At 41.5% G+C, this 127,825-nt stretch overlaps 1 protein-coding gene across 10 annotated transcripts; it reads left to right on the top strand.

Moving 5' to 3' along the window:
- The first annotated feature begins 9,681 nt into the window (after positions 1-9,681).
- On the top strand, positions 9,682-121,120 carry reps1 (RALBP1 associated Eps domain containing 1). 10 transcript variants are annotated; one of them, XM_072265793.1, is made up of 19 exons: positions 9,682-9,703; positions 47,176-47,381; positions 50,773-50,863; positions 62,642-62,766; positions 64,850-65,012; positions 66,175-66,238; positions 71,258-71,412; positions 74,047-74,168; positions 80,420-80,500; positions 92,181-92,289; positions 102,655-102,756; positions 102,987-103,056; positions 103,244-103,374; positions 103,767-103,831; positions 105,657-105,839; positions 107,314-107,397; positions 112,575-112,723; positions 116,414-116,519; positions 118,967-121,120. In XM_072265793.1, the coding sequence occupies exons 2-19, from the start codon at positions 47,238-47,240 to the stop codon at positions 119,033-119,035; spliced, it is 2,013 nt and encodes a 670-aa protein (XP_072121894.1). In that variant the 5' UTR covers positions 9,682-9,703; positions 47,176-47,237; the 3' UTR covers positions 119,036-121,120. The 10 variants fall into 10 exon arrangements, with proteins under 10 accessions (XP_072121894.1, XP_072121884.1, XP_072121886.1 ...); XM_072265783.1 differs by lacking the exon at positions 9,682-9,703 and adding an exon at positions 9,758-9,816; XM_072265785.1 differs by lacking the exon at positions 9,682-9,703 and adding an exon at positions 9,758-9,816 and having other exon boundaries at positions 92,181-92,268.
- The last annotated feature ends 6,705 nt before the right edge of the window (positions 121,121-127,825 follow it).

Consider the following 127,825-nt stretch of genomic DNA (forward strand, 5'->3'; position numbering starts at 1 on the left):
AAGTATATCAATGATTTGAACTACGGGATTAATGGATATGTGGCTAAATTTGCCGATGATAAAAAGATAGGTGAAGGAGCAGGTAGTATTGAGGAAGCAGAGCCTGAAGAGAGACTTGGAAAGTTTGGGGGAGTGGGCAAAGAAGTGGCAAATGAAGTACGATGTTGCAAACTGTATGGTCATGCACTGTGGTGAAAGAAATAAACGGGCAGATTATTATTTAGATGGGGACAGAATTCAAAATCCAGACATGCAAAGGGACTTGTGAGTCCTTGTGCAGGATACCCTAAAGGTTAATCTTCAGGTTGAGTCAGTGGTGAAGACAACGAATGCAATGTTGGCATACATTTCTAGAGGTAAAGAATATAAGAGCAGGGATGTGATGTTGAGACTCTATAAGGCACTTGTGAGACCACTCTTGGAGTATTGTGTGCAGTTTTGGGCTCCTTATTTTAGAAAGGATATACTGACATTAGAGAGGGTTCAGAGAATATTCATGAGAATAATTCCAGGAATGAAAGGGTTACCGTATGCGGAACGTCTGACAGCTCTTGGCTATATTCCCTGGAGTTCAGGAGAATGAGGGGGGATCTCATAGAAACATTCTGAATGTTAAAAGGCCTGAACGGATTAGATATGGCAAAGTTATTTCCCATGGTAGGGGAGTTTAGGACAAGAGGGCATGACTTCAGGATTGAGGGACATCCATTCAGAACAGAGATGAGGAGAAATTACTTTAGTCAGAGTGTGGTAAATCTGTGGAATTTGTTACCATGAGCTGTGTGGAGGACAAATCAATGGGTGTATTTAAGGCAGAGAGAGATAGGTTCTTGATTAGCCAGGGCATCAAAGGATATGAGGAGAAGGCAGGGGAGTGGAGATGACTGGAAGAATTGGATCAGCCCATGATTGAATGGTGGAGCAGACTCGATGGGCCGAATGGCTTACTTCTGCTTATGGTCTTAAACCAGATCTACAGAGGGAAGTGCAGAATGAACAGTTGAGTCAGTTGCCAAGTGAAGCAGCAAGGAGCTTTGAGGTTGGACAGGAAGTCCTAGCAGGTGATTACTGAGAAGACAGGTGGACACCTGGTAGGATAGCTACAAGAACTGGACCACTGATGTATACAATGGATCTTGGAGATCATACATGGAGACATCATGTAGACCAGATACTGGATGCTCAGCTGAAGAACACACCTGGGTCGCCTGCGTCCAACAAGACAGACACATTGCATCCACCGGACTAACCTCTCAGTGATGACCTTGTTATGCACAGCAACAGAGAAAGCTGTCTTTGACAAAACACCTGCCAAACCTGATGCCACTCCACAGATCCAGAGGTACTATCCTGAAAGAGAGAGCCATCCAAAAGACTGGATCTTTAGTATAATGAGATTAGTTATGGATTGTTATTTTAAAAAAACAAGCAAATGCTGTTATTGTGAAAGCATGTTTATTTAAACATGGTCTGTTGAAGGGAAATTGAATGGTTTGTCACCCAGTTTTATGTTACATTAATCTAAATGGGGAAGAAGTGTAATGTACTGATCTATTTCTTTTAGAGCAATGTCTCTCCTTTGCAGTAATTATTGACTAATAACTTATCCATGCCCTTTGATCTGTTGCTCTCTCTGCAAAGTGAATATACTGATTAACTTCACCTCCAAGTACATGCCTTTGTTTATTTGATATGTAGTTGTACAGACATAACACAGCCCACAAATGTTGCAATGCTTCCAGCACCAACATAGTATACGTACCTACAATTTACAAATCCTAATCTGTACATCTTTGGAATGTGAGAGGAAACCAGAGCACCTGGAAGAAACTCACATGGTCATGAAAAATGTACAGACTCCTTTCAGACAGCAGTGGGAATTGAACCCTGATCATAATAGCAGGTACTGTAAAATGTTATGCTAACCACTATGCTGCTATGCCACCTATGCTAAATCTATGCAAACTTCTAAAAAACAAGAGGTGTGGCAGTGCCTTCTTTGTGATGACAGTTTCATGTTAGTCCCAGGACAGATCTTCTGATACATTAACACAAAGGAATTTGAAGCTACTGACCCTCCTCACCTCCATTTCCTGATTGAGAACTGGCACATGGGAGGCAACACAGTATCACTATCACTCTGCCTGACTTACCTTTCCCTGCTGAGCTTCAGAGCATCCACTGGCCTAGCCGCTTTGTTGTGCTGTAATAAGTAATTCCTTCCCCCTCCTCCCCCCCCCCCCAATCAGTATCCAAAGGGATATACCCGGTACTGAAAGAAACGGCCACAGGGTATCCATGCACTTAATGCTTACTCCCCCTTACTTCACCTGGTGGTTACCCATCTACTATCTGAAGCCTGCACTCTGGGTGTGACCACCACAGTAAAAGACTCATCTAATAATGGGTTTGGAAAAGTTTTCAGCTTCTTGGATGGTGTTGAGTGCAACCAACTCCAGTTCCTTCAATTTGTCACTTAGGAGCTGCAGTTGGATGCACTTCCTGCAAACATAGTTGTCAATGAGATGGTCACGTACCCTGAGTTCTAAGGAGGAGCACACCATGGTTTTAACTACTATCCAGCCTACACGTGTTATACCTCTAACTTCTGAAGCTTAATTTCTAGCCTGTGCCTGTTCTCGCCAAAGCCTGACCACTCTAACACTGGCCCACTCCAATAATGGCCACTCCTCTTACAGCTCACTTTTTATTGGTCTATGCTCAGTAACTAATAACCCAAGCAATCTTTTGCTCTTGTAGACAAGTCGCTTTTTAAACCTGATGCATAAATTCCACAAGGAACTTTTTCCAACTCACCCTGCGACCTCCCAGTCCACAGACAAGTCCTGACAGGCCTCAGTTGCTTTTTAAACCTGGTGCATAAATTCCACAAGGAACTTTTTCCAACTCACTCTGTGACCTCCTGCTCCACGGACAAGTCCTGGCAGCCTCAGTCGTTTGTAAACCTGGTGCATAAATTCCAAAAGGAACTTTTTCCAACTCACTCTGTGACCTCCCACTCCAAAGACAAGTTCCGGCACTTATGTTATGTTACTTATATCTATTGATGGAACTGTATCAAGTTTTGTGCTCATTTCCAACTTTGGTGAAGCATATTATCCATATCACACATTAACAAGAGAAAATCTGTAGATGCTGGAAATTAAAGCAATACATACAAAATGCTGAAAGAACTCAGCAGGCCAGACAGTATCTATGCAAAAAAGTTCAGTCGACATTTTGGGTAGAGACACTTTGGCAGTACTGGAGAAAAAAGGATGAGGAGTAGATTTAGAAGGTGGGGGAGGGGAGAGAGCAACACAAGGTGATAGGCAAAACTGGGTGGAGTAGGGATGAAGTAAAGAGCTGGGAAGTTGATTGGTGAAGGAGATACAGCGCTGGAGAAGGGGGAAGTCATAGAGAGGACTGAAGGCCATGGAAGAAAGAAGAGGGAGGGAGGAGCACCAGAGGGAGGTGATGGGCAGGCAAAGAGATAAAGTGAGAGAGGAAAAAGGGGATGGGGAATGGTGAAGGAGAGGGATGGGGGGGCATTACCAGAAGTTCAAGAAATCGAGGTTCATGCTATCAGGTTGGAGGCTAGCCAGACGGAACATGAGGTGTTGTTCCTCCAACCTGAGTGTGGCCTCATTATAACAGTAGAGGAGGCCATGGATTGATATATTGGAATGGGAATGGGAAATAGAGTTAAAATGGGTAGCCGCTGGGAGAAAGGTGTGCTTGGTGGAGGGATCCTGTTGAAGATGGTCGAAGTTACAGAAAATTATGTAACTCCAACTTCCATCCTGCCCTCAAGTTTACCTAGTCAGATTCTGGTGAATCTGTGGAATTCTCTGCCACAGGAAACAGTTGAGGCCAGTTCATTGGCTATATTTAAGAAGGAGTTAGATATGGCCCTTGTTGTTACGGGGATCAGGGGGTATGGAGGGAAGGCTGGGGCGGGGTTCTGAGTTGGATGATCAGCCATGATCATAATAAATGGCGGTGCAGGCTCGAAGGGCCGAATGGCCTACTCCTGCACCTATTTTCTATGTTTCTATTTCCGACACCACCTCCCCTTTCTCTTCCTTGATCTCACTGTCTCTGTCTCTGGAGTGAGCTTATCTACTGGTGTTCAAGAACTCTCACAGCTACCCGGAGTATACCTCTTCCCACCCTGTTACATGTAAAAATTCCATCCCCTTCTCTCAATTTCTCCGTCTCTGCCTGATCAGCTCCAAGGATGAGGCTTTTCATTCCAGAACGAAGGAGATGTCCCCCTTTCAAAGAAAGGGGCTTCCCTTCCTCCACCATCAATGTTGCACTCAACCACATCTGTTTCATTTCACACAAGTCTGCTCTCACCCCATCCTCCCACCACCCTACCAGGGAAAGGGTTCCTCTTGTTCTCACCTACCACCCCACCAGCCTCTGTATCCAGCACATAATTCACCATAACTTCTGCCATCTCCAACAGGATCCCATCACCAAGCACATTTTTCCCTTCCTCCCACTTTCTGCTTTATGCAGGGATCACTCCCTACGTAACTCCCTGGTCCATTCGTCCCTCTCTACTGATCTCCCTCCTGGCTCTTATCCTTGCAAGTGGAACGATTACTACACCTGCCCTACACCTCCTTTCTCACTACCATTCAAGGCACCAAACAGTCCTTCCAGTGAGGCAACACTTCACCTGTGAGTCTGTTGGGGTCATATAACTATGTCTGGTGCTCCCGGTGTGGCCTCCTGAATATTGGTGAGACCCGATGTAGATTGGGAGACCACTTCGACAAGCACCTATGCTCCGCCTGCCAGAAGAAGTGGGGTCTCCCATTGGCCACCATTTTAATTCCACTTCCCATTCCCATATATCAATCCATGGCCTCTTCTACTGTCGCAATGAGGCCATACTCAGGTTGTGTAGCCTCCAACCTGATGGCATGATGGTAATGCTCCCCCTCCCCCATTAACTCCTTTCCTGTCCATCGCCTCCCTCTGGTGCTCCTCCCCCCTTTTCTTTCTTCCATAGTCTTCTGTCCTCTCCTATCAGACTCCCCTTCTCCAGCCCTGTATCTTTTACCAACGTCCCAGCTCTTCACTTCATCCCTCCCCCTCCCAATCTCACCTATCATCCTGTGTTTCTCTCTTCCCTCCCCCCACCTTTTAAATCTACTCATCCTCTTTTCTCCAGTCCTGCCAAAGGGTCACATCCCAAAACATCAACTGCACTTTTTTTCTGTAGTTGCTGCCTGGCCTGCTGAGTTCCTCCAGCTTTTTGTGTGTGTTGTATATCATACATTAAGTTGCTCCATTGATGTTTAAATCATATTCATAGTTTTTATGGTAAAGGTACATCTAGTTATTTCTGTGTACTGTAAAACTATTATCCACTTCCAATAGTGCCTCATGGGGATATACCACACTCTTAGGGAATCCAAATTGCCCCTTATAGAGATATGCCAAGCTGTTAGGGCATTCAAATGTCTCATAGGGATATGCCACACTCTCAGGGTACTCTCATGTGAGATACAAATCTAAGTTCTTGCACAAAAGTTTGCAGGTATTGAACATCATCTCCAAATTTGTAGATTGCCACACAGTCAGGAATGTATTGGGAGTAGAATAGGGGCTGAGTTCATAGCATTGTGGGGCATCAGTTTCAGGAACTTGCCTTCAGTTTATTAGAACTGGCCAGTACAAGATTAAATCTAGTTGTGTTTAGTGTCACAAGTGTGGTGAAGTACAGGTACAATTGTGGCAGTATTACGGGCACATAGATTCAGACAACAGAGAAGCCAAGTTATATAAGACAGTGCAAAAAGGGGCTGTGCAATATAAGACCATAGTGGAAAAAAAAAGACACAGTTAGAGTAGATAGTAGTGGAAGAGGTAGTTTGTGGTGTTCATTGCTGAGGTAGGGTTAGGGATGCTTGGGTTGGTTTAAAAACCTGATGGTTGCAGGAAAGCAGCTGTTCCTAAAACTGGTGGTGTTGTGCTCTATCTCCTGCCTGCCAGTAGCACTAAAGAGGGCATGATCACGATGGTTGGGATCCTTTATAGATACCACCTTCTTGAGGTAGCAACCTCTAACTGCTGTCAGCCACGACAGAATGCTGTGCCCATGAAGGACCAAGCTATACCCACTACTCTCTATAGCAGGGCTTCCCAATCTTTCCTACGCCATGGACTGCTACCGTTAACTGAGAGGTCCGTGGATCTCAGGTTGGAAACTTCTGCTCTACAGCCTTTCAAATTGGAATGGTTTTATTACTGTCATGTAATAGAACATAGAACATAGAATAGTACAGCACAGTACAGGCCCTTCGGCCCACAGTGTTGTGCCGACCCTCAAACCCTGCCTCCCATATAAGCCCCCACCTTAAATTCCTCCATATACCTGTCTAGTAGTCTCTTAAACTTCACTAGTGTATCTGCCTCCACCACTGACTCAGGCAGTGCATTCCACGCACAAACCACTCTCTGAGTAAAAAACCTTCCTCTAATATCCCCCCTTCCCACCCCTTACCTTAAAGCCATGTCCTCTTGTGTTGAGCAGTGATGCCCTGGGGAAGAGGCACTGGCTATCCAGTCTATCTATTCCTCTTATTATCTTGTACACCTCTATCATGTCTCCTCTCATCTTCCTTCTCTCCAAAGAGTAAAGCCCTAGCTCCCTTAATCTCTGATCATAATGCATGCTTTCTAAACCAGGCAGCATCCTGGTAAATCTCCTCTGTACCCTTTCCAATGCTTCCACGTCCTTCCTATAGTGAGGTGACCACAACTGGACACAGTACTCCAAGTGTGGCCTAACCAGAGTTTTATAGAGCTGCATCATTACATCGTGTACATCATTAATAGTGTACATACAGTTCAAATTATTAAAGTGCATTGAGGTACAGTCCACTGCAATGGAATTGGAGTATCCTTTGGCCATATTTCCTTAGATTCCATCTCTCCTTTGACAATGCCCCATCGACAATGTTCCCACAATTCCTCTCATTTCAGGTTTCACCTCTAACCTGTATTTCAGAGACGTGATGTTTCCCAGGATAGAGAAGTGTGGTGGATCGTGTACTGACTGGTTGCATCATGGCCTGGTATGGAAACACCAATGCCCTAGAATGGAAAGCCTGCAAAATGTAGTGGGTACAGCCCAGTCCACCACAGGTAAAGTGGGAGAGCGGTGAAAGATTAAAGTGTCAGACAAAAGGACACTGAGGATCAGCCTCAACAACTAAATGCAGGTGGTCTTCAAAGCAGTCACCCGATGCATGTTTGGTTTCTCCAAAGTGGAATTGTGAATAGTTAATTCAGTACATGAGATTGCAGGAAGTACACGATTTGTTGCTTCACCTGGAAATGTTGTTTGTGTCCGTTGAAAGTGAGAAGGGAAGAGGTACTGCATTACCGAAAAGTCTCTTACAACCACAGGCAATGCAAGGTGTTGAGATGGTGGTGATTGATGGGGATGGAAGAAACTCTTCAGTGTTATCATTTCAGAGGGTCTGTCCTGGGTCCAGCACACGGGTGCATTATGAAGAAAGCACAGCAGAGCCTCTACTTTCTTAGAAGCTTGCGAAGATTCCACATGACATCAAAAACTGATGAACCTATATTTGTGTGGTGAAGAACTTACTGACTGGTTATATCATGACCTGGTATGGAAACACTAATGCCCTTGAATAGAAAAGTCTGCAAAAAGTAGTGGATACAGCCCAGTCCATCATAAGTAAAGCTGCATCCATCATCACAGGGCCCCCACTATCCAGGCTATGCTCTCTTCTCACTGCTACCATCGGGAAGGAGGTACAGGAGCCACAGGACTCACAGCACCAGGTTCAGGAAGTTATTATGCCTCAATCATAATGCTCATGAACCAAAGCGGATAACTTTACTCGTCCCATCACTGAACTGTTCCCACAACCAATGGACTCACTTTCAATGACTCTTCATCTCATGTTCTCGATATTTATTGTATTATTTATTTTTTTTGTATATTGAGCTTTCTCCTTTGTACATTGGTTGTCATCCATCTTGTGTGTGGTCTCTCATTGATTCTATTGTGTTTCTCTGTACTTACTGTGAATGTCCACAAGAAAATGAATCTCAGGGTTGTAAACAGTGACATATTTGTACTGTGATAATAAATTTGCTTTGAACCTTGGATTTTATTTTACATTTCACAGCCTGCTTGATTAAGATGAACAACCTTGACCTCACACTGAGTTATTCCTTTTGTCTTCTCTGCAATTAAAAAAAAGTTCTTACTTTCAGGTCCAGCAGGCAGATGCTATGGCCAAGGAAGCACACCAGCACCTCCAACTTCCTCAGAAACGAGGAAATTCTGTCATGTCCTGGATTATTCTCACCAATGTACTATACATCCTGCACAAATACAACACCACGTGATATGACAACTGCTCAGCCAGAGACCACAAAAAACTGAAGAGTTGTGAATACAGACGACTCCATAATGCAAATCAGCCTCCCTTGCATTTTCTCAGCATATATTTTCCATTGCCTCAGGAAAGCAGCCAGTACAGTCAATGACTTGTCCACTTTGGTCATTCTCTATTCTCTCCCTGCCTATCAGGCAGAAGTTGCGAAAAACCTGAAAGCACGTACCACCAGGCTCAATGACAGCTGCTATGTCTATTGAGTGGCTCCTCAGAACGAGAAGATGGACTCCTCAATTCATAATATCTCTTGTTGTGGCCAGGTATTTATTGTCTGCGTCTATTGCACTTTGTAACTAACACTATGTTGCATTGTTATTGTTTCCCCTTGTACCACGTTAAAGCAGGGTGTAATGAATTGATATGCATGAACAGCATACAAGTCTTCACTGTACTTTAATACACTACATAGAACATGACATTACAGTACAGGCTCTTCAGCCCACAAATGTTATGCTGACCCTTTAAAATACTCTACAATCAATCTAATCCTTCACTATCACATAACCCTCTAATTTTTCTATTACCCATTACCTGTATATACATATACAACAATAAACCAATAAAACACACACAAAATGCTGGAGGAACTTGGCAGGTCAGGCAGCATCTATAAAGGGGGAAGATGCCAGGATAAATAAATAAACAAACCAATTTACACCCATCTCCAGGACACATTCTATTCTCCTGTTAACAGCCTTTTGAACATACCTGTTGAATAAATATGAACCCTTCACCTCCCAACCTACTCACCATGGCCTTTGCTGATTATTGTCTACCTACACTACATTTTCTCTATCACTGTAAACTCTGCAGTTTTCTGTTCATTTTTGTTTTACAAATAGATTATGGCTTAATCTGTCTGGATGGCACGCAAACAAGATCTTCCCACTGAATCTCAGTACTGTCAAGAATAAATCAATACCAACACCTTCTGATGAATTGGACCTGAAGCGTTTCTCCCCTCACAGATGCTGCCTGACCAGCAGCTTTATGTGTTGCTCCTGCCTGTTGCAAACCGCCGTTTGTATTCCAGCTGTCTGATAGTTGAGTATTTTCAAAAACACTGCACCCTTTCCTTTCAGGCTCACATCTCCACCCAAAGCCATGCCTTCCCGCCAAAGGAGCGGCCGCCACCTTCGCCCCACGTGGGTGTGTTTGAGTCACGTGGGTCTTTCCGTCCTATTGTAGCCGCCCCTTCATTGCCTGAAAGATCATTGGGCCTGGCCGAATAACGTCCTTAAAAAGTAATTTAACGCGACAAGGAATATGTTGGGTGTCATCTTACGGGACGGAGCTGCTGTCTGGTGTAGGGGAATGAAGAGGGTACCCCTCTGCCGGACAGGATCGTGCGTGATAGGTTGAACATCACCCTCAGCGGAGACGGTTGAAGAAGCGCGCGGGGGAGGGGAGGGGACGGGGGAGGGGAGGGGAGGGGATGGGGATGATTTGGGGTAGTCTCGCGAGATGACGGAAGTCTCGTTTCACGCTTGCCCCCTCCCCCGCCGAGCGCGGCTCGCGATCTGGTTGCGGGACCTAGGCGGCCATTGCAGTGGGAAGACTTTTGGAGGTAGGAAAACGGCTGGGAGGGGGCGGGGAATGCAAGCCGTGGTTGCAGGGGACAATCGTTGCAGCGGTGATGGGAAGCTACAGTGGCCTACGGCTGCGGAGAATCTTGCCGCGCGGCGGAGGGTGAGAGTTGGGCGGGCGGTGGGGAGGGGTGAGGGTTGGGCGGGGAATGTGAACAGGCCGAAATGGCCGGAGGAGCGGAATGAACTACATCTCCCGGCCTGCAACGGTCGTGCCGCGCAGGCCCAGTGACCATGGAGGCGAAAGCTAAAAGTTCGTGAAAGTTGGTGCGAGAGATACATTTACCTTCGATATAACTTACGTGAGCGGCCTCTTTACTTTTACTGTAGGTACCCTCTGGGTGTGAGGGGGGCACATTTTTTTCTAGATTCTTTCTTGGAGTGTGAGGGTCTACGTTTTTATTCTAGATTCTATCTCGAGTGAGAGGGTCTTGTTTATTTTCCTTCTGGATCCTCCCTGGAGTGTGAGGGGGGCATTTAATTTTACCCTGGACCCTTTCTGGGGTGAGAGGGGGACACATTACTCTGAACTGTGAGAGTGCTGTATATTCTCACTTTATGTATACCCGGCTGTGAAGGTCACGTTTACTTCCATTTTGGATCGTTTCTGGGTTGTGATGGGCACGTTTACTTCACCCTGAGTTGCAAGTGGATTTGGGATGCAAACGAATGGCGACAGAGCCTCTTGCTTTAATAGTAGCTCTTTAGATTTGTTTATTGATAATGAGCAAACCCGAATAAGCTCGTGTATGCTGGGTAGAACGTCACTGGCAAAACCAGCAGTAATTATTCTTGAGAACTAGTGATGAGTTGCCACAGCCTGTGTGATGAAAGATCTACCACATTGTTTTGTGGTGAGTTGCAGGATTTAGAGCCAGTGGTAATTAATTTATTGTTCTATATTTCTAAAATCCTTTTAGAACAGCAATGAGGAGGAAGTTCTTTAGCCTAAGTGGTGAATCTGTGAAATTTGTTCTCACAGGTGGCTGTGGAGACTGTTGTTGGGTATATTTAAGGCAGAGGTTGATAAATTCTTGATTAGTCAGGGCAATAAGGGATACGGGGAGAAGGCAGGAGATTGGAGCTGAGAGGAAAATTGGATCATCTGAGAGGAAAATTGGATCAGCCATGATGAAATGGTGGAGCGGACTTGACGGGCCAAATAGTCTAATTCTGCTCCTGTATCTAGTGGTGTTATGCTGTCAGATAGGTGATTATGTTGCTTGTTTTTAAGGTGCTAGAACTTGTGCATTGGAAGCTTCAAAACTGAAGTAACTAGTTAATGTGCAACAGTATTTATGAATTTGACTGAGAATTCTGTTCAGATTACAGGCATTTTCAGTGAACCTACTCAGCTTTCAATAAACATAGGATGTTCCATTGTTGAGTTGTTTTGGTATACTCCTTCGATCTGAAGAGAGGGAATGAGTTGTATTATCTAAGATGCTATTTTTATACATTGAAATAGAGTAATGGCAATTAAAACATTTAAGTTTTCTGTGTAACCCATAATCAGGGTAGTGGTTAGTTTTTGAAATTGGAATGTTTATTCACAGTGTCTTACCTGTCGAATAAAGATAGATTGAGTTGGGCTATTTTATGAGTAGACCTGACCACACTGATATTAGTGTATTGAATGAGACCCAATCAACCAAAAGTAATTATTTCCTGATATTTAGTTAAGCCACTGAAGATTTTCATTCTCTTCCCAATAAATCAATTCCTTGAAGCACTAGGTGGTTGCACATCATACAAAATGTGCTGAGCCACTGTCACTTTCCTGAAGAATTAAATTGTTCTGTCAATGTTCACTGGAAAAAAGCTTCATGCATTCTTTTTTGCTTTCCAACAAGCAAAATAGCAACCTTCATAACTACTGTTGGATTGTCTGTATCTTATTAGATGTTGTGGTGGAAGCTTAATAACAGATACAGTTGGCTCTGTTAATCCAAGTCACCTTATAGTTCAGTTTAATTTTATTTTCATTCTTTTCCTGACTTTGTTATTTGTAATTATTTCAAATGTTTGTCTGTTGTTGACACTTGTTCTTGCCTGTGTCAAAGGTCATACAGTACAGTATTGAAAAGGCACTGGTAAACAAAACCCATTCTGTTCTCCCACATTCACTTCAAATTCACCTGTCCAACCCCTACATTTCTTCCCCCACCCCCATCCCAGATTTCTGTTACTCATCTACACCATTTACCGACCAACATGCTTGTCTTTTGGGGCACAGAAGCTGGAATATGCAGAGGAGTACCTTGTGGTCACAGGGAGGTCATGCAAACTGCATGCAGACATCACCAGAGGTCAGCATTGAACCAGTTTGGTTTGAGATGTGAGGCAATTGCTCTGAGCTGTGAAAGTTTGCTGTTGTAAAGGTGTAACAACTAGTTTTGTACTCTGCAGTGTTTCTTTCCTGAGAAGCTCTTCTTCCTTTAATGATTAGAAGTTGTTTGTATGCAGTGATTAAATTCATTAAAAATATCAGATTGTGTGTCACCAGCAGAAGTGGAAAAAAAGGGAAGTTGCTGAGAATCTTTTCTTATTTTTGGACTAAATTCTTGGGAAAGGGATTGTTGTCACTCAGTGCACTTTGAGCACTCCTATTTCAGAAGCTCGAATTTAATTTTTGTCTCATGGATCAAATCGTCTTTGACATGTTTATAAGATTAAGGGATGACCTAAAGCATCAGAGAATTTCTGCAATGCTTCTCCTCAGACATTGTTGTAACTTCTGTACGGAATTGGTGAAATTTCTGGGGAAGTTGTGTAGGTAACAGATTTCCTCCCCCCACAGAAATTTCAAGTGACTGTTTTCAATCTTCAACTTCATTTGCTTCATGATGCCTGAAATTGCTCAAGAAGCCACTGTGTGTCTGGCTGTATTTTATTTTAGTTAGAAATGTAGCACAGTAGCAGGCCCTTCCAGCCCACACTGACCAATCACACCATGACACCAATTAACCTACTAACTTGTACATCTTTGGAATGTGCGAGGAAACCCTCATGATCACAGGGAGAACATACAAGCTCCTTACAGACAGCGGTAGAACCTGAATCGGGTCGTCTGCTGTGTAATAGCGTTTGCAACTGTTAAGCTACCGTATCACCCTTTAGTCTTTAGAGTTGTCAAACTGTTCTAAGAAAATAATACTTTTAGGTGAAATTATGCATTGAAGACCTCTGTCATTTAATCAGCCTTTGTCAACCCTCAGCATCACGGTTGACTTAAAGGATCTGAGATGGCTGAATTAGAAGCCTGAAGACCCACACTCAGTGTCTTAGAAACAGCTCCTTCCCCTCAGCTATTAGATTTCTAAATTGACAATGAACTTGTGAATCTCATTTTTGTTTTGTGGCAACAAAAAAATCACTACAAGTTGCAAAAACTCGTGCAAAGAGGAATAATGAGATTTTCAGTGTAGATGTCGATGTTGGCTGATTCTGAGGCTGCCAACGCAGGAACTGTAGACTCTAGATGGAATAAAAGGTATATGATTGAGCCGGTGGGTCATCTGTAAGATGGTGTGCTCCTGCTGTTTGTGCAAGGCTTCTGTGTGCTCTTGGTGCGTGGACAAGATTTTCAGTGTAAACGAAAATTTTTTCTCCCCTTTTGAGTGATGATAATAAGGTCAGGAATTCATTCATAGTAACCATTGGGGGTATTGGTGGTGGGGAGAGTGTGGAGTTAGAACAAAGATGAGGAGATATTTCTTTAGCCAAAGGGTGGTGAATCTGTGGAATTCATTGCCACCAATGGCTGTGGAGGCCAAGTCATTGGGTGTATTGAGAGCTGAAGTTGATAGGTTCTTGATTAGTAAAAGGTGTCAAAGGTTATGGGGAGAAGGCAGGAGAATGGGGTTGAGAGGAGAAATAAATCAGCTATGATGGAATGGCGGAGCAACTAAATGGGCTGTATAGCCTAATTGTGCTCCTATAACTTGCTGCACATTTTTCAAGGAGGTTTTGAGCATGTCCTTGAATCTTTGACCTGGTAATCCTTTCTGTAACGATTTTGAACAGTGTTTATTTCAGGAATTAGTGTCACATGTGGAAAAATAAGGGTTTGCTCTGTGAAACTGGCTGAGTGTAATGAAGGCTTCAGTGCTGTGGATGTTGTCCTGTAGAGAACATTGACATCAGTTTGCTTATCTTTCTGTTAAGTCTGGAAGACCTTGATGAGTTAGCGTTATCGAATGCATTGAGTTGCTTGCAATATGTAGTGCAGGTCTCGAGGGCATATGGGGAAGACACCATGATTGCCTGGTGCCAAGAGTTTTGTGACAGATTTGAAGTGCTCATTCAATTAGATCGGTTGAATCTACCCGAAACGAAAAGGCTGAATATTACTTGTAATACTCTTAGTGCACACAAAGGAGCCCTTAAAGTTTCAGTGGTTTCAAGGGCTGCAGTCAGACTTTTAAATATTTCACACATTTTTAAAAGAAATTACCTGAGAGGTATTCGCAGAATTTGTTTGGCTAAAATGCAGTGCTTGATTGTGCTACTTGCTGGGGGTGTCAGTACTGTGTTCCTACCAATTGTGAGACCAAAACCTCAATTTTCTTAGACTTGCTCTCTCCTGGTGAGATTCAGAGCTAAGATTTGCCATTGCACAACAACTTATCTACAATGGGAATTGAATTTTTTTTTCCAAGTCCACCAATTGAAATTTTGCATAATTTCTGCTGAAAGTCTGACTCTTAATTTGTTTGAAAACAATGTATGATATAACTGACCACTGTATTTGCCTTGGGGTTGACATGAATAATCACTTTGCATTTATATTTATGTTTACAGAGATTTAATGTAACTTCTGAGTCATCTATCCCTTAATGTAGACATTTTGTAATTGAAGTGAGAGAATACTGGAAATTTCTCGGATTAGGCTGTATCTGTGGGAGGAGATGTAGAGTTGAGCTAACATTGATCTGATATGCTGAGTCTTTTCAGTCTCTCCAGTTTCAGATTTCCAGCATCATCAGACTGTCTGTAATCCTCATTAATGAACCTGATTCTCCCAGGTTTCTCATGCAGTGATCCTGAGCTAAGCATGTGGTTTGCAAAATCTGCTGTTGGATTCCTGCCAGTGGGGCTCCAAGTAGATTGCAGGTTGTACTGTAGCAGATCAGATTGCATTCTCTTTTCTGCTGCACTTCATTAGCTGCAAATAAGTGTACATGTGTATTTTCCAGTGCTCTTTATTATTGTTTAAGGTGCTTGGTACCAAATCCATGAGGTAAACTCTTCCTACCATTTCCCATGACCAAATGACAACTCATTTATGTAATGTGCTTCCATATTTACTACCGTACTCGTTTTGACTCCACTTTTTAAACAAAAATCCCTCAATGTAGATATTCTGTAATTTACTGTTTTAATGCAATGTGCAAAACTTACTTCTGCACGAGGTGGAAGAGAATTCTGTATGGTTTTGTTGTTTCCCTTTGCCTGTACCATCAGAATTTTAGCAGCCATTCCTTCGGAATTGGGCTTTATCACTGACATATCATGAAATTTGTTTTGAGGCAGCAGTACAGTGTAATACATACAATGTACTACAAATTGTATTAAGAAACAGGTGTGTGTAAAACACCGTAAGACATAGCAGGATTAGGTCATTCGTCCCATTGAGTCTACTCTGCCATTCCATCATGGCTCATTAACATCCCCCTCTACTCCATTCTTCTGCCTTCTCCCCATTACCTTTGATGCCCTGGTTAATCAAGAACCTGTCAATCTCTGACCAATGACTTGGCCTGCACAGCCAACTGTGACATTGAATTCTAAAGATTCACCACCCATTGACTGGAGATTTTTTCCTAATCTCTGTTCTGATTGGATGTCACTCTATTCTGAAGCTGTTCCGCTTGCCGTAGACTCCCCCAAAATTCACTCTATCTAGGCCGTCCAATATTTGATCATGTTTCATTGAGATTCCCCCCCCCCCCCCAACCCCCAGTTCTTAAATCCAGGGAACACAGGCCTAGAACCATCGAACATCCCTAGGGAATACAGGCCCAGGGCCATCGAACGTCCCTGATATGTTAACCTTTGCCTTTTTTGGGATCGTTCTCAGGAACCTCCTGTGGACTCTCCAATACAAGCACATCCTCTTAGCTAAGAGGCTCCGAACTGCTCACAATTTTCCAAATGCAGTCTGATAGTCAAAACATGGAGGAATCTTTATGAATTCCTGCCACCCTGACACCCCCAGTGTTCCTGTGATTTCAGTGTCTGAGGCTAGGGTACATGCAGCCTTTAGGAGGGTGAACTTGCAAAAAGCATCTGGCCCAGATGAGGTGCCTGGCCAAGCACTAAAGACCTGTGCAGATGAACTGGCTGAAGTGTTCACTGAGATCTTTAACCTCAATGTGGTAAGTCACATTGGCATCCACAGTGATTGTGTTTTGAGGGGTTATGATGAAACATACAACTGCCTGAGAAGCAACTTGGATCCACTCCAATTTGCCTACTGGAGCAACAGGTCCACAGCAAATTGTTTAGCCATTCAGCTATTGTTGTTGTTCTGTCATTGCTGCTAGTGTCCCCTTTCAATCAGCTTCAACCAGCTCCTCTATCATCCCTTTTCTCCACTGTAATACTGATAAATCCAAGTTTAGCTTCCCTTTCTCAAACTGCAGGGTGAATTCTATCATATTCTGATCACCGCCTCCTTTACCTTAAGCTTCCGAATCAAATCTGGTTCATTGCAGAACACCCAATCCAGCATTATCTTTCCCCTAGTGGGCTCAGCAACAAGCTGCTCTTAAAAAGCCATCTTGTAGACAATCTACAAATTCTTCCTCTCAGGGTACAGAACCAGCCTGCTTTTCCCAATCTGTTTGCATATTGAAATCCCCCATGACTATCATAACATTGCCCTTTTTACATGCCTCTTCTATCTCCATTTGAATTTGTAGTCCACAACCTGGCTACTATTCAGAGGCCTGTATATAACTCCCATCAGGATCTTTTTACCCTTGCAGTTTACCTGTAAGGATTCTGCATCTTCCAATTCTGTGTCACCTCTTTCTAAGGATTTGATTTCATTTTGTTTTACCAACAAAGCCACCCCATCCCTTCTGCCTACTTGCCTGTCCTTTTGATAGAATGTGTATCTGTGTGTTAAATTCCCAACTATATTTTTTTCAACCGTGACTTGGGGATGACCACAACCTCATTGCTACCCATCTCTATGATGATCATCTACCTTATTCTATATACTGTGCATCCTTCAGTCCTGTATTCATCACCCTTTTTTTGATTTTTGCCTCCATGTTGCACTTCACCTCATCCCATTAACTGCAATTTTGGCCTATCATCTGCCTGTCCCTCCTTATTGTCTCACTAGACACTGCATCTACTTGCATACCAACAGCCCTATCCTCCACCAAGTCACTCTGGTGCCCGCCCTCCTGCCAAATTAGATTAAGCCATCCCCAGCAGCTCTAGCAAATCTGCCCGCAAGGATGTTGATCCCCCTCTGGTTCAGGTGTAATATGTCCCTTTTATAGAACTCATACGTTCCCCAGAAGAGGTCCGTATGATCCAGAAATCTGACCGCACCAATTTTTCAACCTTGCGTTCACCTGCCAAATCATCCTATTCTTTCCCCTCCACTGATGTGTGACAGAGGCCACAATCCAGAGATTACTCCCCTGGAGGTCCTGCTTTTCAGCCTTTTGCCTAATTCACAATATTCTCTCTTCAGGATCCCCTCCGTTTTCCTACCTATGTAATTGGTATCTATATGTACCACAACTTCTGGCTGCTCAGCCTTACCTTTGGGAATGCTGTGGAGCCGATCTGAGATATTCCTGGCACTAGGGAGACAACTTGCAGCACAATGCAATACATGATAAATATAGAGAAAAAAATGAATTATAACCTTTGTGTGTGTGTGTGTATGTATGTATGTATATATATATATATATATATATATATATATATATATATATATATATATATATATATATATATGTGTGTGTGTGTGGCTTGTACCCATGATGGAGCTGACTAATTTTCCAACTTTTTGTAGCTTTCAATCCTGTGCAATAGCACCCCCCCCCCACCTCCATACCAGACAGCGATGAAGGCCTGTCAGAGGGCTCTGCACAGTGCATCTGTAGAAATGTTCAAGTGTCTTTGGTGACAAACCAAATCTCTTCAAACTCATGAAATACAGCTGCTGTTGTGCCTTCTTTGTAGCTGCATTGATATATTGGGACCAGGTTAGACGTTCAGAGATAATGACACCTAGGAACTTGAAATTTCTCTCGCTGTCCTTCTGATCCCTTTGAAGATTGGTTTGTGTTCTCTCGTCTTGCCCTTACTGAAGTCCATAATCAGCTCTTTGGTCTTACTTGTGTTGTTGCTGCGTCACACTTGTGTCTCACTGCTGTGCACCCTTTTGTCTCCATCTGAGATTCTGCCAGTAATGGTTGTATCATCAGCAAATTTATAGATGGCATTTGAGCTATGCCTAGCTACACAGTCATGGGTATATAGAGAGAGTAGAGCAGTGGGCTAAGTACACATCACTGAGGTATGCCAGTGTTGATTGTCAGTGAGGAGGAGGTGTTATTACCAAACTACACAGATTGTGGTCTTCTGGTTAGAAAGTTAAGGAGCCAATTACACTGGGAGGTACAGAGGCCCAGGTTCTGTAACTTTTTTGATCGGGATTGTAGGACTGATGGTGTTAAATGCTGAGTTATAGACATTGAACAGTGTCCTGACACAGATATTTGTATTGTCCAGGTGATCTGTGGCCATGTGGCAAACCATTGAGATTGTATCAGCTGTAGACCTATTGTGGCAATAGGCCCACTGCAATTTGCTTATGTCCTTGCTGAGGTAGGAGTTGATTTTAGCTATGAGCGACCTCTCAAAGCATTTTATCACTGTAGATGTGCGTGCTACTGTAAGAAAGTCGTTAAGGTAGCTCACAGTACTCCGGCGCTGGTATAATTGTTGCCCTTTTTGAAGCAGATGAGAATTTCTTTGAATTACCCCGCTAGTTGATTGGCACAAGTTTTCATAGCCTTACCAGATTCTCCGTCAGGGCCTGCTGCCGAGTGAGTCACCAGCTGCAACATGGATCCTTACAGCTGTAGTTGTATTCTCCATTTCAAAGCCGGCATAGAAGGCAATGAACAGGAATTCTGCAGATGCTGGAAATTCAAGCAACACACATCAAAGTTGCTGGTGAACGATGCTCTCATCTGCTCTCAGGATGAGGCTTTTCATTCTAGGAGGAGGGAGATGTCTTCCTTTTTTAAAGAAAGGGGCTTCCCTTCCTCCACTATCAACTCTGCTCTTAAACGCAGCTCCCCCATTTCACGTACATCTGCTCTCACTCCATCCTCCCGCCACCCCACTAGGAATAGGGTTCCCCTGGTCCTCACCTACCACCCCACTAGCCTCTGGGTCCAACATATTATTCTCCGTAACTTCCGCCACCTCCAACGGGATCCCACCACTAAGCACATCTTTCCCTCACCCCCCCCCCCTCTGCATTCCGCAGGGATCGCTCCCTACACAACTCCCTTGTCCATTCTTCCCCGCATCCCTCCCCACTGATCTCCCTCCTGGCACTTATCCGTGTAAGCGGAACAAGTGCTACACATGCCCTTACACTTCCTTCCTTACCACCATTCAGGGCCTCAGACAGTCCTTCCAGGTGAGGCAACACTTCACCTGTGAGTCGACTGGGGTGATATACTGCGTCCGGTGCTCCCGATGTGGCCTGTCCATGGCCTCCTCTACTGTAAAGATGAAGCCACACTCAGGTTGGAGGAACAACACCTTATATTCCGTCTGGGTAGCCTCCAACCTGATGGCATGAACATCGACTTCTCTAACTTCCGCTAGGCCCCACCTCCCCCTCGTACCCCATCTGTTACTTATTTTTATGCACACATTCTTTCTCTCACTCTCCTTTTTCTCCCTCTGTCCCTCTGAATATACCTCTTGCCCATCCTCTGGGTCCCCCCCCCTTGTCTTTCTTCTCGGACCTCCTGTCCCATGATCCTCTCGTATCCCCTTTTGCCTATCACCTGTCCAGCTCTTGGCTCCATCCCTCCCCTTCCTGTCTTCTCCTATCATTTTGGATCTCCCCCTCCCCCTCCAACTTTCAAATCCCTTACTCACTCTTCTTTCAGTTAGTCCTGACGAAGGGTCTCGGCCTGAAACGTCGACTGCACCTCTTCCTAGAGATGCTGCCTGGCCTGCTGCGTTCACCAGCAACTTTGATGTGTGTTGATAGGAGGCAATGAGCTCGTCTGGTAGTGAAGCATTACTGCCATTCATGCTATTGGGCTTCGCTTTGTGGGAAGTAATGTCCTGCAAACCCTGCCAACCTTACTCGGAATTGTTTCTTCGCTCTTGAAATAGCTCTCCGCAAGTCATATCTGTTTTCTTGTACAAACCTGTGTCGCCCAACTTAAATGCCTCAGAAGTACCGCTCAGCAGATGACAAACCTCCCGGTTCATCCATGGCTTTTGGTTTGGGAATGTACAGTATGTTCTAGTGGGCACACACTCATCCACACAGGTTTTAATGAAGTTGGTAACAACTGCAGCGTGCTCATCCAGTCTCAAATATGAATCCCTGAATACAGTCCAGTCCACTCATTCAAAGCAGTCCTTGTAGGTACTCCTGTGCTTCCCTTCTCCATACCTTGATCCTCACTACTGGTGGTTCAATCCTCAGTCTCAACCAGGTGATCAGGCTTTGCAAGGTATGGGCATGGGATGGCACATACTCTTGCTGGTGGTGTAACAGTCATCAAGTGTGTTGTTTCCTCTGGTACTGCAAGTGATTTGCTGATGATTATGTAGAGACTTTTTCGAGCTGGCCTAGTTAAAATCTCTCAAAATGATGGGGAAGGCGTCAGGGTGTGCTGTTTCATGCTTGTTGATCACATCGCTCAGATTGTCTAGAGTCTGTTTGACATTGGCGTAAGGTGGAACGTACATCGCTACAAAAAAGATCGCTGAAATCTCCCGCAGCAGGTAAAATGGACAACACACTTCATTGCGAGGTTTTCCAGGTCCATTGAGTGGAATTCGTACATCACTGACACATTTGTGACCAAGAGGAATTGATCATGAGGCATACACCTCCACCTCAGCTTTTGAGTAACTCGACAGTCATATCCTGATGGAGTACAGTGAGCCCATCAACTTGAATCACTGCATCCAGTATGGAAGGGGTTAGCCAGGATTTCATGAAACAAAGGATGCAAGCAGTTCTGATGTCGCTCTGATAGCACCCTAGCTCTGAGATCTTTAATTTTATTTACCAGAAACTGTACGTTTGCCAGAAAGATGATCGGTCTTGGGTGTCGAAAACCTTGTGTTGTTTTTTTTAAATGCACTAATAGCCCAGAACGATAGCCATGTTTCTGCTGCCACCTTGCAGGGATCGTGCTTGGCCACAGTCAGCATTATTTCTGTTGGCTTTAAGCAGTAACAGATTGTTCAATCGGATTAAAACATCTTTATTAACTGTACAGACCTTTGATGCGATTGTGATTCTCAGCTGTAGCAGGCTGAAACGAGAATATTTAATTGTGTACATCAAACTGGCGCTTCGAGTTCGCTGTAGAAGATGTCCTGGAAGTTGAGTTTTGTGCAATTTGTTGACTTTTGCACGTTGTCTTTGCAGTTTTTCATTGATTCTATTGTGTTTCTTTGTATTTACTATGAATGTCCACAAGAAAATGAATCTCAGGACAGAATATGGTGGCATATATGTACTTTTATAATAAATTTATTGGAAATTGATTTGTTACTTTGATATTTTTTGAGATGCTGCAAAAATTAGGCAGTGGAATTCCTCTATTTATGAAGTAGATGGGAAGACCATGATCAGTTATGACTTTGCCAATTAGAAAAATGTATGTTTGTCAAATTCATAATTTTGAATAGATAAGCCATATCAATCAGTTTGTGGCTCTTATCAAAATCGTGCTGAATGTTAATTACATGTCAGGTCATTTCAGCATTTGTTTCAGTGGGTTCTTTGCCTGTTGACGAGTTAGACTTTTTGAGAAAATCTTTAAGATGTTTCAGGAAGTATTGATTGAATTGTCTTGTACTTTTCATAAGTGACATTTTAACAGCAATTCACATCTCTGCTGTTTCTGATTAATGTAGGTGTTTTTTGACTGTACTATAGCTGCATGAATATTGTATTAGTGGGCAGTGTGCATCTATCAGCACTTGTAAAGTTTAAATAACGAGATGTGAAGCAATGGATTCAGTATAAGAGATCTGAATTGCAGGTTTGAAATTTAAATTTGTTCATTTTGTGGAGATGAAATGGTACATGGGTACCAGGGCTACTAATATAAAATATCTCCAGATTTTGTGGCATTGACTTTCAGTTTCAGGTTGATTAAAATATATTGATGTTTAGTTAACTTTATTCATGGTTTTGTCAGAATTGGATTACTTTTTGTGGTTATAAAGCACTGACTTGCGGTTTTGTATCTTGTGATTAAAACATGTTTCTTTGAAATTCTGGGTCTTAAGTTGTAATACAAATTTATACATAAATTACTACATTACAATAAGAAATGTTTAAAAAATAGTGCAAATAGAGAGCACTACAAAAAGAGAATGGATTACTTTCATTCAAAGTACATTTATTATCACTGACATGTTGTGAAATTTATTCTTTTGTGGCAGCAGTGCAATACTTTCAACACCTCCATAGGCCTGATTTTATTCTTACAAATCAATGAATATGTTGTTAAAAAAAATCACTCCCCACTTGTACATAGTTTTCTCCTTTTGCTTGTTCTTTCTTTCCTCTCTGTATACCTCAGATAAATATTATGTGGAGATTTGTGACAAACATATACAGTGCCTGAAATGCATCTTATGGAAATGTTTGTTTGAACATCAATAAAAAATTACAAAAAAAAATTATGTTAAGGTACAATGAGGAGTGGGCAAGCCGGTGGTACAGTGCATGAGCACTGGACTTCGAGATGGATGGTTCTGAGTTTGAATCCCATCTGGGCAGCAGCAGTATCTGCATGGCAATCTACTTCAATCTGCTTGCGTATCTTTCTATGAAAACACTATCCATAGGGTCAACGTGAGTCGACGAATGACTCAGCAGCAATCCACAACAATAAGGAATGTAAAATATTGTGCAAAAAGAAAAAGCAAAATGGTGTTAATGGGTTCTTGAACCTTTAATGAATATTATGACAGAGGGGAAGAAGCTGTTCCTAAAATGTTGCGTCTGCCTCTTTCAGCCCATCTACCTCCTCCCTGATGGTAGTAATGAAAGGAGGGTATGTCCTGGATGGTGAGGGCACTTAATGATGGATGCTGCGCCTTGAGACGTGAAGTTTTTGTTACCAGAAAATCTGGTAACTCTACCTTCAAAACCTTGGTTCAAGCCATTCATATGAAGTAAAACTCCAAAAATGGCATCCAGTTATTCAGAACTAATGATCTGACTCACTTGTTGGCTTGGAATGTGAGGCCAGAGTTGGGGTACAGGTTGTGGATGGGTGTGCAGCTTGACATTGGCTTTGGGGGTGAGGAACAGCAAGGATTGGCAACATAGGTAGTTTTAGCACCTGCACTGGGTATAGAATGCTTGTGTATTTTCCACTCTCTCTTTAAAGTTACTGGATTAACAGGAAGATGATTTTTTTTAAAAATTGTAAATAAGTGGAGTGGTGTCGCAGCAACAACCTGGCACTCAACGTCAATAAAACGAAAGAGCTGATTGTGGACTTCAGGAAGGGTAAGATGAAGGAACACATACCAATCCTCATAGAGGGATCAGAAGTGGAGACAGTGAGCAGCTTCAAGTTCCTGGGTGTCAAGATCTCTGAGGATCTAACCTGGTCTCAACATATTGATGTAGTTATAAAGAAGGCAAGACAGCGGCTATACTTCTTTAGGAGTTTGAAGAGATTTGGCTTGTCAACAAATACACTCAGAAACTTCTATAGTTGTACTCTGGAGAGCATTCTGACAGGCTGCATCACTGTCTGGTACGGAGGGGCTACTGCACAGGACTGAAAGAAGCTGCAGAAAGTTGTAAATGTAGTCAGCACCATCTTGTGTACTATCCTACAAAGTACCCAGGACATCTTCAGGGAGTGGTGTCTCAGAAAGGCAGCGTCTATTATTAAGGACCTCCAGCACCCAGGGCATGCCCTTTTCTCACTGTTGCCATCAGGTAAGAGGTATAGAAGCCTGAAGGCACACACTCAGTGATTCAGGAACAGCTTCTTCCCCTCTGCCATCTGATTCCTAAATGGACTTTGAATCTTAGGGCACCACTTTTTAAAAAAAATATATCATATTTCTGTTTCTGCATGTTTTAAAATCTATTCAATAATATTTTTATTTATTTTCTCTGCTAGATTATGTATTACATTGAACTGCTGCTATGTTAACAAATTTCACGTCACATGCCGGTGATAACCTGATTCTGAAGTGAACTTGGGTAATAATAAGATAACATATAGTTGTATGGTACTATCTAAGGCCCAGATATCCCAGATTATTGGAATGTTAATGTTAAATTATGTTCAGGTTGGAAGTAGTTCCTGTGAGATAGCACTCCTTTTCAAGCAGAAAAGTCTACTTTATAGCCATTAGATTTTTTTTTTAACCAGCTACATTTCTATTCATGGCAATATTTAATCATCTACACCAGAGCTTTTATTTTTCCAAATAATCTTGGATGTGGCATTTTCTAGAAGCCTAACTATTGTACACTTAATAGATTCCCATTATCCACAGCATTACTACTGTGGTCTATTGGTTAGACTTGGCTTCCTTTTTGCAAAGCTATGTTGACTGATAACTTTGAAGTTTCCTGAGTGGCTTGTTATAATGTTCTTATGCAGGATTTCCCTAAGATTAACTTGCACATTGAGTCGATAGTAAAGAAGGGAAATATAACATGGCATTCATTTTGAGAGGGCTAGAATACAGGAACAAGGATGTAATGCTGAGGCTTTATAAGGCATTGGTCAGGCTGCATTTGGAGTATTGTGAGCAGTTTTGGGCCCTTAACCTGAGGAACTGTGCTGGTCCAGAGGAGGTTCATGAGAATGATACCTAGATAAAGGAATTAACGTATGAGGAGTGTTTGGCTCTGAGCCTGTAGTGGTTGGAGTTTAGAAGAATGAGGGAGGGCTCTCATTGAAACATATTGAATAGGCCTAGGTGGAGAGGATAGTTTCTCCAGTGGGGGAGTCAGCCTCAGAATAGAAGGACGTTCCTTTAGAAGAGGTGAATAGGAATTTCTTTAGCCAGAGGATGGTGAATCTGTTGTTCATGGCCTTCAGACTTCTGTGGGCATATTTAAAGTGGAGGTTGATTGGTAAGGGGGTCAAAGGTTATAGCAAGAAAGCAGGAGAATTCAAAGGTTAATAATAATAAATCAGCCATAATGGCATGACAGACTCGATGGGCTGAATGACCTAAATCTGCTCCTCTAGTCTCATGGTCTTATTTCAACCAGCTTCTGTTTTCCACTGTTATTTCCTTAGACTGTTTATAGGACCAACACTCAACTACCTCTTCAATATGGATGGAATATTTTGGAGGTTGCAAAGTGAATCAGTTGTTGTTGCTTCACAGCTGCAGGGGCCTGAGTTCAATCCTGGTTATGGGTGAAAGAGGAGTTTATTGTCATCTGCTCAAGTACATATTTGTACAAGTGCAATGAAAAACATAAAGCAGTATCACAGACACACAACATTCATGAGAAACAAATCTAAATTATATTTACAAGAAAAAATAATTAAGAGGCATATATCCATTTAGTTCAAAGTGGCCTTAGTGTTGCTAATCTTAGTAATTAGGGTTTTGCTGGTTGGTTCAAGAACCGAGTGGTTGAAGGAAAGTAGATGTTTTGAACCTGGTGATATGGGACCTCGGGCTTCTGTACCTCCTGCCCATTGTAGCTGCACATGGCCCAGATGGTGGGGATCTTTGGATGTTGCCTTGTTAAGATAGTGGGGAAGGATGTCTCTGATGTACTAAGTTCAATACACTGCTCTCTGCAGCTGTTTGTTCCTGCCTGTTCACATTAGTGCAGAGTTTGCATGTTCTCTTGTCTGTTTGAGTTTTCTCCAGTTGTTTCTATGATCTACCAATCCCAAAACTGCAAGTGGGATTTGCAACTGTAAATTATCCTTTTGCTGTATATTTAGAAGAAAGGAGTTAAAGGGGCATTATGTGCCGTGTGTGGGAGAATGTATTGGCTCTTTGTATTCTTGTCTACAATTTTTTGGTCATCTGTGACTTTTGTTTTGTGTAATATTCCCTCTAATCTTAGTGCTTTCTGATTTTTCATTAAATTTGATGCAATTTTAGTTAAGCATGATGGGTCATTCCCATCTATTTAATGTATTTTGATACAACTTGCATGTTGGCCTCTGCTTTCGCATCTCACCCGCCAAGTCGCTGGATAATTCATGTCCTCGTAGATGTCCAAATTTAAAATGTAGGCTTGGCCTATTTGTTTCTCCTTTAAAACTGAATGTTATATTCATTCATTTTGTGACTAACTGGAGCTGCCTTCATAATCAGGCAATTAATTATTTCAATCTCATTGCGCAATGCCAGACCTAGTATTGTCTGCTTTCTGCTTGGTTTTTGAACGCATTGTTTTAAGAAGCGAAGCCAAAAACTCTTGTGGGTTCTTCACCTGAGCTGCTATTTTCCATCAGGTTTTTCCATTCTAATATATACGTGAAAATCCTCAATGATTTCTGACAAGTTCTGACAATGTAGCTGTTGTTGAGGAACCAATATACAACTACAAGTAACTAATTATTATTTACCCTCTCTGCCATATGCCTTCATTGGTCAGGGCAGAGAACATAAAAGTTAGAGCATCATGTTGCCACTTAACAAAATATTGGTTAGGCTACATTTGGAGTATTGTATGCCATTCTGTTTCTATGCTATAGGAAGGATGCAGTTGTGAGGGGACAATAGAATGTGCGGTAGAAGGATTTTGAAAGGTGTGAGCGGAAGCAGCCAGGGCATTTTACATGCCACAGTTCCTGAGGAGATATTGGATTGTGTGTATTTAGGCACAGCAAGCACCAATAAGAGGTTGGGTTTAAGTAGAGCGGCCATTGTGCGAGTGAACCATTGTTAGAGTGGGGAGTTGAGGCTTTGGCTAGAGGTTTTGGCGAGAAGTGGCAAAGGCTGTAGGTAGATTTTTAAATTTTAATTTTCTTTGTTGCTCACTGTACATTTGGAGCAGTGAGGATGCCAGACAGGATAGTGGAATGCTCCTCTTGTGGGATGTGGGAGTGATAAAGTTTAAGGGAATAGGGGAATTCTCAAGATTCCTGTAAATAATGGATTCAGTACTATGTCTGTGACTGCAGTGTGTTTGAATAATGTCTCACAGCTGCTTTCTTTGGAGCAAGATAAGGGTTAAAGAAAACCACAGCGGGCAGGTCTCTGGCTCTGTGGTTCAGAAGGGAAGGGGAGAGAAGAGGTGAGCTGTAGTGATAGGAGATTCAGTGGGTTAGAGGGACTGAAAGGAGGCTCTGTGGATGAGATTCTTGGATGGTTTGTTGCCTCCCAGTTTCCAGGGTCAGGGACATCTCTGATAGTCCACAGCATTCTTAAGTGGGAAGGTCATGTTCCAAATTGGTACCAATGAAATGGATAGGAGGGGTGATAAGGTCCCTCAAAGTGAGTTCAGGGAGTTGGGTCCTAGGCTAAAGGACAGGACCTCTAGGGTTGTGATCTCAGGATTGTTATTGGTGCCACATACTATTGAGACTAGAAATAGGAAGATCATACAGTTTAACATGTGGCTAAAGAGTTGGTGTAAGAGGGAGGGTGTCTGATTTTTGGATCATTGAGCTCTCTTTCAAGATTTCAAGTCAGGTTTATTGTTATTTAACTACATCTATATAATGTATATAACTATTATGTATGTAGAAGTCAGACAGCGTTTCTCCGAACCAGGGTGTAAAGCGCAGTGGTACACATAACACACAATAACTAATGAAGGTAAGGAGAAAATTGTGAGATGATTCTCTCATAAATAACAACTAAAGTACATTAATATTAAATAGTGTAAGGTACGGAAAAGATTGACACTTCAAAAACAACGCGGCAGGGAGTTCAGAAGCCTGATGGCCTGGGGGAAGAAATTTACTCATCCTGACCGTTTTTGTTTTTATGCATCAGAGTCTCCTGCCTGATCGGAGGAAGTCAACGAGGATGATGGGTGGTAGGGAGCCCCTATGATCCTCCAGCTGTTCTCAGTCCTTTTGTAGGTTTTTCTGGTCTGATGCTCGACTACTCCCATTCCAAATGGAGATCCAACTTGTCAGGACATTCTCATTGGTATTCCTCAAACACAATTAAGGTGATGTGCACCTTGCTTGCCTCAGTCTTCTTAGGAAGCGGACTCTTCTTGGGAAGGTGGGACCTGTACAGACAGGACAGCTTGTAGCTGAACTGGAAGAGGACTCGTATCCTTGTGGGAAAGTCAGGAATTGAAAGATTGAGCATGGTGGGACTAATGTTCTGAGCTGCATATATTACAATGCATGGGAGTATTGTAGGAAAGACTTATGAGCTTGGGGCATGGTTCAGCACATGGAATTATGATATTGTAGCCATGAGTGAGACTTGGTTGCTAGAGGGGGAGGACTGGTTCCATGTTCTGTGGTTCTGTTTCAGATGTGACAGAGCTGGTGGGATTAAAGGGCGAGGGGAGGCATTGCTAGTCAGGGAAAATGTCACAAAAGTGCTCAATAGGATAGAATCATCTAGTGAGGCTATATGGTGGAACTAAAGAATAGTGGGGCTATATTTTAGACCACCAGCAGTCCGTGGGATATAGAACAAATTTGTAGAGACTGTTGCAAGAAACATAAGGTTGTGATATTAGGTGATTTTAACTTTACATGTATTAAAATTGTCAAGGACAAGAGGGGAAAACAAATAGCTGTTTAGTTTTCCTTCATTTGACGCTATCCTTGTTACCTCCATCGAGTGGAGGGGCAGGGGTCTTGGGTCCCACACCACTAGGTTTGGGAGCTGTTGTTGCCCTGCAGCCATTGGGCTCTACAGTTGTGGACTCACTTTCGAGGACATAAGAAAATAAGAAATAGCAGGTGTAGGCCATCTAGCCCATTGGGCCTGCTCTGCCATTTAATAAGATCATGGCTGATCTGGCCATGGACTAATCTCCACTTGCCTACCTGTTCCCCATAACCCTTAATTCCCTTACTATACAAAAATTTAACCAACCTTGTCTTAAATATATTTACTGAGATAGCCTCCACTGCTTCATTGGGCAAAGAATTCCACAGATTCACCACTCTCTGGGGAATAACAGTTCCTCCATCTCCATCCCAAATCTACTCTTGAGGCTATGTCCTCTACTTCTAGAATCACCTATCAGTGGAAACAAGTTTCTTGCCTCTATCTTGTCTATCCCTTTCATAATATTATATGCTTCTATAAGACATCCTCTCATTCTTCTGAATTCCAGCGAGTACAGTCCCAGGCAACAATCTCTCCTCGTAGTCTAACCCCCCCCCCTCATCTCTGAAATCAACCTGGTGAACCTCCTCTGCACCGCCTCCAAAGCCAGTATATCCTTCCTCAAGTAAAGAGACCAGAACTGTATGCTGTACTCTAGGTGTGGCCTCACCAGTACCCTGTACAGTTGCAACATCACCATCCTGCTCTTAAATTCAATCATGCTAGCATTCCCTTTGCCTTCTTGATAGCCTGCTGCATCTGCAAACCAACCTTTCATGATTCATGGGCAAGCACTCCCAAGTCCCTCTGCAAGCTTCATGCTGTAATTTTTTACCATTTAAATAATAATCTGTTCTTCCATTTTTCCTTCTATTTACCAACATTGTATTCCATCTGCCAGACTCTTGCCCACTCACTTAACCTATCTATACAGTTGGTCCTCCTTATCCGTGGGCGAGTGGTTCCGGGACCCCCCGCGGACACCAAAAAATGCAGATGCTCAAGTCCGTTATATAAAATGGCATAGTATTTGCGTATAACCTACGCACATCCTCCCGTATACTTTAAATCATCTAGATTACTTATAATACCTAATACAACGTAAATGCTATGTAAATAGGTTGTTATGCTGTATTGTTTAGGGAATAATGACAAGGAAAAAAATGTTCAAACAACGAGTGCTGAAGAGAGAACTTCTGGGTTTTCCCAATTCGCTGTTGGTTGAATCCGCGTATGCAGAACCTGCGGATAAGGAGGGCCGACTGTATTTCTGCAGACACCCCGTATTTTCTGCACAATTTGCTTTTCCACTCAATTTAGTATCATCAGCAAACTTAGATACACTACACTCAGTTCCCTCTTCCAGATTGTTAATGTATATTGTGCTCACCACTGATTGCCAACCAGAATAACACGCATGTATCTGAACTCTCAGCTTTCTATTAGCTAACCAAGCCTCTATTCATGCTAATACATCACCCCCATCTCTACACATCCTTAGGGATAAGTCTTTTATGTGGCATCTTGTCAAGTGTCTTCTACGCTTTGGTCTTTCATCCCCCTCCCACTCCGGACTATCAGAGTTTTTGCCTTTCAACATTGTTACAATATGACCCAATACTGGCTGAAGGGATGGCATCTCGTCTTCCATTTGGGCATGTCATAGCCTTCGGGGCCTAGAAATTGCATTAGAAGGTGGAAGGTTGCAATATAATACAGAGGCCTTTCAGCCTACTCCAAGATTAATCTAACCCTTCCCCCACTTAGCCCTCTGTATTTTTCTGTATCCACGTGCCAATCTAAGACTCTTAAATATTTGTGTGGTACCATTCTTCTTCTCTCCTCCCCTCGCCCCCCCCCCCCCAACTGTCTTTTCCTCCCATTCGCTTAAAATTATGCCCACTGTATTGGCCATTTCCATTTCCATCCTGGGTACATGTCTCTGACTGTCCACTCAATGTATGTCTTATCTTTTGACCCTATATTAAGTCTTCCTTTGTTCCAGAGTGTAAAGCCCTAGCTCACTCAACCTGTCCTCGTAAGACATGGTCTCATGCACAGCATAACTATAATTCTGTCTGTGATATTGGCTCTCTTTTTTCTTCTCTAGCCTAACTTGCTTGGCATGTCCTACTATATCTACATGCTCCCTCCCATTTAATCATTGACCATTTAACCTTGTTTACAGCTTATCTCTGTGGTTGCTTTCCTTTTCCCCTCTCAGTGAAATCTTGTTCCTGCAGCCTAATATGCTTTTCTCTGCATCCTAGTTATGACAAAGGGTCGTCCACCTGAAATGTTAGCTCTTTCTCTTCCCTCTGAAGCAGCCTGACCTGGGTATTTCCAGCATTTTCTACTTTTGTTTTAAATTTCTCACATTTGCAGGTGTTTTGATTTTTTTTCTTCCACTTTTCCTTGTCACTTTTTCTTCCAAAATGTTTGTTGTCCCTTCAATACTTGGTTCCTAATCTATCTCTACATTTTATATGATGATGCTTTTATAATGGTGTTTACATTGCAGATACATCCTGGTATACATTATTCACATTTTATTCCACATCTGTACTTCTAACTTTTATTTTTATAATTCTTTGTTCTTTGTAATTGTTGAAGGGTTTTTTTTTGTTGCATGTCGTTCCAATGCACTACAGTAATTCCAAATACACAATCGTGTGGGAGTAACTCAATGCATGCAGACATGGTTCAGTTGTTGTTCAGACCAAATATCAGAATGAGGAAGAAATGTGATCTAAGTGAGTTTGACTGTGGAATAATTGTTGGTGCCAGATGTTGTGGTTTGAATATTCCAGTAAGTGCTGATCTCCTGGGATTTTCATGCACACCATTCTCAAGAGTTTACTGAAAATGATTGAAAAATTAAAAAAAAAATCCAGTGAGTGGCAGTTATGTGGGTAGAAATGCTTTGTTAATGAGAAAAGTCACAGGAAAATGACCTGACTGGTTCAAGCTGGCAGGAAGGTGATAGTAACTCAAATAACCACTTGTTACAATCTCGGTGGCATCCGTTAGTCTCGTGAGACCATGGATCTATGCCTGGAAAGTCTTGCAAGGAGTGCCCTCTCCTTGGCGCAGGCCTGGGCAAGGTTGTATGGAAGACTGGCAGTTGCCCATGCAGCAAGTCTCTCCTCTCCACGACACTGATGTTGTCCAAGGGAAGGGCAAGGGCCAATACAGTTTGGCACTAGTGTCGTCGCAGGAGTTGCCAGAACGAGGTTGAAGGCAACATCGGACTGCCTTAGGGACTCCAGCTCCGGATTTGTCCTCAGGGTTTACTCCCGAAGCCTTTCCCTTGAGTGGTTATGGTCACAAGGCAGCAGTGGTTTGAAATCAGAGTTTTCCCTCTCTTAGATAGACTGCTTTCCCAGGCTGACTAGCTCCATCTACCTGAAGCACTGGTTTTAAGGCACCAGGACCCACCTTCGCCCCTTCTCCTGTCAGCAGAAACAGTTCCGCCAGGCTTAGAGGCTAAACCACACAAGGCCAGGAGTTGGACTTGGTTATCAGAGGCTATTTGAGGCGCATGCCGTGAGGAGCACTTTTAGGTAGTGGGAGCTTGTCCCCACTACCACTCCTCAGTTTGACAACCTTGGAACCAACTCATTACATTAGTGGTGTGCAAAAGAGCATATGTGAATGCATGATACGGTGAACCTGGAAGTGGATGATCCATAGCAGCAGAAGACCTCTAAGTACAGGAGGTATTTGATAAGGTGACCACTGATTGGTAATTCTTGATCATTCTCCAGCTACTATTCTGCAATCACTATTGGGATGATGTACCTATTTCTGCATTCCCTGATCATCACTCTTCATTGTAATGCCATGTTTTTTCATAAACAGTACTTCGTATATTTCTTTTATTTGTTGCAAGCTCTAACCTTATCTATTGATTTACACTTGGATTTGTACCCTCTATCCCACTCTGATAGTCTATTTAGCATTTTTCATATTAATAATTTTCTTTTACCTTGCCTTTAGTCTTTGTAATTTGCCATATCCTTGAACCTTACATTAAAATATTTCCCATAGACACAGGGAGAGTTGGTGGATCCACATTCAATTGTGACACTTAAATGGGAACTGGATAAGCAGATAACAAAATTCAAGGTATATTTAATATCAAAGAATACAACCCTGAGATTTGTCTGTTTACGGGCAACTGCAAAGCAGGAAACCTAAAAGAACCCAATTTAAAAAAGACCAGCACCCAGTGCACAGAGAAAGAGGGAGAAAGAGTAGGCCAATAACCTCTGTCTTAGTTCATACAGTGGGGCAAATCACCATGAAGCTGGCAGACACGAAGAGCATAGCAGCTGAAGCAGTTCAACGACCTCATACTGTGGAGAAAGAGAACATCATAGGAGACTGAGCTGAATCAGCCCGATCCTTGCCTCTGGCCCCAACACCCCACCTTTTCAGTCTATTTGTGCCGACGTTTAAATTGTTCAAACACCAGATCATGCTGTGCAATAGGACCTGGGTCCTGCTGCAGTGATGCGCTCTGGGCCTAGACCTCGCCACCTAGCCCGAGGCCATTGTCCACCTTTCCGGATCGGCTCGGTGCTTGGGTCGATCCAACCTTGGTCCCATTTTAGGTGGATGATCTATGAAACTAACTTCCGCATTGACTCCGCTCCGATTCCTTTGCTTTCTCTAACTCCGACATTGTCTCAAACATCCCTTGACCCTTGAGTCAGCTTCACCTTCACTTGCCGCCTCTTTGATTGCAGTGATAGTTTACCTCAGGAAAAAGTGTTATCTTGCCTTTTGAACTACCAGTAAGCTGTTGCCTGACTTAAGTAGCGATGGGGTGCTGTGTTTTTGAGAATCATAGTGATTGGTGTAATTCTGTTACAGCACCAACAATTCAGTTTCAATTCCTGCCACTGTCTGTAAGGAGTTTGTACATTCTTCCCATGACTCATAGGTTTCCTCTGGATGCTCTGGTTTCCTCCCACATTCCAAAGACGTATGGGTTAGTAGGTTAGTTGGTCACAGGGGTGTAATTGGGTGGTGTGGGCTTGTTGGCTAGAATTGCCTGTATCTCTAAATAAGTGCAACTAAAAGCAAAAAAAGTCAACTGCTGGAAATAGTGGGTCATGCAGTATCTATGGAGGCAGTTTCAGGGAAGCTGGCCAGAGGAAGTGGTTTGGTAGAGGCTGATGGGTGTGGAGGAGAGGGGGTGATCATTTCTCCACCCTCGTTTACCTGCTCTATCAAATATTTTTAAGTAATATTGACTGAAACAAGATGTTTAGAAATTTAAGCACTAAAGGAGATATTACTTTAATAGTCTTACTGAAGGGTCTTGACCCAAGATGTTTGTTATTTCTTTCCATAAGTGTTGCCCGACCTGCTGAGTTACTCCAGTATTTTATCTTACTGTTGCTTTAATATTTCTGTAACCTGACCTTTTGTACTGTAGCTGAAATAAACCCATGTATGTGAATTATATTCAATAGATGATCTCAGCAGACCAGCAAAATTTCACTAAAATTACTTGTGGAAATTTTTGATAGAAACAAGGCGATGGTTAAATTTTTAAGCTTTGAATCCCCTTGCACCTGAAGCATTTTTTACAATGGCTGCTCAATTGAACATCTTGTATAGTTGTGAAGTAATTGAAGAGATTTTCTTGTCGGTTCTAGCCCTGGTGTTTGTTCAATTGTTTGAAATTTCAGTGTTCTCTTAAAGTTATTATTTTAACAAACTAAGATGGATTAAATCAACAATAGATGTATTTATTAATTTTTCTGCTTTGATGCAGCCAGTTTTAAAAGACTAACCAAAAGAATTTCCTGAAGCGAAGAGTAGAAATTCACATTCTAACTTGTCCAATCATGACTTTCCACTTTTTCCCCATATTGCATAATCCATTAAACTTGAAAGATGTGGTTGGTTTGTAGTATGTATTTTTACTTTCCCAAGCATTAACATTTGTCCTGTATAAATCATAACTTAAATGTATTGCAAAATATTTAACGGTATAATTCACATCTGTTCAATGCTAAGGTGAGTGCACAGTTTATTGATCCTCAAAATCGACGAACTTTGGACAACAGACTCTGGTCGTATATGTATTTCCCTTTAAGAAAACGGAAGCAGGGAGTTATGCTGGGCTACAGGTACAACTGAAATGCAGAAGTTTTTGTCCTCTTCGCTCCTGCCCCCCCCCCCCCCCAAACTCCTCACTCAGCAGCTGGTGAATGTACAGTCCTCTGGAACATAAAACTCAAGACCTCCGAACAAAATTCCTACTCAACAGACCTCGCATATCTAATGGTCAAGTGTCGTCCATTTTACCTGCCAAGGGAGCTTTCTGTCATCATCCTAGTAGCGGTATGTATTCCATGTTAGGCTAATGTCAGGCAGGTACTGGAGAGCTGAACAACATAGTTAGCAGTCAAAAAACAGCACACCCTGATTCCTTCCCTAACATTGTGGAGATTTCAACCAGGTCAGCTGAAATCTGAGCAACTACTAACAACATCTCACCCATGGAACCAGAGGAGTCGACACACTTGACCGCTGTTATACCACCATCAAGAGCACTATTACAATATTAACAGTATTGCACTATACTGTTGCCACAAAACAACAAATTTCATGACATATGCCAGTGATATTAAACTTGATTCTGATTTGCTGGCTGCTCCACAAGTGTAGTTCACTCAGCAACAGCGTCATTTTTGTTCAGCCCCTTTCATACCAAAAATTTCCCAAGGTGAAAAACACTAAGACAGCTGAGGAGATGTGGGGTCGGTAACCATTAAACTGGTTTGGAAACACGAGGAAATCTGCAGATGCTGGAATTTCAAGCAACACACATAAAAGTTGCTGGTGAACCCAGCAGGAGGAAGGGTCTCGGCCCGAAACGTCGACTGTACCTCTTCCTATAGATGCTGCCTGGCCTGCTGCGTTCACCAGCAACTTAAACTGGTTTGGAGATGGGTTTTAGGGAGCGAGGAGGCTTAGAAAAGGCATACCATATCTTTGTGAAAAGCAAAGGAACGAGTACTGATCGCATTCATTCGGATGGTCAGCGAGGCTGTAATTTTGGGGGAGGTAGATGGCCTGTTTCTCAGGAGTTTAGACATGGGAAGGAGCAGGTCCATAGTTAGGTTCAGTAGTGATGTGACTGCCAGGGGCAAGGAGTTTATGGCTGGGTGTGTGCTTTCATTACCTTTCATTTTGTTCTTGCATATAGATTGTGTTGCATGCTTGGCAACACCGCCTTGTACCTGGCAACTATTTTTTTTAAAAAAACGGTAGAGGCCATTTAATCTGGGGCAGTTTGAGAACATAATACTGTATTCTATGATCCAGGGGTTCCTAACCTTATGCCACAGAACTCTACCATTAACCGAAGGGTCCGTGGACCCCACGTTGGGCATTCCTGCTCTAAACAATTATTAAGTATACATTATTTATCCAAAGATACAAGAACAATAATAACTAGGAGAAGGAATCGACCATCCAGCCCATCAAGTCTTCTCTGCCGTTCAATAAGAACGTACTGATTTAGCCATGGGCTCAGCTCCACCTACCTGCCTTTTCTGCATAACCCGCAATTCCCTGCTATGCAAAAATCTATCTAAAGCTGTCTTAAATGTATTTAATGAAGTAGCTTCCACTACTTTCGTGGGCAAAGTATTCCACAGATTTGCTGCTTTGTGGGGGGAGAAAGCAATTTCTCCACATCTCCGTTCTGAATCCCTGAATCTTGAGGCTATGTTCCCTAGTTCTACTCTCATTCACCAGAAGAATCAACTTTCCTGCCTCTTTCTTATCTCTTTCATAATTTTATGTTTTTCTCTCATTCTTCTGAATAGTCTGAGATGACTCAATCTCTCTTCATAGACAAAATCCCTCATCTCCAGAATCAACCCGGTGAACCTCCTCTGCACCAGTTTCAAACACAATACATCTTTCCTCAAGTAAGGAAATCAGAACTGCATGTAGTACTCCAGAACTTTCCTGCTCTTAAATTCAATCCCTGTAGCAATAAAGGCCAACATTCATTTGCCATGATATTTTGCAATTCAAGTCCATCTGCCTAATAGCCAGCTGTAATCTTGACAATTTAAGTCTGGGTTTCTCAACCGGGCTTCTGTGGAACCCTAAGGTTCTTTGAAAGGTCACTAGGGGTTCTGTGAGAGATGTGATTTTAAATAATAAACATCTTTGGAATTTTGCAGTGGTAGGCAGTGACTGAGCAGACCAGTTAACAATCTTGTTAGAGATCTCTCAGCCCTATATGGCAGTGCACAGTAGGACCATGTTTATTTGGTTGAGCCCATTCCCAGATTTTGATGTGAGATGGTGGAAGCCGTTGGTAATTGGCGAGCATAGTACTGCATGGAGGGGACGATGGTAGGTTGATGAGTACTGTATTGCACAGAGGAGAGGATGGTGGGCTGATGAGTGTGAAGTGTGTTTTCTGAGCATTGAATGGACTCGCCCAACCTGGTCTTTTAGGGGCTATTATTGCCTGTGTTTTACAAACATGTCTGACGGTCCACTGTGGTGATTTTTGAAGAGGAGTTGTGAGATGGACGAGGAGGGTTCTAGGCTTAGGCCTATGGACAATTCTGATAAGCATTACAATCTTAATCATTTCACTGCCTTAGAGCAACAACGGATACAAAAAAGGGCCTGAGAGTGAGGAAGGATATTGGGAAGTCTCAAGCCTTATTGAAAACCACCTGGAAGAACTGCAGAACAAAACTGAACAGTGTTTTCCTTCCCTTCAGCTTAAGTGTATGACAAGGTAAAGGACCCTTTCTCTGAATCTTCTGCTCAGCCTGAGAACTTCTCTTTAAGAGAAGAGGAAGAACTTTGTGAGCTGAGGTCAGGTCGTGCACTCAAAATGAGATTTACTGACCCGCCCCTGAACAAGTTCCGGATTTCTGTGAAAGGGTATCCTGCCATTCATAGGAAAGAAACGTACATTTTGCTGCAGTTTTCATAGTTTTGTCATAGTCATACTTTATTGATCCTGGGGGAAATTGGTTTTCGTTACAGTTGCACCGTAAATAGTAATAGAACCATAAATAGTTAAATAGTAATATGTAAATTATGCCAGTAAATTATGAAATGTCCAGGACCAGCCTATTGGCTCAGGGTGTCTGACCCTCCAAGGGAGGAGTTGTAAAGTTTGATGGCCACATTCAACTACTTATATGCGTGACCAGTCTTTTTTCTAGTTTAACAAGCATCAAGAGCAAGGATAGAAATCGTCTCATGTCAGTTGAAGGTGAAATCTGAGTGTGCTTATCTCAAGTTTGACCAGAATTGAGTATTTGTGCTGCGAAAAACAAGCTCAGGTTTCACATGCTTCCTATGTTTGAGTCTGATCATGTCACTTAGTAAGAAAATGTTCTTGTATAAAATTGTGTCTTATGCTATATTTTTATTTATTCTCTGACCTGCTTCAGACCATATCCCGGTAGTTGGAATGGTTTGTTAGAGAGCTAGATTCAAGTAGACCTTCAATATGTTCGAAGGAATGTCTTAAAAGTGAAGCAATGAATACATTTAGAAAGCTGTTTCTAAAATGGGAATATCTTATTTCCACTGGGTAGCCTCCAACCTGATGGCATGAACATTGATTTCTCCAATTTTAATTTTTCCCCCCTTCCCTCCCTTTCCCTTTTCCAATTCCCCATTCTGGTGTCCCTCTCTCCCCATCTCTTTCTGATTTGCCCATTACCCCATCTAGTTCCCCTCCTCTTTCCCTTTCCCTCTCTCCATGTCCTCGCAATAGATTCCTCCTTTAGCCCTTTTTCTTTTTCCACCTGTCGCCTTCCAGCTTGAGTTCCCCCACTTCTCCACCCACCTTGCCCGTCACCTTTTACTCCTTCCTATTGCTCCCATCTTTTTATTCTGGCTTCTTCCTCTTCCCTTTCCAGACCTGATGAGACCTGAAATATTGACTGTTTATTCATTTCCATAGATGCTGCCTAACCTGCTGAGTTCCTCCAACACTTTATGTATGTGTGTTACTCTGAATTTCCAGCATCTGCAGAATCTCATGTCTAGATCCACATATCTCTTGTGTCAAGCTTTGGCATGCTTGAATTGGAATGATAAACTTGGTGAAGCAGCTAAAAATAGTGTTCATAAAGTTAGGGCTCTCAAAAGGCTGAAGGAGATTGATATTTCAGAGGCTTGATTACTGTATGAAATCTAGGATGAGAATCTTCAGGTTGATTTTTAGGTCAAGTAAAACAGGTGGTGAGTGAATGGTATGAGTCAGAACATGGAGCACTGCTGGATATGGAAGTTAATAATAGATCTGGTCATAAATATTAGTGAGCTCCATCATGGATATGAACCTCCGTAGTATCTGAACAAGCAGTGCCTTAAGAAAACAGCGTCCATCATTAAGGATCCCCACCACCCAGGACATGCTTTCTTCACACTGTTGCCATCGGGATCGCAGTACAGAACCCTGAAGGCACACACTCAGTAATTCAGGAGTAGTTTCTTCCCCTCTGCCATCTGATTTCTAAATGGACGTTGAACCCATGAACGCTACCCCACTAGTTTTTATTTTTTTATTTTATTTATTTTAACTTAACTATTTTATAGACATATACATGTATGTATCTAATTTTTTTGTTCTCAATATTTATTTATCATTGTACTTCTGTAAAGTTAATGAAATTCATGACATATGCCAGTATTATTAAACCTACTCCTGACTGTGACACTGATTCTGAAATATTGCGTAACTTGTTTAATTCAAAGTAAAGGTCTGGATGAGTGTTTCACTGGGAAAAGCTTTTCAAATGGAAATCTGAGGCTTTCTGACTTCTCAGAGATGTTAATTTAAGCAGACCATAGCATTCAAAAATTGTTAGTTGGGTGAGTGAAGGAAAAGATTTTCTATTTGATGGCAGACAAGTGAAGACAGAGATAAATGGGCAGTTTATGGACTCCGTGAGAGCAAAATACAACAAATGAGAAATGGTGAATGAAAGCTGAAAATGTTTGCCATTTTTCACATCTGTAGTCAGAGCAAAGTCAGTGTTTCAACTCATGCCCTTTCTCAGAACTTGACATTGCAGATGAGTCAAGCAGGTCATGCAGCAAGAACTCTTAGCAACACTGGACTTCTAATAGATGTCAGAGTCACATACCACATTGAACAGCTAATCATGAATGCATAGTTATATAGCAAATGAATAACAGGTCATGTATGCTGATTGGTGCAAACCAGCACTGAGAATTAAAGCAGAGGTCAAGATAACAAAGGGGAAGATTAATTTCTGTATAAGATAAAAGCTTTACATAGCCAGTCAATCTGGTAGTTCAGCATCTCTATGCATTCCATAGTTTTCCAAAATCATTCTTGTGGATATTAGGTGTTGCTCTTGGTAACTTAGGCAAGGGTGTTATGATGATGAGGACCAGAGTACCTGATGTGAAAAGTTGTTTTCAACTTTGTTTTTTGCTCTCAGACTCCAGCTGGTATACATGTTTCAACTTAATATTGTTTTGTTCAGAATATATTTACACAAATTTCTGTTAAAAATTCTCTAAAGCAAATTTCACTTGCTACTCATTGATCACAGGCCGATCTGTTAGTACAGTCGGCCCTCCTTATCTGCGAGGGATTGGTTCCGGGACCCCTCGTGGATACCAAAAAACGCGGATGCTCAAGTCCCTTATTCAACCTGTCTAAATGCGGTGGGCGTTAGGATCCAGCAGAACCCCGGACCTTATTTAACCTGTCTCAGTGTGGTGGACATTGGGACCCGGCAGCGGAGCTCTGAATCCGCAGTGTTTCTGTTCACGAAAATAATCACGATCATGATTGAAAATAAAGTGGAAATAATAAAGCAATTGGAAAGAGGTGAAACGCCGTCGGTCATTGGAAAAGCGTTAGGCTACAGTCGGTCAACAATCGGAACAATTTAAAGGATAAAGTGAGAATGGCCTTGCCCCGATGAAAGCTACAATTATTACTAAGCAACGCAGTGGTTTAATTATTGGGTTTTGGGTTTTTGATCCTCCACATCAACCCGACACAGATGGAGAGCGCGCTCGGCAGTGGTCTGTCACTGGATTGAACGCGGGAACTTCCGTTCCCGAGTCCGGTGCTGAAACATGCATTTCTTAAGTGTTTTATATGCATAAAAAGGTAAAATATATACTAAGACAAATGTTTGACTAAGTGATGCTAAATAATACCGAATGTACCTGTTCCGACTTACTAAGTAAGAGAACTTCTGGTTTTTTTCTGATCCCGATCCACGATAACCTACACACATCCTCCCGTATACTTTAAATCATCTCTAGATTACTTATAATACCTAATACAATGTAAATGATATGAAATAGTTGTTATACTGCATTGTTTAGGGAATAATGTCAAGAAAAAAAAGTCTGTACAAGCTCAAACAACAAGTGCTGGAAGAGCACTTCCGGGTTTTCTCGATTTGCGGGTGGTTGAATTCGCACACGTGGAACTCGCGGATAAGGAGGGCCGACTGTACTGACTTGTTACTTAATACTGGGAGGTGACAGCACTGAGCAGAGCACCCGTTTTCTACCAGATATAGATGACTTGTGTGTTACAGGGGTGGGGATTGTGGCCTCAGGAAGCCACCTGTAATCACAATTTTATGTAACAGGAAGCTACATTATTTGCAGATGTAAAATAAAAATTGAAGCATGTTCTGGGTAGTGATTTATGAATTCCGATACCCAAACAGCCATGGCATCTGGATCATCTGGGTAGGGTTGCCAACGAACAAGAGTAGCAGCTAAATACGTTGGGTTTACCCTGAGAAAGACTACAATGACCATAAAGCCTTGCGCGGGCACCAGTGCGCATGCGTGTATGTGCACGTACCGATTTTCTTTTTTCTCCCTACAAATTGTTTTTGGTGATTCTGTTCTGGGGGGGAGGGGTGTTAATCACGAACGCAATATAGGTGATAAGTGGCTAATACACTCAATTTTGTTTCTAAAAGGGTTTATCTAACGAATTTAATATTAAACACACAGCACATATTTTCCTTGCATGAATATAGGGATAAGTCAATTATCAGGGGAGCTTGAAGCAAGTGTTGAACGAACTTCCAGTATAAGTGGTAGAGGCAGGTTCGATATTATCATTTAAAGAAAAATTGGGTAGGTATATGGACAGGAAAGGAATGGAGGGTTATGAGCTGAGTGCAGGTCGGTGGGACTAGGTGAGAGTAGCGTTCGGCACGGACTAGAAGGGCAGCGATAGCCTGTTTCCATGCTGTAATTGTTATATGGTTATATAAGTCACTTATAAGTCAATAGCATCATAACATTTTAAGTAACGTTTGGATATTAAACACACAGCACATATTTTCCCCGTATGAACATATAAAATCACTGCAACACACCAATATCGCTGAATCAGGGGGAGCCCTGGGCTTGTTTTCCTGCAACAAGATGGTCCTATCGAGGGGTGATAGGAGACGGCGATACTCAAAGGAGGTTCCTTATGTCTAGTCTATTCCGCAATTTTGTTTTTGTTGCATTCATTGCAGAGATATGTTGGAAATGGAAGCAACGTTTTCAGTGCTTTCGTGGCTATCTCAGGATATTTAGCCTTGACTTTGATCCAGAATGCCAGCAGAGATGTTATGTCAAATATGCTTTTCAGCCCGCCGTCATTTGCAAGCTCGAGGAGTTGACCTCCCTCCCGCGCTGACATGTGTGCGTTCAAGCTCAACAGTGGGCGTGACAGGGAATGAGGAAAGGTGCGGCTTACTCATATCGCCAAATCATATCGTTTCCTCGCGGCCCGGTAGCACATGATTTGCGGCCCGGTACCGGTCCGCGGCCCAGTGGTTGGGGACCGCTGGGTGAGTGGACAACAATGAGAGAGGCCAGGCCAGGGGAGTCTAAGCAGAATATTAAGAACTGATGGACAACAAACTAGGATATAAGGGAAGGTGCCCTCTCTGGGAGTGCTGCAAGTGGTTCTTGTTTGTGCTCTTGGCTAGCATATTACAAGAAAACTTGAGACAAGGTTTACTTACTAAAGAGGGAGTGCAGGGAAGAGTTCACTGTACCAATTTCAACTATGACAAGTTTGCTATGAGGATGGATTGAGTAGACTGAACTCTATTCTCTGGTTGGAGTAGGGGTCCCCAACCGTTTTTGCACTGTGGACCAGTTTAATATTGACAATATTCTTTTGGACCAGCTGATGGGGTGGGGTGTTCAAGTTCAACAATGCGTGACAGGGAATGAGGAAAGGTGCAGCTGACTCATATCGTTTCCTTGCGGCCTGGTGGTTGGGGACCACTGCTCTGGTGTTTAGACAATTGAGGGCAGATTGCACCAGAATGTACAGCTGAGGGGTGATTTGAGGGAGATGTATAAAGTTATGAGGGGTATAGATAGGGTGAATACAAAGAGGCTTTTTCTCACTGAGGTTAGGTGAGAGCAGAACTAGAGGCCAAAGGTTAAGGGTAAGAGCTGAAATGGTTAAGGGGAACCTAAGGGGGAATTTGACTCAGGGTGGTGAGAATGTGGACTGAGCTGCCAGCGGAAGTGGTGGATGCGGGCTCAATTTCATTTAAGAAAAGCTTGGACAAGTACATGGATGGGAGAAGTATAGAGAACTATGGGACCAGGCTGAATAACAATTCAGCTCAGACTGGATGAGCTGAAGTGCTAAATGACTCTTTAAAAAGCCTTGCCAGGCTGACTGGGTAGAGGATATTTCAACTGTCTGGGTGGTCTAAAACTGGAGCCACAGCTTCAAAGTAAGGGGTTAGATCTTTTAGGACTGAAATTAAACATGTTTGTTTTTGGAATTCTCTACCCTAGAGAGCTGTGGAGGTTTGAGTACAATTCAGGTAGATTACTAGGTTTCCAGACATTAGAGAAGGGGGATGGTGCTGGAAAATGGAGAAAGATCAACCAAAGTTGTTACAATGAAGTATGTTTGAAGGGTCTTATAGCCTCCTCACATTGTGTTCATTTGTTCTTAAAATAGTTGTTTTGAATGAGAACGGTGCATTTTTCACTAAGCGGTGCTATTCTATATATAATACCCCACTTAAATTCCTAAGAGTCACAGCACAAAAACAGACTCTTCACCCATCTAGTCCATTGCAAGCTATTAATGTGCGTAGTCCCATTGACCTGCACCTGGACCATCTTCCATGCACCTCCCTTCCATGTACCTGTCCAAATTTCTCTTAAATGCTGAAATTGAACCTGCAATCACTTCTTCCAAGGGCACACTCTCAAACTGCTGGAGAGATTTTCCCTAGTGTTCCCCCAAATATTTTGCCTTTTACCTTTGACCTCTGGTTGTAGTTTCACCCAACCTCAGTGGAAAAAGCCTGTTTGCATTTACCCTTTCTATACTCATAATTGTGTATACCTCATTTAAATCTCCCCTCATTCTCTTACACTCTTGGGAATGAAGTCTTAACCTTTCCCTATAATTTATGTCCCAGCAGCATCCTTGCAAATTTTCTCTACACTCTTTCAATCTTACTTACGTCATTCCTGTAGGTAGGTGACCAAAACTGTACACAATACTCCAATCACAAACAAGAGAAAATCTGTAGATGCTGAAAATCCAAGCAACAGACTCAAAATACTGGAGGAATTCAGCAGGCCAGGCAGCATCCATGGAAAAGAGTACAGTTGATGTTTTGGGCCGAGACTCTTCATCAGGACTGGAGACATAAAGATGAGCCAGAGTAAAAAGGTAAGGGGAGGGCAGGAAGAAACACGCGGTGATAGGTGAAATTGGGGGGTTGCGGTGAAGTAAAGAGCTGGGAAGACTGCATTGGTGCTGCTTCCTGCACCGACATGGAGCTTGTTGACGTCAATGAGATGGGAAGGTGATTGGCGAAAGAGATACAGAGTTGGAGAAGGTGAAATCTGATAGGAGAGGACTGAAGGCCATTGAAGAAAGAAATGGGGAAGGAGCACTAGAAGGGAGGTGATGGGAAGGTAAGGAGATAAGATGAGAGAGGGGAATGGGGAATGGTGAAGGAAAGAGTGAAGGCATTACTGGAAGTTTGAGAAATCGCTCTTCATGCCATCAGGTTGAAGACTACCCAGACAGAATATAAGGTGTTGCTCCAACCTGACTGTGGCCTCATCGTGACAGTAGAGGAAACCATGGACCGACACGTCAGAATGCGAAGTGGAAGTAAAATGGGTGGCCACTGGCGATCCCACTTTTTCTGGCAGACGGAGCTTAGGTGCTCGGTGAAACTATCTCCCAAACTACGTTGGGTCTCACCAGTATGCAGGATGCCATACCAAGAGCACCAGACACAGTATATGACCCCAGTAGGCTCGCTGGTGAAGTGTCGCATCACGTAGAAGCACTGTTTGGGGCTTTGAATGGTAGTGAGGGAAGAGGTGTAGGGGCAGGTGTAGCACTTGTTCCGTTTGCAAGGATAAGTGCCAGGAGGGAGATCAGTGGGGAGGGGCAAGTGGACAAGGGAGTCGCATATGGAGCAATCCCTGCAGAAAGTGGGGGAGAAAGGAAAGATATGCTTGGTGTCGTTGGAGATGGCAGAAGTCACGGAGAGTTATGTGCTCGAGGCAGGTGGGGTGGTAGGTGAGGACAAGAGGAACCCTATCCCCAGTGGGGTGGCAAGAGGATGGGATGAGGGCAGATGTGTGCGAAATGGAAGAGATGTGATTGAGGGCAGCATTGCTGGTGGAGGAAGGGAAGCCCCTTTCTTTGAAAAAGGAGGACATCTCCTTAGTTCTAGAATGAAAAGCCCCATCCTGAGAGCAGATGCAGTGGAGGAGGAGGAATTGAGAGAAGGGCGTGGCATTTTTACAGGAACAGCGTGGGAAGAGGTATAGTCCAGATAGCTGTGAGAGTCAGTGTGTTTCTAATAGACATCAATATTTAAGATGTCTCCGGAGACAGAGATTGAGAAAAGGGAGGGAGGAGTTGGAAATAGACCAGGTAAATTTGAGAGCACAGTAGAAATTAGAGGCAAAGATTAAAGTTAGCGAGCTCTGCATGGGTTCAGGAAGCAACCCCAAAGCAATTTTGTAGTCTTTACAATGCATCTTCCCAGCTCTTTACTTCACCCCTGCCCCTGCACCCCCCACCCCGTTTCACCTATCACTTTTTGTTTCTTCCACCCCTCCCCCACTTTCTATTCTGATTCCATCTTTTTTCTCCCCCGTTTTCATGACGCGTCAACTCGAAACATTGACTTTACTCTTTTCCATAGATGTTGCCTGACCTGCTGAGTTCCTCCAGCATTTTGTATGTTACATGATACTCCAAATTAGGCCTTTTACAACTTCAACATTATATCCCAACTCCTATACTCAATATTTTGATTTATGAAGACCAATGTGCCAAAAGCTTTCTTTACAACCACTTTCAAGGAACTGTGGATCTGTATTCCCAAGGCAGTCATTTCTACCATACTCCTCAGTACCCTGCTGTTCATTGTGTAAGCCTTATGTTTGTTGGTCCTCCAAAAGTACAACGCCTCACACTTGTCTGCATTAAATACATCTGCCATTTTTCTAGCTGGTCTGGATTTCCAGCTCTCTTTGAGATACTTGGGTTCTCTTTTTTTTAAGATAATGCATCCGTCTTGGAAATAGTTGCCTAGGAAAAAGTAGACTGGAGTGGGATGGGGTAAGGGTGGGCTTGAAGAAGTCATTTCCCCTGCTTCATTTCTCAAATCTTAAACTTTTTAAAGTAAAAGATGAATCTGTAAATATATTCAGGTGATTGATTTTGTTTTAAAACAAAAAATAAAGTGAATTTGGGGCTTAGACTCCAGAAGTTGCAGATGCCAAACAATTTGGAATCATGCAAGTTGTTCTTGTGCTGTCCTTGTCAGTGCACCACAATTCAAAGTGCAAAGTTGCTGCTATGGGACAGTGAATTTGTAACTAAGATCAGATTGGTCACCACTTTAAAAGAAAAATGACGTTTGGTTAAAACCCAACATTAAACTAGTTTATTATCTTTACAGCAATATAATCATAAATTACTTTGGCTTACAACAGTGCAAATGTCCTTTCTCACCCTAGCATTATCATCTGCTTAACCTTTCTTTTTTTTCCTCCAGCAGAGAAGGATCCATTACCCAAATCTGTTGTTTCTGAGAACAAGCAGGAGCTGAGGCGTGCATCTATGTATTCTGAATCTGATAACCAGGTCCAGGGCACGTACACCAGTGTCATTCCTCCCCCTCCCAGCCGAACACAAGTCAAAAAGGTTTCTACCAGCGTGCCTCATGATGTGGTAACACAGCGAGTGCCGGCAACAGAACAACAGGTATGGTGAAACAATCCATTGTCCTCAGTTTGTGCAAATTTCTCTTTTCCCCTCATCCCCATCTCCATTATGATAATGTACTCAAAAACAGGAAACTTAGTTATCTCTTTAACTATGAATTCAGTCTGTTGATTTGCTGTGGAGTTTGAACTCGTGATTTCTGGGTTCTTCCTGCGTCCTAAGTATGAGAGTATCAAAATGCATGAAGTATTGCTATTTGTAAAAGTAATTTACAAATATATACTTTAAATATTAAAAGACATTTTCCTTTAATTATTTAATGTTTTGGGAACAATCAAAATGACCATAAGACATAGGAGCAGAATTAGGCCATTTGATCATGGCTGATTTATATTTCCTCTCAACCCCATTCTGCTGCCTTCTCGCTGTAACCTTTGACATAATAATCATGAATCAATCAACCTCTGCTTTAAATATACCGAAGAACTTGGTCTTCACAGCTATAGGTGGCAGTAAATTTCACAGATTCACCCAGACATCCCACCTCTCCCGGAAGGTCCGGGAGTCTCCCGCAAGTTATATACAATGTCCTGGAAATTGATTTATTTTTTTATTTTTTTTTTTTTTGAGAGCGCGCGAGAGAGTGAGCACAAGAGCGAGAAAGCAAGCACGAGTGAGAGCGACCGCGAGAGAGAGAGAGAGAGAGAGAGAGAGAGAGAGAGTGAGAGCGAGAAAGCAAGCGCGAGAGAGTGAGTGAGCGAGAAAGCAAGCGCGAGAGAGTGAGAGCGAGAAAGCAAGTGCGAGAGAGCGAGAAAGCGAGTGAGAGCGACCACGAGAGAGAGAGAAAGCGAGAGAGAGAGAGAGAGTGCAAGCGAGAAAGTGAGCGCGAGTGAGAGTGACCACGAGCGAGACAGCGCACGCAAGAGAGAGTGAGAGAGTTCCAAAAAAAAGTCAGAGTGGCAGTGTTCCAAAAAAAGAAAATATAAAACGTACTTCACCCCAGACTACCCTAAAGTGTACCCCTGCCTAATAGGGGTCAAAATAATGACAGTGTTGCTGGCTGCACTGTTTGCAACAGTGACTTTTCTATTGCCCATGGTGGGTTAAAATGTAAAAGACATGTTGAGGTGAGTTTAACAGGTGTCATTTGTTCATCAGCATAGCTAACGTTATTTAAACTAGCTGCTAAGGTGCTACTCTATTGCAGACATCCCACCCCTCCCGGAAGTCTCCTGTAGATTGATGGTGCTACCTCCCTGAAATGAGTTTTTGCAGGGTGGAATGTCTGTTCACCACCGTCTGGCTGAAGAACATCCCCCTCATTTCTACCCTCCAAAGATATCCTCAATACTTACAACTGCTACTGGGAATTTCTGGCCGCTCATCACTCATGAGGAGAGAAGGAATAGTTGGGTTTGCACTGAGATCCTTGTCCATGCATTAAGAGCACACAATTTTACAGACTACTCATTTGCTCAGACAGACACCCCTGATTCCATCCGTGGAAGAGTCTACAGTTCCGACATTGGCAGAATCAGATACTTTTGCAAGAAACAAATTGTGAACCCTCTGCAATTACCAGGTTTTCTGCATTTATTACTCACAAAATGTGATCTTACCCTCATCTAAGTCACAATAACAGGCATGCACAATCTGCCTAAACTAATAACACACAAACATTACACCATTTTAAACAATCACACTCTAGGTTCAAAAATGTATGTAGACTTCTGGGGTAATGCCTTTGACAAAAGCTATTTGGAGTCAAGTGTTTCAATCAATGAGATGAGATTGGAGGTGTGGGTTGCAGAGGTACCCTGCCCCATTTTTAAAAAAAAAAGTCAGGTTACTGACTAAGCCTGCTCTTCTCAAGAAAGATCTGTTTATGTGCACCATGTCTCCATCAAAACAACTTTCAGACGACCGTAGAAGAAGAATTGTAGAGATGCATGAAGCTGGAAAAGGCTACAAAAGACCTGCAAAAATCTTTAGAACTTGCTAAAGTCTCTGTTCATGTGTCTACTATAAGAAAAACACTGAGCAAGAATGGTGTTCATGGAAGGAAGCCGCTGCTCTCCAAAATAGAACCATTGCTGCACGTCTCAAGTTTGCAAAAGACCACCTGACTGTTCCACAATGCTTCTGGGACAATGTTCTGTGGACAGCTGAGACAAAAGTTGGTAGAAATGCACATCGCTATGTTTGGAGGAAGAAGGGCACTGCACGCCAACACCAAAACCTCATCCCAACTGAAGCATGGTGGAAGGAACATCATGGTCTGAGGCTGCTTTGTTGCATGTGGCCAAGTGGTTAAGGGGTTCGTCTAGTGATCTCAAGGTTGCTAGTTCGAGCCTCAGCTGTGGCAGCTTGTTTGTGTCCTTGAACAAAGCACTTAATCACACATTGCTCTAGTGTCTGTGCGAGGAGTGGCACCCCACACAGACTTCCAGTCTGCGCCTTGTAAGACATGAAAATGCCCGATGCAGGCCTCTCATGTTCCCCCCGTTCCCCCTTGTTGCCTCAGTGCCTGAACAGCTTGCAGTCGTTGAGGGAATGATGAATTCAAAATTGTATCAAAACATTTTAGAGGATAATGTCAGGGTAGTGGTTTGTCACCTAAAGTTTAATAGAAGCTGGATACTGCAACTAGACAATGTTTCAAAACACAGAGTATATCAACAACGGGGTGGTTTAAAGAGAAAATTTGTGGTTTGGAATGGCCAAGTCAGAGTCCATACCTTAACCCAATTGAGATGCTGTGCCATGACTTGAAGAGGATTGTTAATGCAAGGTATTCCAGAAATATTGATAAACTGAAACAGTTCTGTATGGAGGAATGGTCTAAAATTCCTCCTTGCCATTGTGCATGTCTGATTGGTAGTTACAGGAAATGTTTAGGGGTTATTGTTGCTTAAGGAAGTTTAAGTAGATTATGTTTGTCTAGTATTGTGACTCAGATGAAGATCAGACCACATTTTATGAGTAATTAATGCAGAAAACCAGGTAATTGCAAAGTGTTCACAAACTTTTTCTTACAACTGTTTATTATGGGCAACACAATAGTATGGTGGTTAGGAAGAGCTATTAAAGCACCAGCGACCTGTCACTATTTATAAGGAGTTTGTATGCTCTTGTGACCATGTGGGTTTCCTCCCACACTCAAAGGACATGCAGGTTAGTATGGGTTTAATTGGGTAGCACCATCTCACTGTTACCGTGCTAAATCTGTAAATAAGAAAAATAAAATATCACTGACATAGCGTGAAAATTGTTCTGTGGCAGCAGCACAGCACGTTACAAAAACTGCAAAAGGCCTATTGTTTTTTGTCACATTAACTAAGTGGTGAGCTGAAGTGGCAGCATTGATTGATCCATTGAATTTTATTTCCTTGAAAATTGACTACTAAGACCTGAACTTTCTCTCCGGCAGGATTCGGTTTCCCCAGTTGTCTCTCCTCATCACTCACCACCATCTTCACCAGTTGCTTGGAGGAAACAAAGCAAGCAGCATCCTAGTGGAGGTAATGCAGGGAGTATATGGACTTCCTTTAGTAAATAGAATTATTTCCATTGTGAAGATGGGTTATTATTCTTCTCTCCGGTGTAGAGAAAAGATTAGTTTTATTTGTCACAAGTGCATTGAAATATCAAAACATACAGTGAAAAGTGTTGCTTTTATGATGATGACCAACCTAGTCTGAGGATGTGCTGGAGGCCAGCCCACAAGTGTTGCCACAATTCCAGCATTAACATAGAATGCTCACAATTCACAAACTCTAACCTGCACATCTTTGGAATGTGGGAGGAAACCCATGAAGTCACAAGGAGAACATACAAACTTCTTATAGACAGTGGCGGGAATGGAAGCCCAATCAGTGATCACTGGCCCTGTAAGGCCATTTGCTAACTACTGTACTACCGAGCCATCCCAGTTAGTCAGTTAGCACAGAGTACATCGTCCTGCAGTCTAAACTGAGAAGCCAACGCCATTTAGCACATTAAGATTTTTTTTTACTAACCATGTTTATCAGCTTCCACCTGATTGTACATCATTCATTTTTAGCTGGAATTAATACACTTCAAGGTGGATATCATTAGTGTTCTGGAAGATAATTTGCCAGTTGCAATGAATGTGGTAGAATTGGAATTGGATTATTATTGACACATGTACGGAAATAGTACACTCACAATGCGCTGGAGGAACTCAGCAGGTCAATCAGCATCAGTTGAAAAGATTAGTCGATGTTTCCGGCCGAAACCCTTCGTCAGGACTGAAGGAAGAACTTTGGGGAGGCTTTGAAGAATGCTGGTAGTTGAAAAAAACAGTAATTTGAAAGACAAAGGGGTGGGGGAGGGGAAGCAGGGAGGTGATTGGCAGGAGAACAATGCGCAGTAGCAGAAGGAGGCGGAACTATGAGGGAGATGATGTGAAATAGGGATAGAGGAAGGGAGGAGGAGGGAATTACCGGAAGTTGGAGAATTCTGTGTTCATACCAAGGGGCTGGTGACTACCTAGACGGTATATGAGGTGTTGCTCCTCCAACCTGAGTTTAGCCTCATCATGGCAGTAGAGGAGGCCATGTATGGACATATCTGAATGGGAATGGGAAGCAGAGTTGAAGTGGGTGGCTACCAGGAGATCCTGTCTGTTGTGGCGGACATGTCCATACATGGCCTCCTCTACTGCCATGATGAGGCTAAACTCAGGTTGGAGGAGCAACACCTCATATACCGTCTAGGTAGTCTCCAGCCCCTTGGCATGAACATAGAATTCTCCAACTTCCAGTAAATCTCTCCCCCTCCCTTCCTCTATCCCTATTTCACATCACCTCCCTCATAGTTCTGCCTCCTTCTACTACTGCGCATTGTCCTCCTGCCAATCATCTCCCTGCTTCCCTTCCCCCACTCCTTTGTCTTTCAAATTACTGTTTTTTTCAACTACCAGCATTCTTCAAAGCCTCCTCAAAGTTCTTCCTTCAGTCCTGACGAAGGGTTTCGGCTCGAAACGCCGACTAATCTTTTCAACTGATGCTGACTGACCTGCTGAGTTCCTCCAGCGCATTGTGAGTGTTCCTTTGACAACAGCATCTGCAGATTATTTTGTGTGTACTGACATAGTGTTTCCTCAAGCATACTTTTGGGCATTATCAGAGACCTAAACATAAAAACATTAACAATACATTAATTCATTTCAACGTTATTTTAAATTCTGTGGATTATATTTATTCCATTGATTTCAAAGGGTTGCTATAATTCCATTGCTCAGCAAGTTGAGCCAGGGAGGTCAGAGTTGCCCCAGAGACTCCCATGGTAGTTTACAACTGCAGCAGAGATGTCTCATAATACTTCAAGGATCATCACTTTGTCCTTGTGGGGAGACTTAGGAGTTCTCTGGATCCTGAGAGCGATGCTGTCTGAAGTTTAACTCCTGGTAGGGTCAACCATGGGGTGGGGGGGGGTGGGGGGAGAGAGTCAAATCATTAAAGAAGTTGGTAGGTGTTGAATCATTGTGGATAGAGCTAAGGAACCCTTAAAAATATCCTGATAAGCATTGTATACAGCCCCTGAAACAGTAGTAATTTGTAGGTCACATCCTTACTACAAGAGATAGAAAAGGTGTACCGTAAGGGTAATGTTACAACAGTCATGGGGGGCTTCAGTATGCAGGTAAATTGGGGAAAATTGGTCTACTGCTGGACTCCAGAAGGAGGAATGTCTAGAGTGCCTATGAGAGGGTTTTTTTTTAAAGCAGTTCATGGTTGAGCCCACTAGGGGATCAGCTATTCTGAATTGGGTGTTGTGCAGTGAGCCAGAATTGATTAGAGACCTTAAGGTAAAAGAACCTTCAGGGAAATGATCATAATATGATGGAATTCACCCTGAAATTTGAGAAGGAGAAGCTATAGCCAGATGTGTTGGTATTACAGTGGAGTAAAGAGAATTACAGAGGAATGAGAGGTGATTTGTCTGGAATTGATTGGAGAAGAACACTGGAAGGGATGACTCGATGGGCCAAATAGCCTAGTTCAGCTCCTCTATCTTAATGGTCTTATGGCCTTAAGATAAGGTTGAGGGGTGGCTCCAGATGGAGTGATCCAACCAAGACCTCAACGGTGGAGCTGGTGAGAGATGATGACACATCACAGCAGCAGTGAATGCGGAGGAAGGCTGCAGCAGTGTTGGGTACCCAGTCGATCTTCATTCCTTACTACTGGACCCTGTCCTCAATCTGTGAAGGATTATGTGGTAACTGCCCATGCATCAGCCTCACCGCAATAAACAAAGTCACGTACAGATGTTTTCCATTAAGGGAATAATCTTTTATGAGAACATTGTATTCACCTTGACTGATCACACTACTGCTACTACTTTGCCTGTGGAAAGCTCAATTTCAGTCTGACTTCGGGATTCTTGAGCTTCCAGGTGTTTAAAGGTTGATGCCGACAGATCTGCAAGCATTTTTAGTGAAAGATCTGGCTGCTTTGGATATATTCATTAAATATTTTTTCTTTAATTATAACGGAAATAACAGTTGGTTTCAAATGTATTAATTTGGACAGCTCATCCTTTATAATACACACAAAATGCTGGCCAGGCAGCATCTATGGAAAAGAGTGAAACAGTTAACGCTTTGGGCCAAAAACCTTTATCAGGACCCTTCTGCCTGGCCTGCTGAGTTCCTCCAATATTTTGTGTGTATGACTTTGATTTCCAGCATCTGCAGATTTTCTCTTGTCTGTGTATCATCCCTTTTTTCTGCTCAGAAAGAACGCATGGTATGATAGCGTAATGGTTAGCGCAAGTGTATTGTAGTGCCAGCCTGTATATTGGAGGTTTGTTTATTTTTTTCATCTCTGAAAAGAGTTTGCACACTTTTCCCATGACAATGTGAGTTTCCTCTGGGTGCTCCAGTGTCCTGCCACATTCCAAAGACGTATAATTAGGTTTACTGAGTTGTGGGCATGCTATTTTGGCGCCAGAAGTGTGGGGACATTTATCTTTAATTGTAATAAAAAAAAGTTTGAAGTTCAAAGTACAAATTTGTCACCATATACAGCCTTTTTTGTAATATAATTTTTATTGAATTTTCAAAAAGAATACATGAAAAAATAGAATCTACCCTCCCCCCTCCCCTTAACCCTCTCTCTCCCCCCCCCCCCATATATAGTCCTACCTAAAAAGAAAGAAAGAAAAAGGAAAGAAAGGAAGAAAAGAACCGCCTGGGTATTGGAAGGTTTCCACATGCTACATGGGATTCAAAATAAATTTGGTATAATTATTCGTTACTTTCCCCAAGTGACCAAAGTCTTTATCGGAGCACTTAAATATGCCATCCTATCTTTTGTAAATAAGGGTGCCAAATATTCAAAAATGTTACATATTTGTCTCTTAAATTATAAGTAATTTTTTCGAGTGGAATAGAACTAGCCATTTCATTATTCCAACGATCCATACTTAAATACGAATCAGATTTCCAAGTAACTGCTATAGTCTTCTTAGCTACTGCCAATGCAATTTTTATAAATTCTTTCTGACATTTATTCAATTTAAGTTTCGGTTTTATCCCTTCAATATCACCTAATAGAAATAATACAAGGTTATGTGGAAGTTGAGTTCCAGTAATTTGTTCCAATAAGATTCTTAAATTTATCCAAAAGGGTTGAATTTTAAAACAAGACCAAGTAGAATGTAAAAAAAGTACCATTTCTTGATTACACCGAAAACATTTATCAGATAGATTTGAATTTAATCTATTTAATTTTTTGCGGTGTAATATATAATTGGTGTAAAAAATTATATTGTACTAATCTAAGTCGAACATTTATTGTATTTGTCATACTGTCAAGACAAAGTCTTGACCAATTTGTTTCATCAATATTAATATTCAGATCTGTTTCCCATTTTTGCTTTGACTTATGGGTTCCTTGTTTAATTCTCTGTTCTTGAATCAAATTATACATACAAGAAATAAATTTTTTAATTTTCCCTTTTTGTATTAAAATTTCAATTTCATTAGGTTTTGGCAAAAACACTGTTTGACCCAGCTTACCTTTTAGGTAAGCTCTTAATTGAAAGTAACAAAAAGTATTATTAGATATTTTATATTTATCCTTTAATTCAAATGACATCAATATACCTCGTTTAAAACAATCTCCTATAAATTTAATCCCTTTTTGGTACCAATTATATAAAAGTTGATTGTCCATTGTAAAAGGAATAAGTCTGTTTTGGAACAAAGGTCTCCTTGCTAATAGAGATTTCTGTGTTTCATTATCAACATTTATCTTATTCCATAGATCAATCAAATGTGTTAATATAGGAGATACTTTCTTTTCCCGTATCAATTTAGATTCCCATTTATATATAAAATCTTCAGGTCTATTTTCTCCTATCTTGTCTAGTTCTATTTTAATCCATGCTGGTTTTCGATCATCGAAGAAAGATGCAATAAATCTAAGTTGATTTGCTTTATAATAGTTTTTAAAGTTTGGAAGTTGTAACCCTCCTAACCCAAATTTACATGTCAATTTTTCCAATGATATTCTTGACATTTTACCTTTCCAAAGAAATTTTCTCACACATTTACTTAACTCTTGAAAAAATTTCTGTGGCAATTGTATTGGTAATGTTTGAAACAAATACTGTAATCTAGGAAATATATTCATTTTTACAACATTGACTCTACCTACTAATGTTATTGGTAATATCCATTTGTCAAGATCTTCTTGAATTTTTTTCAATAGTGGTAAATAATTAAATTTATATAAATTCTTTACATCATTATCAAGTCTTATACCTAAATACTTTATACCATTTACCGGCCATCTAAATTGGGTTACTAATCGACATTGACTATAGTCTCCTTTAGTAAGAGGTAAAATTTCACTTTTATCCCAATTTATTTTGTAACCTGATACCTTCCCATATTCATCCAATCTAGAAGATAATTTATGTAACGAATGTTGTGGGTTTGTTAAATAGATCAAAACATCATCGGCAAAAAGATTAATTTTATATTCCTCCTGATTAACTCTAAAGCCCATAATATCTGGATCAATTCTAATTAGTTCTGCTAATGGCTCTGTCGCCAATACAAATAAAGCAGGTGATAGTGGACAACCTTGTCTAGTTGACCTTTTTAACTGGAATGGTGTTGAAATTTGAAAGTTTGTCACTACTTTAGCTTTAGGGTTAGAATTTAAAGTTTTAATCCAATTTATAAAAGATGTTTCTAACCCATATTTTTCTAGTACTTTAAATAAAAAATCCCATTCTAGTCTATCAAATGCTTTTTCTGCATCCAAAGCTACTACTATACTCTTCTCATCCCTTTTTTGTGCCAAATGAATTATACTGAGTAGCCGGGTTACATTATCTGCCAATTGTCTATTTTTAATAAATCCTGTTTGATCCATATGTATTAATTTTGGTAAATATTTAGATAATCTATTCGATAAAATTTTTGCTATTATTTTATAATCCGTATTCAATAAAGAAATAGGCCTGTATGATGCTGGTTTCATAGGATCTCTGTCTTTTTTTGGCAATACTATTACAATCGCTGTTGAAAAAGATTCTGGAAGTTTATGTATTTTTTCTGCTTGGCGTATTAGTTCCATAAAAAGAGGAAATAATAAATCTTTAAATTTTTTATAGAATTCAGGTGGAAAACCATCTTCTCATGGAGATTTATTACTTTGGAGTGATCCTAAAGCTGCTTCAACTTCTTTAACTTCTTTTAATGTAAAAGGCATATCTAATCCCTTCTGTTCTTCCAAATTCAATTTTGGAAGAGAAACTTGTGATAAAAACCTTTCTATCTCATTAACATCATTTTGGGATTCTGATTGATATAATTCAGAATAAAAATTTTTAAAGGTTTCATTTATTTCAAGAGGTTTATAAGATATTTTATTTGCCCTTGTTCTAATTGCATTTATTGTTTTGGAAGCTTGTTCTGTTTTCAACTGCCAAGCAAGAATTTTATGTGCTCTCTCACCTAACTCATAATACCTTTGTTTAGTTCTTATAATTGCTTTTTCCGTTCTACATGTCTGAAGCATATTATATTGTAACTTCTTATTGACAAGTTGTTTTCGTTTTTCTTCTGACATATATCTTTGAGATTCTTTTTCTATTTTTGTAATCTCTTTTTCCAATTGATCTAGTTCTGCCATATATTCTTTCTTAATTTTAGACGTATAACTTATTATCTGGCCCCTAAGATATGCTTTCATCGCATCCCATAATATAAATTTATCATCCACTGATTGAAAACTTGTATCCAAAAAAAATTGAATCTGTTTTTTCATAAAATCACAAAAATCTTGACGTTTTAATAATGTTGAATTAAATCTCCATCTATAAGCCACTTCTTCCTTATCAGCCATTATTATTGTCATTAATAAAGGAGAATGATCTGATAATATTCTTGCTTCATATTCCATATTTTTCACTGTGTTGAATATGCATTGATAATAGAAACAAATCTATCCTTGAAAAAGTTTTATGTCTATGGGAGTAGAACGAATAGTCTCTTTCTTTAGGATTGATTCTTCTCCATATATCAATCAGATTTAAATCCTTCATCAATGATAAAGTTAAATTTACTACCTTCGATTTTATAACAGCCTTGGTTGATCTATCTAAGACTGGGTCTAAGCAAAAATTAAAGTCTCCTCCAATTAATATTTTTTCATGCGCATCCGCCAAATTCAGAAAAGCTTCTTGTATGAATTTTGCATCATTTTCGTTTGGTGCATAAATATTCATAAAAGTCCATAGTTCAGAAAAAAGTTGACAATGTATAATCACATATCTCCCCGCAGAATCAGTTATTACATTTTGTATTCTAATTGGTAACGTTTTATTGATCAAAATTGCTACTCCCCTCGCTTTTGAATTAAATGAAGCCGCAACAACACCACCCACCCAATCTCTCTTTAGTTTCTGATGTTCTGTTTCCGTTAGGTGCGTTTCCTGTAAAAAAGCTAAATCTATCTTCATTTTTTTAATATGTGTTAGGATTCTTTTTCTTTTCACTGGTCCATTAAGCCCGTTAACATTAAAACTCAAAAAATTCAATAAATTAGTCATTATTCTTAAAGTTACTCCAATCTAAAACATTATTTATCTTCTCAACTCTCATAGTTCCTTGGGGAATCTCTTTAAACTTCACCATGTTGCTATGTGTCTCCCTCCCAACCTTCCAGGCAGAAAGAAAAAAGAAGATAGAAAAAAAACAAAAAAAGAAAAAACAAAATACCCCCCCCACTAATGTTGTGAATGAAGGGATACACAACACTACCCCCCTCCATTTTACATGTCGCCACGCTTGCACACATGACTAGCGTAGCAATCGATCAGTGCTTCTTCCAGCTCCGCCGCAACAAAAAAAAATTATATATATATAGACAAAATTAGTATTACTATTCCCAACTAATATTCCTCCAGTTTTAACCTTTCTTACCCCCCTCGTATAATTAATAATATATTTATACATTCATCCAGCTTCAAAAATCCAACAAGTCCATTCTTTAACCCAATCTTCATCTTCAATCTATCTTGCTCTCCTGGGTTTGTTCTTGTATCTGGTGAATATTCAGAGAATCTTGCACAAACTGCTCTGCTTCCTGGTAGTCATCAAAAAATCTTTTTTCTCTACCAGGCAAAAAAATCTTCAAGGTTGCAGGATAACGCAGTGTAAATTGATAACCATGATCCCATAGGGTTTTTTTCACTGGATTAAATTTCTTCCTTCTCTTCAAAAGTTCGTAATTTATATCAGGGTAGAAAAAAACTTTGTTCCCTTTAATTATCAATGGCCCTTTTCTATCTTTGGCAGCTCGAGCGGCTGCCTGTAGAATCCTTTCCTTGTCTTGAAATCTTAAGAATTTTATTAAAATCGATCGTGGATATTGGTCATCTTTTGGTTTTGGTCTTAAAGCTCTATGTGCCCGCTCAATTTCAATTGGTCGAACCTCCTCTTCCATTTGCAAAACATCCGGGATCCATCTTTGAAAAAATTCTATTGGTTTATCTCCCTCCGTACCTTCTTTAAGACCAACAATTTTAATATTATTACGTCTACTAAAATTTTCCAACATGTCCACTTTCTCCAAGGGTCGGTTTCTTTCCGAATTCCAGACAAGCAGATCATTTTCTGTTTTTTCCACTCTATCATTCATATGCCCCAATGCTCTTTCCATCTTCTGAAGCTTCTTATCCATTTTGTCCTGTCTTGCCATAACTTTATCATAGCACATCTTCGTATCTCTAAGCTCTTCTCTTACTTTTCTTAATTCAGCTGTTAATTGCAATATAGCCTCTCTCATGTCTCTATCATCTCCTTTACTTCCAATTGCTTCCAATTCTTCCTCCTCCTCTTCATCTGTGTTCTCTGCAGAATCCAATTCTGACTCTGAGTCATTTTCAATTGCAGTGGCTGTCGGTTCTTGTAGTTTGCGTTGTGTCGATTTGCGCATGCGCTCTTCTTTGCGCATGCGCATTTCCGGTGTCTTCTTCGAAGAAGCCGTTACCACCGCCATTGCTCCCTGTTCTGCCGAAGGAGATCCAACCTGAGTCCAAGGCTCCATCGTTGCAGTAGGCCCTTTTTTCTTCCCGTCTCGCGGCTGCTTCGCAACAGCAGACTTCTTTTGTTGCGGTTTAGGAGGCATATCGTAAAGTAGTCTTACAAAATTTATAAATAGTTTTCAGAAAATATTTACTAACTTTGTTTTGTTTAAACGGTACTTTACTGATTTGTTGCGGGAGAGCTGGATTTACACGTCTCAATCCCACGTCATCACGTGACGCCCCCCACCATATACAGCCTTGAGATTTATTTTCTTGTGGGCATACTCAATAGAATGGCCAGCTGGTGGCGTAGTGGCAGCAGGGCCAGACTTCGGAGTGAAGGCTCCCGAGTTCGAATCCAGCCAGCTCCCTTGCACACTTTCCACCTGTGCTGGGTTGAGCGTCGAGCTGGCAACTTGGCCTTGTAAAAAAAAAAAAAAATAAGAAAGCCTGCTAAAAAACAACGCCGTCACGACGGTGTCCCGATGACTCCACTCGAAATTGAGGGCTTTCTTCTTCTTCTTCTTCTTATACTCAATAGAATAATAACCATAAACAGAATCAATGAAAGAGCACTCAACTAGGGCGTTCAGCCCGAGTGCAGAAGACAACAAATTATGCAAATATAAAAGTGGGAAATAATAATAAATATTGAGAATATGAGATGAATAATCCTTGAGAATGAGTTCACAGGTTATGGGAACTTTTCAATGATTGGGCGAGTGAAATTGAGTGAAGTTCTCCCGTTTGATTCAGGAGCCTGATGGTTGAGGGGCAATAACTGTTCCTGAACCTGGTGGTGTGAATCCTGAGGCTCCTGTACCTTCTTCCTGATGGCAGCAACGAGAAGAAGTATGTCCTGGATGGTGGAGGTCCCTGATGATGGAGGCTGCTGTATTGTGACAGCATTTCATGTAGATGTGCTCAGTAGTTCAGAGGCTTTACTCATGATGGACTGGTCAGTATCCAGTACATTTTGTAGGATTTTCCATTCAAAGGCATTAGTGTTTCCATACCTGGCTGTGATGCAGCCAGTCAATATACTGTCCACTACACATCTATAGAAGTTTGTCAAAGCTTTAGATGTTATGCCGAAACTCCATAAGCTACCAAGGGAGTAGAGGCACTGCCGTGCTTTCTTCATAATTGTACTTGCGTCCTCTGAAATAATAACTCCTAGGAATTTAAAGTTGCTAACCCTATCCACCTCTGATCCTTTGAGGACTGGCTCATGAACCTCTGGTTTCCTTCTTGTGGTCTATCATCGGCCCCTTGATCTTGCTGACATTGAGTGAGACGTTGTTTTGACATCATTCAGCCAGATTTTCAATCTCCCTCCTATATGCTGATTCGTCACAACCTTTGATTAGGTCTACGACAGTGGTGTCATCAGCAAACTTGAATATGGTATTGGAGCTGTGCTTAGCCACTCAGTAATAAATGTAAAGTTCGTAGGGCAGGAGGCTAAGCATACATCCTTGTGGTGCACCTGTGCTGATGGAGGTCGTAGAGGGAAAGTTGTTGCCAATCTGAGCGGACTGGGGTCTGCAAGTGAGGAATTCCAGGATCCAATTGCACAAGGAAGTATTGAGGCCAAGGTCTTGGAGCTCATTGATTAGTTTTGAGGGGAATGACAATTTCTTGGCTGTTTTCTAATTTATTAATCTGGCAGGTTTATCCAACAGTATAATCACCTTTTTTCTTACAAAGAGCAGCAATAAATTATCTGTAATCGCTTTAATTAAACTGTCAAAGCAATATCTTGCCCTGCCTGTTTCTTTGCCTTCTAAAGATGTGTTGCTATAGGTTGCTTCCTGCACATGTCGTATCAGTCCTCCTGTTCTTGTTTTGAAATGGGCACTGAATATTGAATGTTGGCTCAGTTCTGAAGGTGTCAGGATTGAGTTTTCCATGAGCCTATTTATACATGTCTAGATCATGCAGGAGAAGTCAGTAGGGAGCAAGCATAGTGGCTGAGATCTCTCATTCATCACAATTGTAGTAGCAATCTTAGGTTAACTATCAGCATAACTTGAACATGCTGTCCTTGCTTGTAATGCTTTACATGTTGAGGGTATATTTTTGAACAAATGGGAACAAGACTTGATCTGAATGGTATAGGGATCTTTAATGAATTTGCAAGTTAACTTCCCTGGGCATCAGTTTTCAAACATAAGAGTCGTGGTAAAGTTAGGAGAAGCACAGTTAGAAAAGCAAGGCATTTCTCTTTGTTAAAATGGAGAATTCCTACCCCCCCCCCCCGCACCCCACAAAACAAGATAAAATACACAGTGGAGAATATATTCTTTTAAAAGCCTTTGATCCCAAAGTTAGATACTGATTTGGATTTTGGAAGGTTTGCTTGTGTTTCAGTTGCCCTACGGTACTGTTTGCCAGTGAAAACTTCAGTCCGATAGCCTTGAGTAAATTGAAGCAGTGCATAGTATTAATACTGTGTAACAGTGTATTTTTTGGCTTTTAAACCATTGAACCATTACTAAATCCTAAAATTATCTTGAATGATTCCAAACATGTATTCTATACAGCTAGTGTCTAGCTTTCTTCTGATCTCTTGCTCAATTTTAATGTATTTACAGAATTTTTATTACAAAATGCATTTAATGACAAGCTTGCAACATGTTTTATTTTTCTATATTGTATTTGAAGCTTAATCTTAAATGGTGCTTGTTTCTTAAGTATTCCTTATTTGCTTTACATTCCAGGGTCGGTGGCTGGTGATGGAATGTGGCCAGCCCACTCTCCCCCTCCCAACCAAGAGAACTGGGTGAGTTTCACTGATACACCCCCGAGCAGCACACTTCCAACAATGCATCCTGCTTCTGTTCAGGTAAGCATGGACAGTAGAGCATCCGGAAGTTGTTTGCTGTAATCATGGATTTTTAATTTAATTTTGCTTGGTATTCATAACATTACACAACATAGAAATGTACTTTAAGTATAGACAGTAACCACCCCCTACAATGCAACTGTTTGGAAATTCGACCTTTCGGAATTGCAAAACTTGGAGATAGGTGGAATGAAGTTCAGTCAGATTTTATTTGAGGGATAAGGGCAGTAATTAATCATTGCAATTTATTTACAACTTTCTTTTCCAAAACTGCACTTCCCTGGAAAAAGACTGCGACCATCTACCTTATCTTTGCCACTCAGTCTCCTTCACTCCAGGGAAAACAGTCCCAGCCAATCCAGTCCGTTCTCATAACAGAAGGCCGCCGGTCCAGACGATAATCTTGTGAATCTTTCTGACACCCCATCCAGCTTTTTCACTTTCTCCCTGGAGCAGGAGTAGGCAACCTTAAGCACAAATGATTTTCTAGCATGTGTTATTCACAATTTGAGGCAAAACATAACTAGATGTATTTAAATGGATAATTCCCATATTTCAAGTTTTTTATGGCGTCTGTCTGGCCCACCGTCTGCTCATTAATACGCAATCCGGCCCACAGAGGCAAAAAGGTTGCCGACCCCTGCCCTAGAGTGTGGTAACCAAAACTACTTATAATGTTCCAAGTGCAACTTCACGGTGGCATCACCTGAGCATAGAGGTTAGCATGATGCTGTCTCTTGCAGCTCAGGGTGCTGGAGTTCAGAGTTCAATTCTGATGTCACCTCTAAGGAATCTTTACATCCTCCCCATGGAGTGCATGGTTTTTCTCCAGGTGCTCCAGTTTCCACTCACAGTGCAAAGACCTACCCGATAGTAGGTTAATTACTCATTGTAAATTGTCCTTTGATTAGGCTAGGGTTAAATTGGGGGTTGTTGGGCAGCACAGATCAAAGGGCTAGAGGGGTCTGTCTATTCCATGCTGTAGCTCAATAAATAAATAACCAACAATTTGTATAACTATAATCTGAAGTCGCAATTACTGTACTTCAATTTTATTGCATAAGAAAAGTGGAGGGTAGATTGAAATATTGAGCTCTTGAAATGGTGTGTAGGGTCGGGGGAATACAAGAATTTAGTGATAGCAGTTGTGGAAACAGCCATGTCGTCTTTGTTACATGGACATGGATGGATAGGAATGTAACATGTTATCAGGTTAAAATAAAATATACAGAAGTATTTTGTTAGTCTGATTAATGGCCACTGTTATGGGTTTGACAGGCTTTTTAAAAAAAAAATGTACAGACTATTATATTAATGTGATTTGAACTTTGCTTTTATTTTTCTTAGTTTATCTACCTTGGGGCATAGATCGAGTGGATAGCTAAAGACTTTCACACGGTGGAAATGGCTAATACAAGGGAGCATAGTTTTAATGTGTTTGGAGGAATGTATAAGGGGGAATGTCAACCTTAAGTTCTTTACACAGAGGTGAGTGCGTGAAGTGCCCTGCCAGGGGCGGTGGTAGAGGCAGACACATTAGGAGTATTTAAGAGACCCTTAGATAGGCACAGGAATGATAGAAAAATAGAGGACTATGTAGGAGGATTGTGTTAAAGTGATTTTACAGTAGTTTAAAAGGTTGGCACAACTTTGTGAACTGAAGGGCCTGTATTTTGCTAGACTATTCTATGTTCTATCTGCACTACAGCAAAAATCAAAGTAGAGTTTATGGGTTAATACTGCAGAATTTGTTCTGCTATTATGCCATTATATTTCTTCCCAAAAAAGAGAAGTTGACTATACAGCCCGTTACTTAAATAAATTTGGATTACCCCTTGTAATACAAGCATTGCCACAGTAGTCTTTTGGGTAAAGGTCCTGGACTTCTATCTTTGTGATAGGAATGCAGCTGTATGTCAGAAATTTAGGCTGTGATCACAGTTTGAAGTGAAAAGCTGATTTTTGCCTTGCCAAGTGAGTTGAATAACATTCTCATCCTGGTTAAGCCAATCTGGTAGCTTAGCAAATTACTAGGATGGATTTGTAGCGGTATGAAGTAGTTCACCTTGGGTTTGTTCTGCAGGAACACACAACTGTAAGGACTGTAGCATCCGCTACAAATGCCATGGAAATCCGCAGGCAGTCCAGCGGCTATGATGATCCTTGGAAGATTACCGATGAGCAGAGACAGTATTACATCAACCAGTTTAAAAATATTCAACCAGACTTGAATGGCTTTATTCCAGGTATGATTTGAAAACCAAAATGCTGTCTCATGTTCTATGTGTGAAACCTTTTAGAGAACTAATGGATGGACGCTGCATAAAAGAAACTGATCATTAAATCAAGTTTTTTTTTCCCAAAAGTAGAAAGCTGTCCACTTTTTTGTTTGTCCTCCTCTTTCTCACAAGTAAAAGTAGTTTGTAACCCTCAACTCTTCTGTTTCCTCCAAAGAGAGTAGTTTACACTCTATATGACAGCAGAAATGTATTTAAAAAGCAATCATAAAGATGTATATAATTTTTACAACCTGCATTCTCTCAGAATATCTTAATCTTGTGTGGCAGGTTGCTTCTATTATGTTATGTCCAATCCACTGGTGTCACTGACAGTAAGTGCAGTTATTCTGGTCCAACATTTTTAACTCAACATTTTTAAAGCGATTAATACCTCCATGCTTTAAAGATATTTACTATTGTTTGGCTATAAAAGTTTGACTTGGAATTCCGTTCGTTAAAGTGGGAGCCATATTTCAAGTACATGCATGTGCACATTCAAGATTGAGCAGCGCTTTTGTGTGGAGTTAAAATCAGGACATTGGGTGGTCAAAGAAAAGCACTTAATGATAAAAGAAGAGGTGGAAATGGAGGAATATGTCATTTATCCATTATAATTTTCCCCATATCTATTTTACTACTTTTTCCACTTCACTGCAGTTTGTGTTGTATAGCTTAAGAGCATAAACATTATGCCACAGTACATACCCCTCAACCAGCATGTTGTGCTGATCTTTTAACCTACTCTAAGATCAATCTAACCCTTCTCTCCTACGTAGCCCTCCATTTTTCTGTCATCCATGTGCCTATGTAAGAATTTCTTGAACGTCCCTAATGTATCTACTCTACCACCATCCCTGGCAGGGTGTTCTATGCACCTACCACTCTCTGTTTTAAAAAAAAACACACACCCAAAAGTACCTCTGACAAACTCCTACCCTGCCATGCCTTCCTCTAATCACCTTAAATTTATAACCCTCTTGTTGGCCCTGGGGAAAATGTCTCTGGCTATCCACTGAACCTATACCTCTTATCATCTCGTACATTGCTATCAAGGTGGATATTTATTAACCTTAACGATAAAGGGTACTGGTGCTATCAAAAATACTCTTCCCAACTTGTTTTCTTACAGGATCTGCAGCTAAAGAATTCTTCACAAAGTCCAAATTACCGATTCTTGAGCTTTCCCACATTTGGTAAGTTATTACATTTTCAAGTATTTCCTTATTGAATGGCTTGGTGAGAGGTACATATTCATAATATATTGTCATTATACCAAATGCTTTCTGAAAGTACAGGATCATTGATAGTTATTTCCTACTGAAAACTAAGAACTTTCAAGGAAAAAAACTAAATTACTGGAAAATTCACTAGGCAGTCAGATGTATATACAGTGCCAATAAAAGGTAATCTCCCCCTGCTTGATCCACCCCCAGAAGTTTTTATGTTTTATTGTTTTACAACATTGAATCACAGTGGATTTAATTTGGCTTTTATTGACACTGATCAACAGAAAAAGACTTTCATGTCAGTGAAAACAGATCTCTACAAAGTGATCTAAATTAATTACAAATATAAATTTTTAAAAATGATTGCATAACTAATCACCCCTTTCAAGTCAGTATTTAGTAGATGCACCTTTGGCAGCAATTATGGACAGGTCTCTATCAGCTTTGCACATCTGGACACTGCAATATTACCCCATTCTTCTTTACAAAACTGTTCAAGTTCTGTCAGATTGCATGGGGATCACGAGTGAACAACCCTTTCAAGTCCAGCCACGAATTGTCAATTGGATTGAGGTCTGGACTCTGACTTGGCCATTCCAGGATATTAACTTTGTTTTTAAGCCTTTCCTTTGTAGCTTTGCTGTTATTCTTGGAGTTATTGTCTTGCTGGAAAACAAATCTTCTCCCAAGTCACAGTCCTCTTGCAGACTGCATCAGGTTTTCCTCCAGGATATCCCTGTATTTTGCTGCATTCATTTTACCCTCTACCTTCAGAAGCCTTCCAGGGCCTGCTGCAGTGAAACATCCCCACAGCATAATGCAGTCACCACCATGCTTCGCAGTAGGGATGGTGTGTTATTGATATGTGCAGTGTTTGGCTTGCACCAAACATAGCATTTAGTCTGATGGCCAAAAAGCTCAATTTTGATTCCATCAGACCATGGAACCTTCTTCCAGCTGACTTCAGTCTCCCTCATGCCTTATGGTAAACTCTAGCTGAAGTTTCATGTGAGTTTTTTTTTCAACAGTAGCTTTCTCTTTGCCACTCTCCTGTAAAGCTGCAACTGGTGAAGCACCTGGGCAACAGTTGTTGTAAGCACAGTTTCTCCCAACTCAGCCACTGAAGCTTGTAACTCCTTCAGAGTTGTCATAGGTCTCTTGGTGGCCTCCCTCACTAGTCCCCTTCTTGTACATCACTCAGTTTTTGAGGATGGCCTGCTCTAGGCAGATTTACAGCTGTGCCATATTCTTTCCATTTCTTGTTGATTGACTTAACTGTGCTGCAAGGGATATTCAGTGACTTGGAAATTTTCTTGTACCCATCTCTTGACTTGTGCTTTTCAATAACCTTTTTGCGGAATTGCTTGGGGTATTTTTTTTTGTCTTCATGGTGTAGTTTTGCCAGGCTACTGACTCACCAGCGTTGGACCTGCTTGAAACAGGTGTATTTTTACTACGATCAATTGAACACCTTGACTGCACACAGGTATCCAAAAACAGATTTCCATTTAACTAATTATGTGACTCCTAAAACCAGTTTGCTGCACCAGTGATTATTTGGTGTGTCGTATTAAAGGGGTAAATACTAAAGCAATCAATTATTTTGTGTTTTATGTTTGTGAATCATTTAGATCACTTTGTAGAGATTAATTTGACACGAAAGTTTTTTTCTGTTGATCAGCATTAAAAAAGCCAAATTAAATCCACTGTGATGCAAAATAATAAAACATTACAACTTCTTGGGGGGGGGGGGTGAATACTTTGAATACATTTTATAGGCACTGTTAGTGATTATATAAAATTACAAGCAAGGTTAGGAAAATTAAACTACAGGGAAAGTTAGAAGATCACCTTCACAGAGCAGCACATGGGATAGTTATTGTATTATCTTGATAGCAGTAATACAGTCTTGTTTAGTCTGTAACCTTGCTGTTCACAATTCTCATTGTGCAGTTGAATATTTACAACATTAATGACCTAAACCAAGCTGAGAGCTGATAAATATGGAGGCAGTGTGTTAAAAGTAAATGATAGCCGTTTACTTCCCCTCCATGCAAAGTCTTTAGCTTATTTTTAATAAGATTAGCTTGCTTTGTTACATGTACATCGGAACATGGGGAAATGCATCATTTGTGTCTACGATCAACAATATCCGAGGATATACTGGGGGCAGCCTGCAAGTGTCCTCATTCTTCCGGTGCCAGTGTAGCATGCCCACAGCTCTCTAACCCTAACCAGTATATCTATAGAATGTGGGAGGAAACTGGAGCATCCAGAGGAAATCCACACAGTCACAGGGAGAACGTACAAGATCCTTACCAACAGTGGCAGGAATTGAACCCATATCAGTGGTCACTGGCACTGTGAAGTGCTACACTAACCACTGCCCTTAATGTCTCAAAAGAAATTTTAGACGAGGGTTATCAAGTTTTTGACTGACTTCTGTTCATCTTCCCACTATACTTCTAAATTCCTAGTTTAACATTTTAAGCCATTCATAATTGACCTCTGACATGTCAACTTATTTCTACCGTGAAACTGATTTATAAATTGTTATTTAATTTTGCATCTTCCTGAGGCAATATTCGTCTGTGACAGCCTTATTTTTTCAAAAAAAGGCTTCTATCAAAGGTACTCTGTGTCTTTTCTGTTCCATTGATGAGCTGTGGTTTTCTATGACCTTGGCACAGGCCCCATTTACTTGCCATAATTATTTGGAAGAGAAATATTGCATTTAGCAAATATGCTGTAAGTAATCTACTAGGATGAGGAAGTGTGTTCAGCCTATTAATTAGTAGCTATTGAAAGAGACTGACTGACTGAGGATGGAATGATTACATTGAAGTGTATTTGAACAAATTGGGCATGTTTTTACTGAAAGGAAGGTTGAGATGACATGATTGTTGCTTTTAGTGATTCTTAATGGATTACCTAATAGAGACTGACAACCTAATTTTATTCTTCAGGACAAGAAGGTTTGGGTTTTGACGAAATTCTAAACTAAACTGTGGAAACAAACTGCTGTCAATATATGGAATAAAATTAATTTAAATCATGCAGATTTTAGTATTTTGAGATGAAGACACTTGGACTAAAGCATATTGTCCATGACAAGGTGGAAGTCACACCCTGGGGAAGCATAGGTAGTTCAATACTTATGCTGTGTTATTTCCTAGACTGTGGGAGATTGAGGGGAGATTTGATAGACGGTTATTGAAAGGATAAATGCAAATGGACTTTTTCCACTGAGGTTGGGTAAAACTAAAGGTAGCGATCATCTAATAAGGGTGAAAGGTGAAATGAATGGAAACTTCTTCACTTAGGTGGTGAGTGAGTGGAACAAGCTGCCAGCAGAAGTGGTAGATGTGAGGTCGATTTCAACACTTAAGAGAAATTTGGATAGGTTCATGGATGGAAGTGGTATGGAGGGCTGTGGGACCATGCAGAATTATAGTTTGGCATAGACTAGATCGGCCAAATAGCCTATTTCTGTGTTGTAGTGTTCTATGGCTATAGGCTTTTTGATTCTTAAACATCAAGATGGTATTATTGAGTGACTTTTTATAAATAGAACATAGAATAGTACGGCACAGTACAGGCCCTTCGGCCCACAATGTTGTGCTGACCCTCAAACCCTGCCTCCCATATATCACCCCACCCTAAATTCCTCCATATACCTGTCTAGTAGTCTCTTAAACTTCACCATTGTATCTGCCTCCACCACTGACTCAGGCAGTGCATTCCACGCACCAACCACTCTCTGAGTAAAAAACCTTCCTCTAATATCCCCCTTGAACTTCCCACCCCTTACCTTAAAGCCATGTCCTCTTGTATTGAGCAGTGGTGCCCTGGGGAAGAGGCGCTGACTATCCACTCTATCTATTCCTCTTATTATCTTGTATACCTCTATCTGTCTCCTCTCATCCTCCTTCTCTCCAAAGAGTAAAGCCCTAGCTCCCTTAATCTCTGATCATAATGCATACTCTCTAAACCAGGCAGCATCCTGGTAAATCTCCTCTGTACCCTTTCCAATGCTTCCACATCCTTCCTATAGTGAGGTGACCAGAACTGGACACAGTACTCCAAGTGTGGCCTAACCAGAGTTTTATAGAGCTGCATCATTACATCGCGACTCTTAAACTCTATCCCTCGACCTATGAAAGCTAACACCCCATAAGCTTTCTTAACTACCCTATTCACCTGTGAGGCAACTTTCAGGAATCTGTGGACATGTACCCCGAGATCCCTCTGCTCCTCCACACTACCAAGTATCCTGCCATTTACTTTGTACTCTGCCTTGGAGTTTGTCCTTCCAAAGTGTACCACCTCACACTTCTCCGGGTTGAACTCCATCTGCCACTTCTCAGCCCACTCCTGCATCCTATCAATGTCTCTCTGCAATCTTTGACAATCCTCTACACTATCTACAACACCACCAACCTTTGTGTCATCTGCAAACTTGCCAACCCACCCTTCTACCCCCACATCCAGGTCATTAATAAAAATCACTAAAAGTAGAGTTCCCAGAACAGATCCTTGTGGGACACCACTAGTCACAATCCTCCAATCTGAACGTACTCCCTTGACTGTCTGCCTTCTGCAGGCAAGCCAATTCTGAATCCACCTGGCCAAACTTCCCTGGATCCCATGCCTTCTAACTTTCTGAATAAGCCTACCGTGTAGAACCTTGTCAAATGCCTTGATTGATAAAAGGGAAACAAAATGTTGCAGCTCATGCTAATGAATTTGAGTTTGTGACTTAAAATATGTAAACTTGATCAGTTTCTGGAAGAAATTTCTGCAGTTCAAAAATTATGTCTAACGTTTTTACACATAACTGGTGTGAATGGTAAACGTTAGTGGCGCAGTGGAGGGTAATTTTGAGAAGTTGGCTGTTCCATGGGCATGAAATTCTTCATAATGAACACAGTTTTTAATACATACTTGAAAACCGTTGAATTTGTCAGTGTTTGTTTTGTGATTCAGGGAGCTATCAGACTTTGACAAAGACGGCGCATTGACATTGGATGAGTTTTGTGCAGCTTTCCATCTTGTAGTGGCCAGAAAAAACGGATATGATTTGCCAGAAAAATTACCTGAAAGTTTGATGCCAAAGTTGATTGACCTTGATGATTCAGGAGGTAAGCAGCATTTTAATAAGAAAATTAGATTCTGGGTACAGAAATTTTGGGTTTCAATAAGATTTTCTAACTGTTATAACCTAATTAATCAAAAAATATCTGCACAGCATGATATAGCATTTCAAGTGCAAGACGTTTAACCTGTTTTTGTCATTGGAGTCATGTAATGCTTTGCCTCTCTTTGGTTGGTTCAGGTGAAGTTGTTCACCAATTCCTCCTTAACTCAGAACTATTGTCAGTGTATGAAGTGGACTCGTAGTTGTTTGCCGCTGTTTAGTTCTAGGTGAAATGGCTCACATTTTCTTCTTGGCAAAGAACTATGATTTTTTTTTCTCCTAGCTTGGGTTTGGTCTTGTTAAGTGAATTTTTGCCTGGTTATTTCAAATATAGCTTTTGTTTTTGACACTTGGTCAAACCTTCTGTTAAAGTCTTGCTTTTGCCTGCATCTCCCTTTTGAAATTTTAAGTGCACTTGGGGCACCCAGGGTCAAGAAATTTGTTGAAAATGAGCTTCGTTGTTCATTAGTAGAAATCCTGCAAGGATTCATTTTAAGAAGAGACAAGATTTGCACATAGTAGAATCTGGAGGAAAAAATAAACTGCTGGAAGAATTCATGGAAACATAGAGCACTACAGCACAGAAACAGGCCCTTCGGCCCGTTTCATCTGCAGATCTAGCACCATCCCTGGGTGAAAAGGAATGAGTAATTACATCAAGAGTAATGAAGGTGTATTTTTCGCAAATTTGTTAAGATGAGTGTGGTTCATTTTCTATGTTCTAGAGTTGTCTCCTTACAGGAATAAGGAGCAAATAAGTTTTATTTCTTCCAATGTGCATAGCTTAACTGCCTGGACGGTAATGGTATATTTAATCATTTGCCCAGGCTAGGGGAGCCTAAAACTAGAGGACATAGATCTGAGGTGAGCAGGGAAAGATTTAAACAGGAGCTGAGGGGCAAGTTTTTCCACAGAAGTGTCATGAAAATGATCCCAGTAATAAAAGGGTTAACATATGACCATTCAATAGTTCTGGGCCTGCCCTTGCTGGACAGTTGGGGGACGGGGGGTCTCATTGAAATCGATCAAATGTTGAAAGGCCTAGTTGAGAATGGACATGGAAAGGATGTTTCCTTTAGTGGTGGAGTCTCAGACCAGAGGGCATAGACTCAGTATTTATTTATTTATATACAATAATGTCACTTTAGAACAGAGATGAGGAATTTTTTTTAGCCTGAGGGTGGAGAATCTAGAATTCATTGCTCTAGACAGCTGTGAGGGCCAAGTCATTAGGTATATTTCACAATCAGGTTTAATATCACTCAACATGTCGTGAAGTGTGTTGTTTTGTGGCAGCAGTACATTGCAATACGTAATAAAAACCTATAAATTACAATAAGTGTACATAAAGTAGTGCAAAAAAAGGGAGTGTTTGTGGGTTCATTGTGCATTCAGAAATCTGATGGTGAGGGGAATGGTTCTGCAGAAGATATGTTGGTAGTTGTTCAGAAACTTCTTCAAGCTGGCCTGGTTGAAACCTCTCACAATGATAGGGAATGCATCAGGGTGCACAGTTTTGTGCCTACTGATCACATTGCTCAGTTCTTACAGTGCCGGCGTGATATTGGCCTGGGGTGAAATGTACACTGCTACCAGGATGATGGAGGAGAACTCCCTCAACAGATAAAGTGGATGATATTTGACTGCTAGATATTCTAGGTTGGGTGAGCAGGATTGAGACAGAACACCAAGTTTATGCACCATGATGAATTAATCACAAAGCATACTTCATCTTCTCTGCCTTTAAAAGACTGAGATATCCTGTCTTTGCAGAGAATGGTTAAGACATTGTGCTGCAGTGCTGGGTTTGAAATAGCAGGAAATAGCCATGTTTCTGTGAAACAAAGTACACAGCAGTCCCTTATGTTCCCCATCATGGCAAAGGTTGAAAGGTTCTTGATTAAGGGTGTCAAAAGTAATGGGGAGAAGGCAGGAGAATGGGGCTGAGAGAGATACAAAGCTGCCATGATGGAATGGCAGATGGGCTAAATGGCTTAATTCTGCTCCTGTCTTAATGGTTTTAAAGGAGTTTAGACAAGGATATGGATAGGAAAGGTTTAGTTGGCATATGGGTAAAGCTCAGGCAAATGGGACTAACTCAGGTAGGCAACTTGGTTGGCATGGATTAGTTTGGCAAAACGGCCTGTTTCCTCGCTGTCTAGATTATGACTTTGCTGTTACGGCTCAGTTTACCCCAAAATCTGTTATAAATAGAGCCTAAAATGATATTAAAGTACCAGGGAATTTGACAATCTCTTTCAGAATGCCTGGAAGCAGAAGTTCATGGTTCATTTCACTCACAGAAATGCCACCACATACCTGCCAGGAATGGAGATCCTAACTTTTATGATGATCTTTGAATCCTGTATATTGTTCAGATATTTTTGCAATGTTAATGGAATGTCGTAGAGAACTCATAGATTCTAGAAACTTCTAGCTGTTGGGTTGATTCCAAGACTTCCAAGTGCAGCTTCCTAAACTTGTTGGTGCTTTTATGGAGAGTAGTGTTTACTAGTATCTGGTAGCTTGTTTAAGGATTTGTGCTGTAAATCTTGTAATAACTTGCCTTCTATTTTAGAAGTTGCTGACCAGGTTTCTGAAACTGGCTTCTCATCCTCGCCTCCGGAAGTCCCCCCTAGTAAATCACCGTCCATGCCCTCACTAAACCAGACGTGGCCAGAGCTGACCCAGGGCAGTGAGGTTAGCAATTGGTTTCTACTGTATAATATAAATAAAATAAAATGTGCCTTCTCTGTATTGCAGATTACGTGCTGTTTCTTGAAGTAAAGCACCTTGTTTAATCTCATACACACGAGATTCTGCAGATGCTAAAAGATCTTGAGTGACACACAGGAAATGCTAGAGGAACTCAGCAGGTCAGGCAGCATCTATTGAAGGGAATAAACATTTGGTGTTTTGGGCCGAGACCCTTCTGTTGACTATTCCCCTCTATAGCTGCTGCCTGGCTTGCTGAGTTCCTGCAGCATTTTGTGTGTGTTGTTTAATCAAATAATTGTTTGCTATCTAATCATTACCACTGGCAATGTGGTGTAAAATAGATTTTTTTTCTGCTCTAATTAAGTCTTTCACTCTTGTTTACTCTTCCTGTCAAGGCAATGCCTTTCTCTTTCAAGGTGGGCCTTATGATCATTCTTGTGCAAGCTTAGATAAGAGGACTGTTTGGCTGTTTCAGAATTTGGCCTAATTTTAGCATGAGCTAGTAGAACTGAAATGGGGGAAAATATGAGAATTATCTATTTTTTCAAAACCAGAGAGTAAAGAGGCTGATTGCAGTGCCCAGCAAAGCTCAACTCATATTTTCTTTATTTAAAAAAAAAGCTAAGATAAACTGCGATTGACTAACATGGTATATAAAAAAAAAGAGAATGGATCTGGAGGAAGACAAAATAATATTGCAGAAACTGGAATCTGAAAACTAAATGGAAGAACTCAAAATAGTCAGCCAGCATCATGTTTGAGCACAAGAGATCCTGCAAATGCTGGAAATCCAGAGTAACTCTCACAAGATGCTGAAGGAACTCGGCAGGTCAGGCAGCGTCTTTGGGGATGTTTTGGACTTGCTTAGTTCCTTCAGCGTTTTGTGTGTGTTGTTAGTTCATGTTTGAAGTAGTAGACCCCTATTCAGAACTAAGAGAGAAAGCAACTTGGTTTAAGCAGCAATGAAGGTGCGAGAGCAGTAGATGGGACCTTTAGTAAGGTGAAATGATATGGTAATCAGATGGGCAGTTGAACTCCTCTGGCTCACTGTGTGATGTATTGCTAATATTGTGAAATCTGCATGAAGCCTCACCTGGCAGAATCGATATATGGTTTAGGGGTGATATGGAGAGGAATGGCAAATACAAATGGCCAGTCCTGGTACAAACAGAAAACAGAAGCAAGTTAGCTAAAGTAGCAAAATTCGAGTTGAGAGCTGTGCGGGTTGCAGCAGGCGTAGGAGGGAGATGAAAAGGTCCTCAAGCTTGTGTTGGGCTTCACTGTAATAGTGCAGGAAGTTGCAGACGCAGCTCAGTGCAGTTGTGAATTAAAATGGCAGGGGTGGTCAGAGTGCAATGGTCAACTAAAATGGCATGCAACTGGAAACCAGTGGTGGGGGGGGTGGTCACAAAGGAATTGTGAATTAAAATGGCAGGAAGCTGGTGGGGGGGGGGATCACAGTGGAATTGAGAATTAAGATGGTAGGCAACCAGAAATGTGGGGGTGGATGGGGTTTATAGTAGAATTGAGAATGAAAATGGCAGACAACCAGACACCGGGTGGGGGGGGGTGGTCACTGTGGAATTGTGAACTAAAATGGCAGGCAGCAGTAAAGATGGGGTCACTCCAGTAGGCCCACACTCTAGCAGATGTTCTGTAAGTGATTACAAGTTCCTCTGGTTGAGAAGGTTGTGGATGAGCTGAGCAGGGAGACAGGAAGTGTGGTCCTTGTGAAATGCAGAAAGGAAATATGTGACTGGTTGTGCTGGTGAGGATTATGAACAATAATAAGGCGAATGCAAAGGCCGGTTGTGTGGAAGGATTCCCATGTTCTCCAAGACAGTGATGTTTATGGGCTTGGAAGATGTTGTCACATGCCTGCTTTGTCCTGAATGATGTGGTGTTTGAGAATTCTTGGAGCTGCATTCATCAATATTCCATCATACTCCTGAATATAATCTTCAGCTTACTTTCCAGAAGTCTTTTTAGCCAGTTTACTTTGTCCAATTTGACAATCAAAGCTCATAATTATTTTATTACAGTTGGTATAGTCTCTGCTTACTACTTGAATAATACTCTTACTGTTGCACAATGATAGTGTTCTACGAGCTTTTAACATTTTTTAAAAATTTGAGGTTAAATGTAATTTTGTTCTTACAAACTCAAAATTCCCCAGTAACTGTCATTGTGTTATCCCTAAGCCCTTTCCTTTCTGTTTTGTCTGTACTTGTGAAGAGCCAAAGACATTGGAGTCATTATTCTCACCTTTTGATTTTCCATTTGTTTTTTGCGCTATTTTACCTTTCTAACCATTGGCGAGAAGTTTTTGTTTGGTGGATTGTAGGTGGTTTTGGAAGTCTGGATGTTGGTACGACTGAAACAGTGAGGGGCAAGGAGGTGACAGTAGTGGCGGGGGGGAGGAATGGTGGCAGAAATTTCAGTTAGGCATCAGGGGCTTTGAGAGTGCTGTGGGAGAGCTAACAGGTAGATATTTTAGTTGAACAGTTCCATTTAATATCAGAGAATGTATACAATATACAACCTGAAATTTTCTTTTGCAGACATCCACGAAAACAGAAGAATGACCCAAAGAGTGAGTGACAGTAAAAAATGTTAGAAACCTAAAGCACTTCCCCCAACCCCCACCCACTCCAATCCCCTCCCATGCACAAGCAGCAGCAAAGCAACAACCCTCCACCACTCACTTCACCAAAAAAAAAAGGTATCAGCATCCATAGAAACCATAGAAACTACAGCACAGAAACAGGCCTTTTGGCCCTTCTTGGCTGTGCCGAACCATTTTCTGCCTAGTCCCACTGACCTGCACACGGACCATACCCCTTCATACACCTCCCATCCATGTATCTGTCCAATTTATTCTTAAATGTTACAAAAGAACCCGCATCCTCCAGTCACCAAATAAAACAGTAGCAAAGCCCCCAAGAAAGACCATGATCTACAGCACAACAAAAACTAATCATTTACCGGACAATTCGGCATACCACTGTCTGTCCATCACCCCACACCCCTCCCAGTTGGTGAACCCTGTGACCAGGTCCCATCTCCACTAAGAACCAAAGTTTGAGTGTAGCTCTGGATAAGGGCCTCCAATAAGGGACCCCCATCCACTTTGAAAAGCAAAAAGAAACACTAAAGGTAGAAATTAAGCTGTTTCCGCAGATGAGCTTGAAAAAAGTTGTTGTCCAATGCTATTGTGTTTCCACCCCAATAATTTTAGGGTCAGAAGTTACGAAATATTAAATTTACCTGCATCTACTCTGGTGAGAATCATTTGTAATGACGAAAACCACAAAGCTGACAGTTTTTAAATATATTGTGTTAAGGAAAGAATAAAGTATGCAAAATTAAGTTACAAACCTCATTTCCAGAAAAGTTGGGATATTTTCCAAAATGCAATAAAAACAAAAATCTGTGATGCGTTAATTCACGTGAACCTTTATCTAACTGACAAAAGTACAAAGAAAAGATTTTCAATAGTTTTACTAACCAACTTAATTGTATTTTGTAAACATACACAAATTTAGAACTTGATGGCTGCAACACACTCAACAAAAGTTGGGACAGAGGCATGTTTACCATTGTGTTACATCACCTTTCCTGTTAATAACACTTTTTAATCGTTTTGGAACTGAGGATACTAATTGTAGTAGATTTGCAATTGGAAATTTTGTCCAGTCTTGCTTGATATAAGACTTCAGCTGCTCAACAGTCTGTGGTCTCAGTTGTCTGATTCTCCTCTTCATGATGTGCCATACGTTTTCAATAGGAGATAGATCTGGACTGGCAGCAGGCCAGTCAAGCACACGTGCTCTGTGTCTACAAAGCCACGTTGTTGTAGCCCATGCAGAATGTGGTCTGGCATTGTCCTGCTGAAATAAGCATGGACATCCCGGGAAGAGATGTCGCCTTGATGGCAACATATGTCTCTCTAAAATCCTAATATACGCCTCAGAGTCAATGATACCTTCACATACATGCAACTCACCCATGCCATGGGCACTGATGCACCCCCATACCATCACAGATGCTGGCTTTTGCACCTTTCGCTGATAACAATCTGGATGGTCGTTTTCATCTTTGGCACGGAGAACTGGACGCCTGTTTTTTCTGAAAACTAGCTGAAATGTGGACCCATCTGACCACAGCACACGGTTCCACAGTCTTTCGGTCCATCTGAGATGAGCTTGGGCCCAGAGAACTCGCGGGCGTTTCTGTATAGAGTTGACGTATGGCTTCCTCCTTGCATAATACAGTTTCAAATTGCATTTCTGGATGCAGCGACGGACTGTGTTGAGTGACAATGGTTTTCCGAAGTACTCCCGAGCCCAGGTGGCTATACTTGTCACAGTAGCATGACGGTTTCTTAGGCAGTGCCGCCTGAGGGCTCGAAGATCACGCGCATTCAGCAGTGGTTTCCGACCTTGCCCTTTACGCACTGAGATGTATCTGAATTCTCTGAATCTTTTCACAATATTATGTACTGTAGATGTTGAAAGGCCTAAATTCTCTGCAATCTTGCGTTGAGAAATGTTCCTTTTGAACTGACTAACAATTCTCTCATGAATTTTGGCACAAAGGGGTGAGCCACGACCCATCCTTGCTTGCAAAGACTGAGCCTTTGATGGACACTACTTTTATACCCAGTCATGATACCTCACCTGCTACCAATTAGCCTGCTTAATGTGGAGTCTTCCAAACCGGTGTTACTTGAATATTCTGTGCACTTCTCAATCTTATTTTAACTCTCCCAACTTTTGTAGAGTGTGTTGCAGCCATCAAATTCTAAATTTGTGTATGTTTACAAAATACAATTAAGTTGGTCAGTAAAACTATTGAAAATCTTTTCTTTGTACTTTTGTCAGTTAAATAAAGGTTCACGTGAATTAACATATCACAGATTTTTGTTTTTATTGCATTTTGGATAATATCCCAACTTTTCTGGAAATGGGGTTTGTAAATATAAAACCATATTTTTCTGTTTTAGAAAGGCAGTGCAATCCTTCAGCTTAATAATTCTTTATAAACAGCAATAAAGAGAAAAGATGGCTGTCAAGACAATGTGAGTTGTGTTTTTGTAGTTGGATACGAACCAGTGATGTTCAAGGCACTTGCTGAGAATTTAGGTTGTATTCAATGAAAATGGCGATTGGTTTGATATTTCCTAACTGTGGATAATTTGATAATTTCCCATTGTTCCCTGATGCCTAATTTTTACTTTTGCACATGTTAAAGGCTCCAAATTGCCTTTCAAGTCTCATGTCTTCAATTCTTATTCAAACTTCAGTTTCACTGCCCAGATTCCTGGTACACTCTAAATCTCTCTGTTTATAGTGTAAAACTTATCCAAGACTGCTAAGACTTAATCATGTAGAAATATACTCAGTAACCACTTTTCTAGTTACCTCCTGCACCTAATAAAGTGGCCCCTGAGTCTAAGTTTGTGGTCTTCTGCTTCAAGGTTCAAGGTAGCTCATCCACTTCAAGGTTCAATGTGTTGTGCATTCAGAGTTGGTCTTCTGCACAGCATTGTAGTAATTCATGGTTATTTGAGTTACTGTCACCTTCCTGTCGGTTTGAACCAGTCTGACCTTTCTCATTAACAAGCTGCTTTGCCGCTCACTGGATGTTTTTTGCACTATTCTCTGTAAACTCTAGAGACCACTGTGCATCAAAATCCCAGGGGATCAGCAGTTTCTGAGATACTTAAACCACCCCCAACTGGTTTCAACAATCATTCCACGGTCAAAGTCACTTAGATCACATTTCTTTCCAATGTTGATGTTTGGTCTGAGCAACAATTGACCTTCTTGACCATGTGTGCATACTTTTATCCATTTAATTACTGCCACATGATTGGCTGATTAGATATTTGTATTAACAAGCATGTGTACGGGTGTACCTAATAAAGTGGCCACTGAGTGTATATATATCTGTCCCTGGACTTGATCAGATTTTCTTCTCCATTGCATAACTTCATACAACATTCTTTGTTAGCAAATTGCAGAATTGATTTGATTTTAAGAGTTTAGAAATAAGCTGGCTAGAATGAATGCCGCCTTAAACAGTTAAATCCATATATGCATCTCTTATGTAAATTATAATGCTTGACTTTAAGCTTCTCCTTTTATGACTCCTCTGGAAGGTACTCCTTTATAAAAGCTTTAGAGATGTAATGTTTTTCATTCTGATTGCTCTCTACTCTGTCTGTCCAGCAGTGGGAGACTTTTAGTGAACGCTCCTCAAGCTCGCAAACTCTGACCCAGTTTGATTCTAACATTGCACCAGCTGATCCTGTAAGTCAATCACATGGTGGGCTTTCTGATGTTATGCCTTTTGTTAACCCTGAATATTGTTTTTAATATATAGATCACTGGTTTTGCATGTGCTGGAACTGGAAGTTGTGTGCTTTACGCATACTAATCAACTCTGTTCAAAGGAACTGGTGACATCAATGCATTTTGACAATTTTGTGATTTGAATAATCTGCATGCGCTTAATATTTTTCTGACTCTAATCCAAAAACTGGCAAACTGGCTTCCTTTTGCTGTAACTGGCTTTTCAATTGCCACAGTCTTTTTTTTAGAAACAACACCTTGCATGGCGATCTACTTGTTCACTGATTAAATGTGGATCTCCTACTTACTCTTCTTTTCCTGCCTTATTTTCTTCATTGTATTTTTCCCTCTGTGTACTTTCTTACTGTTGTCCCTCTTGCCCTACCCACCCCGAGATGCACTGGCATTTCGTGTCTCACTCACTGGCTATAAGACATAGGAGCAGAATTAGGTCATTTGGACATTGAGTCTGCTCCGTCATTCCATCATGGCTAATTTATTATCCCTCTCAGCTCCATTTTCCTCCTTTCTCCCTGTTACCTTTGATGCCCTGACTAACCAAGAACCTATTAACCTCTGTTTTAAATATATGGACTTGGCTTCCACAACCGTCTGTGGCAGTAGTCATTGGTGAGAGTATTCGGAGTGAATGCGCGCTCGTATTCTGAGGCTTTATAAGGCATTGGAGAGAGTCCAGAGGAGGTTTATGTGAATGAATCCAGGAATGAAAGAGTTAACATATGAAGAACATTTGATGACTGTATTTGCTGGAGTTTAGAAGAATATGGGAGGGTATCATTAAAATCTATCTATTATGGGAAGGCCGATATAGAAAGGATGTTTGCGATCGTGCAGGAGTCTAGGACCAGAGGGCACAGCCTCAGAACACAAGGATGTCAATTTAAAACAGAGATGAAGAGGAATTTCTTTAGCAAGAGAACAGTGAATATATGGAATTTGTTAACACAGATAGCATTTATAGCGAGGGGATTTGAGTACAGGAGCAGGGAGGTACTACTGCAGTTGTACAAGGCCTTGGTGAGACCACATCTGGAGTATTGTGTGCAGTTTTGGTCCCCTAATCTGAGGAAAGACATCCTTGCCATAGAGGGAGTACAGAGAAGGTTCACCAGATTGATTCCTGGGATGGCAGGACTTTCATATGAAGAAAGAATGGATGAACTGGGTTTGTACTCGTTGGAATTTAGAAGATTGAGGGGGGATCTGATTGAAACGTATAAGATCCTAAAGGGATTAGACAGGCTAGATGCAGGAAGATTGTTCCTGATGTTGGGGAAGTCCAGAACGAGGGGTCATAGTTTGAGGATAGAGGGGAAGCCTTTTAGGACTGAGATTAGGAAAAACTTCTTCACACAGAGAGTGGTGAATCTGTGGAATTCTCTGCCACAGGAAACAGTTGAGGCCAGTTCATTGGCTATATTTAAGAGGGAGTTAGATATGGCCCTTGTGGCTACGGGGGTCAGGGGGTATGGAGGGAAGGCTGGGGCGGTGTTCTGAGTTGGATGATCAGCCATGATCATAATAAATGGCGGTGCAGGCTCGAAGGGCCGAATGGCCTACTCCTGCACTTATTTTCTATGTTTCTATGGCTGTGGAGACTGTCATTGGATATATTTAAAGCAGAGGTTGATAGGTTGTTGATTAGGCAGGATGTTAAAGGTTACAGGGAGAAGGCTGGAGAATGTGGTTGAGGTGGATAATAAATCAGCCATGCTGGAATGATGGAGCAGATTCGATGAGCTAAATAGCCTAATTCTGCTCTTGTCTTATGATCTTGTGAAGGGGCTCCTTGATTATAGGCAGCAAACTAGTTTATTTGTATCCACACAGCCAATATTAAGATGATGGCTTTTAAGATCAGGTGCTCTTCTCCTTTCCACTATCTGCAAGGAGTTTGTACATTCTCTCTGTGTCTGCGTGGGTTTCTTCTGAGTGCTCTGGTTTCCTCCCACATCCCAGGCGCAAGGGTTAATTAGTCACATGGGTGTAATTGGATGGTGCCACCTCATTGGGCCTGATCCTGTTACTGTGCAGTATCTCTGAATAAAATAAACCCCATACATGGATTAGATTGATATATGAAATAAATAGTACAGTTCAAGTAAAGGTTAATAATAAAAGATAGAGGGAAATGTTAGTTTTATTGTCACATAAACATAGAAAGAACAAAACATACTGTAAAATGCATCGTTTGCAACAACCAACACAGACGGAGAATGTGCTGAGAGCAGCCTGCAAGTGTTACCATGCTTCCAATGCCAGCGTACAATAATCCATATACTCACAGCAACTTGGAACATCCCCATTCTCATGGCTATTTCCCCTTTTAGTCTGTCCTTCAATATGCCCTTAATTCTATCATCAGTCACCTATTCTGGGGTAACTAATGGTGGTCAACCAACCTAACAAACAACCACATCCTTGGGATATGGGAGAAAATGAGATCACTTGGCAGGAGCGCACAGTCACAAGGAGAGCATGCAAACTCCTCCTCACTGACAGTTAACACTGGTGCACCTCAAGGATATGTGTTAAGCCCACTGCTCTACTCTCTTTACACCCACAGTTCAAATGTCATCTATAAATTTGCTGATGATACAACTATTGTGGACTGAATTTCAGATGCTGATGAGGCATACAGGAGTGAGGTAGATCAGTTAGTTGAGTGGTGTTGCAACAGCATTGCATTCAGTGTCAATAAGACCAGGGAGTTGATTGTGGACTTCAGGAAGGGGAACTCAAGGGAACACATACCTGAAGTATCAGAAGTGGAAATGGTGAGCACTTTCAAGTTCCTGGGTGTCATGATATTTGAAAATCTATTCTGGACCCAACATATTGATGCAGTTGTAAAGAAGGCACAATAGCAGGTATATTTCATTAGAAGTTTCAGGAGAATTGGTATGTCAGCAAAGACGCTTGCGAATTTCTACTTGTGTACCGTGGAGAACATTTGAACTGGTACATCACCATCTGGTATGGAGGGAGCCACTGCACAGGATCAGTAAAAGCTGCAGAAGGTTGTAAACTCAGCCAGCTCCATCACGGGCACTAGCCTCCCCAGTATTGAGGACACCTTCAAAAGGCGCTGTCTCAAAAAGTTTGCATCCATCATTTAGGACCCCAATACCTAGGATATGCCCTCTTATTGATACCATCAAGGAGAAGGTACAGGAGCCTGAAGACATACACTCAACGTTTCAGGAACAGCTTCTTTCCTTCCGCCATCAGATTTCTGAATGGACAAAGAACCTATAAACTATTTTCACGATTTTTCCCCTCTCTTTTTGCACTATTTAGTCATAAAAAAGCTAGGCCCTCTGGTTTAGCACGGACTAGATGGGCCATTTAAACTGCCGTAGTCCCATCAACCTGTACCTGGACCGTGGCCCTCCATACCCTTCCCATCCATGTATTCATCCAAACTTCTCTTAAAAGTTAAAATCGAATTTACATCTACAACTTGCACTGACAGCTCGTTCCACATTCTAACCACCCTCTTGAGTAAAGAAGTTTTCCCGCTCATGATCCTCTTAAATATTTCACCTTTCTCCCTTAACCCATGACCCAACCTCAGTGGAAAAAGCCTATTTTACCCTATCTATACCCCTCAAAATTTTGTATATCTCTATCAAATCGCCTCCTCAATCTTCTATGTTCTAGGGAATAAAGTTCTAACCTATTTAATCTTCCCTTATAACTAGAGTCCTCCCGGCAACATCCTTTTAAAATTTCCCTATAATCTTGCAATCTTATTTACCCTTTCCAGAAGGTAGGTAACCAAAACTGCATGCATTACTCCAAATTTGGCATCACCAATGTCTTATACAACTTCAACATAACATTCCAACTCCTATATGCAATACCTCGATCTATGAAGGCCAATGTGCCAAAGCCTTCTTTATGTCTTTATCTAACTGTGCTGCCACCTTCAATGAATTATGGACCTGTATTCCCGGATCCCTTTGTTCTACAACAGATGCGATATCAATGGCTCTCCACACAGCCTTGGATCACCTGGACAATGCAAATACCTATGTCAGGATGTTGTTTATCGACTGTAGCTCAGCATTTAACACCATCATTCCTACAGTCCTGATCAAAAAGCTACAGAACCCAAGTCTCTGTACTTCCCTCTACAACTGTATCCTCAATTTCCTAACCGGAAGACCACAATCATTGCGGATAGGTAATAACATCTCCACCTCTCTGACGACCATAGGGATGTATGCTTAGTTCACTGCTCTACTCTCTCTCCACCCATGACTGTGTGGCTAGGTACAGCTCAAATGCCACCTATAAATTTGCTGATGATACAACCATTGTTGGCAGAATTTCAGATGACGAGAGGGCGTACAGGAGCAAGATATACCAGTTAGTTGAATGGTGTCGCAGCAACAACCTTGCAGTCAGCGTCAGCAAGACCAGTGAACCGATTTTGAACTTCATTAAGGGTAAGACGAGGGAACACAAACTAATACTTTTAGAGGGATCAGAAGTGGAGAGAGTGAGCAATTCCAAGTTCCCAGGTGTCAGTATCTCTGAGGACCTAACCTGGGTGCAACATATTGATGCAGATATAAAGAAGACAAGACAGTGACTATATTCATTTGGAGTTTGAGTAGACTTGGTTAGTCAACGAAAACACTACAAATGTTCCATGGAGAGCATTCTGACTGGCTGCTTCACTGTCTGGTATGGAGTTGGGGGGGGGGGGGGCGCACGTGGCGCTACTGCACAAGATCGAAATAAGTTGCAGAAATTTGTCAGATTAGTTACTGGGGTACTAGCCTCTGTAGTATCCAAGACACCTTCAAGGAGCAATGCCTTAGGAAAGTGGTGTCCATCATTAACAACTCCCACCAGGGCATGGCACCTTTCATTGTTACTGCTGGGAAGGAGGTACAGAAGCCTGAAGGCACACACTCAGTGATTTAGGTATAGCTTCTTCCCCTCTGCCATCTGATTTCTAAATGGGCATTGAGCCCATGAACACTACCTCACTACTTTTTTGTGGGTTTTTTTGCACTTTTTTAACTTAACTATTTAATAGACATATACACACATTTACTGTAGTTTAGCCTTTTTTTTTTAATCACGTATTTCATTCTGCCTATCCCTTAGAATATCTTCCACTACTGATAGCAGGCTCACCCGCCTATAATATCTTAAGAGCCTTTCTTGAAGCATGGAACAACATTAACCCTGGGGATTTTTCCACCTTAATTTGCCTCAAGACAGCAAACACCTCTGTATAGAGTCCATGACCTCGCTGCTGCTTTTCCTCACTTCTATAGAATGTCCATCTCCTGAGTAAATAGATGCAAAAAACCCACTTAAGATCTCCCCCATTTCTTTTGGCTTCACACTTCTGTGACAATGAATTCCATAGATTCACCACACACTGCCTAAAGAAATTCCACCTTGTCTCTGTTCCAAAGGACCCTCTCCAGTGCCAGCACATCCTCTCATAGACAAGGGGCCCAAAATTGCTCCCAACACTGAGTGTAGTGTGATGAATGCCCTATAAAAGCCTCAGCATTATATCCTTGGAGTATTCCAACTGATACACAAGATAAAGGGGGAGATAACAGGATAGATGTGAATTTTCTAACAGAGACCGTGCTAAATGAGTGGGTGTTGCCACAGGAGTTATTAGCAGTCTGTAACCTGGGGGGTTGTGGAAGATAACTTGGATAATTATGTCAAAGATGAGAGAATTGAAGGTTCTGTGGGAGCAGCATAGAAGCGTTGTTGGAGCCTGAATAGGTCATCTCTGGTCATTTCGAATGGCAAGGCAAGCTTGCCCTATTCCGGTTCTTTTGCATATCTTCTTCAATTTCGAGCCAGAGCTGCAAAATTAATTTATTATTTTTAAGCCCATGAGATATAGGAACAGAATTATGTCATTTGGCCCATTGAGTCTGCTCCGCCATTTCATCATGATTGATCCATTTCCCTCTCAGCACCAATCTTCTGTCTTCTCCCCATATCCCTTCATGCCCTGACTAATCAAGAATCTATAAAAACTTCAAAGTAAAGTTTATTATCAGAGTACATACATCTCACCACGTACAATCCTGAGATTCTTTTTCTGTGGGCATACTTAGCAAATCTATAGAGTAGCAACTATAAATATCAGGAACTGTTAACTGTAAACAAGACTGTGCAAATGCAGATATAAATAAATAACGAGCGTGAAACTACAAGATAAAATAGTTCTTAAATGAGTGTAGCAATCTTTTTTGTTCAAGAGTCTGATTGTTGAAGGGTAGTAACTGTTCTTGAACCTGGTGGTACAAGTTCTGATGCATTTATACCTTCTACCTGATGGCAGCAGTGAGAAAAGATCATGGCCTGGGTGATGAGGATCATTGATGGATGCTGCTTTTCTACAGCAGCGTTTCATGTAGATGTGCTCAAAGATTGGGAGGGTTTTATCTGTAATGTACTGGGCTGAATCCATTACCTTTTGTAGGAATTTCTGCTCAAAAGCATTGGTGGTCCATACCAGGCCATAATGCAGCCAGTCAGCACACTTTCCACCACACATCTATAGAGTTTGCCAAGGTTTTTGATGACATTCCAAGCCTTTGCAGACTCCTGAGAAAGTAGAGTCGCTGTCGTCATTTCTTCGCAATAATATTTATATGATGGGTCCAGGGTAGGTCCTCTGAGATAATGACACCCAGGAATTTAGTTACTGACCCTTTCCAGTCTGATCCTCTGATTACTGGCTCATGGACCTCTAGTTTCCCTCTCTTGAGGCCTACAATCAGTTCCTTGGTCTTATTGACATTGAGTGAGAGGTTATTGTTATTACACCACTCAGACAAGTTTTCAGTCTCCCTCCTGTGTGCTGATTCATCACCACCTTTGATACAGCCCACAACAGAACCTCTGCCTTAAATATACCAAATGACTTGGCCCCCACAGCCATCTGTGGTAATGAATTCCAGATTCATCACCCTCTGCCTAAAGAAATTCCTGCTTATCTTTGTTCTAAATGGACACCCTCTATTCTGAGGCTCTTCCCTCTGGACCCAGACTCCTCCACAAAAGGAAGCATCCTCTCCACATCCACTCTATTAAGGCCTTTCAACATTTGTTTGGTTTCAATGAGATCTCCTTTACTCTTCTGAATTCTAGTGAGTGTGGGCCCAGAGCCATCAGTCAGTCCTTGTATGGTAACCCTTTCATCCCGGGAATCATTCTCCTGAACCTTTCAACAAATACTTTCTTAGAAAAGGGGCCCAAAACTGCTCCCAGTACTCCAAGTGACTCAGCATTACATTCTTGCTTGTTATTCCAGTCCTCCTAAAATGAATGTTAACATTGAATTTCCCTTCCTTACCATCGACTCAACCTGCAAATTAACCTTTAGGGAAGCCTGCACAAGTACTCCCAAGTCCCTTTGCACCTTGGATTTTTGTATTTTCTCTCCATTTAGAAAATAGTCAATTCTTTCATTTCTTCTAAAATGTATGACCATATACTTCCTGACACTGTATTCCATCTACCACTTCTTTACGCATTCTCCTAAACTGTCCAAGTCCTTCTGTGGGCATTCTGCTTCCTCAACACTCCCTGCCCCTCCACCTATCTTCGTATCATCTGCAAACTTGGTCACTAAGCCATCAATTCTGTGATCCAAATCATTGACATATAATGTAAAAAGACATGTTCCAAACACAGACCCCTGTGTAACACAACTGGTCACTGGTAGCTAACTAGAAAAGGCTCCCATTATTCCCACTCTTTGCCTCCTGCCAATCAACCAATGCTTTAGCCATGCTAGTGTATTTCCTGTAATACCATGGACTTTTAACTTGTTGAGCAGCCTCATGAGCAACACCTTGTCAAAGGCCTTCTGAAAATCCAAGTGCACAACATCAACCGATTTGTTTTTTTTCTCTTCTCCTTTTTTTCCCCCTTCATTTGTCTATCCTGCATGTTATTTCTTCAAAGAATTCCAACAGATTTGTCATGCAAGATTTTCCCTTAAGGAAGCCATGTTGACTTGTACTTATTTTAACAGTTCGCTCCAAGAACCCCACAACCACATCCTTAACAATTGACTCCAACATCTCTCCAACCACTGAGGTCAGATTAACTGGACCATAATTTCCTTTCTTCTGCCTCTTTCTCTTTTGAAGAGTAGAGTGACGTTTGCAATTTTCCAGCTCCCTGAACCATGACAGAACTTAGTGATTCTTGATCATTACTAATACCCCCACAATCTCTTCAGCCACTTCTTTTAGAACTTTGGGATACGTTAAGAGAGATGGTGATGGAAACAGAGGCTGCAGTAAACCTTTAGAAATGGAATAAGTGGCAAAAGGAAAAAGGAATAAATGTAGATGCCTGATATTTGATGTCCAGAGATTTGGAGTTAATACGTTAAGATGGTTTTCCGGAAGTCAAATGGTCTACCTGGCTATATAAATTTTTGGATTCATCACAAAAAATTAAATAGCAATTCTGATGAAACAAAAAAACTTAGTGCTCTGAATGCAGGAAATGTGGAATTTAAAACCAGAAAATGTTGGAAACCCTGAGCAGGGCAGTCAATGTCTGTGGAGAACCTTCAAAAGAAAGGAAGGTCAACTTGTCTCCTGGACTAGATGGACTACACCCCAGTGTTCTGAAAGAGGTGGCTGAAGAAATTGCAGAGGCATTAGTAATGATGAAGAATTGCTAAGTTCTGTCTGTTCTTATGAGGGTCTCTAACCTAAAACTGTCTTGAAATGCTGTTTGATTTGCTGAGTATTTCTAGCACCTTCTGTTTTTATTTTGCAAATGTTGTATTCCATGAGAGAGAAGCAATACATGATTGAATAAATAAGTGAAAAATGGTTGTCTGCAAAATAAAGGGAATTTTAGTTATCCCAGTGAAAGTAGATTGAAGGGAACTTCACAAGATTATGAGGAACTCTAACAGCCAGCTGAGCTAATAGAATCACAAAATCAATAGTGTTTAAAAGGCAGATGGAAACAGAAAAGGAAATTGGCTCTATTTCTTAAATAAATTGCTGTGTCTGGCAGTGCACTGGAGAGAATTTGATTTCCACCCAAGTGGATTCCTCAGTGGTATGAAAGGGCTTTAAAGCTTGCGTTCCTATATGAAGGATTTATTGGTGAACGTGGCCCAATTTCTGCTCTCTTCCACTGCTTTAACAATTTCTCCAATCTCCCACATAGTAACGTTTTTCCAATGCAGTTGGGGTGACCCTTTGGTGTATGGTTTCTGACAACATCCCAGAGAACAATCTCATTGATTCCATCCCTCCTTATTTCTTGTATCCTTATAACTTCCATCAACTCTCCTTTAATTCTTTTGGCACTTACTTACACCAATGATTAACTTGCGGTAGCCACTTAACATACTTGTACATCTTTGGGACAAATCTCTATAATCAAAGACTATAAAGTGCTATTCCCATTTCTCAGTTCCTTTGGCTCCGCTGCATCTGTTCCCAGAATGTGGTTTTAATTTCCAGGATATCAGAGATGTCCTCGTCCTTCAAAGAACAAAGTTTCTCTTGCTCTGCTATTGGTGCTTCCCTCACCCACATCTCCTCCGTTTCCTGAACATCTCCCTCCCGGCACTTATTCCTGCAAGTGGCCTAAGTGCTATGCCTGCCCATTCACCACCTCCCTCATCTGCATTCAGGGCCCCAAGCAGTTGGTTAAGGTAGAGCACTGCGGGGGATAGTGTGGGATAGGTGGCAAAGGAGGAGTGCCAGGGGTGAGGGGTTGACCCAGCCCTGAGCCACCAGGCAAGGGCACTTGATTCCAAACAGTTGGTTTATTGATCACTAAAGAATGTCTCTCTGGTGCCTCCCACTTCCTACCCTCTCCCTTTCCCCTTTCCCAACCATGATCTCCCCCCCCCCCCCCCCCGACTCAGTCCACAATAGAAACCCATATCAGAATCAGGTTTATCATTACATATGTCATGAAATTTGCTTTTTTGCAGCAACAGTACAGTACAAAAGTCTTGGGCACCCTAGCTACATATATGGTTAAGACTTTTGCACAGTACTGTATGAGCTATGGTCTTATTTCCATGACTTGATGTCTGCTGTTGGTCTAACAGTCCAGTTTAAATGCATTGCAAGAACATTTCACTTATTCGTTCATTCTGCTGTGAGCATAGCCAAGATTTATTGCTATTCCTATGTGGTGTTAAGCCATTCTGAACCACTGAAGTTAATTACATATTGCTGCTAAACTTGGAAGGTATTGAGTTTATACTTGATGACATTGAAGAAAATGGCAATACTTTCTAAGTGTGAATGGTATGCGACTTGGAGCGGACCATCATAGAGAGCATTGTCACATCAGCTGGTTTGGTGCAGCATCTTCTCAGTGTACAAAAGCTGCAGCAAATTGTCAGACTGGCAGAAATGGTCCTTGTCTGCAGTCTACCATCACTGCATAACTTGTATGTGCCTTTCACAAGCTCCCTTCTGGAAAGTGTTATCAAGCTATTAAAAGAAACTTCATGCCATCTTAAAAGTTTCTTCCCTCAGACAGTTAATCTGATCAATCATTCTATTTAGCCAATCTCCACACCCCCCCCCCCATCTATTACAACACTGATTGCACCACACTTTCATTAACGAGGAGTTTTCGCCACTCTGGATTTTTTTTTGTTTTTCGCACTGTTCTCTGTAAACTCTAGAGACTGTGTATGAAAATCCCAGGATGTCAGCAGTTTCTAAGATGCTCAAACAACCCCATCTGGGACCAACAATCATTCCATGGTCAAAGTCACTGAGCTGACATTTCTACCCCATTCTGATGTTTGGTCTGAAGGTCTGAACCTCTTGACCGTATCTGCATGCTTTTATGCATTGAGTTGTTGCCACATGATTGGCTGGTTAGATATTTGCATTAATGAGCAAGTTTATCTAATAAAATGGCCACTGAGTGTACATAGTGAATAAAATTGGTCCTTGTTACTGTGATGATATTCCCATGCACCTGCTGTCCCTGACCTTGGTGATAGTCATTAGTTTTAGGTGCTGTCCTGTGAGGTTTTCAGCGTGAGGTCAACTCTTGTATTATGGTGTCATTAATTAAAATCATCATTCACTTAGTGCACACGTGTCACTGGAACTTTGTGAACACATTTTCCTTTACTGCAGTTCATTCGGAAATAAGTTCCTGAGAGATCCATAAAATCTTTGTTATTGTTGTCCATCCTACCTGACTGGTTAAAGAGCATCTAAGTCCTGCAGGTTTATCCACCCAAAGAAATCTTCAACTCCAGGGAAGCTGAAGGAAATAGCTGGGTATAAGAACATGGGTGGAATATCTTGGCTGTACTCATAGGCAAAATTTTACAAATTATGTTGAAGTTATTTATTTGAATGTGATGCAATTTTCTAGTTAACGTGAATGTACATTTCAGTGTATTTTTATTATTGCCCTATTGTCACATCACCTTTTGCCATTAAAGTCATTTGTTATTTTGCAAGTTATTATTTTCATATGTTTCTGAAGAAAAAATACTCAGTGCGATTGAGTTATTTTCTGTTAAATGTTTTATGTTATTACCAGTGGTAATCTCTTTTTTTTCTTTTTTCTCTCCTATTTTCCAAACGCTCAGGACACAGCTATTGTTCACCCTGTTCCAATCCGCATGACTCCAAGTAAAATTCATATGCAAGAGATGGAGCTGAAAAGAATTGGAAGTGGTAATGAAAATGGCTGCTCCGGTATCTGTCTGTCTAATTTGGCATTTATTTAATTTTTTTATTGCTACAATCCTTTCCAGAGAAAGTGCTTTGTTTTCATGAATTGGCCTATTCGATTAGTTTAGGAACTGATTTGTTACTCTGCTTAGGGCCATGACGTAAAATTACCTGTTCAGCCTTGGCCCTAATGAGAAGCATTGAAGTTCTTCAGAATCTCTCTGAAGCTACAGCCTTTTTTCTCATTAAGGGGTTTGACAATTGAATTTGGTTATCTTCGGGGGTGGGGGGGGGAGAAATTGATGCCCATAGTTACTATAATTTATATTGAACTGCTTCTCGTATGCCTAACTGTAATTGACAAAATTTGATGTCTGATCAGGTTTAAAATGAGCATAGGTTGTCCCCAAGTTATAAACACTTGACGTGTGGATTTTCCTTACACAAGATTCAAAATGTCCGATGTACATAGAATAATTCATTCATATGAACAGCAGACTGAGTTCTTTTCTTTTCCACTTTCAGTAATTGTTCTTTATTAGTCTTGAATAATTTTTGATGCCATTCATTATAATGGGGGTGGGGCAGTTGGTTTACAGTGTGTAGTAAGATTGTGAAAAGACAGGAAGATGGGCATATTGCAGGCAGTGGAATGAGTTGAAGTGTAACATGGGGCAAAATCAAAAAGGGCAATAAATACAGGGCTGAAGGTGTTATATTTGAATGCACACAGTATACAAAATAAGGCAGAAACACTTGTACCGCAGTTAGAGATTGATAGGCATGACATTGTGGGCATCATTGAGTCATAGCTGAAAAATCATAGTTGGGAGCTTAACATCCAAGGATACACAAGCTATTGAAAAGACAGGCAGATAGACAAAGGGTGTAGAGTAGCCCTGGTGGTTTAAAAAAAAAAAATCAAATCTGTAGAAGTGTCATAAGATCAGATGATGTAGAATCTTTGTTTGTGGAGTTAAGAAACTGCAAGGGTAAGAAGACGTTGATGGGAGTATACAGGTTTCTGTACAATAGCCAAGACGTGGGATATAAATTTCAACAGGAAATAGAAAAGGAATGTAGTAAGGGCAATGTTATAATAGTCATGGAGGATTTCAATATGCAGGTAGATTGAGAAAATCAGGTTGTTCCTGTATTCCAAGAGAGGGAATTTGTATTATGCCTTTGAGATGGCTTTTTAGAGCAGTGTGGTTGAGTCCACTAGATGATCAACTATTATGAACTGTGGGCAGTGTAATGAGCCAGATTTGATTAGGGAACCCTTGGGACGCAGTGATCATAATGTTAGAATTCACTCTGCAGTTTGAGAAGGAGAAAATAAAGTCAGATGTATTAGTATTACAGTGGAGTAAAGGAAATTACAGAGGCATGAGAGAGGAGTCTGGCCAGAGTTGTTTGGAAGGGGACACTAGCAGGGATAACGCAAAATAACAATGGATGGTGTTTTGGGGGGAATTTGGGAGGCACAGGAAAGCACAAAAGAGAAGGCATGTAATATAACAAAAATGAGTGGGAAGTTAGAGGATTGGGAAGCTTTTAAAAACCAACAGAGGCAACTTGGGGAGAAAAAAGAACCATAAGGAGAGAAAAGATAAAATATGAAGGCAAGCTGGCCAATAATATCAGAGGATACCAAAAGTATTTTCAGATATATAAAGAGAGATGGGAGTGGTTAATGGACCACTGGAAAATTACGCCGGAGGGATAGTATTGGGGGACAAAGAAATGGCAGACGAACAATCAGCATTTTGCATCATTCTTCATCTTGGAAGACACTAGCAGTATGCCAGATATTCTAAGAGTGTCAGTGGGCAGACACAAGTGTAGTTGCTATCACTAACAAGAAGGTGGTCAAGAAGCTGAAAGGTCTGATGATAGATAAGCCACCTGGACCAGTTGGACTATACTCCAAGGTTCTGAAAGAGGTAGCTAAAGAGATTGTGGAGGCATTTGTAATGATCTCTCAGCAACCCACCTATGTAAGCTGAGCCTCTCACAGGACAATTTACAATGACCAATCAACCTGCTAACTAGTATGTCTTTGGACTATAAAACCATAAGATATAGGAGCAGAAGTAGGCTGTTCGGCCCATTGAGTCTGCTTTGCCATTCAATCATGGGCTGATCCACTTCATCCAGTCATCCCCATTTCCCTGCCTTCTCCCCGTACCCTTTCATGCCCTGGCTAATCAAGAACCTACCTATCTCTGCCTTAAATACACCCAATGACTTTAGCCTCTGACTAAAGTAATTTCTCCACATCTCAGTCCTAAAAGGACATTGTTCAATCCTGAAGTCGTCCCCTCTTGTCCTGGAATCCCCAACCATGGGAAATAACTTTGCTATATCTAATCTGTTCAGGCCTTTTAACATTTGGAATGTTTCTATGAGATCCCCCCTCATTCTCCTGAACTCCAGGGAATACAGCCCAAGAGCTGCCAGGCATTCCTCATATGGTAACCCATTCATTCCTGGAATGATTCTTGTGAATCTTCTGTGAACCCTCTCCAATGTCAGTATATTCTTTCTAAAATAAAGAACCCAAAACTGCACAGAATACTCCAAGTGTGGTCTCACGAGTGCCTTATAGAGCCTCAACATCACATCCCTGCTCTTATATTCTATATCTAGAAATGAATGCCAACATTGCATTCACCTTCTTCACCACCGATTCAACCTGGAGGTTAACCTTTAGGGTATCTTGCCCAAGGACTCCCAAGTCCCTTTGCATCTCTGCATTTTGAATTCTCTCCCCATCTAAATAATTGTCTGCCCGTTTATTTCTTCCACTAAAGTGCATGACCATATACTTTCCAACATTGTATTCATTTGCCACTTCTTTGCTCATTCCCCTAAACTATCTAAGTCTCTCTACAGGCTCTCTGTTTCCTCAACACTACCTGCTCCTCCACCTATCTTTGTATCATCAGCAAATTTGGCCACAAATCCATTAATCCCATAGTCCAAATCATTGACATACTTCGTAAAAAGCAGCGGTCCCAACACTGACCCCTGTGGAACTCCACTGGTAACTGGCAGCCAGCCAAAATAGGATACCTTTATTCCCACTCTGTTTTCTGCCGATCACCAATGCTCCACCCATGCTAGTAACTTCCCTGTAATTCCATGAGCTCCTATTTTGCTAAGCAGCCTCATGTGCAGCACCTTGTCAGATGCCTCCTGAAAATCAAGTACACCACATCTACTGCATCTCCTTTGTAATTTCCTCAAAAAAATTATAGTAGGTTAGTCAGGCAGGACTTTTCTTTCAGGAAACTATGCTGGCTTTGGCCTATCTTGTCATGTGCCTCCAGGTATACCATAATCTCATCCCTAACAGTCAATTCCAACAACTTCCCAACCACTGACATCAGGCCAACAGGTCTCTAGTTTCCTTTCTGCTGCCTCCCACCCTTCTGAAATAGCAGAGTAACATTTGCAATTTTCTGGTCATCCAGTACAATGCCAGAATCTATCGATTCTTGAAAGATCATTGTTAATGCCTTTGCAATCTCTCCAGCTACTTCCTTCAGACCGAGAGTGCATTCCACCAGATCCAGGAGATTTATCCACTCTCAGACCATTAAGCTTTCTGAACACCTTCTCAGTCATAATTTTCACTGCACATACTTCACTCTCTGACACTCTTGAGTGTCCGATATACTGCAGATGTCTTCCAATGCGAAGACTATGCAAAATACGCATTCAGTTCCTCCATCTCTGTGTCTCTCATTACAATATCTCCAGCATCATTTTCTATTGGTCCTATATTTACTCTCAACTCTCTTTTACCCTTTATATACTTTTTTTTAAAAAAGCTTTTAGTATCTTCTTTGATATTAGTTTCCAGTTTCCTTTCATAATTCATCTTTTTCTTCCTAATGATCTTCTCAGTTTCCTTCTGCAAATTTTTAACAGCTTCCCAATCCTCTATCATCCCACTAGCTTTGGATTCCTGGTATGCCTTCTCTTTTGGCTCTTACTTCATTTGTCAGCCACGGTAGTATCCTTTCATTCGAAAATTTTGGAATATATCTGTCTTGCATTTCCCTCATTTTTTGTAGAAACTCCAGCCATTGCTGCTCGGCTGTCCTTCCTGGTAGTGTCACTTTCCAGTCAACCTTGGCCAGTTCACCTCTCATGCCATTGTAATTTCCTTTATTCCACTGAAATACCAACACATTGGAATTTAGTTTCTCCTTCTCAAATTTCAAAGTGGATTTAATCATCTATTTACTACTAAAGCTCTCATGCCCTGTCTGTCTGTTTGTGACCTCCAATTAGCGCAGACGGTGCATTTCAGCGGCACTTTTTTTGACTAAATCGATTTAAAATGCGCTAACTTACAGAATGCAGGCAAAGTTCAGGGTTATATATTCGTATAGAATTGCTCATTCGCCTAAAAATCAACAGGCTCACCTTCACCTGAGAGACGATCCACCATCATGGAAATCAGGACGTGACAACCTGACGTTGCGCACAGCCACTCTCAGCAGCGACACTACCGGAGCAAAAGGGCAGGACAGCTCTATTTCAAGGAGTCACATTCTGCTAATCACCATCAGCATGTGCAGGATTGAGACAGATCTAACTGCCACCTATCAATAAGAGATAATTAAATCTTATTCTAATGACTTACTTCGAGACACCCATAAAACCCTTTGCTGCAGTCAAAGGACAGCGGTGACTATATCACGTCCATTTAGGAGAGCGCCAACCACATCATCAAGAATAATCAGCATCTTTTGGTGTTACTGCTTTGTATCTTCTATCCAACATTGGGGTAAAAAAAAATGGTCAGTCTAATCATGCCGCACTGAAAGAGAAGGGGGACATTATGGTCAAGAGATGACACCAAACATTGTCGGGAAGCGGGAAGCGGTAAGCAGAGGGAGAGAACAAGAATCGGATGAGGCCAGGGCTGCATGACTCCAGGATCAAAGAGTCAGGACAAAAAAAGATGAGAGAAGAAGAGACAGAGGAGGAGGGGCATGCATGTTTCCAGGATCAGAGACAAACAACAAACAGCAGAAGAGATGAAGAGACGGGAGATGAAAGTGCTGCACATTTCCAGAATGACAACGAGAGGCACAAGGGTGGCAGATAAACCAGAAATTATGCCATCAAAAGTGTCCTTTGTTAAACGAGGAGGAGCTATATTTGCTTTGCTACGCGTCGTTCTTCTTTAATAAACTGAGGTTTTCTACTTCAGTTTCCAAAGCAAAGCGATACCAATAGCATTCAAGAAAATTTAGTGTTCATTCTGGCACATCAGACTGCACTACCCTTCTCTCGAAGGGTGCCCCAACGGGTCACCCCATTGTCTAGTATTCCCTAAGGGTTCCTTAACCGTAAGCTTTCTTATCACCTCCTGATCATTGCACAACACCCAATCCAGCACAGCCGATCCCCTAGTGGGTTCAACAACAAGGTGTTCTAAAAAGCCATCACTTAGACATTCTACAAATTCTCTCTCTTGAGGTCCAGTACAGGCCTGGTTTTCCCAATCCAATTTTAATGTTAAAATCCCCAATGATTGAGGAGTAATAGCTGTTCCTGAACCTGGTGGCGTGGGTCGTGAGGCTTCTGGACCTTCCTCCCAATAGCAGCAGCGAGAAGAGAGCATGACCTGAGTGGTGGGAATTCTTGATGGATACTGCTTTCCTGTGACAGCACTCCATGTAGATGTTCTAAGTGGTGGGAAGGGCTGGGCTGTCTCCACTACTTTTTGCAGGATTTTTCGTTCAGAGGCATTGGTATTTCCATACTTGGTATTCCTTGTGCAGGATTTCCTAAAGGTCAACTTGCAGGTTGTGTCAGTGGTAAGGAAGGCAAATGAAATGTTAGCATTCCTTTCAAGAGGACTAGAATATGAACAAGGATGTGATACCGGAGTTTATGGGGCATTGGTCAGTTTTGGGAGCAATTTTTTTTTTGTTTTTAGGTCCTTTACCTGAGAAAAGATGTACTGGCATTGGAGAGGGTCCAGAAGGAGGTTCATGAGAATAATTCTGGGAATGGAAGGGTTAACATGAATGTTTGATGGCTCTGGGTCTATACTAGCTGGAGTTTAGAATGGGGTGGGGGGGGGAATCACATTGAAACCCATCAAATATTGAAAGGCCTTGATAGAGAGGATGTTTCCTATAGTGGACCAGAGGGCAGAGCTTCAGAATTAAGGGTGTCCATTTAGAACAGAGATGGGGAGGAATTTCTTTAGCCAGGGGCAGGTGAATCGGGACTTCATTACTACAGATGGCTGTGGGGGCCAAGTCATTAGGTGTATTTAAAGCAGAGGTTGATAGATTGTCATTTAGTTGGGGGAGGGTCAAAGGTTATGAGGAGAATGGAGTTGAGAGTGATAATGAATTAGCCATGATGGAATGGTGGAGCATGCTCAATGGGCTGAGTGGCCTAATTCTCTTTTGTCTTATGGTCTTATAACGCTGTGGAGGTTTGGTTGTTATGTTGAATGTTTTTTTTTGCTTTGTGTTTTATAATATGTGAATAAAACTGATTTTTGAAAAAAAGGAACTTCTTCATTACCCAGAGTTTGCCTGTATCCATAAATCAGATTATCTTGTAGTTTCTTGGCTTTTATTAGTGGAAGCATTTATCTTGGCTGCATGTGTTGCAGCATAGACTGCCTCTATCTTGTGCTTTGCCAAGTCATGTGATCTAAGCTGTCAAGAATAGAGCAGAGTTGGTATTGGTCAGCAGTGCGGCCCCTTGTACTTCTGTGCTGCTCTGGTTTCGAATTTGCGGCAGTCTTAGACAGCGTGAAGTTCAACTTGGTTCAGCGTACTGGTTATCCCTTTGGCTGCTAACTGATTCTGATTGATTTGCAGAAAGGTTGATGATTAATTGTGTTATATGGGTGTGCTTGCTTTTTAAAATGTTTATCTTTCTACCATTGAACAAATGTATACCTCTTGTGCACTCTAGGTTATAATTCTTCATTGTAGAAACCAATTTTCCAAATTAACCACTCACTACTGTATATGCAGTATAGAACATGGAACAGGACAGCAGAGGAACAGGCCTTTCAAACCAGTATTCTGCAAAATTACGAATGAAATAGCCATCTAAGCTAATCTGTAGTGCCTGCACAATGTTCATATACCTCCATTTTGCTCACATTCATGTGCCTACCTGAATGTCTCTTAAAAGCCTCTAATGTATCTGCCTCTTTCACCAACCCAGGCAATGCATTCTAGGCATGTACCATTCTGTTTTTTAAAAAAAAACTTTCCCCTTGCATCGCTTTAGAAATTACCCCCTCTCACATTAAATGTATGCCCTCTGGTATTATACATTTCAACCCTGTAAGAAGATACTATCTTCTACTCTATCTATGTCTCTCATAGTCTCAAATCTCTATCAGATTTCCCCTCAGCCACTCCAGAGAAAACAACCCATTTGTCCTCTCCTTATAGCACGTGCATTCTTAATCCAGGCAGCATCCTAGTAAATCTCATCTGCACCCACTCCAAAGCCTTGATATCCTTTCTATAATGGGGCAACCAGAACTGTATGCAGTACTCCAGATGTGGCCTAACTAGAGTTTTATAAAGCTGCAACATAACTTCCTAACTTTACAACTTAATGTCTCGACTAATAAAGACAAGCAGACCATGTGCCTTCTTAACCACCCTAAGAACCTGTGCAGCCACTTTCAGGCAGCTGTGAACTCAGACTCCCAAGATCATCAGCACTATTAAGGGTTATGGGTTTCTTTTTACTACCTTCAGTTTGTGGTAGCTGTTGATATTGTGTTGCTTTCGTCACTCCTTGTCCTTCAGGCTGAGCTGCAGGTCTGGGAGGTCAAGTAGCTTGCCCTAGTAAGAGGTGTCAAGGCAGCGAAAGGTTAATACGTAGTTAATAGCTTTATTTTTGAAGATTATCTACAATAAGTATATATTTGCGGCTGTTAGTTTGTTGCAGATTATTGCAAAGCATGACCGTGTAATATTTAATTAAAGATTTGAGACTTCCTGTCATTCTTCAGTATGAGTGTAAAGGAGAACAAAATGATTATTACTTTGGATATGATATGGGGTGGGGGGGGGGAAGAATAGCCTAAAAACACAGTAAAAGTAAATATAAAAGCAGTCCTGTAAAACACAATGTACAGTAACTCTCAAAATTCTGGAGGAACCTGGCAAATCAGGTAGCATCTATGGAAAGAAAGCAATAGTCAACGCTTGGGGCTGAGGCTATTCTTCAGAACTGGAAAGTAAGGAGGAAGAAGCTGGAATAAGAAGATAGAGGGAAAAGGAGGAGTACAAGCTGGCAGCTGATAGATGGATGGTTTGAGGATGGGGATGAAGTAAGAAGTGGGGAGGGGATGGATGGAAAAGGTAACAGGTTGAAGAAGGAAAAATCTGATTAGAGAGGAGAATGGACCATGGGAGAAGGGGGAGAGGTTACCAGTGAGAGGTGATAGGCAGTTGAGGAGAAAAGAGGAGGTAAGAAAAGGCGAGAGTGGGGAATTGAAGGGCGAGGGGGAAAACTTGCTGGAAGTTGGAGAAATTTGTGTTCATGCTATCAGGTTGGAGGCTATCCAGAGAGATATGAGGTGTTGCTCCTTCAACTTGAGTGTGGCCTCATTGTGGTGGTAGAGGTGGCATGGGCCAACATATCCAAATGGGGTAGGAATTAAATGATTGGCCACTGGGAATACTACTTTCTGCAGATGCAGCGACAGTGCTCAACAAAAAAGCCCCCCAGTCTTCGTCTCACCAACGTAGAGGAGGCTGCATCGGGAGCACCCGATACAATAGATGACCCTGGCAGATTCACAGATGAAGTGTTGCCTCACCTGGAAGGACTGTTTGGGGTCCTAATTGGAGGTGAGGGAGAAGGTAAATGGGCAGGTGTAGCGCTTGGGGTGCCTTTCAGGGATAAGTGTTGAGGGGAAGATTAGTGAGGAGAGACGAACGGACAAGGGATGAACATTGATTTTTCTAACTTCTGGTAACTCCCACCCCCTCTCCTTCAGTTCCCCACTCTGGCTATTCTCTTGTCTCTTTCTCCTCTCACCTCCCCGTGTACCCCTGCTCCTTCCCTTTCTCACGTAGTCCACTCTTCTCCTAATACTTTTGCCTTTTCCACCTATCATGTCCCAGCTTCTTACTTCATCTGCCTCTCCCTATCCTTTTATTCTGACTTCTTTCCCCTTCCTTTCCAGTCCTAATGAAGGACCTCAGCCTGAAATGTTGACTGTTTTTCCCCTCCTTAGATACTGCCTGACCTGCTGAGATCCTCCAGCATTTTTTTATATATCTAGATTTCCAGGATCAGCAGAATCTCTTGTTTATGTATATCAGCTGTTTATGGTATACAGTTTGTTTTTGAGAGCTTTTGTGCTGTCATAGAGTGAGAAATGTACCACTTCCACTTCTGACATTATCTCCATCAAGCTCTGACGTAAGATGACAATTGCTTAGCAAAATGTATTTAGTCCCCCCCCCCCCCCCCCGCCCTTTGATGTTAAGCTCCCAACTGTGGCCACCTTTCAGCCACGGCTCAGTGATGCCCACAATGTCATACAGACCAATCTGTAATTCCACCAGAAGTTTGTCCACCTTATTCTGAATGCTATATTTATTTAAATATGGCGCCTTCAGTGCTGCATCCTTCACCCTTTTGAATTTTGCTTCTGTGATACAATTTAACTCTCTGCTCTGTCTGCATTTGTACCTAAACATTGGCCTGTCCTGTCTTGCATTCATCTTACATCCATCATCTACTTGTAAACCTGCAGGCTCATCTTCAGCTCTATAATACTGGTTCAAATCCCCCTGCCATATTGGTTTACACCACTCCCAACAGTTCTAGTAAACTTGCCCACAAGAATATTGGTCCCTTTCGGATTCAAGTGCATCCCTTCTCTTTGTACAGGTCCCACCTGCCCCAGAGGAGGTCCCAGTTTTTCGGAAATCTGAATCCCTGCCCCCTGCTCCAATTCTTCAGTGTAGAAGATTGAGAGGAGATTTGATAGGGTTATACAAAATTGTGAGAGGTATGGATAGGGTAAATGCAGGCTTTTTCCATTGGATGGGACTACAGTTAAAGGTTGTGGGTTAAGGGTAAAAGGTGCAGAGTTTAAGGGGAACGTGAGGGGAAACTTATTCACTCGCATTTGTGAAAGTGTGGAACAAGCTGCCAACACTCCTGATACATGCGAGCTTGATTTCAATGTACCTGGATGGTAGGATTATGGAGGGCTATGCTCCCAGGGCAGATCAATGGGAGTGGGCAGTTAAAATAGCTTGGCATGGACTAGATGGGCCAAAGGGCTATTTTCTGTGCTGTACTTTTCTAACTCTCTATGAAATCTAACTGAGGTGTCTCATTATATTGCAGAACTTGCACACCCAACTAGTCCTTTGCTTACAAACTCACCAGAGCTTTCAGAGGAGACGAAGCTGGCTACCACTGTGAAATTTGTTGCAGGAAATACTGTAGGTAAGGGAACTGCTTGGTAGCACATGTGTCCACCTGTTTAATCTCTTCTGCTAACCCTTTGTTAGTTGTTCTAAGATGGGGTTTCAGTTTATTTCTTTTTACTCTTGTCATGTTTTACCTAGTACCAACAAATCCTGGTTTATGGATATTTCCATGCTGATTTTGTTATTTTGCTTCCCAAGATTCTAGTATATTGATGATTCAACATGTGATTCCTTTTCTCTCAACAGATGGGTACAGCAGTTCAGATTCATTTGTTTCTGAATCTGAACAGATTGGAAACAGCATAACCCGGCAACGGTGAGTGGATGCTTCTCTAGGGAGCTTGTAGATGCAAAGCTTCATAAAATTGAATTACTGCATTGGGAAGAGTGCATTATGATTGATAGTTTTTAGAGAGAGTGTAATGGAATTAATTCGGTGGAAAATGTGGCTCATCACGAGGATGAAAGCATACATTACTATCTTGGAGTTGTTCTTTTTACAGTTCTCATTCGGGCACTTCTCCAGACAACACGCTCAAAGCTGCACCTCCTCCACCTCCGCCAAGACCACAGCCTTCTCATTCAAGGTCGTCTTCACTAGACATGAGCAGAAGCTTCTCTGCGAGTAACACAGGTGAGGAATCTTACTGGGCAGGTTTTTCTTCATTGCAGTGCACAAAACAAAAACTGTGGTGACTGCAGGGATCGATGCTACAATAAGATGGTGCAGAAATTATGAAATTAAGCTTTGGGTTTCAATTGTGTCAATGAGAAATGGCTGCTGGTGTAAAGATTGTGTAATTTGCAAAGCAGATGTCATGTATGAGAATGTTTATTATGTGACATGTACCAAGATATAGTGATAATCTTGCAAAAATTATCATAGATCAAATTATTACATGGTGCATTGAACAGGAAAGAGCTAAGACAATAACAATGCAGAATAAAGTGTAAGGTAAACCATAAAATACAAGATGAGTGATTGTATTGTCTGTTTTTTTTTTCATTTTTTTCCTAATACTGAAGGACAAACACAGGCTGGAGTTGTTGCCTGTCCTCCTGCAGTGCCTCCAAGACCACAGCCTACACAGGTAAATGGATCAGCTTTTCAAAACCCGGCTTTGAAGGTGCCATATGAAGTGAGCAGTACATGCTGAAAGTATTTTATTACATAAGACATAGGACCAGAATTAGGCCATTTGGCCCATTGAGACTGCTTCATCAGTCCATCATGCCTGATCCATCATCCCTCTCAACCCCATTTTCCTGCCTTCTCCACATAACCTTTGATGCCCTGATTAATCAAGAACCTATCAACCTCCGACTTAAATATACCCAATGACTTTGCCTCCACAGCCGTCTGTGGTAATGAATTCCACAGATTCCCCACACTCTGGCTTAAGAAATTCCTTGTTTCTTTTCTAAATGAACATCCATCTATTTTGAGGCTGTGCCCTCTGGTCACAAATTCACCCAGTTTAGGATTCACATCCACCCTGTCTAGGCCTTTCAATTTTCAATAGGTTTCAATGGGATCCCTCTCCCCCCTCATTCTTCTGAACTTCAGTGAGTACAGGCCCAGAGCCATTTCTTTTTTAAAATCTCATAACGTTAACCTTTCATTCCTGGAATCATTCTCGTGAGCCTCTTCTGGACTCTCTCCAATACCAGAACGTCTTTTCTAGATAAAGAGGCCAAAACTGCTCAGAATGCTCTAATGTGAAAAGAACCTGTCCTAAACCAACCCCTATAACACACCACTCGACACTGGCTGACCAGCAGGAGGAAAAGACTGAGAGTAAAGGGGGCCTTTTCTGGTTGACTACCTATGTTCTATCCATGCTAGTACCATTCTCGTAATACCATGGGCTCTTATTTTGTGAAGCAGCCTCACATGTGGCATCTTGTCAAAGGCCTTCTGAAAATCCAAGTAAACAACATCCATTGACTCTCCTTTGTCTATCCTGCTTGTTATTTCCTCAAAGAATTCCAACAGATTTGTCAGGCAAGATTTCCCCTTCAGAAAACCATTGTAACTTTGGCCTGTTTTGTCATGTGCCCCAAGTACCCCTTAATCTCATCCTTTGATAATAGACTCCATCTTCCCAACTAGAAGTGGTTGGCCACTGGGAAATCCTGGTTGACAAAGCGATCCCTCAATCTACATTGGTTGTCTATGGAGGCTGCATTGGGAGCACCTGATACAGCAGATGTGCAGGTTGCCTCACCAGGAAGAAATGTTTGGGGCTCTGAATGAAGGTGAGGGAGGTGACTGGGCAGGTGTAGGTTTCTGCATACAGAGATAAGTGCTAATGCAATTGACAATGTAGCACAGAAAGAGTTGGAAAGCATTACTAGGGAACATTTGGGACATTAACTGTTCCACATAGGCAATGAAAAGGCAGGCGTAGCTGGGGTCCATGCAAATATCCATGGCTACACATTGAGTTTGGAGAAAGTGGGAGGAGCTGAAAGAAATGATTTGCATCATGTAATACTTTAATTTTAGTCTTTTAGAAAGTATATTATTAAACCGCACATTGGCCACAGCATTGGAGGTTTTTCTAATGTGATATAATAAGGGTTTGAACCTCTCCTCCAAACTTCGGTTCCTTGAAAGTGAACGTAACAGAAGTTGAGGCATCCAGTTTAACATATTTGTTCCCAGTATTTTGCATTTAATCCAAACTAGAGAAGAAATTTCTACCCCATCAATTTGGAGGTCTTCAATTTTTTTTTTATATAAGTCATTTTGGTGTCAACAATTGTTGTGCTGTCAAAACAAATGTACTTAACCATCTCAGATTTTTTAAAATTTACTTTCAATCTACAGTTGAGTGCTCAATTTTTTCTTTGATCAGAAATTTACAATGTGTAAGTGAAATGCTTCTGACCATGGTGTTATGTTCCACCTAGGTCACTGTGCCTCCATTACATCGGCCAGTAGACGTTGATGGTCATGTGGCTCACAGCAGCACCTCACCACAGCAGATGCCAGAGCAGCCAAACTTTGCTGATTTTCGTCAATTTGAAGCATTTGTATCCAAGGGGACGGAGCAGCAAATAGACGATGCAGACAGGCATTCTGAAACTATGCAGGTGAGCATGACCACAATATGGTGGTTGGGGAGCTAATGTGTCACACGTCTACATAACAGATTTAAGGCAGCCAGTAGAAGTTCCTGAGTTCAATGGTTCAATTTAATATCAGAGAATGTATACAGTATTCCTGAAATTCTTACTCTTCGCAGGCATCCACAAAACAGAAAAAACCCAAAGAATGGATGACAAAAATGTCAGAACCCCAAAGCCCCTCCTCCCCCCCCCCACTTGCTCCAGCAAATGCACCAACCCCTTCGCCCTACCATGCATGCAATAAAGCCCCCAATGAGACCTTGATCTGGAGTCCATCAGAAACTACAGTCTCCTAGCACTTCAGTATCTGACAGGCTCACTCTCACTAGCGAGGGAGAGAGAGGTCGCTCCTGCAATAAACGAGAGTGGGAGACCAGCAGCTCGGTTTTGATGTTACAATCTGCCATGTTGCTTCTCCAAGTCCTCCGACTCAGACCAGCAGTCTCTCACACTCCAAGAGGGGGGGATAGCTCGAGTGCAGAAGCCTTCCCTGACAGCAGCTCACGCCACCTGCTGTCCGATGTTCCGATCTTCCACAACACTTCATTCGGTGGCATCAGTGAGGAACCGGCTCGTCCACACACCAAAGCCACACGTCTGGGTTTATTGAAACACCAAGCCACACAGTGAATCTGACATCGAGAACTCACCACCCGTGGAGAACCTGTTTTGAGAACTCATGGAGAATCAGTTTGAGCTGCAATTGTAGATCATGGACTTCGACAGGAGCTCAGCCACCTTGAAAAGAAAAGAGAGAAATGAGAAAATAAGAATAAGTTGTTTTGCGGATGAACTGGAAAAAGTCACCTGGGTCTGTAAAAACTTCTGCCGCTGACTTTTCTAGCTCCACCCACCTGCAATATTCAGAGTATCAACTTCTCTGAAGATCTGCCCAACATATTGATGCATTTACAAAGAGTCAGCAGCTATATTTCATTCAGAGATAAGTCACTAAAGACTAGCAAATTTCTACAGATGTACCATGGAGAGCATTTTTTCTTTATGACTATCTGGTATGTAGGCACCAGTGCACAGGACTGGACAAAAGTGCAGAGGGTTGTAAACTCAACCAGCTCCATCATGGACACTAACCATCACATCATCAAGGACATCTTTAAAAGGTGATTCCTCAAGATGTTGGCTTCCATCAAAAAGGGTCCTTGCCATCCAGGATATGTCCTCTCCTTGTTACTATCATCAGGGAGGAGGTACAGGAGTCCTATAACTCAATGTTATAGGAACAGATTCTTCTTCTTCCCTGCCATCCGATCTCTGAATGGTCCATGAGCACCACCTCATTGGTCTGCTCTCTTTGTACTACTTATTATATAATCCTTATTGTAACTTAAATTTTATGAATTGAACTGTACTGCTGCCTCAAAATAACAAATTTTACAGCATTTCAGTAATAAACCTGTTTCTGATTTAATATATATAGCCTGAGAAGCCTTCAGATTCAACAGGCACGCTGAGAACGGCAAAGCTAGCTGGTTCTAGTGATGAAAAGCCAACTGGAAACATGGTATGTAGCATATTTGATTGAACATTATGAACTTTAATAGGCTTTGTTCTTTATTCTTCCAAGCTTCTTCACATAAATGACATTTTTTTTATGGCTGCTAATCATATTGCTTGGGGGAGGAGAGGGGTAGCAAGGTCCTTTCTTGAAGTACTGCTTCACAGAAGAGTATTTTACACATGCGAGGAGGTGAATGGTGACCTGACTGTTAATAGAGAGTGACTCCTTTTCAGTTATTTCCAATAATTTTCATTCTATACACAGAGAAGCAAAATGTTTAAATGTCCAATATTTAACCACAAACCTCTAACTAGTTTGAGGGGTGATTGATAAGTTCGTGGCCTATGGTAGGAGTCAGTTTTAGAAAACCTAGCACATTTATTTTTCAACATAGTCCCCTCCTACATTTATACATTTAGATTTAGATTCAACTTTATTGTCATTGTGCTGAGTACAGATACAAAGCCAATGAAATGCAGTTAGCATTTAACCAGAAATGCAAAGAATAGTGTTATTTACAACAAAATAACTGTGAATAAGAAGTAAGTGCTACAGCACACACATATAAAAGTACTGAGACAGTACAATATGGGTGCAATACTGCTTAGTGCTGTGATGTGAGGTTCAGCAGGGTCACAGCCTCAGGGAAGAAACTCTTCCTGTGCCTGCTGGTACGGGAGCGGAGGCTCCTGTAGCACCTACCGGATGGGAGGAGAGTAAAAAGTCCGTGGTTAGGGTGAGATGCATCCTTGATAATGCTTTTCGCCCTGCCCAGGCAGCGTTTATGGCAGATGTTCTCAGTGGTGGGCAATTGGGTGCCAATAATCCGCTGGGCAGTTTTCACCACACGTTGGAAGTGCTTTGCGGTCTGATACGGGACAAATGCCATACCACATTAAGATGCAGTTGGTGAGTATGCTCTCAATGGTACAGCGGTAAAAGTTCGTCAGTATCCTGGGACAGAGGTGAGCTTTCTTGATGCTCCGCAGGGAATAAAGGCACTGTTGCTTAGTCCAGCGGTTGTGGAGCATACGGATCTTGGACCTCCAGAAAGTGTCCACAGCAAGGGTAATTGATAAGTTTGTGGCCTAAGGTAGGAGGAGATTAGTTATACGGCACGTGCAGTTCAGCTCTTTAAGTGATTATGCAGAAAATTTGAAGTTAATAACTCATCAGGGGTGATTGATAAGTGCGTGGCCTAAGGTAGAAGGAAATGAGTTATTAACTTCAAACTTTCTGCATAATCACTCAAAGAGTTGACCTGCATGTGCGTGTAGCGAGAGCTGTATAACTCATCTCCTTCTACCTGAGGCCATGAACTTATCAATCACCCCACGTATTTGTTTTTCAAGAAGTATCAGACTAAATAGGCAGGATCTGATTAGGGATGATCAACGAGGCTTTGTGGTAAGTCATGTACAGAATTTTTCGAGGAGGTTATCAGGAAATTTGAAGGCAAGGCAGTGGGTGTTGTCTACACAGACTTTAGCAAGGTCTTTGATGAGGTTCCGCATAGGAGGGTCATCAAGAAGGTTCATTTGCTTGCCATTCCAGACGTGATAAAGTAGAATAGCCATTGGGTTTGAGGGAGAAGTCAGATAGTGGTACTAGACAGTTGCCTCTAGAGGCCTGTGAGTAGTGAGGTGCTACAGGGATTGGTGGTGGGTCCATTGTTTATCATCCAGATCATTGATATAGATGACAGTGTGGTAAATTGGATCAGCAAATTTGCAGATGACACCAAGATTGAGGTGTAGTGAGCAGCATTGAAGGCTATCAAAGCTTGCAGCTGGAAAATGGACAGAGAAGTGCCAGATGGAATTTAATGCAGACAAGTGTGAGGTGTTGCACTTTGGGAGGACAAACTAGGGTAGCACTTACACAATGAACGGTAGGGCACTAAGGAGAGTGGTAGAACAGAGGGATCTGGAATACAGATCTATAATTTTTTGAAAGTTTTGTAACAGTTAGATGGGGTCGTAAAGAAGCTTTTGGCACACTGGCCTTCATAAATCAAAGTATTGAGTACAGGAATTAGGATGTTATGTTGAAGTTGTATAAGATGTTGTTGAGGCCTAATTTGGAGTATTTTGTGCAATTCTGGTCACCTGCCTAGAGGAAAGATGAAAATAAGATTGAGAAAGAATGTAGAGAAAATTTACAAGGACGTTGCCAGACTTGAGGACCTGAGTTATAGAGAAAGATTGCATAGGTTAGGGCTTTATTTCCTGGAGCTTAGTGAGGGGAGATTCGATAGAGGTATATATAAAATTGAGGCGTAAAGGCAAGCAGGCTTTTTCCACTGAGAATGGGTGAGACAAGAACTAGAGGCCATAGTTCAAGGGTGAAAAGTGAAATATTTAAAGGGAACCTGAGGGGGGAAATTGACTCAGAGGGTGGAATGAGCTACCACTGGAAGTGGTGGATGTAGATTCATTTGTAATTTTTAAGAAGTTTGGTTAGGTACATGATGGGAAGGGTCCGGGTGGGGGGCGGGGGCGGAATACGGTGTAGGTGCAGGTCGATGGGATTAGGCAGATTAATAGTTTGGCATGGACTAGATGGCAGAAGGTCTTTGCACTGTATTGCTGCCACAAATCAACTTTTGCATCATATAAGAAGTTGATAATACTAATCTTTGTTAGATCAGACAAATATAGGAGAATAAGCACAATAATGTGGTGTGATGGAGACAGTTGGTAATGAACATATCTGCAGGAAGCAGTTTGCAATGCACCTGGACTTTACAATTCCACCCAACTGTTATCAGACTCTTGGAACAGACTGCTTCTATTATAAAATGGACTCTCAGTCTACCTCTTGTTACGATCTTGTACGTTATTTACCAGCACTGTACTGTTTCAGTTGCTTTTCAACTTTATTCTGCATTGTTGTTTTACCTTATTCTAGCTTAATGTACTGTGTAATGATCTGATCAGTATGAATAGTATGTAGAAGTTTTTCACTGTGTCTTGGTACATCTGACAATAATAAATCAAAGTAGTATAAGTTAGGATGAAAGAAGCAGAGTTTTGTTGTTGGAAATCGGTAATTTCACTACATTTTTAAGTAGTAAAGCTTTTCTTGGGTTGTATAAAAGTCTGGAAAACAGCCTCGGGAAAAGCTCCTTTGAGGAGAGATGCCGATTAGCTCTGAGTGGAGCAAATGTACTGAAGTACAGTGACAAATGTTGTTTTGCATGCCATCCAGACAGATCATTCCAAATCTATGTGCATCGAAGTGGTACAGAGGGAAAAGCAATAACAGAGTGCAGTGAGTAATAGAATACAGTGCTACAGTAACAGAGAAAGTGTAGTGCAGATAGACAAAGTACAAGAGCAGAATGAGGTAAATAGAGTGTCTTGGAAAAGTATGCACTGAAACAGACCCTTTGGCCCATCTAGTTAATTCCTAAACCATTTAAACTGCCTACTTCCATCGACCTGCACTGGGACCATAGCGCTCCATACCCCTACCATCCATGTACCTATCCAAACTTTGCTTAAACGTTAAAATTGAGCTTGTAAACACCACTTATGCTGGCAGCTAGTTCCACACTCTCAAGACCCTCTTGTGTTTCCCTTAAACTTTTCACTTTTCACCCTTCGCTTGAATTTACTCTTATCTATACCCCTCATAATTTTGTATACCTCTATCAAATTTCCTCAACCTTCTACATTCTAAGGAATAGTGTCCTAACCTATTTAATTTTTCCTTATAACTTAGATCCTGCAGATCTGGCAACATTTTTGTGAATTTTCTTTGCACTTTTTCAACCTCGATTACATTTTTCCTGTAGGCAGGTGATCAAAACTGCACACACAATACTACAAATTAGGTCTCACCAGCGTCTTATACAACTTCAACATAACATCCCATCTCCTATGCTCAATAGAGATCAAGAGTGCAGTGCCATTCTACGAGACTCTCATTCAAGGGTCTTGTGTCAGCTGGATAGAATCTGCCCTTCAGCTGATGGTGCTTCTCAGGCTTTTCAACCTTCTACCAAATAGAAAGGAGAGAAGAGAGAATGTCCGGGTTAGGTGGGTTTCTGATCATGTAGGCTACTTTACTGAGACAACAAGATAGGTAGACAGTCCATGGAGAAGAGACTGGTTTCTATGATGTGCTAACCTGTGTCCACAACTCTCTGCAGTTTCTTGTCACAGTCAGACCATTTGCCATATTAAGCTGTGATGCATCTGGATAGGATGCTTTCTGAGGTTAATTAATAGAACTGATGAGGTTCAAAAGTTTTTGTTAAATTGCCACCCACACGCATAACTACAGCGAGATAGTACAAAAAGAATAATAGAATGCAGAGTATATTGTTAAAAAGAAAGTGCAGGTAGACTAGAAGGTGCATGAGCAATGACGAGGTAGATTGAGAGATCACAAGTTCATCATTATTGTACAACACAAGAAATAGGAGCAGAATCGGGTCATTTGGCCAACGAGTCTGCTCCACCATTTCATCATGGCTAATCCATTTCCCTGTCAGCCCCAATCTCCTGCCTTCTCCCCTTATCCCTTCATACCCTGACTAATCAAGATATCAACCTCTGCCTTAAATATAACTAATGACTTGGCCTGCACAGCCTCCTGTGGCAAAAAATTCTACAGATTCGATACTATGGCTCAAGAAATTCCTCTTCATCTCCATTCTAAAACTGTGTCTTCTGGTGTTAGGCTCTTTCTTCTTCTCCCCCCCTCCCCCCATAGGAAACATCCTCTCCACATCCACTCTATCAATGCCTTTCACCATTCGATGGTCACCCCTCATTCTTCTGAATTCTAGTGAATACAGGCCCAGAGCCATTAAATACTCTTCATATGACAAGCCGTTCAATCCTGGAATCATTTTTGTGAACCTTCTTTGAACCTTCTCCAATGTCGGCACATCCTTTCTTAGATAAGGGCCCAAAGCTGCTCACAGTGCTCAAAATTAAGGCCTCCACAATGCATTATAAAACCTCAGCATTACATCTTGACTTTTACATTCTAGTCCTCTCAAAATGTATCTTTTGTCTGGTTGAAGTTGGGGTGGGGGGGGGAGAAGGAAGAATGACTAACAGGGGTCATTATGTTTGCTTACCATGCAATATTGACCTGAAATTGCACATTAACAGGAAAAGTTAATTATGAAATATTAAATTAATCCTACCTTTTCCCAATTCCAGGTTAAAACTGCAACGTGTCTTGTTCCTCCTCCTAAGCCTGTTCGTCGGAGACTGCAGTCTGAAGAAGAACTCCGTGGTGATGCAGATGAGCTTACACAAAAAACCAGCATCATCAACACTGTTTTAGTCTCCCACTCGTCCGTTTCAAGGTGAATGGGATTCCCTTTAATTCCTCTTTCCAATTAGATAGCAATTTCTCTGTGACTGATGCACTGGAAAGTCTCACCATGTTAGATCCTGGTGTGTAAGAACTGATGAATCAGCTCAGGACTTCATTGTCTGACTCTGTTGAGGTTATTTTCTGTCCTTTCCCCTTCGCATACCCCCACGGTTCTCTTCTTAACGCAGAATGTAGTTTAGCCTTCTCGATGGGCAGTGATCCCATTCAGGTACTTGTCTATCAAATGTGCAAACATGACGAAATGGCTCGAGCAGACAGTTTGGTTAGCAAGGAGCAGATGGGCTGCAAGGCCTGCTTATGTGCTGTATAACTCAATGACTTATGTTTCTCACTTTGACTTGGTATTCTCCCACAGTAGTTTATATGAGATGGGGACTTGCTCGAGCAGACAGTTTGGTTAGCAAGGAGAAGTTGGGGTGAATGGCCTGTTTATGTGCTGTATAACTCAATGACTGATGTTCCTCACCTTGAGTTGGCGTTCTCCCAAAGTATTTTGTATGAGATGGAGATCTCCTACTTGCTGAGCTTGTGGCTGCCAAAGCTCAGATGTCCTGTGCAGCCTTTGCTAGTGTCACATTTCAAGAGGAATGGGGAGCTGGAGCTTTTGGAAAATATTTGCCTATTCTCCCTCCCTTCCCACTCTCACTGACCCCACTTCAAACTTTGGCTAAACCCAAGAGGTTCTGCAGATGCTGGATATCTTGAGCAATGCACACAAAATGTCAGAGGAACTTGTTGGAGTCAGGCAGCATCAATGAAGGCAGATAAACAGTCTACACTTGGGCTGAGACTCCTCATCAGGACTGGAAAGGAAGGGGGACATGTCAGAATAAGAATGTGGGCTGGTGGGGGAGGGTGAAGAGGAAGGAGTACCAGCTAGAAGGTGATAGGTGAAGCCAGGTGAGGGAGAAGGTGGGAAGGGATAGGTGGAAGAGGTAAGATTGAAGAAGGAATCTGATAGGAGTGGACCATTGACCATTGGAGAAAGGGAAGCAGGAGGGGGCACCAGAGAGAGGTGATGAGCAGGTATTGAGAACAGGTAAGAGGGGAGCCAGTGAATAGAAAAAGAGAAGGGAGGGGGAGAAATTACTGGATTTGGGAGAAATTGATGTTCATGCCATCAGATTGAAAACTACCCAGGTTGGAGGAGGTGTTTCTCCTCCAACCTGAGTTTGGCCTCATTGTGGCAGTACAGGAGGCCATGGACTGGCATGTCAGAATGGAAATAGGAAGTTGAATTGTAATGCGTAATCTCTGGGAGATACTGTCTTTACTGCCACAACACCTCATATTCCTCCAGCATTTTATGACATATTGGCTACATATTACCCAGCCTGATTTTTAAAGTGTGCTCAGCCAATAACCCAGTTGCATTTCAGTGTATTTGAGTAAAAAACGGGGTTGGTTAATGCGGAAGTTGAAAGTGCCAAAGTGCTGACCTAATAACTTGAATCACAAGGTCAGAATAGAAAAATTTCTGCCATTAAAGGGTGTTTCTGGCATGTCCAGAATTTATCATGTATTGTCCTCACTGTCTGGCTTGCTGGGTCTTTGCAAGAGCAAACACATTGCTGAGATCTGGCTATGTGTAAGGATGGTAGGTCAGCAAGGATGACACTGCGTTGTGTTTTCTTGATAATCTGGTATTTATATGGTCAACACACATTCTAACCGGTCGTATCACTGCCTGGTACTGAGGGGCCACTGCACAGGACCAGAAAAAGCTGCAGAAAGTTGTCAACTCAGCCAGCTACATTATGGGCACTGGACTCCCCAGCATCAAGGGCATCTTCAAAAGGAGATGCCCCAGAAAGGCGGCATCCATCATTAAGGACCCCTATCACCTAGGACATGCTGTCTTCTCATTGCTACCATCAAGAGGAGGTACAGGAACCTGAAGATGCATGCTGAATGTTTCCGGGACAGCTTCTTCCTTTGTGCCATCAGACTTCTGAATGAACAATGAACCCATGTACGCTATCACACTATTTTTGTTTTTCTCTTTTTGCACTTTTATTTATTTTATATATTGTAATTTATAGTTTTTATTGAAATGTACTGCAACGTACTTCTGCAAAACAACAAATTTCATGATATATGCCATTGATATTAAACCTGATTCTGATTCAACTTCTTATTTTCTATTTAATATTTAACTATTTAAATTCCCCTGCAATTGAATTTGCTTTTGGTGCCAAACAGGATCTTTCTTGCTTTGGGTCCAATCCATGTTTATTTTGTTATACTTAATCCATTGGACAATTAAAATAGACGAGTAGGATTAAGCCATTTGGCCCATTGAGTCTGTTCATTATTTTACATAGAACCTAGAACAGTACAGCACAGGAGAGGCCCTTCAGCCCATGACATTGTGCCAAACCAGTTAAAAAGAATCCACGTTAATACTCATTTTTGAGACTCAACACTTCCTCCTCCTTGACCTCTAAATGCCCTAACATATTAATGCACTGATCTCCTGATCCTCCATGTCCTTTTCCTTGGTAAATACTGGAGTAAGATACTTATTATGGACCTCACTCACATTCTCCACATCCAAGCAAATGTTTCCCCTTTTTTATCCTAGTTATCCTCTTGCTCTTGATATATGTATAGAATGCCTTTCAATCCCGTTCTCCTGCACCTTCTTCCTGTAACCCTTAACCCTCTTACTAGTCAAGAACCTATCGATTCCTGCCTTAATTATACCCAATGACCAGGCTTCCACAGCTGTCCTGTGGCAATGGTTTCTTCAGATTCATCCCTCCTCACCCCTTTGGCTGAAGAAATTCCTCTGGGGGTGGGTGGCCTGGTAGTGTAGTGGTTATCGGAACACTTTACAGTATCAGTGACCAAGGTTCAATCTCCCCCGCTGCTTATAAGGAGTCCAAGTGAGCAGGTGGGTTTCCGAGTGCTCCAGTTTCCTTCCAGGATCTAAAGATGTACCAATTGGTAGGTTAATTCGTCATTGTAAATTGTGTCGTCATTAGGCTAGGATTAAATCCGGGGTTAGCGGGACAGCGCAGCTCATAAGGTCTTCTCTGTGCTGTATTTCAATAAATAAATATCAGTTTTGAAGTGGCGCCCTTGGATCCTAGAGTCTCCTGATAATGGAAACATCTACTCTACCCAGGTCTTTTGTATTTGATAGGTTTCAATGAGATTACATGCATCACCACATCATTCTGAATGCCACCAAGTACAGCCTCAGTGCTATCAAATGTACCTCACATATGAAGCCTTCATTTCTGGGATCATTCTTGCAAACGTCCTCTGCACCCTTCCCAGGCCCAGCACATCCTTCCCTCGATATGAGACCAAAATAAAGGCCATCATTATTTAGATACAGTCAAACTGCAGACTCACTGGACTGGAAGGGCCTGTTGCTATGCCGTTTTTTTTTAAATAAAAACTATGCTGTTGATATTTTCCCCCACACAGACTGGCAGGCACCTAGAATATTTTAGATCCAGGCAATGAATGGGGTGTTTCTAGAGCCAGGCCACACTGGAGCTGCGTGTAGCTGGGTGAAAGTGAGCAACTTGTATCACACGTTGCAAGTCTGTGAGCTACTTGCTGCCCTTGTTCACTATATGGGTATCCAAAGTAAACTGCTATAGAAACAATGGAGTTGGCACACTAACGTCTTATTTCATTTTAGGTCAGTTGGCAAAGATAAAAAGTCGGTTCAGGCTTCGATCAGAAGAAATAAGGAGACTAACACAGTGCTAGGCAGGCTCAACAGTGAATTACAGCAACAACTGAAGGTAAGCTCTGTCTGCCTTCAGATCATTTCCCAATCGGTGATGCTACCAAAGGCCAACAGTGCAACAGAGATCATCCCATCAGTTTGGCACTTTAAAGAGTTTAGTAACCAAACAATTTGTTACAAAGACTGCAGGACTATTTTATTAGTTTAGTCAATCTATTGCATGCTTCCTCACATATGTGCCTTAGTGGAATGCAGAAATCTGGGGGTTGACACACCATATAATAAGCATGTCATTTCTATGGTTTGAAAAATATAACCATTAACTTATTTTGCGGAATTAACCCTTAAAGGTGTGACACATACATGTCATCAAAGTTCAGAGTAAATATATTATTAAAGTGTGTGTGTGTGTGTGTGTATCTACACACACATTCCCCCCTCCCCCCCAAAGATTCATTTTCTTGCAGGTGTTCACAGTAAATAGAAGAAATACAATAGAATCAAAAACCACACAAAATAGGATGGACAATGTGCAAAATACAAAAAACCTGCAAATACAAAAAGAACAAAATAAATAACAAGTAAGCAATAAATGTTGAGAATATAAGTTGGAGAATCCTTAAAAGTAGGTCTGTTGGTTGTGGAACCAGTTCAGTGTTGGAGTCATGAAATTACATTTAATATTTTAACCCCCACCATCACCAACACATTTGTTCAGCTTGCATTCATGTAATCATAGCAGTCAGTTAATATATCCACAGCTCAAAAGTGACATTAAATGCTAAACACAAGATTCTGTAGATGTTGGAAATTCAGAACAGCACACAGAAAAATGCTGTATTAACTTAGCAAGTTAGATGACATCTCTGGTGAGGAAAATAAACAGTCAACCTGATCCTGGTTTAGTCCCCTCCATGGATAGTGCTGAGCTCCTCCAGCACCTTGTGTGTCTTAACATTAAATGATGATTTGGTCAAAAGCTCTGCAGTTAGTCATTAATGTCAAGTGATTCAAAGGGCAATTGGTATCAGTTTTGGGAAATTGGGAGAAAATGTAGAAAATTAATACCTTCTGCTTCAGACTGAAAGACATTCAGTTCTGTTTGGCAGAATTCAACCCAAGTTCAAAAGAAAGCTTGGCTGCAAGAAAAGTACTCTGTAAACCACAAAAAGGGAGAAATGCCATTGGATTTCTAGGCTGTATCTCTAAACCTGTCTAAAAATATATAAGACAATTTACAATTCATATTCTGGAAGGCCCTATTTTCAGAATCTCAATATCTGACTTTCAAATTTTTTAGAATAATTTAAAACTGGTTAAACACTACAGAATCTGTTCCAAGGTATAGGCTGTAATCAGGAGAAAATACGCAGATGCTGGAATTCCAGCAACACACACAAAATGCTGGAGAAACTCAGCAGGCCAGGAAGCATCTATGGAAAACTGTACAATCAACATTTTGGGCTGAGACCCTTCATCAGGATTGGAGAGAAAAAGATGAGTCAAAGTAAGAAGGTGGAGGGAGGGGAGGAAGAAACATGAGGTGATAGGTGAAACTGGGGGTCGGGGTGAAGTAAAGAGCTGGGAAGTTGGTGAAAAGAGATAGAGGGCTGGAAAAAGGAGGAAATCTGATAGGAGAGGACAGAAGGCCATGGAAGAAAGAAAAAGGGAAGGAGCACTGTACCTCCTTATCTCCTTACCAGCCCATCACCTCCCTCTGATGCTCCTCCCCTTATTTCTTCCATGGCCTTCTGTCCTCTTTCCACTCCTCCAGCCCTATATCTCTTTCACAAATTGACTTCCCACCCAGTTCCTTTCTCTCCAAACCTGATGAAGGTTCTTGGCCCAAAGTGTCGACAGTACACTTTTCCATAGATGCTGCCTGGCCTGCTGAGTTCTTCCAGCATTTTGTGTGTGTGTGGCTTGGATTTCCAGCTTCCCCATATTTTCTCTTGTTTGTAACTGGAATCTATACCTTGGAACAGATTCTGTAGTGGTACTACATTTAAAAACCAGACTCCTAAACCAGCAGGAAATAACTTCACTCACCTCAACACTGAACTAAATCCACCAGGCCTCACAGCTCATGTTCTCAGTATTATTTATTTACTTCTCATTATTTATTCAATTTGCATGTAGATTGTCAGTCTTTGTTTATGTATAGTTTTTAATAAATTATATTTTATTTCTTTAATTTCCCATAAATTCTACTGAATCTCAAGGTCAGTATATGGTGACGTATACTTACGTTGATAGTAAATTTCCTTTGACTTTTACTCAGACTCTCACAATGTTACCTTTTAATTATCTAGGATTCACTTGCAAAGTGGAGTCTGTGAGTTAAGCTCCGATTCAGAGATTTGAGTGTGTTTTAAGTTGTGCTTTGGGGTGAGTTATGGGTTGTTTGCAAGATCAAGGGCAAGAGCATCCTAAGGGAAAATATGAGTGCATTTAACCAAGACTTGTTTCCTTTCTCTTGTCTTCCTGCCAACTGGCTTGCAGGATGTGCTTGAGGAGAGAATCTCTCTGGAGGTACAACTGGAGCAGCTACGACCATTCTCACACTTGTAACACAGGAACTTCCCTGGCCGTGTGGACGAAACGGAAAGGTCATGTTTGGTGCCGATGTGCCACTGGATCCTAACTACTCCTGCAGGCAGCTTTCCCTCTGCCCGGCTTCATGGGTCTACTATGCAGTGATAGTTTTCCATGGTTCATTTCATAGAGCTGCTCACTTGGAATGTGGGTGTCATTTGTTTGAAAAGAGGGAGAAGGAAGATGAGGGGGCTGTAAAGATGGTAAATATTCAGCTCCTGGGGGTGAGGTATAGAGGCAAGTAAAATAGTTTTGGATTCTACAGAGCAGTTAAATACAATTCCCCTACCCATCTTTCCCATCCCACTTGCCCTCAGATTGGTCATCAATTCGGCCAAGAGAAATGGCTTGCCAATAAGAATTTTTTAAGTAAGTTAAGTCTGCCGGTTGAATCCTTGAATCACCCTGGTTGAAGGAGGAAAGCTGCCAGAGTGTTTCAGCGTTTGAAGCTCAGTCAAGTGGTTTATAATTACTTTGGTAAAATAGTGAGACGTGATGGAAGAGCTACAGTATGCTAGAGTGGATATATATTTCCCTGTATCAGTGTTGGAAGGAGTGTCTCAGTGCTTCTCTGCTACTCCTGAACTGTGTAGCTTTCCTTTTGGGTGAGGCTGCTTTCTGTTTGTGCAGCTTCAGTTAAAAAGGGGCTTCCTTTCTGGCCATTCAAAAAAACTTCTGTAAATGTTTCTGATCGCATTACTACAGCAGAACACTAAAGATTGTCTCTAACCATTTGGAGCGACCTTGGGTGGTGTTGTAGGGGTTTGGTTGGAGATAAGTAATGAAATATTTTGCACTACTGAGTATGAGTGTATTCATGCATTGCTAATTAGGGTTCAAAACCACTTTTAAATTGGATGGTGTAAAGCATAATATATGTCTGGAGTCAGGGTGAGAATGTAGATACCACCACTAAAGATTTTTTTGAAATATAAATTTAAGCTAGTGAATTGTGAAGGACCACCAGCCAGTTTATTGATGCCAAAGCAGTCAGTCTGTTTGAGCATGTCAAGAAGTTTGTGGTGAGCTGAGCTGACTTTTGTTTTAATACTGAGTGCACTGGACTCGTTAATAAAGCTGCCGTGTGGCCATACCCCGTTTGTTCTGTTGTAAACATTCACATGGGGAAATAACTGTGGCATATACCACAAATGTGGGTATGGACTTGGGGGGTTTGTGTGTGTGTGTGAGTGTGTATACACAAACACCATTTACTTGGAGCAAATCAGTGTGCAGTCCATGTGAGTAGTGCATTAAACAGGTGAATCTATACTCTGCCCTCCAGCCTCCACACTCACTGCAAGTGACAGTGTGTCGGACTTGTTGAGATCATTGTGACTTAGGGAAGAAAACGTTACTGTTTGTATGTAAGTTACTGGTTTGCATTTCTGTGATTTCTCACAGCACGACTCTGTCTGAATGCTAATGACCAGCTTCTACTCATTGCATTTTCATTCCACCCACAGAGCATTCAGACTACTAATAAATATTGTCTACCACCTCTCTGATACAGCTATACTCTTCAAATCTAATACTCAGAAATTAATTGAAGATTGTACAGAACTAGAGAATTTTTCTTTAAATTATTATGCAAGGAGCAAGATTTTATAATTGTTTGCCTTCATTGTTCAGTATTCTAAGGATTAGTGTGATTGCAGTTTCTTATCTCTATGTTTTTTTTAAAGAGAGGAAGATTCCTTTCAGTTTGGGACTATTTTTGATTTCTGCAACTTCAAGCCTTACTGTTCAGGCTTTATAGTTTGATGGATGGGGATGTCCATACAGACAGGGAGAAGGGAGGGTGCTTTCCATTTTCATCCAACGAGAGCCACCTTGCTATTCAGGTCAATGTACTGTATAGGAGTATGATGTAAATTGTATGATAAACACTTTTGGATTTTGTATGTAAATTTACATTAAAGTGCTGACTAACAGCAAATCTATTTAATTGCTTATTTTGGCTCTGGGGTCTTAGGTGTTAAAATGCATGGATGTATCTTGGCAGAGCAAAGTAGCAACTGTGATTTTTACACAAATAAAACAGCACAATATTTTATCTGACACCTGCTCTATTCACCATTTGTTTACTGTTTCCTCAAATTCAGATCCCAAATAGAATTTCTAATAATTGTGATATTGATGAATGATGCCTGTATTTGAAATCCTGGAATTTGCATTTTTTTAAAAATATTACTGCAGCCCTTATTGTGTGAAGTTGGGAGTCTACCACACAACTCGTTCATCTTTTGTCAGAAACAAGCTCAAAGATTAGCTGCATTTGCCAGTTGCATGGAAGCTGACAATGATATGTGTCATTTGCATCAAGTCAAATCAGTGAGCACTGTGCTGGGGCCAGCACACTAGTGTCACAATTCTGCCTGTGCCAACTTGGCATGCCCCCAACTTACCCTAACCCTTATCTTTGGAATGTGGGAGGAAACTGAAGCATGTAGAGGAAACCCACACAGTCACGGGAAGAACATACAAACTACAGTGGCAGGAATTGTACCCTGATCATGCAACTAAAGCTCTAGTTCCATGTTGGAGAAGTGCATTTGGCTCACTGTCCTGTTCCTTAAATCCTGCAACTCTTATGAGAATAGGTTGAGTGAACTCGGCCTTTTCTCCTTGGGACGACAGAGGATGAGAGGTAACTTGATAGAGGTGTACAAGATGATGAGAGGCATTGATCATGTGGATAGTCAGAGGCTTTTCCCCAGGGCTGAAATGGCTAGCACAAGAGGGCATAGTTTTAAGGTGCTGGGGAGTAGGTATAGAGGAGATGTCAGCGGTAAGTTTTTTACGCAGAGTGGTGAGTGTGTGGAATGGGGTGGCGGTGGTCGAGGCAGAAACGATAGGGTCTTTTAAGAGACTCCTGGATAGCAACATGGAGCTTAGAAAAATAGAGGGCTATGGGTAAAGCCTAGGTAGTTCTGAAGTAGGGACATGTTCGGCACAGTTTTGTGGGTGGAAGGGCCTGTATTGTGCTGTAGGTTTCTGTGTTTCAGTCCTGAAGAAGGGTCTTGTCCCGAAACATTGACTATTTATACATTTCCATAGATGCTGCCTGACCTGCTGAGTTCCAGAATTTTGTGTGTGTTGCTGAAGGATAAAGTACTAACTTGTAATGAAAAGGTAAATCCCGAGCATCATTTTTGAGAGACATCAAAGCAGATATGATATTTGTTGTTTTCATGTTCCTCCATCATAGCACGCACACAACCTATTAACCCTAACCTGTGTGTATTTGGAAATGTGGGACGTAACTAAAGGAAATCCACACAGTTCTTGACTGAAGTCACAGATATGAATTGGCAAGTAGCTCATAGGTAGTAGTCCGGTATATCCACAGAAAACTGAACTTGTCCTTCCAGTTCTGCTCAAGTCACAGGAAACCAAAGAAATTTGCAAGCAAATGTAAACCTAGCCGTCTGAAATTGTTGCTGGCAATAGTGTACAGTTCCCAATACAGATTAAAGATTAACTCTATTTGTCAGGTGTACGTGAAAACATAGTGAAAAGTGCTGCTTGTGTTGAGAATGTCTGGGTGCAGCCCACAACACTCTAACCCTAACTGCTACATCGTTTGTAATGTGGGAGGAAAGCAGAAAACCACACAGTCATGGGGAGAGCGTACAAAAACACACATTAAAAACTTAAAGGTTTCTGATTTTATAGACGATCTCAGAATTACAAAAAAATATATAAACTACAAAGGATTCCAACCACAGGTACAATCTTACGAACTAAAAGAATATACGAAAGAGTTCGCAGCTGAATGAGTCATCCATCGCAGAAACCAAAGGTTGATAAATTAATTTTAGTTCTGTCAGTCTGTTTTTCTGTCATTCCCAACAATCCCCAGTGCTTTCTAATATTTTGCTGCTGGGTTGATACTATTTACATATGATAATTTTCAGATACTTTAGTTGGGATAAAGTAGTTCACACAGATGGTCTAAAATCATCCGGGGACAGAGATCCCAGACACCTAAAACTAATGCGGTGAGGGCTGACTCTGAGTAAATGAATATCCTAACAATTGACACACATCAAAATTGCTGGTAAACGCAGCAGGCCAGACAGCATCTCTAGGAGGAGGTACAGTCCTAACAATTGATTGTTCAGCTATATCTGTGTATACATTTGATGTGCTAAGTGACATCATCAGTCTGGTCTGCAAACATCCTTGAACTAATTGACTTAGCCTGTTTTGCTTGGTTGGCTAATGCAGGCCAGTTAAACATTGTCTTATGTTTGGCTGTTGCAGACGAGGTTGTGTCATTGTCACTTTACTTTGCAAGGCACATCTCTCAGCAGCCTGTGTTTGCAGAACTATCCTTTTAACTTGCTTGCAATTTACATGAAGAACTTAAAACTAGTTCTTGTTTATAACAACAAGCTGAGCAAGGATTATTTGTTAGAAGTTTAACTTTATCACCAACATTTCTGACTCTTTGGAAAAATTATGCTGCTGCACTAGAAAGCTGAGGTTAGCAATGAGCCTTTCGGACCCTGGAAAGTGAATATCCATTGCAGTTGGAAAATGTTGTGCATGGATTTATCGTGCTCATTGCAAGCCAAGGGATGGTGTATCTCTACTGGAGTCAAAAGCTTTTCTTCCCCGTGGGTAAAAGATGAAGATTAAAGATTACAAACGAGAAAATCTGCAGATGTTGGAAAATCAAAGCAACGCACACAAAATGCTGGAGGAACTCAGCAGGCCAGGCTGCATCTATGGAAGAGAGTCAACAGCCAACGTTTTGGGCTGAGATCCTTCATTGGGTCATGAGACCTGCTGAGTTCCTCCAGCAATTTTGTGTTTGAACATTAAAGATTAGTTTTTCATCACATGTACATCAAAACACAAGTGTGAAAAACATTGTTTGCATCAATTGGGGGGTTGTGCTGGGGGTAGCCTGCCAGTGTCACGCTTCTGCCGCCAACATAGCAAGCTCACAACTCTAACTCTCATACATCTTTGGAACATGGAAGGAAATCAGACCAGCCAGAAGAAACCCACCACGTCACAGGGAGAACTCCTTACATTTCGCAGCGGGAATTGAACTGGCGCTGTAATAGTATAGCACCAACCATTACGTTTTTATGCCGTCCCTAGTTTTAATACATAAATGTTATAAGTGGTACCTGATGTTCCTGAATTCTGAAATTGTGAAGTTTTAAAAGAACCAGTGATCTTAGCTTATGGATAAAAGAGTGCAACATACTGTAAATATGAAACATAGGACTTAATGGAACAATTTAGCAAATATACCAGTTGGATCAAACACAAGACCCATGCTGGAGAAGCAACTTCATCAATTAAAATTGTTGCAAATAATTAACATTAGAAAACCAAAATTTATTGGGGGAAATGGTTGATGCAGGTTCAATTGCAACATTTAATTATTTAGAGATACAGTGCAGAATAGGGCCTTCCAACCCTTCGTGCCCTACCACCAACAGCAACCCCCAATTTTAACCCTAAACTAATCATGGGACAATTTACAATGACCAATTAACCTACTAACTGGTACAACTTTGAATTGTAGGAGGAAACCAGAACACCTGGAGAAAATTAGAGAAGTTTGGATAAGTACATGGATGAGAAGGATAGAGGAGACATATGAAGTAGGTGCAAGTCAATGGATCAAGGTTAACTTTCAACCCCGTTCTCCTGCCTTCTCCCCATAACCTTTCACAAATTGATTAATCAAGAACCTATCAACCTCCACTTTAATTGCACCCAGAGACCTGGCTTCCACAGATACACCATCCCCTGGCTGAAGAGATCCTCCCTCATCTCTGTTCTACTTGGATGTCCCTCTATTTTGAGGCTGTGCCCTCTGGTCTTAGACTCCTCCGCCAAAGGAAACATTCTCTTTACATCCACTCTACCTAGGCCTTTCAATGAGATGCCCCCCTGCCCCATTCTTCTAAATTCTAGTGAGTACAGTTCCCAATCCTTTAATCACAGCTCAAATGTCGTTCAACTCTTCAAGAAGAGAGAGAGAAGGGTAAAAGGAAATTATAGACCTGTTAGTGTGGTCTCAGTGTGTGGGAAGATGTTGAAGTTGATTATTAAGGATGTGGGTTTGGGGTACTTGGAGGCATATAATAAAATAGGCTGCAGACAGCATGCTTTGCTGTAAGGGAAAATCTTACCTGACAAAATTGTTGGAATTCCTTGAACAAATAACAAATAGGATAAACACAGGAGGGTTGGTGAATGTTGTGTACTTGGATTTTCAGGATCTGCTTAACAAGTTAAGAGCCCATGGTATTACAGGAAAGATACTAGCATGGATAAAGCATTGGCTGATTGGCAGGAGGCAAAGAGTGGGAATAAAGCAAACCTTTTCTGGTCGGCCGCCAGTCACTGGAGGTGTCCCACAGGGATTTGTATTGGAACTGCTTTTTACATTATATGTTAATGATTTGGATGATAGAATTAATAGTTTGTGGCCAAGTTTGCAGACAATATGAAGATAGGTGAAGAGGCAGGTAGTTTTGAGGAAGCAGAGAAGCTACAGAAGGACTTAGACAGATTAGGAGAATGGGTAAAGAAGTGGCAGATGGAAGCAAATGGACATGTACTTTGGTAGATGAAATAAAAGCATAGACTATTTTCCAAATGGAGAGAAAACTCAAAAACTGGAGGTGCAAAATGATTTGGGAGTCCTCATGTTAATTTGCAAGTTGAGTCAGTGGTGAAGAAGACAAATGCAATGTTAACATTCATTTCGAGAACACTAGAATATAAAAGCAAGGATGTAATGTTCAGGCTTTAAAGCACACTAGTGAGGTCTCATTTGGAGTATTGCAAGCAGTTTTAAGCCCTTTATCTAAGAAAGAATGTGCTGACATTGGAGACAGTTCAGAGGAAGTCCACAAGAATGATTCCAGGAATGAATAGATTAGCGTATGAGGAGTGTTTGATGGCTCACTAGAATTCAGAAGAATGAGAGGGATCTCATGGAATTTGTTCAAACTGTTGAAAGGCCTGAATAGAGTGGATGTGGAGAGGATGTTTCCTATGGTGGAAGAGTCCAAAAACAGAGTGTGCAGCCTCAGAGGAGAGGGACATCTATTTGGAACAGAGATGAGGAAGAATTCCTTTAGCCAGAGAGTGCTGAATCTGTGAGATTCATTGGCACAGGCAGTTGTGAAGGCCAAATCACTGAGTATATTTAAGGCAGAAGTTGATAAGATTCTTGATTAGTCAGGGCATGAAGGGATATGGGCTGAAAGGGAAAATGGATCAGCCATGATGTAATGGCAGAACAGACTCGATGGGCCGAATACCTCAATATTGCTCCTACAATGGTGCTAGAAAGTTAGTGAACCCTGTAGAATTTTCTCTATTTCTGCATAAACATGACCTAAAATGTGATCAGATCTTCACCAAAGTACAAAAACTAGATAAACTGAACCCAATTAAATAAATAACACACGAAAAAAACAAAATACTTGTTCATTTATTTATTTATTGAGGAAAATGATCCAATATTATATGTATTTGTTTGGAAAAAGTATGTGAACCTCTAGGGTAATTCCTTCTACAAAAGCTATTTGGAGTTAAGTGTTCCAATCAATGAGATGAGATTGGAGTTGTGGGTTGTAGAAATGCACTACCCTATAAAAAAGACACACAAAGTCAGGCTATGAAGGCGATGTTATGATAGTCATGGGAGATTTCAATGTGCATATTGATTGGGAAAATCAGGATGGTAATGGATCTCAAGAGAGTGAGTTTGTTGAATGCCTATGAGATGGCTTTTTAGAGCAGTTTGTTGCTGAACCTACTAGGGAATCAGCTATGCTGGATTGGGTGTTATGTAATGAACCAGAGGTGATTAGGGAGCTTAAGGTAAATAACCCTTTGGAGGCTGTGATCACGATATGATTGAGTTCATCTTGAAATTTGACAGGGAGAAAGTAAAGTCTGACATAATAATATTTCAGTGGAGTGAAGGAAATGACAGTGGTATGAGAGAGGAGTTGGCCAAAGTAAATAGGAAGGAAATGCCGGCAGGGAAGGCAGCAGAGGAGCAATGGTGTGTGTTTCTGAGAAGAATGAGGCAGGTGCCGGATAGATGTATTCCAAAAACAAACACTCAAATGGCAAAATAGTACATCTGTGGCTGAGAAGGGAAGTCAAAGGTAATGTGACAGCGAAAGAGAGGGCACACAACAAAGCAAAAATATAGTGGGCAGACAGAGGATTGGGAAGCTTTTAAAAAGAATATCAAAGTGGATAGTAAAAGTTTTTTAATTTTGGCAGAAATGCACATTGCTGTTAGGAGGATAAAATGCTCTGCACAACACCGCCAAAACCTCATCCCCATGGTGGAAGGAGCATCATGGTTTGGGGCTACTTTGCTGCCTCAGGGCCTGAACAGCTTGCAATCACTGAGGGAACGATGAATTCAAAATTGCATCAAAACATTTTACAGGAGAATGTCAGGGTAGCAATCTGTCACCTGAAGCTTAATAGAAGTTGAATAACGCAACAAGACAATGGGCCAAAAGACAACAGTAAATCAACAATAGAATGGTTTATAAAGAAGAAAACTCATATTTTGGAATGTCTGAGTCAAAGTCCTGACCTTAATCCCCTGGAAATGTTGTGGAAGGACCTGAAGCAAGCAGCTCATGCAAGGAAGCCCATCGATATCCCAGAGCTGAGGCAGTTTTGTAAGGAGGAATGGCCTAAAATTCCTCCAAACCAATGTGCAGGACTGATCAACAGTAATGGAAATGTTTG

Source organism: Mobula birostris, chromosome 8 (assembly GCF_030028105.1).
Source record: "Mobula birostris isolate sMobBir1 chromosome 8, sMobBir1.hap1, whole genome shotgun sequence".
Classification (NCBI taxonomy): domain Eukaryota; kingdom Metazoa; phylum Chordata; class Chondrichthyes; order Myliobatiformes; family Myliobatidae; genus Mobula; species Mobula birostris.

Excerpts from the sequence above, each read along its gene's own strand:
- reps1 (XM_072265783.1), top strand. The coding sequence starts at position 9,774 with ATGAAGAGGGTACCCCTCTGCCGGACAGGATCGTGCGTGATAG. Across the intron at positions 112,724-116,413 it reads TCCCACTCGTCCGTTTCAAG|GTCAGTTGGCAAAGATAAAA; the intron begins GTGAATGGGATT and ends ATTTCATTTTAG. Across the intron at positions 116,520-118,966 it reads AATTACAGCAACAACTGAAG|GATGTGCTTGAGGAGAGAAT; the intron begins GTAAGCTCTGTC and ends ACTGGCTTGCAG.